General features: G+C 39.5%; 2 protein-coding genes and 1 long non-coding RNA gene across 8 annotated transcripts; 1 reads left to right on the top strand and 2 right to left on the bottom strand.

Annotated features, from left to right (window-relative positions):
* Positions 1-6097: 6097 nt before the first annotated feature.
* Positions 6098-23554, bottom strand: SAMD13 (sterile alpha motif domain containing 13). Of its 4 annotated transcripts, none has more exons than XM_087733542.1 (6): positions 23416-23554; positions 21143-21232; positions 17497-17581; positions 13195-13306; positions 12195-12250; positions 7201-7330 (listed from the first exon to the last, which is right to left on the bottom strand). In XM_087733542.1, exons 2-6 carry the CDS (start codon positions 21162-21164, stop codon positions 7303-7305), a joined length of 303 nt encoding a protein of 100 aa, XP_087589668.1. In that variant the 5' UTR covers positions 21165-21232; positions 23416-23554; the 3' UTR covers positions 7201-7302. The 4 variants fall into 4 exon arrangements, with proteins under 4 accessions (XP_087589667.1, XP_087589668.1, XP_087589666.1 ...); XM_087733540.1 differs by lacking the exon at positions 7201-7330 and adding an exon at positions 7356-9070; XM_087733543.1 differs by lacking the exons at positions 7201-7330; positions 12195-12250 and adding exons at positions 7356-11165; positions 11283-11301.
* On the top strand, positions 19432-23606 carry LOC148052128 (uncharacterized). Its single transcript, XR_015699056.1, has 4 exons — positions 19432-19965; positions 20137-21302; positions 23058-23216; positions 23475-23606. It is a non-coding gene; the product is annotated as an uncharacterized LOC148052128 (long non-coding RNA).
* An 8039-nt stretch (positions 23607-31645) lies between these two features.
* PRKACB (protein kinase cAMP-activated catalytic subunit beta) lies at positions 31646-107823 on the bottom strand. 3 transcript variants are annotated; one of them, XM_087733537.1, is made up of 10 exons: positions 107345-107823; positions 52829-52890; positions 51738-51866; positions 47875-47973; positions 46774-46856; positions 46105-46231; positions 43731-43826; positions 42075-42197; positions 39192-39356; positions 31646-33942 (listed from the first exon to the last, which is right to left on the bottom strand). In XM_087733537.1, the coding sequence occupies exons 1-10, from the start codon at positions 107388-107390 to the stop codon at positions 33817-33819; spliced, it is 1056 nt and encodes a 351-aa protein (XP_087589663.1). In that variant the 5' UTR covers positions 107391-107823; the 3' UTR covers positions 31646-33816. The 3 variants fall into 3 exon arrangements, with proteins under 3 accessions (XP_087589663.1, XP_009466493.1, XP_087589664.1); XM_009468218.2 differs by lacking the exon at positions 107345-107823 and adding an exon at positions 69830-70061; XM_087733538.1 differs by lacking the exon at positions 107345-107823 and adding an exon at positions 66291-66618.
* Between the last annotated feature and the right edge of the window lie 13871 nt (positions 107824-121694).

The following is a 121694-nucleotide window of genomic DNA, read 5'->3' as shown; positions in this document are numbered from 1 at the left end:
GTAAAAGAAATATGTTTTAGTTCAGCCAATTTTACCTCAAAAAGCTACAGTCTTGTTCCAAATGACAGTTCACTACCAGTTGTTAAAGAGATGAAAAAGGATCTTACTGAACATTTCAATATTTAGTTCTTTCTAAACAAGGCAGATCTCCACAACCTACTTCCTTTCTACCTTATGAGAAATTTATTGCATTAGGCGGAAGGTTTCCTATTGTTACTACTTGCGCTTCATTTGTGGCCTTGTAAGGTAGTAGTAGACTAAACTTCATGGCAGAACGAGGACACAAAGCAGCAATCAGTTGCTTATTTAGACTTTCCTGTGGCAACGAGCACACATGTACACTCATGCAGTGTGGTTTCTATAAACCTCCACAGACATGCAGACATTCAGCAAGTCTTTAAAGGCATCTCGGCACAGCTCCATCCAGCACTGCAAACCTGAGTCACTTACGTGGGCAGGCTGCTTCTAAAGAAAGTACTTAGGCAATCGGAAGAAACCCAAATTTTCCATATGGCAATTAGATTCAGATAACAATGGCATAAATCATTCTTGAAAATGGGACTTACCCAGACTTACTTGGGCCTGAAACCTGACCAAATTCCCATTGGCTTCATTAGATTCAGTCTCCACAATGGACTCACATTATTTTAATTGAGACAGATTTTTTTTTTTTTTTTCAGTTCTTGTCCTGAGGAACTATTCAAGTTGCTTACTGTGTTTTACTCAGAGGCAGCTGTGATGCTTTGCTGATGAAATCACAACTTGACGAAAATGAGCAGCAGCTAGCAGATCGCAAAATTGCCATTTAAAAAACATCTTCTTGCTGATAACATGGACCTTGCTGGTCCTGGGCTATATCCCAGTAATTTACAGGGCCTGGAGCCTCCTACCAAGAAACAGGGTATTTCAAGTGCACAAACATCTTGCTATCATTTTAGCGTCTGGTTCTTTCACATCCAGTTTCTGTTCGATTCTGACAGCTGCCCAGGACAGCCCAACCACAATCCTCCTCAGCTGCTGATCACGTTCCACGTGCAACCAACGTCACATAGACGTAAAATGCATAAAATGCACTAGCTAAACTCATTAACCAATATCTAAAACAGAGACGAAATGTCACCTTTAGGGTCAGTACAAGTGATCCGTCTTCACTGGCTGTATTATTCTATATATATTCAGGCTACCTGCTTTCCAACACACATTTAAATGTGTCAGTTTTTACGAACTATTACAGCTACATTCTTTCTTCTTTAAAGTTGTCTCTTCCTTTTTTTTTAGTCTTGCTTTTATCAGAAGTACAGAACCCTGATTCTAAGTTGAACAGAGCTGACTTAATGTTACCAAAAAAGCCCTTTCTGGCTAGAAATCTCAATATAAATACTTTTGAAGTTAGAATCCTACTATTTGTGTACATACAACAGCCAACCATCTCCTTCCTGAAAAGCACACAACTGTATCTAGAAAGGAAACCTATTAAATGTCTCCAGTTATAGGATCAAAAATGTCAGCTCACATCTTAGCTATAATTAGGATATAAACTGTGTTGTGATTCTGAGAATGAACCTTACCATTCATAGCAGGCTAAGAAAAGACACACACGTGTACCTGAGTGCATGCACACACACCTGGTCCCATATGTATATGTATACATATACATAAATATATATATATAAAAAATATGTGTGTGTATATACACATATATATATAAAAGAAATATATGTATAAATGGCACTTACTAAGTCAGCTGGCGTATGACTGATCTGTGGCAATCAAATAAGAAACAACATGATCTGGGGTTAGCTGTTACATAGTTTTATTACAGACTTGCAAACTCTCAGCTGCATTGAGCTGAAGCCTGCCATGCTGCCTTCAAGATCCAGCCCAAACTACACACCAGGACAGCAGTTCACCTCTGCCAGGCTTACAAAAAACAAGTGGTGGAGAGAACTAGGAAAGGGGCACACACCCCATTGCTGCCTGCCAGAGAGAGCTGGAGGAGTACTTTGTGGACCTGGGGGGCAGAAGCAAAGGTAATCATTCAGTCCTGTTAGCTGACCATAGCCAGTCAGATATTGCTGCAAGTAAATGCTTGCCAGTGGGGACAGGCTTTTGTAGCCCAGGTCCTGATGAATGGAGGTGCACAAGGGGGCCAGCCTGGAATGGGAACACAAGGTAACAGAGGCAAGAGATACTAGAAGATAAGCAGCAAAGATAGGGGGGAGGGAAGAGGAGGGAGAAATACAGTGATAGTAAAAAATACTCGACAAATCAAAGGAGGGAGAGAACAGAAAATAAAAAAAATCCGTGAGGACAAGTATCTCTCCTATCTGGCTACTTCAGAGCTGAAAACACAAACCCAAACCAAACAATATTGGAGGGACTCAAAACTAGAAAAAGAAGGGGGCAGAGAAACCTTTGGTGCAGAGGGAAACATAAGAGCAGAAACCAGAGTGCCTGAGTACCAAGGGGGGCTTCTGCCACCTCTCAAGAGTGGCATGAGTTCCCACATTAACATCTGACTGGAAAAGACAAGAGCTCAAATTTCAATGGCTTTGTACTCCTGCAATGTTTCCAAATCTTCTAGGTTACACATACTTCCAGGTAGAGAAGCTCAGGCAAATTGGCATGTGGTATTTATACAGAAGGGAGGATGGAATAGAAGAGTAGTATTCTTGTGAAACAGGGCTGCTACACCCAGGCACACACCCGCTTGCACACATCCCTATGGTTTGGACACCAGCTGGGAAACAAACTCAGCTTCAAGTTCCTTACTCTTTACTTCCTTCCTCCTGCTGTAATCCACCCGTACAAGACAAAGCAATGTTACTCCTGAATCACAGATTGGTGCAAATGATGAGCCTTTTTTTGGTACAATTTAGCTGCTACAAAGTCAGGGGCATCCTCAACACAGCAAGTACTGCGGAGTGCTTATCGAGGGGCAGCTGGATTATAGCAATCATCGGAAAAGGGGAAGAGAACATCCTGAGATGAGTGCAAGCCTGCCAACGCCAAGACATTTGTTGTTGCCTTATCAGCAGATCAGCAGATGATATAGCAGTTATAACTGCTGACTATTCCTTTAACAAAGATGCTCACGAGTGCAGCACATAAATACAATGGTGGTCTCCAGTACTCACCAGCAGCCTTCAGTAGCAATGAAACTCTCACATGCAGACCAAGGGCCACTTACAGTCTTCACGGTGCTCCCCTTGGGCTCTCCAGGTGTTTGAGGTTACAGTTGCATTCCCCAAATTTACAGTGTCTACCAGCTAGTGTTATTCTGGGAGTAAGTTGAATACACATCTGGGATCCAAAGGAACATCACTAAATCAAACAATTCCCTAATTATAGGGGCTAAGCAAAAAAGAATTTAATGACCGTGTTACATTATCATATTAAAAAGAACACAGCCGTTCCCAACAGGAATGAAAGCTACTAAATCAGTCTGCCCGTTATTCCACTGCCCCTGCCGGCTGCCAGCGGGCTAATGACAGCCACTGCCCTCTGCACCTCCCCCGGGGGAGGTTGCTGTCAAAACCTGAGCAGTACAGAGGTGAAGGTGCGTGAAGGCCTTCGGTGTGATGGAACAGGGCATGGATGGGCTCTCCTGGCTGACATCCCCGGGCATCAAGTCCTCTCGCTCTCTGGTAGATGAAGCAGAAGCCAATCCATTGCCTGTGTAAATTGTCCCTGAGGTGAAGGTGACAGAGTAGAGCAGACCCTTCTCTGTACCGCTTCATTCATCCTGTTGCCTACTGAGCCAGCGACAGTTACACTGTTCACATGCACATTTACAGTCAATTAATTTCCCACATGACTTTTGGGCCAAAACCCATTCCTGGAAGGGAAGGAACTGCTGTTCTGACTTGGAAGTAAAGAACCGGAATGGAGACAAAGCAAGATGATGGTTTTCTGGTCCTGCTCAGACTCAGTCTTCAAATTTTAGACAATACTGCCATTAAAAAAAAATGAGAAATAAATTTGGAGCTTCCCCCAGACTCAGAGAAAGTAAGACCCTCTGCTTTTCTAAATTGCTGGTTCAGTATGAGGGCAAGGAGACCTGCAGCACTGAGACCATCGCCACTCTCACACCCAGTATCAGCTCAGCAGCTGGACACCTGGCAGCGTAACCACCACCCAAAGCACAGGGAGGGCTTTTAAGGGAGAGGTACTCTCCTAGCTGCAGGTGCATTAAGGACACGTTATAAACTGGATGCCTGCATAGCTCTGCGACTCTCAGAACTGCAGTACTGACATGGTATCCAGTAATGCCCATCAGTCGCTTCCTCATCTCAACAGCAGCTGTGTTTTCTGCAAGAGGAATGGTAGCTAAAAATAATCTGGCTTTGACTTCCTCTTTCAAACCCTCCAGTCTCTTTTAAAAAAGATTTTTTGTTCTCCCAGAAACAGCAAGGAGAATGTAACAGACAAAAACCAGAACGGTCACCTGCACAAAGAGAACAGCAGCATTAGAAAGCTCAGAGAACAGTAGGAAACTACAATAAAGATCAGGGACGGTAAAAAGAAATTGTTACAGTTCTGAGTAACATCCTCCAAATTCCCTTTCACACTTGCAGTGAGCTTTCTGTTATGCCTCTACTTGTATGAGCCGGTTAGCAGTGCTGATCAAAAGGGGAATACAATCTGGATGTTTCTGAATGCAATTCATTTGCTCATTAAACATGTTAAAAGAAAGCACAGTGCTCAGTAATCACCAAATGATGTCTCATGGCTGTACAGTGGAGATTTTTACTCCTTGATGGAATAAATATGCTTTACTTTTAATTCTGTGTCATCCATAGATCTACAAAATGTGTCAAACCCACACCAAACATGCAAATAGAGAAAGACAGAATATTTAATTCATTCTTCAGTAACATAGCACTATGTATTCTACTCCAACAATAATTCTACAAATACAGGGCTGGTAGGCATCTCTGGACTGCTACAGGCAGCTGCTTCACCTAATCCTTTTCATAAACATATCTACTTCTATATTAAAATATTTAGGTGTTTCATGTATAATTTTTCAATTGCAGCCTGTAATTATCCTGATACAGACTGTACCTGAAAACTCCCCAAGGCAGGGATGATGCTCTCTATTTGAATCTAGCCTTCCAGAAGATCCCTACTCCTAGGAGGTATCTCTGGACGCTACCAAACTATAAATAAAATCATAAGCAGAATTCAGACTGTGACTTACAAACCTGCTGCTAACAGACCGATAACTGAAGTAAGCACAGTACAAGAGACAAAGAGAAATGGTGAATACATCCCTGTTTCCTATAATGCGTCTCAAATTCCAAATAAATGTTGTAGAATGTAAAGGTTAGAAAGTATACAAGAAAGTATGCTGCTGTATAGTTTATGTATTATACCATACACTGTGAGCTTTACCTACAGCACAGCTATTAATGTGGCTTTATGCCTTCTCAAATCTCAACACCAGAAACCATAAGCAACTCTCCTAGCACTGCAGCATCAACAGCCACCTTGCACTCGGGCAAGTCAGAAGTGAAGGCAGGGCCACCACCCAGGCAGGAGACTACAGGAGCTTCTCCTTCCTCTCCCTGAATCCCATCCCCAGTTGGCAGAAAGCACCACCCTCTCTTACCTTCTCCCTTCTCGGCTGCACCCCTTTACCATTTCCTCCCACACCATTTCCACTGTCACCACACTCTCCTGCTTATTTCCTTCTTCCCAGTTCCTTCGCTCAGCCTCACTGATGCAACCCTGCACCCAGGGGGGTTTACCCAGTTCCGGAGGTAATCACAAAACTCTCTGGGCCAGAGAAGATGGTGAGCCCAGAGAGCGCTTAGCACCACTCAGGCATTCTGGGGTAAACCACCCTGCTGTACCAGGGCCAGCACAGCGCCTCTGCACCACTGACAGCTCAAGGGGTAAGAAAAGCACAGGTGTTACTGGTGAACTGTGACCAGGGCTTCAAATTCTCTCCCTCAGCGGTATATAACACTAGATAAGAAAAAGCAAAAATAATGAAATCTTTAAATATCTTGGTAGGTGGTGTTAAAAGTAATCACAAGAACATAGAATATTAAGTAGGTTTTGGTACCTTTTTAATGGGGAAATGGAGAAAAACAGGAGCTCCAATATATCACAACAAAGAAACAGAGAAAGTAAAATATCTGTAAAGTAAACTGAATCCAAACATAGGCAATGCTTTATTGGGATATAGCAAGCAACCTATCAAATAGGGAACTGGTACAAACAGATTGAACAAGACTCTCTTTTAACAGAGATGTATGGTGACGAGACAGCTTCTTTCAGTTTTTAAAACAAGTATTCAAACTGTTAAGTAAAGCATTAAAAAAAAAATCAACCATTACAACACCAACGACAGACAATATTAAAAATGTGCAGAATTTTACTCTTTTTACAAATTTCTGCATAATGTTAGAAAACAAGTTATTATAAATTAAAAAAAAGGAATAAAATGAAGGTTTTTTTGTTTTGCAAAGCAACACAAACTTTTTAAAACCAACTATACTTTACATAGAACTACTATTAAAAACAGGTGAAAACAAGCTGAAAAGTTAAAGGACCGCAAAAAATACACAACCCAGTTTCACCTGTCAGCAACACCTTCTGCTAGCGAAGGGGTTATGTTAGTTGTATGTACAGCTTTAAACATTGCAGCATACCACGAGTAAACCTTAATAAGGTCAAAATAGGACCCTCTGCAAAAAAGGGTGAGTTGGCAAGTGTCAGTCCCATCCTAAAATTATAAGTAGTAATTTTAGTAGGTCTTTAATGTAAACCAAAACCTACTTTAATTGGTTTCTCTCTCCCAAAGATGCACGTAACTTTATTTGGATTCTTTTTTTTTTTTTGGTATTTTAATTCATAAAATCAAGAACACGTCTGGCTGAAAAATGAGAATGACATACCTCCCTTTTGTTCTGGATACAGTGATGTAGCTATCTCAACATGCTCATTGACAATTCCTAAAAGAGAAAATCATTATGTACTATGTAAAAAATACACGACACCTCTCTCAGTTCAGACTCAGTATATAGTATATTGCCAACTCTATCCAATAGGATATATATTGTAATTTGGTTTAAATTCTTAATAGATATATTCTCTCTTTACACAGTTCCATCACATGAAACCAAATTGCTTATTTATTGTTTGAGGCACAACATGACCCCAATTAGACAATTCGCTATAAAGAGTTGTTCTTTAGATGTTGTGTCTGTAGAGGTTTTACGTGATATTCATAGATTTTCAGCGCAGGCCCCAGTTTTAATGAAAGTCCAGTCAGTACATCATTTCTTGTCATCAACAGTAATGATTTGCCATCAATTTCCTATAAGAAGAATTAAAGAGTTGATAAAGACAAATGTACAAATCTAACAGATGAGAACAGTCATGCAACAAATGGAAGACTACTACAGAAGATCAATGAGAAAAGAAATAGTAGCCTTTATTTTCCTGAAACTATATTTATAGCTGCTAAATTCTGCTGTCTGCTTTTCAAACGCTCACCTGTGCTGACTAAGGCATAAATACCATTCAGTCAAGCACAAAACCCAAAGGAGCCTAATTTCAAAATTCCCTCCTTGTAAATCTCTTTCAAATTAATGGATACGTGTGGAGATTGCCTTATTATCAGCCATTAAGAGAAGGATACTCTTAAGAAGGCGGCTTATGAAGTGCATTCCAGAAGAATTACCATTGACAGTGATATGCAAGTTTGGACTAGTCAGTATCTGCTAATAACTTCAGGTGACTTTTTTAAAAGGCCAACCTTCCCATGCTTCCTGGGGTGGGGCGAGGGGAAAGACTCCTGCAATCAGAAATTTTAGAAGGGCCTAACTGGAGCTTAACGCTGAGGGAACTTCTCTTCCTCCACTTACAACGGAAGAGGCTAAAAGCAGCAGCTTTCCAGCTTAGGTCTCAACAACCTCTACTTCTTCCTGCTTAAAATTCCCACTTTTAAATCACAGATATGTTTGTTTTTTTTTTTCTTTCAAATGTTGGCTTTCTCACCTATTTAGATTAGAAATCTTGTAGGCTTTGGGGCTTTTTCCACCTCAAAATGTTGTTGTATGTTTGAAAACTACCTGTAAATGATTTTTCCAAAGGTCAAAATGGAAGAGAAAGAATCCACATCTCTCAACTCCCATCTCCGTTTTAGACACGGGACCATCCTTTTCTTTACACGTTCCTACAGTTCAATCACACTGCACTACTCAGGAAACAGGAGCTACAACTACAGAACAATGCATTGACTGGTGTTTCACAACACAGCCAGACCTCCCAAGGTTGTCATAGCCCAAAGAAGTATATAGCCTTATGGCATTCTCCTGCACTGGACTTCCCTCTGCCGTTGCATTCTTTTTAACTTTTAATAAAACCCCCACTATTAAATGTTGAATTTGTTATCAACAGCCAACAAACAGTTCAAATGCTTGCATATATTGTTGTTGTCTGTGATAATGTATTGCCAAAATTTTGTATTTTTATAAATGTTATAAACATCACACATCAATTTGTCCCACTGCAGCATCTTCCTTAGAAATACTAAATATTGTCTTGGAAATGTCAGAGATCTCATCCTTGATTACAACTCAACGTGAAAAGAGGAAAGTGTATATTCCAGTTCAGCATGAATTTGTCCAGATTGATCTCTCTTATGATTTGATAAAGTTTATAAATACAAAATACGTGGACAAACCACAACATAGTCAAAGATCAGCTGAAAGTGGAATTTCTTTAAAATCTCCCCAATAGATATGACTGCTAATCCTTCAGAGGAGCGCAATGTAACAGTATTTCTAAAAGAAAAAAAGTTTCCAATAACTTTTTACCCAATTATAGCAGAGGCCTCTTTCCAATTACTGTGGAGAATGTTAATGGTTAAAACCAGTTTCTATTCTCTCTTTTCCATTCGTCACAATTCTTTCTGTGGGAGTTTTGACACCAGTGAGTATTTTGCTCATTGCTATGACCAATCTGAAGTTGCCTTTTCTGCTGCTGTTCAGCAATGCTATGGAGGAAGAACAGCCTCCAGCTTGGTAGGATCCAAATGAAGTAAATCCAGTACCTGGAACAGGAGAAACTCCAAGACTAGGAAAAAAGCATCTATTCCTTTCCCTTTTTCCTCCACAGGGTTCCCCGTGGATTCTAGAAATGTTGATAACTACTCAGGCTTTCATTGAACAGAAAACCGATTCTCTAAACACATCTGGGTAGAAACGAGTGATTGTGTATTCAGAATTCAAGTGTGTATATCTTTGTGTGTATTGTAAGCTTTACCTCTTCCTCTTCTTTTTAGTTTTCCACTTAAAGCTGCTTCTGTAGATTTGTCATAGTCATTTCGTTTTTTGGCACCAGGTAAGATTTTGTATGCTTTGGTGACTTCGAATTTCTTCTCTGCTACTTGTCTGTTTTCTGGATTTTTTTCAGGACGCAACTTCAATGCCAGCTTTCAATATGCCTTTTTAATGTCATCTGCAGAGGCACCCCTCTGCACAGCTGGAGCTAATAGTAATTCCCCACTGTGCCAGCATGACCTCAGCAGCAATAGCATATTGTCTTCAGCAAATAACCAGAGGACCAGTTAAGCTCCAAGTCCCCCCAGCACTCCTTCTGCTCTTTCTCTAAGTGACTGAGAACTGCAAGGTTTTACAGTACAGCTAACACGAAAGCATGGCAGCCAGCATGCCGACATGCTCCTGGATGCCATGGCTCTGCTAGAAAGCAGCAGTGAACATAAGCTAGCATCAAACCCATTTCCCTTCTGGTAAGGCATTGCAGCAAGGCCACCAAACTACCATTGGGTTACTTGGGCTTATCTGGCTATTGCAATACTAATGGTTAAGAAGCCACATGGGCAATAATGAAGGTCAGGCATAGCACTATTGTGTCTTGAGACATGGCAAACAGCTTCAGTCTTTGAGTGAGCCTCAGCGCCCTGTGCTCCCGGGGCTCACAGAGAAAGCTCAGCCACGTACTGGCAGGCAGCAGTTCTTTGAAGATGGTCACACCCTCATCCTGCATCTGGTCTGCCTTTCTCTTTAGTTATCCTGTGCCCCCAACTTCTTGGCTTGTCTGATTTGCTTGCTGATGTTCTGGTTTTTTTGTTATTGGGCAACATCCTTCAGTTGAATCTCGTTTCATCAGTGAGCTCTTCTGACTTGCTGACATCAGTGGAACTCCAAGAAGGAATAATGTATAATCATAATACAATCATCACTTCTTACCAGCACTTACAATATAGTTTTAATAAAACATTCTGCAGTCCTTAAAATGTCTTCTCATTTTCCTTAAACTGTTGTAAGAAAAATTCAGGTCTTAAAAATTCTTTAAGTCACTTGCTTTGGGTGAGTCCAGATGTATTCAGATTCATCAAAACAAAGTGTGGACTCAGTTACTGTTGTGTAAAAGCTGAATGTAATAATAAATCTCATGATTACATTCTGGGCTGTGGATGTTTTGTAAGGAAAGCATTGTGCTACTGAAGCAGTTCCAGTGAAAAACAATTTCCCAGTTGTCCTGGTTTTGGCTGGGGTAGAGTTAATTTTCTTCCTAGTAGCTGGTATAGTGCTGTGTTTTGGATTTAGTATGAGAATAATGCTGATAACACACTGATGTTTTAGTTGTTGCCAAGTAGCATTTATACTCATCAAGGACTTTTCAGCTTCCCATGCTCTGCCAGGTGCACAAGAAGCTGGGAGTGGGCACAGCCGGAACAGCTGACCCAGACTGGCCACAGGGCTATTCTATACCATATGATGTCATGCTCAGTATATAAACTGGCGGAGTTGGCCGAGGGGACACGCTGGGCATCAGTCAGCAGGTGGTGAGCAACTGCACTGTACATCACTTGTTTCGTATATTCTTTTATCATTATTATTTTCTCTTCCTTTGCTGTCCTATTAAGCTGTCTTTATCTCAACCCATGGGTTTTACTTTTTTTTTTTCCTTCCTGATTCTCTCCCTCATCCCACCGGGGCAGGGGGGAACGATGAGCGAGCAGCTGTGGGGTGCTTAGTTGCCAACTGGGGTTAAACCATGACACCATTGTTGTAGGCGAAATTGAATACTTTCCTTCACCATTTACAACCTCATTCCTCTTCCAGTACATATTCAGGGCAGTAGAAGATCAAATGAATTTAGGTTTCTGGGGCCCAGGCAAGCTGCAGTACAAATGGCAGAGAAAACCAGAGATGGCCAGAGCTTCAGCTGCACGCCTGGTCACTCTATAGACAGAGGATGGCTAAGGGTTCAAAGTGAAGCTGGCTGCACTGCCATACCTGGAAGGCCTGGGAGATCCTGGTAACAAACACCATAAGTACACAGAGTTAAAGTTAGTGGCTAGTAAACAGTGCAGAGGAAACAGACCACCACCACTGGTAAGAGGTTAGAGACAGGGGTGTTCCTGGGGCTCTTCCTAGTGCAGACAGGGAATGGGCTGGCAGAGCTGGCACGGGGAACGAGGCACTTGCCGCTCCTTGTGCTGCTAAGGGGATGGAGGGGGAAGGAAGTGGCAATGACTTCTGCTGTGAGTGTCCATCCCACATCTCCTGGCCATATCTTGGTGGCAGCTGTCTGCCTCTCTTTCCAAGGCTTTGACATAAAGTGAAGTTGGCAGCGGAATCACAGCCACATTTCTGCTCATGGCTATCCTAGCAGAGCCCTGGCAACACATTGCTAAAAAGCAGCTTACTTCAGCTATCCTCCTGAAGCCACTTGCCCTCACTGCAGAATACTAATAAAACCTTTACACTCTACTTCTATGCTTCTTTCCATCAGGCTGTTGCAAATTGCTTTGCCAAAACTCATGAGTTAGCCCTACCTTGCTGCAGCAAGATCAGTAGTAATTACTGCAGTATTATTGACAAGCCAGCTGAAGTGCAGAGAGGTTAAGATATTTGATGAAAGTCAGAGGTATCTGTCAGTATAAGGAAAAAACCCCAGAGGCTGCAATTACTTCGCCAGTGTTTTTTTAAGCCACATTTCCAGGGCTGTTGAGGAGACAGGGTTGCTGGTATTAAGGAATAGATACACTTAAACAATTGTTTTGCCTGTTTACCCATCTTCAAATTCTGAAAAATTAGCAGCTGCAGAAAGAGCCTCTCTCTGCACCCTGCCAGAGAATTACCCAACCACCAGGCTTTTCACCCCCAAGAACAAAGAGCTAAATTTAGATACTCTGTTATACTCACCAATTACAATCAGATGGGATTTCACTGTCCGGGTGCTGAAGGTCAGCAAGATTAACCTGACCAACAGTAACATTATTTCATGTTAGATGTAGTTTCCCTGAAAAGCTGCCAATACCTTGCACTAGCTCAGTGCCTTGGAAAGTCAAGCCACCTATTTTGATACTAAATACAAGTGTTGGTAACTGAATTCCTGGTAGTTGCATGCAAACCTATGGACTTATCAGGGAAGGTGCTGAACTGACAATCTGGAGATCCAAGTTCCTTCACTACGGAACAGGTGGGCTGTGGGCCAAGTAAGCCAACGTCCCTATCCTGCCCCACTAATAGACCTTACCAGTGTGCTGACAGGTGAGTTACAAGGGGCCATATGACTATTAAGCTCTTTGCTGATCAAAACTACCAAAAGAAGCCACCCATTAGCATCAGCAGTTACAAGGCCCAGAAATGAAGACCCAACTTCTTTCGCAGACTGAGCCCTACAAACATGCTGCTCCTGTGTCTAAAAAGATTCTTCCCCTTTATAGCCAACTTGTCCTTTCCATGTTCACTTGCACTGCCAAGTTCAATGCAACACAGCAGCCCCTTTTTCACCCTAGGTCTTCAAAAGCAACTTGTTTCTTAGGAGCCCCAGATTTTATAAATACTCATGAGTGTATTTGCACAATACACTAAGACGGGAATTACCATTCACATTTTAAATAACAAGATAGTGAAACTGAGTGGATTGTATAGGGAGACTGAGTCAAAGACAGGAAATTTGTTTAGATTCCTCACCTTTCAGACAACTGTTTTAAACAAACTCCAACCCATTATCCACACCTTGTAGAACAATATTATTACTCAAAGATCATAGTTCCATGGATTTTCACCCAATAACAGACTCAAATCCCCCCACTGTGGGATCTTCACTCCCATTTAACAGTATATAACCAGGTCCATGGCAAAAATGTGCAATGTGAGAAACTGGTGGCAGTAAAAAGGTGTTTCCTAACAGATTTACCTGTTCTTGAAAAGCATTGGCTTGTTCTTCAAATCCAGCTGTTCTGAAATAATTCACAACATCGATAACAGCCCAGTCAGCAGGATCCGGAGGTCTCCCGTTCTCTACTGAACTGCAAAGTGCAAATCCAGACAAGTAATCACTAAATGTGTGCAGAGCGTCTGCTGCTTCTTTGTGCACACCCCATGTACATCCCCTCCTTCCTTGTTCCTCCAGAAAAAGTACCCTGCGACACACCTCCCTCCCCCTGCCCCGATACAGAACAGTCACTCCTCTTCCGTTTCAAAGACCCGATGCTGGGGACAACTAAGGTACCTCTCCCTTCTGAAAAGAAGAAAGTATATGAATCGTCACATCAGCCAAAGGGAATCAGTCAGGATCTTCTCCTGCAGGTGTGCTGCCTTTGCAGTTGGAGAACAAAGACTACCATGACTGAGGTACCAAATCCCTGTCTTTCAAGACTGCAGCTTGTTTTCAGCTACCAAGTACTGATAAAGAATTGCAATATGTGGACTATCCTTTTCCCAGATGAGACTGCGCTTCCCTGTAACATGGGTAGAAACTACTGGAAACCATCTTTACCTTGCAAAACAAAAAAACCCAAAACAAACAAAAAACAAACAAAAAAAGAGAGGCACAAATAATTGCACTAGTTGCTCAATATAGAAAATTTCCCAAAGTTGTTTTTGGACTCATCTTGGGCCAAATCTATGGGCTTTTTAAATAGCTATGAATCTAAGAAAACATCTGTTAAACACAATCAGAATTAATTCCTTCTGTGACTGACCTCAGGTAATTGCTTTCCACAGTAGCAAAACCAACCGATCATTCATATTATCCTTCTCCTGCATTTCTTATCCTCAACCTGCCATCACCCTATCTCAGATACCAAGAATTTGCAGATACACAAAGGTTAAAAAAGACACACAGTGAGCTTGATTGCCTTTTCTATAGCAATTTAGGAGGATGAAGAGCAAGACATCAAAGGAAAGAACTTCTTTAACATGTTTCTCCAACCAGAAGTCCCAAAGTTCATGCCAGTCATTTCCACTGTTCTGCATGCTTAACCATAATGCTAACAAAGAAATATCGAAAATGTACAGATCAGGGCAGATGTCAGAATCCTGTCCATTTCAGATCCTGAAGCTTAGAGGCAGGACTTTGATTTTCAACAGCGCCAGCTGGAAAAGAAACACAGATTACACTCTCCTGACATCATTTTTGTTCTGTCCTTCAAATTTTTCTTTTCCAGCTGTCACCACATCTGTCTTGCCTAGACTTGTACGTCTTTCAGCAAAATAACCGAGTGAATCAGGGGCCAACCATTTTTCCAACCAGCCATGAAGACAAGTGAACAGAATCACATATAGTGCCTCCCATCACTGTTTCTGCAACACCCCTATTTCTACAACTAGCTGAGCCCTGGGAAGAAGGACTCGTGAACACAATGTTTTTTGCTTCTCCCCTAACTCTTGGAATGTACCTGTCAATATGACAACAAAATTCTGGCCCTAGAGACTCATGCTGCATGCTGCACTTGGCCTTCTAAAAGGCAGTTTCTTTCACTTATCACATGGAATATACACGTATCTCAGAGCAATGAGCAAAGGGCCAGAGTTTCTTACTTTTGCTCATCAAGTAATGACTTACTTCATGAACCGCTTCACTGATTACACAGAAAGGCAACACTCAGCAAAACTGAAAATGAGACTATCTGGCCTTATCAGAGCTGCACTTTTTTTTTTTTTTTTTAAATCAAAGAATGCCTTTCAATTAAGATTTTGGTGTTGTGCACATTCTGAGGCTTAAGAAGTAAAATGTGAAAAGCACCACACAAAACCTACATATATTTGTAAAAGCAGCATTTGAAGAATTATATTTAAATCTTTGCATTTTCCCTAAGACATAGACTGTCACTTTCAATGACTCATCTTCTACTTAAAATCAAAAATAAACAAACAAAAGCCCAACAGCTCAGTATTTTTAAAAAAAACAGAATAAATCCTAAAAGATATTGAATTTAATTTTTCCTAAACAGCAAAGAAAAGATTCAATCTGTAAAAATACCTCCTAACTGTATTTCGCTTACTTCCCCAAACACTTTAATTTCAAACTAAATATGGTTCCAAGCCTGCCTTCCCACAATTTTGTATTTTAGCCCAGGTGCATTAGTTCTTCACATAGCTCTTCTTTCACCGCTAAGGAACTACAACTTGGTCCAGCCCCATCCCAGGCCCAACTGCAATGACTTCAGGGGCTCTACCTTAGTCATTAACTAATCGCAGGAAATAATTGCAAGTTCCTGCCTCAAGGAATAGCATCATGCTGGACCTCAAGTGGAGCCAATTTCCACAGCTACAGCTGCAGAAGACTTAAAGACATGTGGCACACTGTTGGAGGCTGGCTGGATTTTAACCCATCTACTCACACAGATGCTCATTTGGCTTCTAGACTTTAACAGTATCCTCCTTGCCCTGCTGTTGCACACGGCTCTATTCTTTAGACAAGAAAAGGGAATATGTAACAGCCATGGCTTAGCCACACACCAGTTTATGCCAGACATCCTGGATGCTATAAAATCTTAAGAGGACTGGCATTTTAGGCTTTGTAACAAGATACTAGATGCACTGATAACGAATAAAGATTAGGCTTGTCTGCTTTCCTCCGCTGTCCCTGTGCCTTTATTGCCATCATGTGGCAGAAGCAGCAAGGCCTGAAAGGATATAGCTGTGAACAAACAGATTTTATCCAAGCTATTTATAACCACTTCAGGAAAAGTGCCAAATACTTCCTTTATAGATATGCACACATACATACTGTATACATTCATGTAGAAACCACAGCTCCTGATCAGTTTAATTACAATCCCCACCAGTTTTAAAAAGCCACCTTCACAATTAGTAGTTGAGCCTTTATCACCTAAGCCTCAGAGGAAAATGATTAAATGCAAACTATCCTTGCTTTGACTGCCTCCCTTCTCCCCCCCACCACGGAGTCCTCATTGTAGAAGCGAGACTGCCAACTGAAGGTGGCTTCTGAGGGACATACACGGTATAATCTATTCATAGTCACTGAATAGGGAAATGCATTTTATGTTGGTGTGGTGTAACCAATGTCTCAAGTGAAGGGGCAGCATGCTGATGTTAATGGCTGCCATTAGATCTTTTGATGCTGTGTCATAATCAGATGTTTTACCAGCATCCTGAAGTGACCATTATTATTATTATTATTATTATTATTATTATTATTATTATTATTATTATTATTATTATTATTAATGTTACTCTAGTGCCTGGGAGCCTAAGGGTTGTTAAGTTTTCTTGGAAGGCTTATGGAAAATAGATCTGAAGAAGAATGAGGTGCAGCTTTGCAGAAGTGTTCCAGTTTGAGAGGACCGACCAAGAACTCTCTCTAGTACCCTTTTTTGTGGTTTGGTTTTTTGTTGTTTTTTATTTATTTTTTTTTAAATATATATCTCTATATATGTACGTATGTATCTCAGCACAGCTTCTATAACCCTAATGCAGCAAGGCCAAATTTTTCTACACAGAACTCCACTTCTCAGATCATAACTTCACTCAGAATTGCTAGTCCTAATCTAAGAATTGCTGACCTTCAAGGATACGGAAATGCCTCCAAAACAGCTCCTATCCGTTAGCCTGCAGTCTACCACACTAAAGAAAATTGTAGAGCAGTGCACACCGTGTCTCTGTCTTATTCCCACCCTAGGTCTGAAGTAATAACCCAGCAGTTTAGGGCTTCTCCAGCAAACAGCTTAAAATATCTGTTCCAGAAGAGAACTGACACCAAAGACATATGCTGCTGCTGCTACTTCTCAGCTCTAGATGGCTGGGCAGTCAGCAGAGAAGGGCATACGTCTCGCTGAAAGAGACAGAGAGGGGACTTCCACATAGGACACTTCTTTCCATCAGGCACCAGTTCTGCAAAAGCCACTAGCAGACAGGTGAGCAGAGGCAGAGTATTGGTTACAGTGCCACCACTTGCTTTAGCCTCTGGTTGAGAGGAGAAATCAATGGAGAAAGGTATACCCCTAACTTAAGTTACAGCTTCTGCATCTCTCCAATGCTACACAGTCCTCCCACATACCACTTTTAATCAATTCAGTGCCCAAGACTCCTCTATTTCGAAGCTGAAACACAATAAAAGTAATTGAGAACAGGGAAGGTTTGAAATGAGCAAAGATGGAGGCTCCCACCCTTGCCAACCGCATTAAGTCAAAGGAAAACTACAGTCAAAATCCATGTGCTTTTTACATAAACTGAACACTATGGATTCACTTACTTTTTGACATCCAGAGAGCCATTTTCCTTGTTTTCCATGTCAACAGTTAGCATGGGGAGGATAGAGGTTTCTTTTACTTCAGCAACTGATCAATAGGGGGGAAAAAAGCTGTGTTTAATTATTGGTAGTATGAAAAAAGCAACATAATGTAACAGAAGCAAGCATTCTACAGGGACACAACCATGTTTCCACCTGAGAGCAAAGGTGCTGTCAAAGACTGCTTTCCTCAGAAGCCTGGCAAAGCTGATAATAGCTAATGAAGTAGAAAAAGTTGACCTGTGCTTCAAGCACAAGAAATATTTCATGCCTGAAAATAAAGGAATGTAACATTATATTTGATCCTTTTTGAAATCAATAAAATTTTGATCAAGCTGTATATTCATACAGACAGAGATCGACCTGCAATATATAGCTAAATATCAAGAGGGCTTGTTATGCCTTCAGCCACCCTGATATACGGAGGATCCAGACGTGTGATCTTATCCCTAGTGAGGTTTTGAAATCCATAGCCTTGTTTTACAAATGGGGAATCTGGGATCCAGCTGAGCACAAAGTGACTTATGCCCAACTCACACATAAAGCTGGTAAGCAGAGTTACTAATTGAGCCCCAAACTCCTGAGGCCTAAATCAGTATCTTATCCATAAGACCATCCCTCCTGCACTAGCACAGCTTCTTCTATAGGTATGGTATACTGAAGTCTGAAAAGGAAAGGAGCATACGAAGGACACAGGAGAAAATCCCGTTTGTTTCCCTCCTCGCAGCATGCTGGAGTACTCTCACCACACAGCCTTTTCCACCACTCCACAGAACATGCAGAAACGACCCAAGCCTTTTCTTTCTATTCTCAAGTAAGCCATTTCTGTTTCAGAGAGCACCAAAGAACCGACCAAGGACTCAGGATGTTCTTGCTGTAGCACTAATGGATGCCAGTGAAATGTCACAGCGCCCTGGGAAGTACCGAATAGGGAAATCACGCTCTTCAGCTAGAACTTTGCAAAAATAGAGGATAGCAATTAATACTGCTGTTAAAAAAAAAATAAAGACAGACCCTTTATTATACAGCTAGCAGCATGTAAAGCACCAAGAAAACAGTAACAAACTAATCGAAAAGATGCTTCTTCCTGTACCGCTGACCAAATAACTCAATGCATTCCCTCAAACCACTTCTTGGTTCACCTGAGGTGACTGCAAAACGACAACCGCACCAGCCTATCTGCGGGAGGTCCCCTCGCCCCGGCCGCGCAGGACCCGGCAGCCACCCCGGGCTCGGGGCAGGGCACCTTCCCCGGAGCCCACGGCCCCGCGCAGCCGGCCGGGCGTCGGGGACTTGCCGTGGCTCCCCTTCCCCCGCGGCGGGCGAGGAGACGGCTCCGCCGGGACTGTGTGACACGCGTTCACCATTTTACAAGCATCTCCGAAAACGTTCGCCAGGCAGCACTGCACCACATTGTCATTTTTTGGCTGGGGGGGAGGGAGGGGGGAAGTAAGACAGAAAAACCTACCTACGAGCAACTAAACCAAAGCATGGCTACAGGCTGCTCCGGAGCGGCGGAGCCCCCGGCTCCCGCCCCCCCCGCCGGCAGCGGGGCGCTCGGAGGCGGCTCAGTTTGACACCGGGCAGCAGCCCCGCCTGGCTCCCGGCCCGCCTGACGCGGCCGCCACACACGGCCCGCACCAACCGCCGCCCGCGTCATGGCGGCCGTTTTAAAGGCGCAGCGCTGCGCCGCTCCCGCCCCGCACGGCCGGGGGCCCGGGGCGCCGCGGGGTCCCCCCGCCTGCCGCCCCGCAGCAGCCGCCTGCCCCGCGAGGGCCCGCACGGCGGAGGCTCGGGAGGGCCCCCCGGGAAGCTTGTCGGGCCGGGAGTGGGAGGGGGGAGCAGGGACCGGCGCCTCCGGGGAGCGGCTTACCTGCGGGGGAGCTGCGGTGCCGGAGGGCTGCGGGCAGGGGCGGCTGCAAGCCCGCCCGCGGCACACGGCCGGAGAGGAGCACTCGATGCAAGATTCATGACCCGAGTTTCTTGGGACCTCCTTGTCAACATTTCTACTCCTCCTACCAAATGGGGTGGACGTAGTAACGGTAAGAGTGCGGGGAAAAGGGAAAAAACCCTCAGGTGTTTTTTGAAGGATGCAGTCGCTTATCCGAGGAAATTTTACACAAGGTGGGAAATAGGAACAGCCAGATCTCGGAAAATTGATACAGTTACATAAAATTCATTTCTAGAATGAGTTCGTCAACTTGCAGGTGAATAGTAGACACTTGGCTTTCTCTGGAACTGGAGCATCGGCAGGCTCAGGGACAGAGGAGTGACGAGGGACAGCACAACCGTGCCACCACCACAGGGGCCGGGGGAAGAGGGGAGATGGAGGCAGCGATTCCTGGGGACAGCTACACCTCTTATTCACCTAAGCACCATACTTTATCTCACAAGGAGACCCACAGACACCCACGGGATTTGCTCTACAGTAAGGTACGACTCAAGGTCCCTACAAATGACTAAGCCTGGCCCGCTGGCAATAAAATCTAATCTCTCCCGCAGAGATTAATACAAATGTTGGCAAGTTGCGCCAGCAATTGCACTTTCTTTTTTTCTTCATTACACTAATTTTTAACAACTTCTTCCAAATTTCCCTTGATTCAGGATGTTTTCTAATGGCACAGAAGTGTTACATGGATGACACGCTCTCAGCGCTAGGGAAATTCAGCAACCAGTACCAACCAACCAACGTACCCTGCCTTCCCCGCAGGCGGGCTTTGCAGACTTCCCCTCAGCACCAGGGCTGCGTCCCAACCACAACTCGGATGAGGGGACCTTTTGACCACCCTTAGCAGTCTGGGTTAGTAGAAATTTGTGGGATGTTTCACTTGCAGAATTTCCTTCCTGAGTCAAACCACTCAAATTACACCCTTACTGTTCACCGCGAGGCAAGGGGGACGTTACAAGCTACCTGAGGATTCGTACAGAACCAACTTCAGCCTGACTTCAGCCTTCAGCCTGATTTCTGCAGAGCGAGTCACGGCTGCGTGACACGCGTGCCCCAGCCGGCACTGCCAGGCAGCCTGGCGCGGGGCTGTCCCAGGCACCGTGCATCTGTCTCACTCCCAGAAGCAGCTCACTGCATCCTGGCTGCGCTCGCGAACAGAGATCCGAGTCACCTAACTGCTAACCGGACACAGTTACAAGCGCTAAAATCACCGGAGAAGTGAACTTTTGTGCAAAGGACTGTAGGTGTGACTTTCCCGACCGTTTCATTTTGCCTGGCTTACATGCTGCCAAATAAATAACCAAAGCTCGCAAAAACTATGCAAATAACGGGACTGAAGGATCGATAGGAGCATTGAGAACGGAGAGCAGCGGGAGTCCTCACTGCTTCGTTTTTTAAATAAATGCAGATGAACAAGTTAAATAGAGTATTAAACATACTGCACCCTAAAGAAAACCCTCTTTACTTTGCATTCCAACGCGTACTGTGAAATGTGGCATATTTGTGTTGGACAAGTAAGCCGCGCAAGGCAATTCTTTTTTGTCTCTCAAGAAATAAGCATTCTAAATGAGGCCATAATGAGTTCTCTGCATCAGCTGGTTTCTAACTTTGGTAATGAACTGACATTTGAGGATACAAATATAAACCAGCTATTTTACTCACACTCTCCCCTTCCTTCCATCATGTTCTTCAATTAATCCTTGGAGTATTTGAAGTGAGGCTCACACAGCGCGTGCGTTCCGTCTAAAAGACCTTGAACAGCAGAGAGAGGAATTTTAAGAAAACGGGCCGTGGAAAAATTCAATGTGGAATATGATCTGTGGTTTGTATTTTCATTCATTGGGGTAAGGTAATTTAATTAAAACGAGATTGTGTCTGGAGGGAGACAAAGCAGAAGAATGAATTAGACTTTTGTTGGACCATTTGCATCCCGCTTCTGGCAAAAAACATTTCCAGGCCACACAGGGAACAAGGCGAGACCAGGGTGGGTAGGTCCAGGTTAAGGGGTCAACCCTGCGCGTTTCTGAACTTGTGCTGTTACACAAGGAGAAACACGCAGAAGTCAGTGTAGATATCGGACACCAGTTGGTTTTCTACTGAAAAGCTATTATTTTTTGTCCCTGGAAGCAACAGCAGTACATGAAGAGAAAATGCATCGCGTATGTCGGAGAGCGTAGCGCCCTGTTAACCATGCAGTGGGTACCGAATTTCAGCTCCCCCGAAGCAAAATGAAGCCCTTTAAACCTTTCTTATTCCAGTGTCCTGGGTGAAAACATGGTTGAACATGTTCATGGGGGAAGTTAAGTGAGAAAACAATGAGGGACTTTTGTGGTTTCACGTTGAGGGAAGCTAGGAAACCTCCTCCGCGTAAACTAGTCTTATGCAGAGTAGAACGGACTATATCCGTGCATGAAATACATATTTCTTTGTCAACAACGACTGAACATTTTAGAGCTACCCCCGGGCACAGAGGCAGGCGCCAGGCGCTGGCTCGGCGGGCTGTGGAGCTGAGGGGCCGCCCCTCAGCCGCCCCGGGCGCCAGGCGGCAGTAACGGCCGGCAGTAACGGCCGGCGGGACCGTTGCCGCCCGCGCCCCGCCCCGCCAATAGCCGCCAGCCTGGCAGCCGCGGGGCCTGCTGGGAAATGGAGTCCCGCCAGGGGCCGCCTGGCAGGGGCTCCCTCAGGCCTGCGCTACGGCCCCTTCGGCTGACGGGCACCGGTGGAGAATAGCCCGGGATGTGGCCTTTCAAAGCAGCTAGCTGCCTTGCTAACTGAACTATAGCGTGGAGTAAACGCTGGAAGGTGCTATGCTTTTCCTCTGGGTGTTCAGGGAGACGTTTCGGGGCTGGCACTGGTCATTTGTGGTTCCTGGTGGGCAGATTGGAAATGCTGCTCGCTGTGAGAAAGAAAGTAAACCAGAGAGAGCCCAAATGCTGAGAGGTTTCATCCAAACGTGATTAGTGGTCACAAATCATCAGCTCCTCTTAACGTGTGGCACTGGGGGCAGGGGAAACGGACAGGGGACACAGGCTGTTTTTAAGTAATTCTTGTCACAGATGTGGAAGTGACACAGGTTTAAGATGACTGCGTGCCACCCAGACTGAATTAATTTATGGCTATTTCCAGTCTATTAATAACAATAGTCTAAAAATCCCGTTAGCATCGTTTCCTTCCTAGCAATACAGGACTAAAAAAGGGACCTTCCAGGCCACGGAGTTTGATCTCCTGCCATCACAGGCAAACCCTCACCTAACCACATTGCATCCAGCGCTGGTTTTGAGCCCATGAGGAATCTCACCCCACTCCGCCAGTCAGAAAGCCTGTGTCAACCTCCCCTTTACTGGTGGTTAAGAACTTTTAATTTACGCCTTGAAAAATACATGAAGAGTTTATATCTATTTTTTCCTGTAGTAATATTGTTTAGTTTAATAGTTGACTTCTCTGTTTCTCTGGTATTTGCTTGCTTATATAGACTCAGCTGTCTGAATGACCATAGCCTTTTTAGACTTTCTCTGTAATAAGCTCTACATTTTCTGACCTCGTTCCCTTTTCCTCTTTGTGTACATTTGCCTTGCAGGAGCAGACATTTGGAGCTGCACCCTGGGGTGCAGTGTGGTCTCAGCAGTACCTTCTACCTTCCCTGTCTGCTCTCACTAGCCCCTAGCTCCACGCTATGCTGACGGAGGTCTTTTATCACACCTGTATGGCGCTGATGATTTTAGACACCCTAGGATTGGTAAGTACCTCAGGGTGTTTTCCACAGTCCCTGGCAGTTACTGTACACCCTGAAAGAGGCAAAATCCCTGTTACTGGTCCAGGTCGCACCTTTCCAACACTATCCTCTACTCTCAGAAAACTGTCTTTCCTCAGTTAAGGTATTTTCCACTCCAGTCCACATTCTTTCTAGTTTGCTTGAATGGAATTTTGCCACTTACCTTGCTCCACAACGTCAACAGCTTAATACCTGTCGTCCTGCTCTCCCTTCCCTACTTAGGCATTGCACAGAGAGATGAGGGACAGTTCCCAGCAAGGTACTCCAGTCCGCCCATGGAGTCCGGCGGTGAAGCTCCTCTCTTCGATTCCTGCCTTGGCCAGGAAGGTCATCCAAAAGCCATCCTGTGCCTTCTTCACAGCCCCCTTCTGGCCTGCCAGGGTTTTCTGCCTGGCAGAGCATTGCCATGTTGCTCTGAAGTTCTGTGTAAAGCCTAGATGAAAGGCCAAAGATAGCATTGGTGTAAAGCAGGTGTGAAGGGAAGGAAGACAGAAAACCTGTGGCAAGAATGCAGCAGAGTGACTTGTACCAACCTGGCATTCATTCCTAAGGCAATGGACTTGAAGTGCATGTTTAAGTACTAGGTCAGAGCACAAGAGCCAGTCAGCCTTGATTTATATTCCATGCAGTTAGCTGGGTACACTCTTATAAGTTAAAAAACAGGGTCTGTAGATATGCAAAAAGTTTTGTAAGAAAGAGCTCTGGGTTTCAGGATCAACGCACGGGTTAAGAGCTCTGCAGGTGCGCAGTGCTGAATCAGCAACGCAGCTCCCTTGCTGCAAGCCTGGAGGGGAGGAGCACTGCTCGGGTTTACTGACAAGGCAGTAGTTAACAGGATGGCAAAGACCCTCTGTTTCCTCGTGATGGGGAGTTCCTTAAATCTTTGCTTTAGTATGCTAAGGTCCTTTTTACACAATAAGCATTATCCAGCCTTTTTTTATAATCATATGTATCTCCAATAAGATGACTAGAGTTGCACCCTCTTCACACCAGGCTAAAAATGAATGTGTACAGCAGCTGACTACAATGCAAGGCCAGTGGTACCTTTCTGCTTTTGCCTCCTCTGGTTTCCAAGACCGAATTGCTTAAATAAATCTTCCTGCATGTGAATTATATCCACTTCACTGAGAATTTCCTGCCCTACTTACTTTGTTGTGCTCCTTGTTATTCTGGTAATTGCTCTATATTTAAGAAAGCTCCTGTCCAGACTTAAACCCTTGTTATTTTAAAGCTTTATATTAAAAAAAAAAAAATCATTGTATAAAACACAACTCATTCTGCCCATACTAGCAGTAGTACCTGCCACATATTTACCTAGCTTGTGATAATGTAGCAGGAAGCTTATAAAAAGTATTCATATGGAATACCAACATTGTAAAACAGCATCCAGCCTAATAAAAATATTTTATATAAACATGGCTCAGACATCTCAGTGAAATAGCTGTTAAATCTATGGGAAATCTGAAAGGTAGCACTTTGGTTGTATGAAGCGAGGCAAATGAAAAGGCGCAACATGCTGATGCACACAAGAATGGAAAAACACAGTTATAGACAGAAAAATGTCAATAAAACACAAGCAGAAATCTCAACTATATTTCATTAAGAAATTAGTGCTAGGTTTTTTCCTGCTTTGCTGGGAAGCTTTTTTCCCCAGGAGTGAAGAACTGTCTATTGCTGAAAAACCATCACAAGCCTGATTTTGACACCTTGGTGACCCAGGGACCCACTTGGTGACTGGTGGTGACAGTGCAATTCACAGGTCCTTTTGTGGCAGGGGCGGCAGGAACCCGACTCCTGCCAGGCAGCTTTCCCCTGCGGCCATCTCGGGGTCGCTGCTCTACACTTCTGCTCCTCCTCCTCATTCTCCAGACAATATTTAGAGGGGTGAGGCTGCTGTCTTCTCCATAACAAGACAGTCCTGGCTGTGAAGTTGACTGCTGATACCCCGCCAGCCTCCCGTATGAGCTTTTACTTCCCTGGACACTGCACCTGGGGAGCTGGGCCCAGCACAGACCCCTGTGGAAACCGGCGTACCTACAAGCCCACACAGCCCTCCCACAACACCTTTACAAGAGGCAGAGGAGACCCGCGCCCAGACCGAGGGAACATCCATCATAGACACCTAGTCCACAAGCTGGAAAATACTTTCTGCAGGGACAAGCCCAAATACCTCCTCCATTTCTAAAAATCCCAACTGATGCATAATTTTTACCATAGATAAGACTACCATCTGGTTTCCTCAGGAGCCACCTGACAGCAGCAGTCAAAATGTTCCAATGCAGTTGTGCTGAGCTCTCCCCCGTTTTCAACATGGGGACATTAAGAGCCTTCTCCACACCTGCCCATGGAGGTTTCTGCTCGATCCTACACAGACTTTCTGGCATGTCGCACATTTCCCCTTAAAGCACTGTTGTAATGCTCTTACATCACCTTCCCACCAAGAGGTTTTCTTAGAAGCCAAGGTCAGTAAGATTCAGGACCGTGCATACACTCAATAAAGAAAAGAGGAGCAGAGGCTTAGTCACAAACCCACCTTGGTATCTGGAGTCCAGCCAAACGAGCCCATTCCTTTATGGTTTTCTTCTAAAAAAATATTATGAGCACGCATGGGGATCTACGCAACACTTGGATAGTGGCACGCTCTGAAGGGTGTCCACCTCTGAAGGTGTCTTTGAAGGGTGTCCACCTTTACTAACCATAGCCATTTTGGGGAATGATCATATTTCAGAGGTGTTTGGGTGGATCATTGAGTGAGTTTCTAGGGCGGTGAAGTTTTTCCACCAGATATGCAGTAGGCAGGCAGAGTTAGCCAGCAGCAGGCAGTTTTAGCCTGCTTTAGAAACATCCAGATTTCTAAGATTCGTAAAGCACCCATGCCCTGGTAAATGCTGGCATCTTCTTTACACATTACAGTTCTGGTATAACTGCCAGAACTGACACCAGGTGTGGAAGACCAGCATATGGCATTTCTTCCATTGACCAGCCATGGAGGATGCTGCTCCTCAGCCCGCTGAAAGCACCACGGACCCAGCGAAGGGGGTGTTCTGCAGTTCTCAGTCACTGGTGCCAGTGGAGGGCTTATGGCTTCTCGATCTGCTCATAGGCACTGAGCTATGAGGAAACCAAAGGAAATCACGACAACCCTACGCTTTGTGTGTCAATATGAAAGATCAAAGGATGCGCGTGTTGTTTGACAGACCGTGGTTGCAAACAATACCACTGACTGCGAGAAAGGAACCACCGTTACAGCAGGGCGAGTGTTCCCGTCGCACATTAGATGACCCTGTTTCCCCTCTCTACTCTCTCCTTTGATATAAACGAAAACCAAACAGATATTCACATGTGAACATGAGCAGACGTGACATTCAAAAGTTATGCATTAAGGTTATAACAAACTGACCTTTTAAAAATTTGCTCAGCTCTAAATTGGTTGATGAGGCTCTGATCACAGATGCTCTCAAGAGCGCATTTGCTGTAACTTTATTATCTCTTCAGCTGCTCTGGTGGTCACGTAAGTCAGAAAAATATTGAACAATGTTTTTTGCCTGTAAACATTGTAACTGTAATTAGTAGAGATATATCTAAATTTGATCAGCATCCAACTCTCTAAAAATGTATATCCTCTCTACTATAAATAGTATGTACTTTAATGAACCATCTTAGAAGCACTTTTCAATTTTTTTTTTTTTGGTGACAATCTTTGTTTAAAAGCAGTGTATATTTCTGAACTTTCAAGTGCACATAATACAGAAATGCGATTGTGTGCTATTAAAGCAGACCCCCTGATTCTAGCCTCTAATGAAAACAGGATTTATCAGTCAGGGATTTTTAGTGGAATTTTCATACAGCTTGTGCAATAATACATCTTATGAAAGAGATGCTTTTGTTCAAATTAGTGTCAAAAACGCCTTTTTTGCTGATGCTGATATGAAAACCAGAAAAAAAAATATTGCAAATATTAATAATTAAAAGGATTTAAAGGCAAAATTTACTAATACATAAACAACAAATACTCATGGTTGGCATTGCATATTTCATGAGACATATTATGGGACTGGTACAGTCCAAATTTCTCATTCCCTACTGCTCTTAAATATTTTCCAAGTCTCTTGTTCTTCCTATGCTCTGCAGCTGACATTTCTTACACACGCTCTTCCACACCATATGAATGTGCCATCTACTGGCAAATGAGTGCAACTAGAACATTTTGTTATAGAGAAGCTAGGTGAAGGTGGAATCATGATTCATTTTAGTTTACAGGTTTTTGTAGTAATCGGAACATAAAAAACAGCTCAAGAAAAGTCAGAGTTGAGTTCTGTTAGTCAATAAGTAGCTGCAGAATTAAGACCAGTTTAATAACTTCAGACATAATACTAGGAATGCCCTAAAGCAGAGCTTTGGGTTGTACAAATCCTGAGTAAAGAAATATCAACACAAATGCTTTAAGTTTCCTTGTGCGGCTTTAAAAAAGACTAACTAATTTATGAGGCTTTAGGGAGTTATTTTTCCCCCAGCATGCACTGCAATACTTCTCTTGGTAGGAAACGTACCTTGCAGCCGACCCAGTCCCGTTAGGAAATTCTCTTCCAGAATGAGCAAGCTATGGGTGCTTTGGCCGTGGGAGGTGGCTCTCTGATGTGGATGTCCTCCTGGAGCCAAGTCCCTGGGTTATGTCCTAAACCACAGAACAGATACTTCTATAGAAGGAGAACCACACCCCTGACATGAGCTAACGTGCTAACGTTAACAAACTAGATCACTACGTTATACACCTGCTGTATCATGTAGCCCTGAGAATGATTCTGCCACCATGATCTTGTTTCTGGTACCACATAATGTTTTTACTAAGACTACCTGCTCAGCTCCTCTCGTAGTTTTTCCCACCAGTAAGCAAGCTTGCCAGATGCATACTTCCCAATATGAATGGTAAGAGAATAAAGGGAAATGAAGGTAATGTATTTACTGGGGACACACATTATTTTTTTTTTTAAGGTGGCAGTTGAAAGAGAGATTGTTTTATAAACTCTGGGCATTTACGAAATAACCAAATATTGATTGCTTACCCTCAATTAACACCCTTGTGAGATAGGGGAACTATGTCCTTTTACTCATTCAAGGTGATACCTATCATTAACGGAGTCCTGACACCTAGATCCCCACTTTATGCAAACATCGAGTAGAAAGATGACGGTAAAGATGGAAGAAATTGAAAGGACATCCCAATCAACCAATCAAGCATTCATTTTGTTGAAATGACTATTGCTTAGATAACTATATATACATATATATATATAGCAATATAGATACACAGTCAAGAGCAATACTTCCAGTAGAAGACAGTTCTTGTGATATTGCTGTGTAGACCAAAGCATTGATATGCCACTAAATCTAAATGAGGTGGTGTTGTATTTTTTTTTTATTTAATCAAATTATCTTGACGGTAGAAGAATTTCAGAACGTTAATCAAGCCTTTCCAGCACTCCAGTTTTCTCTTTATTGCACTAATCACCAGTATTTCTTCCTGTAACTGACTGGACACTCAGAACGTACTGTGCTACATGCCAGGCTGCTGCGACCTTGCTCCATTTGAGTCCATGTACCTACAGCTGCGTCCTTTCCAATCTTCCACAGCATCTTGGAAGCAAAGGCAAAAGAGTAAGGCTCTGACCTTTACCTCCCAGCAAAGGAAAACATCTGTTACTGTGGTTGCGTATGTATGGGAACAGATCACTGACCTCCGTCCTCAAACTCCTTCCAACTAGAACGACCTTTTCATCCTAAAGAGCTTTTGTGCTGCAACCACGTCCACATGTTGGGCAAAGTGTTTTCTCTCTCTTGGCCTTAGCAAAGATGCCTCATCCTCAGACAGGCTGCTTCTCAACACCAAGAGCAGAATTTGCAATTAGGTACCAGATTGCTACCGTGTAATCTATCAAAATCTAAATCTTGTAAGCTGAGCACTAATAAGGAATGTGCAAGTTTGTCACTGGGTTTTTCTTACATGCTTCACTGACCATAAGCTAATGCAAATGAACACCACAAATATGTTGCTTTTAAAATGTAAAGCAAAGAGCCACGTAAACACAATTTTTAGAAATACATTTTTGCAAAAACATTTGTATTTGACCCTCTGAGGGAGGGAATGGACAACCAGACTGTAAGGATTCTAAAGAAAATTTTACTGGCCTTCAAATAGACTATTGGGAACTCATCCCAATGATTTCATGGAAACTGCAAGCTGCTGTTATCCCACTGAGGTAGGAACTTTTTGTAGTAGTGAATCGTAAGAATATACCACATTTTCAATATACGCAAGTTTCCTTCAGGCAGGCATCCCTTTTTGTAGTATACCAAAACCAACAAGCAACAACAAAAGGTCAAAATGTGCCTAGACCTCAGATTTAATTCAAACTTTTATTCACCATCAAATTCAAAAGTTCGGAAGGGAAGCTATCTTGAGATCCTATCTTCCCCCGAGATACCCGTCTTACCCTTCTAAAAAACCCAACACTTTACATAATGCCTGTGTAAGATGGCAAATATTTACTGTCTATAAGGCATTTAAACATCCTTGTGGAGCTCTAACCCTTTTAGTGGAAGCGATCACTGCCCAGCCCGACATTAGACACTCGTATTTTACCCTTTCTTTTAGAGGCCTCAAATCAGTTGATTCCTCAAGCTGTCAATTAAAAACATTTTTAAAATGTGTGCAAGACCCACACTTGTAAAACTATGGTGGTCATACAACTTTTTTTTTCTTTTGTCAAACACATCCAGATCAGCTATACACACCCCAGCTCGAGAACAGAATTGTGCTTTTACCAGTTTCTTACAGAATGGTTCTCAGATTCTCATCTGGAATAAGTCCTCCTTAGACGTGGCAAATTAGAAGAATAGCAGATTTGAATGACACCTTCAAATCTGCTGCTCGACATGCTGTGTTTGCATGGGAGCTCTAGTAAAAGCAAAAGACAATCTTTTTGCAGTTCCTTAGCCCAGCTTTAGAAAAAACTACAAAGGTCTTTACAATGTGATGTAGCACTTGTACTACAAAACCAAGAACACTACAAACCCACAGTCAGTAGGTGTACAGCAGCAGAAGCAGAGAGGCCGAAGCTCTGCTCAGAAAGCGGGAAGAGGAGGAGCTGCGTTACAGAGAGCAGGCACCGGAGCCTCTCCGAACACCACTTGCAGAAAAAGCCTCAAGACAGACAATGCCAAGACCATGAACAGTCTTTACTTCTATCAGTTGTTTCACAGCACAAGGAGACACAGCACAAAGTTTGTACAGCGGGATCTGCAGACAGTTTAAAAACAGGCAATTCTCTTTAATAAAAAGCATCGAGTCTGAATGTGAAAATATGAAGACAAACAATATTGCAGCTAATGATCACCTTGCTTGCCTTTGATTGTCTAAGAAGTCCAACTCACTGACTTCTCATAGTGCCTTTGATGTTCTCCACATCATCTTCTCCAAACACCCTACTTAGTGTAAAGCTTAACTTGTCCCAGCTAATATGTTTGATAACCTTTTCCTCTTGCTTCAAACCCTGTTTGCAGTGTGTGGGGAGATGCAGCGACTCTCATCATACAACATTCTGATTCACAAAGAAGCAGCACAAGTGTTGTACATAATTTAATTCGCACTTCTGTATATAAATGTTTACTATATTGCACACTATTGCAGCACTTAAAAACATCTAATTATTTGCAAAAATTAGTAAAATACTTTAAAGGATTTAAAAATAAGGGTTTTAATGCAACTGACAAGATAATAAAAAAAGCAATTTACTTAATGAGATACAATCCTTTATGTTGGAAATGAAAGTTACATACAACTAGAGTACAATTAAAATATACCATATAGTTCAACACTTAATTCCTCAAATGTGTAAAATTAACAAGCTTCTACTGTCATAGATATACAATTTTTCCATATTGTGAAAAGGATTTTTCAAATTAAATACAGGTAACATAATATTCTGTAGTTATATTTTATGACTGTGTTTAAATGAGAGGGTTGTATAATACTCACATTGTCAAATGTACTCACTAATGCCTTGGAAATTGCACACTTCCCCTCCTTTTCCAAAATAGAATCTCATTTCCATACTGAAGTCTATTATGCCATATTGGAAAAGTATTTTACTTTCTAACAGGATTTTCATAAAATTAAAAAATAGCATAATATCATGGCATTAAGATGACTTTTCCACTTATGCCCACGTAGAATTTAATCTGGATATCAGACAGACACGTCAGAACCAATTTCCTAGACTTATGTCTTATTGTACACGCAAGATGAATGATTACAGTATTTTACAAAACAGAAAAATCTCTGAACCTTACTAGAATTATAAATGTAATGATTAAAAATTGACATCATAACAGAATCAATTGTGATCTCCAACATTTATTAAAATCTTTTAAAGTTCATAAACGACAACAAAGTTACTGTAGAATTTATCGCATACAGCTAGCATACAGCAGCATGTCCTTGGTCTAAATGAAATACAAAAGATTTTAACATTTTCATACAAAGGATTTCTTTAAATTTATTAATGTGACGATATATCTTTGTTACATAAAATTTGCTACAGCAAAGTATCTTATACTTTTCTTGCACATATGTAAATATGGGTGGACAAAGACTGCATTCAGTGTCAGCCTCCTAATGACGTTGTGCAAAAATGCTCAACAACCTAAACATACAGAATGTTGGATGGTACGTTTCATACTCTTTTGTAAAATGTCTACAAAGGCTTTTCTTAAAGGAGTGTCATACAGATTAAAAGGAAGGAATGCCAGTGGTTTATTTGCACTGACATTCAAACAAATACAATGGCTACGCATCAATATAGCTCATTTTTTTAAAAACAATTCATCCTTGTATGCATGTAAATTTATCATAAAATATGAGTCTAGTTTAAACTGTTTAGATGTGCTGTTTTAAGACAGGTCACTGAGACAGCCAGAATCAAGTGTACAAATAAAACTACTATGAATAAGTTTAAAAGCAACCCCCAAAAAAGTGCTGAGCCACTGATTATTAACATTGAAATAAATGTGTAAAAGTGCCCAAAGCTAGCACATGATAGCAGTATCTTTTAAGTCAGTTGGTGAGAGTATACAAAACGTAATTAAGCCCAAATACTTATATCTGTGTGACCATACATTCTGTCTGATTGAAAGAAAGTAGGTTAGAAATGAAGACACAACGCAACTAAAATAAACCCAGCTGTTGCAGTTTTTAAACTTTGTCTCTTTTCTTCGTGAATGAAGTGCTGTAATTAAAAAGAAAATGATTGTAGCAGTACTCCATCCTCAGTTTACTAATATAGTATACCAGAATAAAAACTTGGCAATAACCTCTTATTCTTAACAGCTAACAAAAAAATAACCGTGTTCATCCAGCGATGCACCTAGAACATTATTTTGCATTTGCTAAACCATTTGTTTTTCATAGCTAATGGCAGAGCGCATTTTGCTTTTTGTGGTGTGGTGGTTTTTATTTTAATGGATGCCTTTTTTAATCAAAAAAGGCTCAAAACAAGGAATACTTTGGGAGTCCAAACATTGGCTTTTTTTTTTTAAAAAAAAAAAAAAAAAGAAGAAAATGTGAATAAACATGAATCATATTCTCTACAATACTGACCAAAACTTCCTTTAAGAGTTTAGGGTTCATGTTCTTAAAAAAGCCATTTCATACCTGCCAACTGAAATGCTGGTAAGTTGACTTGGTTAAATATGGTCCAAAATCCAGACCAGGTGGAATCACTCCCTCTCACGCGACTGTAAGCTTTCCATGGTACAGTCTGGTTACGGCAATTTACCTACTGCCTAGGTGGGAAATACAAAGGAAGGAGGCAGTGACGAAAACTGCAGGGATGTAGAAAACCAAGGCACGGGGTCTAGCTACTGTCCCCTACTTAAGCCATCCAATTGATTCTACTGAATTTTGGTCAGTCTCCAGGAAGAAATGTTTTTAAGTTAATTTAGCAGACATTTATATGGCGATAAATACTACCTTCAAAAATGCTAAAAATGTTGGCTAGGTTTAGTCTGAGCTACTAAAAAATTATTATAAATTGTAGCATCAGACACAAGACAGACAAGAATTATTGGCTGGCACAGACTAGAAGCAACATTTATCTTTCACTTCAGTCTAAATCACACTAGCCGCAACACCTTCCATTTCACTCACACAAATAATACATTATTCAAAATAAAATGGAGCATTCTTGGGTAAAAAACTACCTTCATTTTAAAGGGGGAAAATGAACAATACACAGAAACAAAGAACGACAGAAACCAAAGTTAAGTAGGAAAGTGGTCTATTATTCTGTGTTACTGCACAAACAGTGCTTGCTTAATTGTGCCTAGTTAGAAGGGTTGGTGCAAACTGCACACATGGAAGATGGCAATAAAGACCTCAGTCAGCTTTGTGGAATGAAGTAACTAGGTAACTGTTTTGACATATGATGGTCTCAGCTCCACCTCATCTGTTAACAGAGTGCAAAGATCCCAATGTGAGCCCTGATGTCATCTTGTCCTCTTCCTCCTACTAAAAATCAGCAAATTCTTTTGCACATTTTTCTGTTAGAGACGCACGAATATCTTCTTCTTCATAGTCATCAAAGTTGCTGGTATCTCCAGGGCCTCTGCACTTTGGTATGAACGGAGCTTCTACCTGTATTTGGGGGGGGGGGGGGGGGGGAGGAAGCACATGAAATGTTACTGGCCTAATATCTTCAGATTTAACACTGTGATAATGAGCACAACAATATTGCTATTGCTCCTCAAATCCTGCCAAGAAACCAGACATTACAGTGACCCAGCTTAAAGTTGTGGCACATAAATAAAACCAGCCTAAGAAGGTGCAGGCCTAGGTGTAAGAATGTATACTGAAAAAGACTGACATATCACAGACAAACATCAATAGAAAATTACTTCCACTTCAAAACAAAGTTTAGTTCTCTTCTTGCAGAGGAGACCCTGCTCTCAGCTCATCAGCTGCGTGGTGTGGCTCCCAGCGTGGCGAGGGCTGCATGTAACAGTTGCACGGTCATGGCGGAAGCAGAGAAGGAGACTGATTGCCATCAACACTACTCAAAAATCTCAGGGCTGTTTGGAACCCCTCTTCTCTGTGGATGTTGTCTACTTGGACTTTAGTAAGGCCTTTGACACTGTTTCCCACAGCATTCTCCTGGAGAAGCTGGCTGCACACGGCTTGGATGGGTGCACTCTGCGCTGGGTTAAAAACTGGCTGGACGGCCGAGCCCAGAGAGTGGCGGTGAATGGAGTCAAATCCAGTTGGCGGCCAGTCACAAGTGGTGTTCCCCAGGGCTCAGTACTGGGGCCAGTCCTGTTCAATATCTTCATTGATGATCTGGATGAGGGGATTGAGTGCACCCTCAGTAAGTTTGCAGATGACACCAAGTTGGGTGGAAGTGTTGATCTGCTGGAGGGTAGGAAGGCCCTGCAGAGGGACCTGGACAGGCTGGATCGTTTGGCCGGGGCCAACTGCGTGAGATTCAACAAGGCTCAGTGCCAGGTCCTGCACTTGGGTCACAACAACCCCATGCAACGCTACAGGCTGGGGGAGGAGGGGCTGGAGAGCTGTCTGGCGGAAAAGGACCTGGGGGTGTTTGTTGACAGCCGCCTGAACATGAGCCAGCAGTGTGCTCAGGTGGCCAAGAGGGCCAATGGCACCCTGGCCTGTATCAGGAATAGTGTGGCCAGCAGGACCAGGGAGGTGATAGCACCCCTATAGTCGGCACTGGTGAGGCCGCACCTCGAGTACTGTGTTCAGTTTTGGGCCCCTCACTATAAGGAGGACATCGAGGTGCTGGAGCGTGTCCAGAGGAGGGCAACGAAGTTGGTGAAGGGTCTAGAGAACAAGTCTTATCAGGAGCAGCTGAGAGAAGTGGGGTTGTTTAGTCTGGAGCAGAGGAGGCTGAGGGGAGACCTTATTGCTCTCTACAACTACCTGAAAGGAGGCTGTAGCCAGGTGGGGGTCGGTCTCTTCTCCCTAGTAACGAGTGATAGGACAAGAGGAAACGGCCCCAAGCTGCGCCAGGGGAGGTTTAGGTTAGACATTAGGAAAAACTTCTTCACCGAGAGGGTGGTCAAGCATTGGAACAGGCTGCCCAGGGAAGTGGTTGAGTCTCCATCCCTGGAGGTATTTAAAGAACGGGTAGATGTGGTGCTTGAAGATATGGTATAGATGGATTTGGCAGTGATAGGTTGACGGTTGGACTCGGTGATCTTAAGGGTCTTTTCCAACCTTGACGATTCTATGATTCTCCTACTTACCAACAATCTTCTATTTCCAAATAAAAACTAACCTAATACAAGTTTAAAACAATTTGTTCTGCATTTCCTATGAAGTTCCTCCTAGGATCTAACTGAGAACTGAAAGCTTTCTCAAAACTAGGCCACAACTGAGAGACAATCAGTGACTTGAAGGGGTCACTAAAAGATTGTACAGAAAGCCAGTGCAGCTCTAATTAACTATGGAAAACCCCTTCTGGTAAGGACTGCCTGCATATCCTCTCAAGTCCACATACATACTCGATTAGCCTTGAGATTCAGTGCATCTCATGTCAACTGTATGGTAGTAAGCCATTCACACTCGGGTATTGGAACCAGTTGTTTTCCAGGACCCTCTTAACCACTGCTTCTTAAAAGTTCAGGGTCCCCTCAACTGCAGCTTTTTGAGGTTGACCTTAAAAATGAAATCCTTGGTTCTGGCTACATCTTAACAGTCTCAATTCTTCTGTCCCAATTAGTGCACTTCAGCCTCTACTCATCTTGGAAGTTAAACTAAAGATGGCCTTAAATGAAGATACAAGTCTGCACAGGGACATACCTGCATTTTTAATGGCTACAGCTTATGCTGTCCCTACACCGTCAGGGGGAAAAAAAAAGCTAAAGAAGAAAAAATTAAGAAGGAGCTGTTTCCAACTTGCAGACAATGAAATGCTATTTTAGGGAAAAGACTACTAAATTCCACCTTCACTTAGCTAATATTAATTCAAATCTTAATCCTTTTAGTCTATCACACCTCATAAAGTTCAAAATTAAGCTTAATTACTTTTTAAAATAACCTAAATTTTAGAATCAACTGCATGCTGAAAGAAGGAATAAGCAGGGTTTGGGGTTGATGGGAGGCAACAATGAAGAATGGACGGTAAGGAAGGGACCAGTGATGTAAATTTAAACCTGGAAATACAAAGTAATCAGAGAAGTATCTCTCTCTGGGACGTCCCAAGGAGTTACGCATGCCAGAGGCAGCATGGTGGGGAGAAGAGATAAGCAGGGCAGGCATAGCTCCAGCTGAGGCAGGGGATCAGATCACACTGGGCAACCACGGAACTGCTCAGTGTCCCAGGTAGATTACTGAGGGGGGTGTGTGTGTGTGCGCGCGTGTGGTGCGCGCGCGTGTAAATCAGTAAATTGAAGAGGTACAGCACAGACTAATACAAATTAAAACTCTGCTGACTTTGGGTGACAACACTATACACCCCCAAGAAATAACACTAACTTTCTGCATTTATAGATTGTGCTACAATTGTCACGTGTGTATCCTTTTGTTCCTAAAACAATATACATGTTTAGGTGACTTATCCTGACAGAATACAGAGTCTGTGTACATACCTAGCCCACAAAGCCACATATTTACCATTACCTGAATTCTGTCTCTGTGTCTTCTCAAACTGATTTTCAATTACTTCCTTACAACAAAGCTCAGAGCACAAGAAATACCTTATTTACTGCTGGAATTTTAGAACATGTTCAAATGAGATGGCTCAGACTTTTTCCTATTATCTTCACTAAGAAAATCACTAAAAAGAGATTGCAGGAGATAACACTGGTTTATAGTAGATATACCTGTTTGGCCCCAAGTACAACCATATTATCAGGCAGCATTTGAATAAGCAGCTACGTGAACACACAAAGAAAACAAGACTTGATCTTATCTGAAATATTAAGTAATTGACTGGTTCACTTATGACTATAGCATAACAAATTATTCACATTACATTAGCTGCCAAGGAACACTACATTTATTCAGGAAAATACACAGCGTGGTAGCAGCCACTGTGAAAAGCTGGTATAAACCCAAAGTTTATTGCTGTATTTCTGTGACTGCTTAAATGATGTTACAATCCATGCTGCTGTTTCAGACCCTTAGTATTAGAGTATTTATAACTTAGAAGCTTCAAGCTTATTCAGCATCAGTCTTCACAATCCTTTAAAAGTAGTAATAGCTATTCTGACTGTACTACTATTTCACATTTTGAAATATTTCTTGTTTCTGTGAAAGTAATTCTCTACAGCAGTGCACTAACAATGCTAAGAATATTTAGCACACTATTAAAACATCTGATTTAATATTATGGGGCCTGGGTGTCCCCAGACGGCATGCTGGGCAATGAAACTCAGTGCATATAAAACTGCCTTGTAAACAGGCATTAAGAAAGCAAAGAACAGATAATTACATTTCTGCAATGGGGAATCTTTTCTTAAAACATCTATACTTAATAGAAAGAATACAAGATGTGTTAATTGTACCCTGTCTTCTAGTAATTAACACATTAGTGAATACCACAACAACTGTACTGTCAATTTGTGTAGCTAAACAACCAGTTTCTTTTTAGAAACTATTGTTAGTATTTAGGTTTGGCCTTTAAAATACTGCTGTTACAGCAGCAAGTTCATGCCTGTATAATCAAGGCTGTTAGCACTTCAACAATGTAAACGAATTCCTTGAAATGTTATCGCTTGACTCTAACCTTTTTACCAATATCGAGACAAAATTATTTCTCTACCTGAGTCTTCTGGGACAACACCAATGAAGTTATTTTAGTCTTTTATTGCTGTCTATTGAAAAACCAAGAATTCAGAAGTTGCACTTAAGAGAACAAATAATTTCCTAGGAATCTGTTTTTAGTAACTCGTTAATCTACAGATATTTAACTTTGACTCTACCTTGAAGGGGAGAGGGAGCTTGGGAGCTACTGGAAGACAGACCTACACTGAATTGTCATCATCCTCATCCCTTTCCCCAGTTTCCTCTCCCAGCTCTGCTTCATTCATTCTGGCAGCCACTAATGTGCTCCTCTCAAACCGATATGTTAATGGCTGCTCACGGTCTGAAAATAGTCTCAGTTCTCTCTGTTGCTTTCATTCTTAGGCAAGTCTGAAGTTCATAGTGCAAACTGGGCACGGACTTTCTAAAAACCACATTGCAAGTTATGTTGGTCAGGCAGAGCTACAAAACCATTCTAAAAAATGCCAGAAAACAGCATTCAGCAGGGCTCTCTCCATTACTGCAGCTTATGGAACTGCAGTCAATTGACTGCAGTGTAGTGTAGTGTAAAGAAGGCAAAAACTCCTCAGCAGACGCTGAGGACTAAGTAGACACTCTCTACATCTGATCCTGTCCCAGTCACAGATAAAACAAGAACAAGAAGGAGGGAGCATATTTCTTTAGCAGAAAAAGAAAAGCTCTAGCTTTGGCTAGAGCCCCTCCACACTGAAGCACAGTCTGACTGCTAAGAACTAGCTGGAAAGGAAAACAGATTCCTCTCTGCTGTGGAGGAGTATTTATAGATGCCACTATAGCAGGGGTTAAATAAAAAGCGAGAGAGGCAGGAGATGGCTCATTCTGTGATATTCCAGAAATAGACCAAAGCACAACACATGTTAAGCGAACATGAACGTATACAGAGGTCCAGGATAAAATACCAACAAGAAACAAACATAATTCAATCAATATAAACTCTTCAGAGCGTTACACATTAAACTGCTTTCACCTTTTCTTAGTTTAATTAAAACTGACAGATTTAGGAAAGCAAAAATAAGCAAAATAATGAGAAATTTTACTTCAACCCCTTACAGACCTGTAATAGTTTTGATCAGGAAGGGTCTTACCTTTCTCTGATAAATGGCAATCCAATCTGTAGTTGCAAACCACTTGTGATTCTTTATGTCATTTACACCATTCTTCAGATTTCCATATCGTTTGGTCAAATCTACCTGGAGTAAATTTCTTAGAAGATCCTTTAGGTCTGAACTGAAGTGTGATGGGAACCTTACCTAAAAATATACATCCACAACATTAAAAAACGATATACTAATTTGATTCTTCCCCCTGTGATGTAAAACAATGTTCACGCAAAAGGAAACATTGCGACCATTTTCTATTCTTCCTCTAAAAACAAATCAAGTAGGAATGCATGAAAAGAGAGAGTTGATTATTGTTGCGCATGTACTTCTGTTTCACAGAGCCTTTATCAACACCTTATGCGTCTACCATTTTTTGAACTGAAGTTTCTAGATCTGATTGAGTTGAGGAAAAATATTAATTTAATGTAATAATGATAAAAAAAGCTAAATTTAACTTGGTGTCTCACCAACACATTATCATCTCAAGGCATTCTCAACTATTTTCTAGGAACAAATTTTTAGATTTTATATATATATATATATATACACACACACACACACACACAGAGGAGATAAAGTATAGTATAGCATATATACAGCATATAAATATATAGATATGCTCTGAAATAACTGAACATTTAGCTATCATGTATGAAAATTCAATCTTGAACTGTATGCTGTACTGTAATCCTTTTCTGATAACTAAATACACAAACATCAAAAGTCTTACATAAATAACACAGCACTACTTGAAGATAGCACACGAGTGACTTGCCAATACAATTAATTCAAAGCTGGCTAAGAAATATTTGAAGATGATTTATGGCATGTAATGACATAGGGTTTTACTAGCAAAAGATCTACTGACACCATTTGAGATGGAAGAGAGAAGAAAGGGGAGAAGAACAGGCAGAAAGTGGTATTTGTCATGCCCATAGTCTCAGCGTTTGACACCCCCTATATTGAGCTGATCAACGATGATGTAAATGCAGAACACGGAATTATTTAACGTAAAAACATGTTGCAAAATCAAGAGGTCTGAAAATCAAGGAAGCTGCTTCAGTTTACCTGTCAATACGGCTCTCTTGTAGTACCTAAGAAATTCATGGGTTTTAATGAATGGGATACCTAGACAGCTCAGAAGTAAGGAAATATTAACTCCACTTTTTAAGTGGAGAGCTAAGTGCATGAGGTAAATTAAATGAAAGACTTAAGGTTATAAAGGAAACATACTGCTAGCTGAGCACTGAATGTTAGAGTTCCCAGAGTTCAAGTCCAGTGCTGTTTCTGACACCACCCATCCACGGACTCCGTAAACAAGGTAGATGATCAACAGTACCAATGTCAAGCAAATTAGATATGGCTGCAAAAAATGCCCAAGTTTTTTTAGTTTAGAAGGTATTTCTTTAAAAATATATCTTTGTAAATTAATTCCCATATATTAATGGAGACAGTTGAAGGGTCACAGTATTACAGCCTTTCAAAGAGCAACCACCTTCTTCTAAATAAGGTCCTAGACAGGAATCAGTCTCACTGCCATGTACCACATGGCCTACTGAGGCACTTTCCTTGATCAGAATTACAGAAGTACGTAAGGTGCGGCACAGCATGTGTTTATGTAGGGACAAGGAAGAGAAAAACCATAAATCAAGTGAGCACAAAGAACCATGAAGAGACAACACTGGCTGGCAGGAGAAACGACCGAATGATCACGTTTTCGTGCTATCTGGCACACTAAGAGATATTCATGAAAAATGAAAGGGAAAAGTTGGAAACGCTTTTTAAAAATTTTATGTAACAATGAAAGCTGAACAGAACATTAGACATGTCTTGAACTACAAGACTGCAGGTGTAAAGAAACCTACTATGAATTATGGAAACTCTTCAGAGCTTCTCGAAAGCTGCAAAAATATTTATAGAAAAGAAAATAGCTAGGGAAATTAAGCATACAGCTAAATAGTACGTAATATTTGTTGGATTATTTTTATCCAAGCATAAAAGTATATAATACCACAATGTCTGTAAATTTAATAACTTGCATTTTAAATCTGAAGGGAGGAAGCAGATTTTTAGAACTTTGATTTTTAATATTACTGTAACAATGTCAGTACTTCAGAAGTTGTGCTGGTTTTGGCTGGGGTAGAGTTAATTTTCTTCATGGTAGTTAGTATGGGGCTACGTTGTGGATTTGTGCTGGAAACAGTGTTGATAATACAGCGATGTTTTTGCTGTTGCTGAGCAGTGCTTACACAGAGTCAAGGACTTTTCTGCTTCTCACCCCACCCCACCCCACCGGTGAGCAGCTGGGGATGCACAAGAAGCTGGGAGGGGACACAGCTGGGACAGCGCTCCCCAACTGACCGAAGGGCTATTCCACACCATATAACGTCATGCTCAGCATACAAAGCTGGGGGAAGAAGGAGGAAGGCGGGGGGCATTCAGAGTGATGGCGTTTTGCCTTCCCACGTAACTGTTACACATGATGGAGCCCTGCTTTCCTGGAGATGGCTGAACACCTGCCTGCCAAGGGGAAGCAGTGAATGAATTCCTTGTTTTGCTTTGCTTGCATGCACAGCTTTTGCTTTATTTATTAAACTGTCTTTATCTCAACTCATGAATTTTCTCACGTTCACTCTTCTGATTCTCTCCCCCATCCCACCAGGGGGGAGTGAGCAAGCAGCTGTGTGGTGCTTAGCTGCTGGCTGGGGTCAAACCGTGACAGAAGTATACATTACAAACTTTTCCCATATTCTTTTCAAATTGCTCACTGTCTAGTAGCCAGTAAATTCTGCATCTACTCCACACAAAAAACAGGTTCTGCGAAGACAAACAACTGCATTTGCAAAAATACACAGAGCCTTCACTCACCTTGCCAGACACAATCTTCTCATAAATTTGAATTGGCTGATCTGCAAAGAATGGGGGATATCCAGCTGCCATTTCATAGATTAACACTCCTAATGCCCACCAATCCACTGCCTTGTTGTAACCCTGGATAAAATGAGAAATACCACTGTTAGTACATTTCTAACACAGTTTAAGATTTTCAATATATATCTATGGAATACAAAGAAAGCAAACGCATTATTGCTTGTTTAATACAAAACTTACAACCTAGTTCAAACCAAACTGAAGCTCACAGATTCCAACAGCAATATACTTAAAACGTAATACAGTGATAACAGGGAATTGGTGATGGAAGTGAAACGTTTTACAGACATTCCTGTGCTCAGTTTCAGTGATGTCTTTACACTGATGTGCCAAGACTCGCTAAGTGACAGAAATGGGCACAATTTAGTTAGTTAGTTATTTAAAATAAAAACAATCTTGTTACAGAATGATTGAAACTTCTTTCAAAACTTAGGAAAATTTCATTAAATGTAACAACACTTCCTACATTGTATACCATCATCTTTTTGCTTGATTATCCGCATTTCAGAACATTCATCTTCATATTTAGTAAACTAGCTACAAGAGCTTAAAAGGTTAGTTAATTAGCTGTTAAAGAGTCATTTATGATCTGATCTTTAAAGCCCGAACATAAAATCATTAGTAAATCCTATTTAATATTAAAAAAAAAGACAGAAAACCCCACCAATCCCATCAATTTTAGATGTGTTCTCTGAGATCTTTTACAAAGCTCAGGGCTAAGACTCAGTCTTTCCTGAAAAACCTACTATGGAGAATTTGTAGCAGACACATTGCAATTTATTCTGCTGCTTTAGCTGCATAGGGGCAAAAAAGCTGCAAATAACGAACATTTTCTCCCCAAATAAAAGTATTTTCGGTTTACTTTTAAAGACCTGCAAAGGGTATTTAATTAAACCACATATTAAATGCATAATTTAACATTATGCATTATGATTGTTTATATCATAAGCAGTTCCATAAACTATAAGGATATTTTTCCTTTGCAAAACATGAAGGGCTACAGTTGAACAGCTGTATGATAAACAGTATTTCTTCTGTGTTCAAACACTTCGTGCAAGTACTAGACACAAACTGATCAACAGTAAGCTTAGACTGCATGTACTTTATGTGTAAAACCAGTGGTTTGTCATGTTTGATTTCATGTAAAGTGCCTTAAACCTGAAACACTCTGCAACTAGTTATTTAATGACTACGGATTCATCCAACATGCGGTTCTTGTTACCTCTGGAGCTCCTGTTCTAGTCTGTTAACACTTCAGAATGTAATCACTCAGATCTGCTGTTCTGATAAGGATGCTAGTTAAATAACCTAATTACAGATTCTTGAAATCCCTTTTTTCCCCTCAGAAGTTACATGGCAAGCATATGTACAAAGTTCTGTACAGTTCTGTGAAAATCCCTGCTCTGGAGTAAGTTGTAGTATACTAAAAAAATATTACAATGCAACAACTGCATTTTGTGTAATTCATGAAGAGTTGACTGGTCAAGATTTGATTTTTGGAAGTATCAGCAATTGTTTATCCCTCAGAGTTTAATAATTGGGTGATCAGTTTTAACTGCGTTAAATGCATGGCTGAATAACAAGACAAAGTACCTTGCTGAGAATTATTTCAGGTGCCAGGTATTCTGGAGTCCCACATAACGTCCAAGTTCTTCCTTTTACTCTTTTTGCAAAGCCAAAGTCCGTGACCTGTCATCAGAAGAAATAAATTGACTGTAAGTGCATTTCTACAAAGAAATTTAAGTACTTTTGAAATATTTTGGAAAGCTATTTTATACAGATGAAAAATTTGTTTAAATCACATAGCATCATAAAGTCAGATGTTCCTTTAGTAGCCAGTCCTTCTGATACTTCTAATTCAGACAGATAGAAGGTTTCTCGTGATAAAATTAATAAATAACACAAAATACGTATTTTCCCCCTGACACAAGCTTCTATTTATAATTTTAAAAAAATCAGTGGGAACTATGGCTTACTAATCTTCCACATGTACTGTAATTACATTAATCGTTTTTCCTATACTTTTCACATCAGACTGTTTATACTGCTGAAAGTTTAAAGAACATGAATATGAACAAGATATTTATCTTTCCCTTTAGTTAACAAATAAATGAATCACAAAAAGGGTCAAGATATCCACCAGTACTGCAAATTTAGAATTTTATTGCATAAGTGTATAAAGGTTATATGTAAAATTAGTGTGGGAATAAGACAACATAAAAGAGGTCTTCCAGTAACTTCTGATTCTGAGTATCTTTGAAAGCATTACCAGAGTCAAGCTTGTTTATTTGAGGACTGGGGGGAAATGTAGCAGTAACTATTCCCAAATGGCAAGTTCTTGGCCATTATAAATTGTTCATTCCATTGTCATGTTTTCTGCAGTAAGTTTTCAGAACTCTATATGCAATATCATCCTCTCCAGGAATTTTCCTGGACCGTATTGTGGAATACATATGGAAGCCAGGGAGTTACATGTGAAATTCTGGGATCAGTTTCAAGCTATCAACTCTACACTTGTTCGGGGATCCGTTTGTTTTGTTTCCTCCTTCTTGGTATCATTTTCAACCCATTCCCTGAGAAAACATACTGTACCACAATGATAATCGTTGCTAATTACACAATAACCTGTGCTGATGTTTCTGATACACTAGTGCCACAATTAAACAAGCCAAACTCCAAACTATCAAGGCAGCTTTTGCTTCATTTTTCGTAGAAACAACAGCAATCACAGCTGGAACTGAACGGAGAGGGTGACGTGCTGACTAGGCAGACCTGCTTCAGTCAGCAAAGAATCATTTCTGTGTTTGTGAATGCATATCAGTCTATGTAAGAAGAATACACTGCAGACACGGGACAAATGGTAATGGCTTTAAAATTCAAAAAGAGAATGAACAGAGTTTCTAAACAAAATTTAGTTGGAGCTGCAGTATCAACATATGAACACAAACTCCCCTCTGTTCAGAAGCAGAAGTGAACCAGCCTCACATGGGAAGAGTGACTGCTGGACCAACGGGTCATCATTTGCAGTTTGCCCACCACTGCAAAAACATACTGTTGTATATAGAGAGTAGTCAGTTCTGGAGTAAGCTGTTCATAGCTTTGTATTAATGGTGCTCCCCAATCACATTAATAGAACTTGTATTTCTCTTTTCCCTACAATGTTATTTTATTCTCCATGCAAAATTACTGTACAGTTATAAACAACATAAGATATGAATCCTTTTCACTTCTCTCAAACATTTTAATCACATATTTTCTTGTTAGATTCTGCTATGGCAAAAGGTGACATAATGAGGAAAGAGGAGCTTCTATAGCTTAAGGACTGCAAAGCATTGCAGAGTGCTTGTTGCTATATACCACCTTCCCATTTGCCATTTAGATCAAAAACACAAGAGCTAAAAGGAAGATGAGGAGGTGCCGTAAGAGGCTGTTGTAAACCCAAAGTTGTCATTTGCAGCACTGCAGTTCTGATCTGAGCTCAACTCAGCTCTTACTCCAGATGGGCTGAGAAGGTTAGGACTCTCCAAGGGTGGGATTCATCTGACTGAAATTAAGTACTATGTGTTGGTGTTGACATCTAAGCTGGTTATCCTAAACTACTTATATAGACAATGCAGAGAACCAGACATTTTAGAGCACCTTTCATCTTGTTCTAGGGCAGACATATAAAATAGGTCAGATGAACAGAGCCATGTATCACCTACTTCTCACCACAGACCCCAAGGGAAACCTTGGCAACTCACTCAACTGCAGGCAGCTCCATTGCACGTACTTAATTTTAGTCAGAGGAAGTACAATGCAATGGTTTTAACCATTACTAAGCAGTAGGGCAATTTAATGCTCCCTGAATACATGCTAACATGCCAACCAACTTCAGACCATTTATTCTAAACACATATGCTAGAATTACCTAACCCTACACTGTAAGACAAGACTCCACTCCCTAAATATATGAAGAATATCATACCTGGATGTATCCTTGCTGATCAATTAAAAGATTTTCAGGCTTTAGATCTCTGTAGATGAGGTCTAATGAATGGAGGTACTCAAATGTTAGCACTATCTGAGCTGCATAAAACCGTGCATGTGGTTCACTGTGAAGAATTAAAAGAATATTAAGTACCCCAATGCTATGCTAAGATACTTAAAACAACCATGTAACTGCCAGGGATAGACAAATTAAGTCTCTCTTAACTGGTTCTTTTACTGTGTAACAAGGAAAAAAAAAAAAAAAGGCAAACGGCAAACATTTTAGAACTGATATGCTCACTCCCTAAATTTAATTTAAGTCTTGCAGCTAAAATACACATGCAAATCAAGATTAACATACCCCATAATACAGAGCTTAGATTTCAAATTTTAGTTTTAGAACCTATCATCAATTTAACTAATATGCATAGGAATTCCAAGATTCTACCATGCACAGATCACGAATGCCTGCATTAACTAACTGAAAATAAGAAATAATTACAAGTTTTTAATTGCCTGACTAGCTTAAGTCCACTGAAAGAAGGGTAAATTAAATGCATTTACTCCTTCAGAATTTTTTCATCAATACTAGCAAATTTTATAAAACCCTCTTCCCAAATTAGCAACATAAGCCTTTTAAAATGAATAATGTCATTAATACTCTTACCTGAACCTTCCGATTCTTCTTAGATGTGAAAACATTTCACCACCAGGAACATACTCCATTACCATGTATAAATTAGAATTGTCCTAAGGAAGCAAGTAAACACACACAAATACATACTAGGCATGCTATAGTCTCTATAATTTGTAGATATGGTATATTTTATTAAAGAATGAAAATGAAAAATTGTAGCTGTTCAACGACCTTAACAAATATGAAGCAATACAGGTAGAAATTCTCGGAAAAGTGCAGACACACGTGATAAAAGCATCATATCTCTCAAGAAATCTCTTTTAAAGTAAATTTGAATAATGATAATTAGCGAGTTCCTGACACAGAATCGTGTGTAAGCGACCTGAAGGAAGAGAGGAAAAGATGCCTACTGCAAGACAAGACCTTGCACTCCTAAAAGTTCCGAACTGACAGCCTGAGGTATTCTCGTCTCCCACAGCTCCAGACCCAAACCTCAAAACTGTGAAGACTAAGGTAGAACATGTTTGTTCATTTTAAATGGTATTAAAAAAAGAAAAGGAAAAAAAAACAATATAGAGGACACACATCACCTTCAATTAGGAAAACACTCAATTCCTTTACAGACTGACCAGCACATACTGTCACGAAACTAGAAGCTAACCTCAGAGTTCTCTTCTTCGTGGCTAAGACTGTCATTAAGACCTGCCTCAGGTAAAAATCTCAAGCAAAAAATCTGCAGAACAATTACAAATTTACCACTCCATATATTGGTATAGAAATACATCCTTCGGTTTCTCTCAAAGAGAGAATGATGCCTAAAAAGCTCCCTGCTGTACAAAAGCCAGTTTCCCTCCAAAACAAGGGAAATCTTTAGGAGTTTAATTTAATTTAAATTTTATTTATTTATTTGGAGATATCCTTTCCATCAGAACCGGGTGAATTGGGGTGTGTGCAAGTGTGCACACAAGTAAAGGAACTCCTGCTCAAGACCTGGCAACAGCGTCAAGTGAAGCATCTTTGAAAACAGAAATACTTAAACTATTGTACTGTAGAAGTTAAATGTTTTAATATCTAAAGTTTGAGCATGCACTTCCCTGAAATCCAAACAGTTACTTTCAAAATAACGATTACCTTAAAAGAATACTCCAGTTTTACAAGGAAAGGAAAGTTCACCGCTTGTAATATTCTCTTCTCATTCAGTGTGTGTTCTATTTGCTTCAGTTTGACGACCTAGGAGAGCAAAAACAATCTTCACTTTAAGTATGACATTTTATAGTTGTTGATAAATTTTTCAGTGCAAAACAATTAGTTGAAAGCAAGCTTATAACTTTACAGATAATGAAAAGCTTTACGGATTATTAGTACACTAACACTGCTGAGAAAGGATTAGAAGTCTAACGGCATTTTAAAGAGTAATACTTATGCAATATGGCTTGCAGATAATGCTAGAAATAGTGTTTCTCACTACATGCTGAGTATAGAAATCAGTAAAGAAAACATCTCTTTACATTTTCTTAAGAATTGCTTGCATTTGCAATGGAGATACTTCTGCAGGAAGATGACAGTTCATTAAAATCCATTTGACCTTTGGATGCTTTGCTAAGAAAGGCAGGAAATTGTGTCAGACGCATTTAGTTATGAATTTTGTTATGTGTGAACTGGAGTAAACTGACTTATTTTATATAGCTCACACAGTAGTGAGGAGAATACAAATTCAAAATTATCATTCTTATAAATAAGTTACTTCTGCCAGATCTTTCAATTGGTTTTGCTTTTCTGCTTAGCAAACCGCTTAGCAGAAATATTAAAAAAATTATATGCTATCTTCTTGGAATCCATGATAATGTTAAGCTGCTAACAAGGCAGCAAGTGGCAGATTTCTGATCATTGCTCTTTCTCAGTAATTAACAATTGGTTTCTTTGTGTTAAACCCCAACATTGCATAATTGATTCTTCCCATTTTTCTTAATCCCTATTGCACAATTTATCTATATCTCATTTTGAGAATGGCATGATTTCCAAGTAAAGTTACTTTTTTTTTTTCCCCTAGGAAACAAGGAGAGAATGTACAAGAGTGATCAAAACAAGTCTGTTTTTACATGTTCTGAAGTCAAATCTAACTGCTATAAATAACAGATAAGCAAGATATTCCAACCCTGACTGAAACTGTGTTTAAATTTAACTTTTAGATGCAAAAGGTAGTATCTATAAAAATCCACTACTGTTTTGAAATGAATGTCATACAAAAGAAATAGTGAACTAAAAATATTAAATCTCTTTTGAATCACAGATCTTTAGGGATCAAATAAAAAATTTTGCTCAAATTGACTCATTTATGGGAAGTGTCCCCTTCATCCCTAAAAATCTATGGTACTGGTATTACCTTGGCTATCAAAGCAAGCAAGCTAAGGTTTTAGTTTGATATTGTGAAGCGTTCAGCTGCAATGCTAGACAAGACCTTTCTACCCTTCCTGCATCTTCTGCTGGTTAGATACTGGAGGGTGATGGCAGCAATACCACAGGCTGAAGCTGCTGTTTAACACTTCATACTATCAAACTGGAGCCTCAGATAACACGGCTTTGCTCGCATTTAAGCTCAAGCTCAGGGCACGTCCAATGCCAGCTTCCTGCAGATGAAATGATATCTGGTAACGGCAGATTCTCCAACAGCTTGTTTGTGTCTGAGCTTTTATTAACAGTATTTTCTTTCCAAACACAATTACGCAACAAAACCAGCCAAGCAATGTTATGTTGCAGCCTTCCTAAATCAAGGTAGACAAATACAGGACTAACAACCCTACACACAAAACTACTAGCTACATCACCATCTATTATTTTTTTTTTTCTTCCATATCCTGATAAACCAAGCATAAGATTGGATAACAAAGGGACATGCAATATGCTTCCTCTTGTTTCAAGTAAAATGTAAATGAAAAATTATAGGCAGCCCGCACATTGTCTAATTTCAGACACGTTTTCTATAATATACAAAGTGATAGAAATGTGTTCTCCCTAAACCACTCCTATTTTTTGATCAATTAGTAGAAGTTACTAATATAACACTAATATAGTTATATATTGTTATATGTTATATATAACATATATATATTATATATAACAAAATGCATAAATATATAATTACATATGCTAAGTTGAGTTGAAAAGGCATGTATTTCATGAAGGAACACTTCAGACTTCTGACTATAGTCAAAATGTAATTTTCTATTAGAAGACTGACACCTGGATGCAAACATCTTAATCCTGCAAATCTTTTACTCCAAGTCCACTGCAACCATTAAAAATGTGAATCTTTGCTTTTACCAGGTAATTTTATAGCTATAGCTTTCCAATTTATTTTAGACTGAGGGGTAGCAATGAGTTTAAATAAATTTTTTTTTTTTTAAATCCTCAGACTATTTTTATGGCAGCTTTCTGAAGTAAGATGTCATTTCCTAAATTGCTCCAGTGACAAGGACTCAGCCATTCATGAAAAAGGGTTTGAAGGAAAAACAGTTGAAAATCTGAAATTTGATGATGGGCTCTCCATGCAGCAGTGGGATGCTCATCACACCTCACGGTACAGCATCGCTCCCCGCAGGATGCCATCAGCCATACTGAAGTAATGATGAGGTAAATTTCCACACGGGTCGAAATGGTCTGGGCTGTCTTTCAGTTGTGCTATATTGGAATGCCTTTTTAATTTAATTGGATTTTTTTTAAAAAATAATTTTAGAAACCATTATTATAGGAGAATGCTAAAGTTGCAAAAAAATTGAGCTCTTCCAAGTAAAAAAAATAATGCCAGAATTAACACTAAAAGGTCAGTTTACTTCAGTTTCTTCTTGTCTGACCATTATAAAGCAGTCTTTAATTAAATGACACATTATTCAAGGTCCATGACCCCAAATCACATGTAAAGAATACTGGAATTGCAACTCAGGAAAAACGGTCTGATTATGTCACTGCCATAGTTCCATTATATAAAATTACTCAGGAATGTAATAATGCTTAAGTGCAAGAATCCACATTGAGGCAACGCTGACTTTCATTTTGTCAGTTGCTGATTAAGTTCTCTTTGCCAGATTAATATTTTCTTAATATGATTTTTGTTACACAGCAAAGTTATGTATAGTGCCTTACAAATAAGAAGAGCTCTTATATTGAGGACCTTCGAATCTACTAATCTAAATAATGTACTTCTGAAAAACTTGTCAAACCCACTAAAAACTAATTGTATTGATAAATTTCTTTAAAATACTTTTTAGTGTTCTGAAGTTCTGTTTTATTTAAAAAAATTTAAACTTTATCAAATGACACCACCTACTTAACCTACGAGTACTAAGCTTTTAAAAAATCAAGGCCAGAGTAACAATACACATTCAGACTACAGCACTTAAGTTTTCAACACAGAAAATGTCTATTGTGAGAAGGCTGTTCTCAGAGACTACTGTTCTATCTATGCAGTTACTATAGATGCAACAGGATTATTACATAATTATGCATACAAAAAGTAATACCTCATGGGATCAAGAATGGAAAAGAAATTATTCGTGCAAACAATTTGTTAAATTATGGTTCACAAATGAAAGTTTTGAGAATTGCTGATCCAAAGAGTCTTCCAGAATTTTAAGCTACCCTGCAAAAGCGAATTTATTTTTTTTAACTACAGCACTACATTTTGCTTTTGCCAAAGAATATATAGGCCACCTTACAAAAGCTAAGCATTTAACTGATAACATTTTATTAATGCCTTGGACATTACTTAGAGCCTCTTTAGCTTGCCGTTAATGTTATTAGCTGTTGTAAGAATTCTACACAATCCCAACAACTGAATCTGCTGGCTAAAAGAGGAAGTCAGCTGTTTGAAGTATCACCAGTATCCAAGTGCAATAAGCAAAAGCACACTAAGTGCAACAAAGTTTAGCCACAGTTACCAGATCTTTGGCTACATCAAACTCTCTTGTACCACAGAAAACACTGTAAATTACACCAACCTTCTGTTTGTCCAGTATCTTCATAGCATAATACTGTTCTGTGGATTTATGTTTCACCATCATAACTCTCCCGAATGATCCTGTTCCAAGGGTTTTTTGCCTCTCAAAATCATCTAGGCCAGCAGTATTCTACATGTACAAGGATATAATGACATTATTTACAATTTAGTAGACGAAGACAATTTTAACTGCATGAATTTAATTCATTTATGAAGAAAAATGAAGTAAAATTACATTTATCAAAGACAACTACAGCCAACTATACTGTTGTTATAATTTCATGCCTGTCAAATTTTAATATGCGATTTTACATTGCACTCATTAAAACAGAAAAAGACTTAACTGAATTGTATCAACATTTCTATAATTTGTCCATACAGATGACACATGCTTAGTAAGAAACATTTAGCAGTAAACGGATCATGAATTTAACATGCAGATAAATAACCCCCTCATGCTTCATAAACAAGAATATTAGAACATGCAAAAAAACCCAAGCTCTAGACACAGTTCTATCTGACAGCTGTCTGGAGAGCATATCACTGAGTAAATTTTCTCAGATATTCATTACCATAGCATTTCAAATGCTGCTTAAAAAAAAACCAACAATGACCCTTCCCCAAAAATCCAAACCCCCCAAGTTCAACTTTTAAAAGATTTCTCTCTAATAAGCTCCTTAATCTGCCCCCAAGCCCCATGCACCAGACTTAACCTTAATTCCCCTTAATACCATGGAGGAAATTATTAACAGGGTAAATTACAGATGTGCCAACACTTAGTGTTATAAAAAGCCAGCTAAAACATGCCAATGCATTTTGAGTCTTGTCATGTTGATGGTAAACTTCATTCCAGTAAGGGAAAGCTGAATGTTGTTCAGTATGAGCATTTCATCAGCTCATATCGGAAGACCCAAGAGTCTTTGCTGATGAACTTCCAATGACAAAACTGACATTAAAAATGGAAACTCCTTTAAAAATTGCATTAAACTTATTTCTGTTTTCTGCGCTGCTCATTACAAACTGATAACACATTGATAACTATATCCAAAAAATGCAATAGAGAAAATTATTGAATGCTTAAATGACTGATACCTGAGGGGGGCTTTCCCATTTTCTTAAAAAGTCTTCTTTGGCTTTGGCTAGGAACTCTTTCACTGAAAACACACACAAAAAAGTACATTTTAATTAATGTAATTCATCACGGACGCAATGCAGATGCTTTGTTAACAAAATATGTAAACTAGATTATCAACTTCTTTCTTCAACTTGTAATATGCTATTTGGACCATGTATGAAAGCAAGCACCAATGCCTCTAGAACTTCTACAATATCTCCAGGTGATCTCTAAGCTTTCTGGAGTAACTACATCATTCTACACAAATTACTTAAACTACATCAGCTCTAATAACTCACAATACTGTACACGCAAGCAGGCTTTAAGGTGATGTAAGATGTTCCTAATTCGACTGGGAAATAACCACAAACACCTGACATTTATAAATAGCCATTCCACAAGGACAGACTTCTTATCTGTTTTTGTTAAATAAAAGTTACATTTTCTTTCAACTGATTGAGCGTAATGTCAATCCCATTGCTTTTTCCCCCGCCATCACCTTTATTTAAAGGCTGTTTGCAAGCTCAAGTACCAAATGGACAGCATTACTGCAAGCAAAGACAAAGCACAGGGCTACAATGACACTGCACATTAGGCGTGCCCATAGTCAGAGAATATGCATTTTTAATATTTATTTTCCATTGGAATTGAAGGAATGTAAAATAGCAAAATTCTGGATGACTGTTTAAAATGTGCACCAACATATTTTGTTCAGATCATCTTTCAGCTGTTCTATTTTTTGAATATCAATTATCAGCCAGATCAATGCAGATTACTTAATGCACAGTCATAACTGGGAGGTGTTTCAGACATTGCTGTGGTTCTGAAAGAGTCACAGAATCAAGAAGAAAATACCATACTGTTTTTGTGTTCTCTCGATCATATATATAATATAACATTAATATATAATTTATAGTTATACATAACATTAACAACAGTGGATTTTCTGTACTGCCATGTTCCACTACAAGCAATTTCTAAAAATACTCAACAATGCGCCAAGATTATTCTGGTCAATATCTAGAAATACATGTTTTACCAACTGTATTTTACCTTCTGATGGACATAAAAAATTAGGTTTACAAGAAGTTGTAAACACTCATCTGATGAATCAGAACTTTTTTGTACTTTTCTTTTGAAAATACTAGTGTCTGCACAGAGAACTTTTAAAAAATACTCTTATCATGGTTCTATTACCCGTAGAGTTACAGCAGCAGTAAAACCAATGGCAGCCCTGCAGAAGACTGGTCATGTTTTTTTGTTTTTTTTTTTTTTCCTTCCCCCCCCCCCCTCAAGTGAGCTATGGGACTCAACTATCACCAAATACTCAAGGCAAGTTTATGGCTCCCACCCTCACTGGCTCTGATGGAGCAGCATCAATATAATGGAAATTGCAGAAAAATTGTCAAAAGTTCTGGCAGACCTCAAGGTTAGAAAAGTGTTTAAAGCATGATACCCACTCAGCAATTTTATTTTAAGAGAAAGAATCAATATCAGCGAGGAGGAATGTGTTTATTACCCTAAACTTATGGTTAAATAGAATAAGAAAAACGACAGTTTATATCAAAAGAACTCTTTTAAATTGGCATTAAAACTCACTGAGACTTAAAAATATTTTAGTGGCTAATCCGTAAAATGTTTGACATATTTATCCTGTGTGGGGAAAATAGTTCCATTGTTTTTAAATTATGGGGGTTACTTGTGTAATGACTTTTAATGATCCTAATTTGAGAAAAGGACAGGATTTCCTGTGGCATGAAAAAATTTCTCAACACAAAAAAGGGAAGCTAACAATGTCCAAATTCATGCCTGATGATCCTTCTTCCATTAGGAGAAGAGAGATGGCTTGATAAAATGATCGACTACTGATAAAAGTTTTTTACACACCAATTTATGTCAAAGTAGCATAAACACTATTTTCTCTGAATGACAAGAAAAAAAAACCTAAGATGATCATTAAGATTACCAAAAAGCTGAGCCTTCAAACTTAAGTGGCTGTAGCTTAGAAATGAACATGAACACCATATAGCACAACATGAAATAATTGGTCTCATTTTTTCATGTTATTACAGTACATATGTCTTAAATATCCCTCATGCTATCTCCATTGTTCATATAATAAATATTTTAAGTTTAAATATAATTATTCAGTATTTATAAAAATATACAATGACATTTACATGTAGTCATCTTTGTCTCCATTCTATTTAGGGAATAAAGAGTGCTGTTTATGAAAAAAAAAGTGATCCAGCTCGAAATATTCAAATTGTGGAAGCATGAGAAAAATTTCTCATTTCTAGAATATCAATAAGCCACAAGCTCTCTTGTTTCTTGGAAAGCAGCATCGAACAGGTATTTTCAAAATAAAACTACCTAATGGCACTCATTTATCTTAAAATCGCTCTTTTAAAACTTATTTCATATTCTGTGGTGTGTTTTATTAGAATTACATTTTCTTCCTAATGAGAAAGTGGGTCAAATTATGCCTGGTTCTCATTTTCAGAGGTCACCTGGGCTCCTACACCACAACACAATTTAGCAGGTGATTTCAAATAGAATTTAGGCATCTCCAGTGCATACACTTCAGTCACTTCTGAAAATAGGAGTTAGAATTTGGAAAAGGATAGGTACTTCTGAAAATTATATCTTGATCACAAAACATTAGCTCTTGCTACAGGAGAACACATTTCATTTCTACTTTTCAAGTCAGAATCAAAATTTACACCGACTGGATAGCAGTGGCTATCAGTATTATTGTGATGATGCAAACAAATAGGTTTATTAGGTGATGATGACAGAAGTTTTCCACAAGTGCACATTTTTAGCCACTCTGCATTGTTACGATGTGACTCTTGTTTGCTTGTCTAGTCTTTAAAGTGTTCCTAGCATCTGTGACTTTGGGCACTAATGAAGGAATGAGCATACCAAAAGTCTCTATAGGTTCCCCAAGGGTTTGCAGGAACATTCACCCACACAGATGAGATGATGAAGAGAGGAAAGAAAGAGAAGAAAAAAAAAGTTTTATGCATTTCCACAACAAACACATAGAAAACACAAATACATTCCACCCTTCCCCCTCCCCACTCAAGAACGGACCCTGTAATAAACCAGACCTTTCCCACACAGATGAATGACTCATGCTAAATCACAGAATGTCTGAGCAAAGAAAAGGAAAAAAAACCCAAAAGCAGCTAAATTCAGTATGAAAAAAAGATGATGCAACACAGAAATAAGCACAGCTTACAAAACTTGAGGAGATCAAGTTGGCATGTTTAATAATTAATCTATTCCAAGACACACACATCCAAGGAACTGTTGCTAACAAAAGTGTATCCATCTTCATCGCAGCATGCTGGATCACAATAAAACCTGTAATCGGGTGATCTTCCCACTACTTAGCACTTTGTTCCAAAAGACAGCATGTGTGAATTGCATGGCATGTGGTGGATAGCACAGAAATGGCAAGCAGTCTCCAAAAAAAAAAAAAATTCACAATCAAATTTCAGTCCTGTTACCCAACAACAGCAACAAAACCCCTCGAAAAGTCTGAACCGCACAGCTGAAGTTGCTGTATGCAAACTGGAATGCATACGGGAATCGTGTATGGTTGCCATACCTGTATGATTTAATTTTCTAAGACTGTCAAAAAAAAAGAGCCCAGGAAAGAGATGTTGATATACAGGTTCCCATAAGCACTTAAGAGCAAGGATCATTCATACATGGCTGAGCAAAGTGAAGATGAGGATGCAAGGAGCACAGGCAAAGACCAGCAAACAGACCCTATTCAGACTGGTTTCACTGATACAGCAGAAGCTGGAGCAAAGGAACTGAAGCTGAAGGAGCAAAAGCTGTTGCTCAAGAAAGCAAGGTGCTGGAAGAAGAGGGCAAAGCTCGAGTAACAGCGCTGGCACAATAAGGGTCATAGAAGTGGTCAAAACAACTGGACGCGTCAGGAAGGACACCAGCTGGAACTGGAGAGGATGCACCAGCCGTCCAGAGATCAGGTAAGCGCAAAACACTCAGCGCAAACCTAGCTCTCCATGACCAGCAAGAGCAATCGTTGGCAGGAGAAGCAAGTTTTACGCAATGCAGACACCCAAAGCATATAGCAGGAAATCTGGGGAGACTCAGAAAAAGGTAGTAAGAAAATGGGGTAATGGCCAAGGAGCTATAACTGAAAGACTTGAAACAGTTTTATAATTTCTGCCTGCTTCAGTTCAAACCCTGGTCAGTAGAAATGCTATAGGTGCACCCACAGCTGGACAAGACATAAGCACATATATATATATAGCGTTGCCCTTGCGTATCATGGGTGGCATGAGACTTGGCCTGGGGAGAACTAAGGCACCATGGTGATAAGTAGGAAAGCCTGCTGGAAGAGATTTCTAAGGGAAGTGGAACTCAAGATCAAGAGGTTCCTAGGTAATACCGGCATACAAGGAGGTATTAAAACATAACAACAAAAAAAACCCCCACAAACACATGGAAAAACCCTACCACACACCGAAAACCAAAACCCCCCTGAACCCACCCCCAAAAGCAGGAGATTTTTTTTATATAACAGTATATTCACACAATGTACAGTATTCTTGTTTTATCAATTAACTTTTGTATGAAAAGTTAGCAACCTTATAAAAAAAATTGTTAACAAATGGTATACAAGTACTATAAAGAGTACTCTGGCCTAAAACACAGTTAAAGAACGAGTAAATCAGAGGAAAGCTCCTGAAAAAAATTAAATGGTTTAGGACCTCTCAATTGCAGGGGTGCAATGACAGCAGAGGGAAAGGGGTCACAGATGGAGCAGTCCTGAAGAGTTACCATGAATTACTTTGCCTTTCTCCCACCTCCCACGTGCACTGTATTTGTTATTCTCAAGCACATCTCCCACAAGAGCAAGCAAGCCAGAATTTTTTTTTTTGGGGGGGAGAAGTAAGTATTTGGATAGGATTCATGGCAAGAAAGCAAGAACTAAACTGATTAAGACTAAACATTGGGCACCACTACAAACCCCCATCTGCTGTGCTAAATGCCAATCTCTGCTTGGTATTTAAAATGCCCTTTATCAAAATACAATTCAATTTCTGTTCCAAAACTGTAATATAATCATTTGAAGTCTGGAATTAAATGGGCTATTGAATTAAATCTCCAAATTTCATTTAATGGAAAAATAAATATGTATGAAGAGATTCTGGTAAATATATGTGTATATTTCACTTTTATAAAAACAATATTTATAGCCTTAAACATCATTGAGATGTATATAGATGCCTCAGATGCCAATCCTGTGGTTATGGTACCGCATTTCAGAAGCAAGTGAGAAGCATACAATTCAAGTTCTAAAACCCTTTCTTATGCCATTAACCTGTTGTCTTAAATATCTTTAAATTTCTCTTTCAATTAGCAGGAAAAATATCACAAGGCTTACAGCAAGATTGTTCTACCCTAGCAAGTCTTTGAAAATAAACACAACTAAGTGTTAATACATTCAAGGCAAGTAGCATGAGCACCAGTTAACATTTTAATAGCTGACAAACTGTTCAAAACACAAACTAAAATGGTATCATTGAAACAGATCGTCAACAAGAACAAAACATTGTTTCTCACAATATGAAAACAGTGGGGGAAGAAAGTCCAATGTGATATAAGCCTGGTACAGAGCAAGTCAATTTTGTCTTAACATTGCAGTGAGACACACTTACTGGCTCTCTTGTGAAAAACCAACCAGTGAGAATTTTGTCTTGTTTCTGCTCTAAGAGATGCTAAGTCACAAAGGCTAGATTAATAAACTCTGCATCAATTTAATATCTCATTTATCCCATTTTTTTACTTTGAGAGGAAGGTTTTACATTTCTGTTTAAACATTAATTATGTTGAAGACTGGTGATACAGAGCAAACTAGCTTACCCAGCTGCAATGGGTAAGAACCTTCAGTTAAAACAAAACAAAACAACCAAAACCAAACAAAACCACATGGAACAGTTCTGAACGAGCTCATTTGGTAGAATACAAAACCTAAAAGTTCTTAGTAAAGGAAGGATCATGTAAGAATTAACTGCATACAAGTTTACTATTAAAATGGAAGTGCCATTAATTAATCTAACTGCACACTGTAAACACTTCTGTGGAATACTGGGAAGGACTGGTAAGAAGTTGAGAAGAGAAGGGCATGGAAAAACCACGGAGAGAAAGGGAGAGGAACAGGATAAACAGTAAATTAAGAGCAATTACAGCTGCCGTGACTGAAGACTAGAAAAGAGCACTAGAATCTCACTTTTGGGGGAGCACATTCAGTAATTAATTTACAATGTGCAGCAATTGTAAAATACAAATTGTTCTCATCCATTACAACTCAAAATTTGGAATGCAGGCAAAATCTTATTTTAATCCTGTCTGCAACTTTGAAGTCTTGGCGTAGACAGTATTTTGTCAGTCTTATAAAAGCAAATTTGCAACAGTTAAGAGCTCTATAAAGAGCCCAACTTTTCTTCGTTTTTTTCTTAATTTTCAGTGCTACAGGTTATAACTTTAAGCTGTAAATTAAACGAAGCTGAAGTCTTACTTAATTTTCACCTCTTTACTTGGCTGGCCTGACAGCAACAGCCTGCATAAGAGATGTGACAGATTTAGACAAACCAAAACAGGAGCCAGGTTTTCAGCTATCAGAGATAATACCTATCTTTGTTGAATTTTGAACAGTAGATACTCTACTGCGCACAACTGCCACAGTCAGACTGACTTTCTTCTTCCTTCCTCTATTTTTATTAGAGATAATAAAATCAGTTTTATTTCCAAATCAAATTTTCAGTCTTCCCCCCTCATTCTTCTGAAATCATAAAGTACTGGTCCAAACAGAGACAGAGAACCCTGCTAATGCCAGAAGTACAACATAACAGAAAGCGCTCGGGGAAGACAGTACCAAACCCAACTAACACCAAGTCACTTAAAATGTAAATCCCTGAAATTTTCTTTTAAAAAAACCCAAACATATAATGTAAATCAGTAAATTTATTCCGTCACAAACAGAATCAAGTCTTGTACTAGGTCTGCTCAGCAGTTGTATATGCATATATGTCCCAATTCAATCATTTTCTACCAAAAAAAATACAGATGAGATAAAAACTCTGCTTTCTTAATCTAAAAGAGAATTCAGACCCAATGCTCATGAAAAATTATAAATTAATATAATTCCATTAAAAAAGTGACTCCTCCCTCAAGACTCACACAGATAAATGCTGAATTTCCCAGTTACACCAAAAGCCTCTCTTTCTCTCTGCCAAAAAACCCAAAACAAACAACCACAAACTATAAACCAAGCTGGGATTTATTATTCAAATCCTAAATCATTGATTATATGCAAGACTTCCTCAATGCAGACAAGCAGAATAGCTTCATCTGAACATCCAAGCATGGGACATGACCTAAAGTCTCTTGCAGATTCCTGGTGGGCGAGAGCTGTTCCATCCCTTCGGGTCTTCTAGTCCTTCAGGGTGGCACCTCTCTTTCTTCCCCAAGCTTTCCTTTCAAATTAAAGCATTATTAGCAACCTGCTGCTGATTGATCAGAGTTGATTTTTTGTTCCAGTTCTCTAAAATGACTAGTTAGAACTGGCATCCAGTTAGTTCTGGAATATGTTAAAACTAAGCCTTGGCCTAAGGAAAGGAGTTTCTCTCATACCTTCTTCCTGCCCTTGAAGTGTTCATTGAAGAGAATTATTCCAGACTGCCAGAGATGACACGTTCGTAAATCTCCTTCCTCTCTTGCAACAATCCACATGCTTTGAGGCTTAGAAGTCCAAGAAATAGCAGTTTGCTTTGCTAGGCTGCAATTCAGTGCTCAGTATGGGCTGGTATAAATACAAAAAATCCCAGTCCTGTCCTTCCACAGTCACTGCTTCTCTATCATGACCTTCCTTGAAAGAGCAAAAGCATCCTTGTGGCTGACTGCCAAGCCAGGTCAGGGAATTAGGCCAGATTGAAACGTAATGGAGAGAAGGCAGGGGAGGACGAGGGAAGCTAATTTTAATCCACAGCAGCTCCCAGTTCTTTTCATCACATGACTGCTTCTCCTGGGGTGAGGGAAGGGAGAAGTGGGGTGGAAACGGGCAAATATGTGGGGCAGGAGAACGGCTCCTTTTCTGAAGGAGTACCAGTTTGTGCTAGCGTAACATGACCATAAAAGTACGGCATTGGACTACTGAAAAGGCTTCAGAGAAATAATTCTAATTCTAACTTATTAATTTTCAATTACTGTATCAGATAAGTTAATTCTATTAACTTAAAATTTCAAATTAATAAATTGTAAGTTTAATACAATTACTTTCAAATGTAGTACTTAACACTCCCTACATATAAAATTAGTTCATACAGAAAAAGTTATGTGAAGAAATCTTAACATGCAAAATCCTCAATTATCATACGTTGATGTGCTTTGTGAGCAATTAGGAATTAAGCTTCATCTGTGCAGTACCATCTTCTATAGTTGTAGCTGAACTTTATCCAGCAAGTAATCTAAAATGTTGCAACTACCATAGGATCTATAGCGTAAAAGACTGCCTTCCTGTGTGAAATATAGCAGGTATTACTTTACAAAGAAAATGGAAAACTGTGTGCAAAAATTGTGACAATTCAAACACATCTTGTTTCTCCAGTGCATATATTTCCATGGTTACCATGTGGAAAAAAAAAAGAATACATTTTAAGAATGAGTTCCAAGACCAAAATGTTCTAGGGCACTACTATAAAATATCTTGTATCACATTCTTGAGTACAGGTTTTTAGCAAATTCTATTAGTTAAATACAAATATACAAAATAATCAGATTTTCCTCTTACAGTCAAAACCACATACCAAGCAAAACGTTTATGGCACCTGCTGCAGTTTTCCTCTAGTTAAGCTATCCACCCCTCTGCACTGTTAATATACAGCTAGCTGGCTAGCACCAACTTTCCTCTCCATGTTACCGCCCTACCTTCCCTCTTCTTAAAAGTTCGGTGACTAAAGAGGATAACATATTACTGGGCAGCTATAATTCAGAGTATGTTTTATGGTTAGATTATTAGAAACGATAAGCATAAATCTGCAGGTAGTTGACCTGATCTACATATTGACTAACAAATTCCCTGCAAGCAGCCAATGCCTCTCATAAATCTAGACAGACTCAGGCACAAATACCCTTTTCTTTAGAAGTAACCCAAGTTTTACTAAACTAATTTCTTCCTTATACTCCAAACTAAACAACCGCAGGGGCTGTTCACTGTATGGATACATTTTACAAGTTTGGGTCCCCCCCCCCCAATATTTTTCAAATATTTCATACAAGGCATCAAAATAATAGTAGACACGCCAACCTTGCTTTAACTGCACTCACATCTAAGTCTGCTTACCACAAAGCTACTTTGTCTCAGCGCTTGCATTAACAAAACTACACAAATTCTCATATAGATGTGTTGGGATCAGTAAGACACATCTTCACAGCTGTCAGGGTAAATCAGCAAAATAGCTCTTCATCTCTTTGCAAGATTTGAGATTCTGACACATGGCTATACTGACATACCTCCCTCAGAACACTTTCAATATTTACAGGAAAGGGTTGCCTGCAGTAAGTAGCCAAGCAGGAGAAGTTCATTTATAACCTTAAATAGCAGAGAGACTGACTTCCTGAATAAGGAAGTCTTATGTAAATAAACACATTTCACAATTCAACACATTGAGTGAACAACAAGTTTTTGTTTGCCTCATGATTAGGGCAGGCAAAAAGTAGGTAAGAGTGTTTACTATCCATTCTGATAAAGAATTGGCCTTTAGAGAGAAATTGGTTAAAATCAGTGCTTATTTGGATAAAAGGCAGGCATAAAACTTGCACAGAATTGAGTTGCAAACCCTGCAAAAAAATTTAAATGAAAAAAACTAAACCACATGAATTCTTAATGGGCTGGAGTATCTGTCAGCAACTAGAATGAATACAGGAAAACAACAAAAACATTATTCTAGTTACAAAAGTGCCTCTAAGAATCTCAATAATTAAAGCTGGGAAACTCGTGTTGCGAACTTTGGCCTGCAACAGCAGTACCAGCAGCACCTCTTAGAGGAACCAGCAACAAATAATTATATAAACAATTTGAGATGTAAACTAAAAACCAAGGAAAGAAGAAAATCTTTTTGGTAACAAAATACACGCAAGAAATGTAACAACAGGGACTAGAGCCAGTCACAGTTTAAGAGCTTTAAGATTACAACATACCAAATACCCTTTCCTTTGGAAGAAACCCCAGTTTTATTAAATTCATTTTTTGCTTATGCTCCAAACCAAGCACCCTGAGGGCCTGTTCACTGTATGGATGCGTTTTAAGAACTACGTCAATGCAGCAACCCTTGTGTTGCCTTTTCTTTTTTCAAATATTTCATGCAAGAATCAGAACAAAATGTGAACCCAGGTCAACACCTAAGAAATTAGCCTAGTCCGCTGTCAGAAGGTAATGGGTAACATTGGGGAATTTTTGAAAGGAAGAAACCATTAGTCCCATGAGATGCATATAGGAAGAGGTATAGTTCTGGCACCAGGACATTCCATGGCATCCTTCCATTTTCTACAGTCTTTTCAGCAGTGGGAATAATTAGTTGCTACTTGTTGTCCCTTGCCCTTAAAAGATGTTCCCAATGCACATAACCAAGATATTTACACGACCACCCTTCACCCTCACTCCTGAAGCATGGCTATTCTCCAGTGCACGCAAAGCCGGACAATAATTCAGCAGAGTCTATCGGCATTGCTCATACTCTTTCCTCATACTGCTCCATCTGTCTCCACACACATTTGGTAACTACTATCTTATGAGTGTAAATTTCTGTGTCAGCAATTACCTCTATTTGCAGCATTCGAAAGTACTAGCCCAATCATGCACTTGGTGATACTTGGGAGTATTAAGCCTATTCCGAGCGAAATAGAAGATCTAGTGGAGTAGCACCTTTCAGAACTGGGAGCTGGGGCTACTAAAGTTACTTGGCGTTCCAGTTTTATCTGTTCAAGAATGTTCTGCTGTTCAAAATAAAAACCCTAAACCAAAGAGACAGAAAAACAGTTTTTCCTTCTTTCAAGTCTTTCCAGAAGGAAAAGAAAAACAAAAAACCAAAAAAACCAACATATAACTGGAGCTCTCCTGAGGAAAAAAAAAAAAAAAAAAAAAGAAAAAAAGTAAGCCAATTGTACTTGCAATTGAAAAAAATATATTACTTCTTCATCGAGGCTTCACTTGCATCTTAGCAATCTTTCAGAAGGAGAGCATCTGATTTTATCCACTGACAGGGTGTAATGTAACACTGCTGCAGTGAAGACAGCCACAAAGGTGCACTGAAAAGCAAAAGTGGTTTAAATGAGGAAATGTTTACAGTGAAGACTTCATCTAATCCTCACTTGATGGAGGAGGAAACAGTCACCTTTCCCTTGTCAAAATCAGACTTCTGATTTATAGATCCTTTTGACTGGGAACTGACACTTGGTAAAAGTTGCAGCTATTTATTTCTATTTTTAATGGAACCGGGAGTCTGGATGTCAAGATGAATGAAATCTACAGATGCAAATTGCAGAAAAAAGCCCCAGGGAAAAGAAAAGAAAACAAAACAACCACCGCCATCGCCCCCCAAAAAAACCAAAACATCCAGCAAAACAAAACACCTGTAACCTCTTTTTCACCTAGTTTGTAAGAAATGTATGCCCTTAAAATGACTCAATCGTAACAGAACATCAAAAAAAAAAAAAAAGCCAAACCACCCAAGCAGCAAAATTCAAAATTCATAGAGCTGTTTTCAACAACCTTAATTCCTGTGGAAGCTACAACCTAACTGTAAGAGAAACAGAGAAAAAGGTGATGGAAAACCCAGCCTGGTAACTGGTGAAAAGCAGAGACTTTCTGACCCAGCGAGAGACCTCTCCATCAGCAGACGAAGGTGGCCGCGTGATGCCAAGGAAGCGCAGCGAGGCTGTAGTTTCACCCTCACTTTCCAGAGAGGCTGAGCAGGGGCAGGTGTTGGCGGGGAGGTCGGGCTGCCACCGTGTCCCTGCGGCACAAGCGCAGGCTGGCTGTGAGCCTGCGAGGCCACACCAGCTCCCCACCGGCTCCCCGCAGGGCTCCCGCCTGCCAGCATCCATCCCCACAGGGCTGCGGGGAGCACACAAGGAAGGCTGGGACACCTCTTTCGGGAACAGCCCGCGTTTAGGTTTACTTCAACAGCCGTGACGCTGTAACATAAATCTCCATAATGTACGCACAAAGTTCCGAAACCTTGTTCTAATATCTGTACTGTTTTTGACATTTGTATATTGTATTTCATACACCGAGGAAACGACAGCCACACTTTTCATGTCAGGGAGGATGACCTCAACACATTTGTATAAGATAAGTATATATAAGCTGATATTAGATAAGGCAGTAGGGTGACTCCTCCCACTCTTTATCTCATGCCATGCACAAAAGTGAAACCTTTGTAAAAACGGTCCTTTGAATTTGCAGGATAAAGGAAAACCACACGCACAAGCCCCATATACACGATTAACTGTTCTTTCTTTTCAAGCAATCTCTAACCCTCTTAAGTCATTTTCCAAAGCTCCAGACTATCTGCTTGAAACAAAAAGGCATCATTTCAGAAACTGATCTATTTGGGCTTTTGCAAACAATTCTCAAAGGATATCTGTTTCTAAGGAGATTAATGTACAGAGTTTATATAATTAGATACAACTTTCAATAATATTCCAAGTAAGAATAAAGTACTTCATAATTCCATTAAATTCAAAGTACGTTATAATAAGTAGTCACAGCAGGTTTGGAAAGCAAATACCTGCCTGATAAGTTTACTAGATCTATTATAATATCTTATTTCAAAGGAGACTCCTCTCCCCTACTTCCATGAATGACCTCAACTATTCTGCTATCCCATCATTTAGAAAGAATAAAAAACACAGAGGAATAGGCTGGTTCAGCTGAAAAACAACAAAAGCCAGTTCAGAATTTTTAGGTGATGATGATGATGATGATGATGATGATAATTTCAAAAGGCCTCTCTATTTTTATCAATTCAAATAAAACAATTTATTATGCGTGGCACAGAAAATTCAGTGAACTGACATATACATAATTCAATTACAAAATTTTTCAAATCAGATTCTGTGCCTTACTTAATGATGTAGAACAGTTATTTATAAAAGAAAGCTTTACAGTAGAATTTCAAATACTAAATATCAGTTATGCAAAGCAAAATGTTTAATAAAACCTGCAAATCCTTAAGACTAGTTATTTTTCATAGAAACCCACACTGAGTCGATTACAAAAACAAAGAGATCAGTAGTCGATGCAGCTAGGCAGACAAGAAAGAGAAACCTGGTAGATTTTTCCTGATTGTGAAGACGGAACAAAAAATAGTGTTAAAGATAACAGAAAAGACTTACCATTCATGCTGAAAAGCTAGTTTTCAGAAACATATTGCTCCTAATATTAATCCAACAGTTGAAGAAGTATGTTAATCTCTACAAAACCAGTGCTTCAATCTCTAAACACACTTATACAATAACTGGAAAGAGAGAGCACACAGAATCCAGAGAGCTGCTCTTCCTTACAAGCTCCTTGTGATGCAAAAAACTATGAAGCACAAGATACCAGTAGTAAACCAAAATCAATATTCAGGACACGGATATTTGGTTTTGTTCATTAACTACTTCTGTTCTGACCAATGCTACCTATTCATGTCTAAAGCAACTCAAAATGGCAGGGGAAAAAAAAGCATGCAAACACCAGGAGGTTTTAAGATGTTCTCAATTATATCAAGCACTGGTTGTTTCCATGGCAACCTTAGACCAGAATTATCTGTTGACTTGTACCCAACTAGTAGTTATTCTAAAGCTTTCATCAATTCACACAATGTGCTCTGTACATTATTTCATATTTCACGTGTATTTTTCTCTACGCATATATGTATCTAGTGATTATTCAGCTAAATCTCCATAAGACATTCCACGGTATTTGAAAGTATATTGATGCTATTTTCAATCAGTTAGAGACCAAATAATATTCCTCTGACTATTCAACACCCATCCATTTGCAATTTAGAGACTATGAAGATGACAGAAAGATGCAATAGCGGTGACTCTCCCGACCACTTCAGTTATCCGAGTTGTTAATGTGTTCTCTTATTATGCACAGATTTGGAAAATATTTGTATCCGTTCAACAATAAAAGATTCACACTGATCTTACTGTCTCTACATTCAAACCAAGCAGCCTCATTCTCCTTTCCTTTCCCCTTGCAATCTTTCAAAAAGCCACAAGCAACTATGAAAACAAAACAAACATCAAAATGTAGGTTCCATATAGTTGCAAGTGGTCACAATCAAGATGTCTAAACTAAGAATGAAATATATCGTTCTGATGACTACCATCACATCCCTTTCATCCTTTGGCCATGCAGCACAACTGACCTGGTTACCAGTTCAGGCTGTTCAATCACACGTGCACTCAGGTCAGCTTTTTAAAACAGAGTCCAAGGCCCGCGGCATCCTGAGCCACCTCTGCCCTACTGGATTTGGAAGATTTTACAAAACACATTCGTTTCATGCATCAACCAAGGCACTTTAGAAAAACTGTATGCTTTACATACCAAAATAACAAAGCAAAGATGTCAAATTTCACAATTAACCACTGAAAAACGCCTAAGGCCATAGACCACATGGCAAATTACTCAAACCCACAACTCCACCCAACAGGGGGCAGCTCCTTCCCCTTCAGCAAACCCATAGCTTCAGCAGTAACTGCTTGTAAAAGGACATACGTAGAAACAGAGTATTTCATTACAGCAGAAGGTATAAATACGTAAACTTTCTTTTCAAATGAATTCTACCTCAAACCTAAACCAACAAAAATTCTGAGAAGTCACTTTCCAAACTTTTTTCAGGAATTAAAAAGACTGCTTTTGCCTTGAATTTTGAGAGTAATTCACACTAACTGTCTGCTATGCAGCTTCACCTAAAACCTTACACCAACATTTCCGAAGTTGCAGTGATACGGGCAGAAAAGTGGAGAATATTCAAATATCCTTACAAGACAAACACCAGTATGTTTCTACAACACTATTGAACTTTCTGTGAAATTAATCTACGACCTGAATTTAGTGACCCTATGCAATTCTATGACATTGAATTCTCGGGTAAAACAAACAAAACAAAACAAAACTGTTTCTCTCTTTCATTTTTCACAAAGCATTTTCACAGATGATGTATTTTTCTAAAGATATAATTAGGAGCCAGTAGTAGACAGAAATAGTCCCTCCACTGTACTCCTTATCTTCTCTATCACTCCTTTGGCTACAGTGGTAGTGAAATGAGAATCCTGAAACCTAGACATAACCCATGTATACCTACAGTATTTCTATTTATTACTTTTTAAAAATAATCTACAAATTGAGAGTAAAGGTTCAGGATGAAGATTCAGAATTTCACCCCGAAACCAAAGCTGCATAACCAACCACCATTCAGCTACCAGCTTGGTAACTTCGGCTCAGAAAAACTGCATGCAACCACTGTGCTTAATTATGACTTAAAATAGCATTCGCGGAACAGCCATTTTCACCATGTTTATCATCAAGAGACACGACAGTCCATTTCCTCATCAAGCATGTCATACGAGGAAGCCTGCCTTAAAAATAGTAGAGACTTGTACACAAACAGGTCACAATTTGTAAGTGTCAGTAGGTCAATATAATTTCTCTCCTCATGTTATATAAACAAAAATGCTTCAGTGTTATTTTTTTCAGATAGCTATTTACATAAAAAAGAGCTTTTACATAAACACAAGTATGCGTCTATTTTTACCAAGCCGAAAGTATTTTGGAGAAGTGGAAGCTCAGAATTTATGCACTTTCATCATTTATCTTCCCAACAAAACTAGTTGATCCTTTCCCATCTCATTTGGGAGACCTAGATTTAATCTATTTTAGGTCAATGCATTAACACCTTTTTGTTTCCCTGTTTCCTGCTTATCCTCTGAGAACAGATTCACTCCCTACTCATATAATATTTTAAATTGCAAGCAGGGAGATGTATAAACATTGATTTTCTTCATGGTAACACTGTGAAGCTAAGCATTTCCAATAAGGCCTATTTTCAGCTGAAATAATTGTGCTATCTCAAATCCATCAATGAATCTGAAATCTGGAACAAAATTATCATCAATTACCATATTCTAACATTTTAAAACGAGTATTTAACCACAGAGACAATAATTGCTTTGCAAAATAATGCATGGCTTTAAATGAAAAAAAATGAAAATCAAATGTCAATTTACTTAGATTGTGATATTTTTTGAAATCTCTCACTTCTATTACCCAAAATGCAATCATGAGTAGTTTTAATCCATGCAAATAATACTGTAAACTGTTCACAAATTAAGAAATGTCCACACTAAATTAGTACGTAATAGTTAAAATTGAACACAATTTTATATTGTTTACCACTTTCTAGAGTGTTCTGATGTATATATCCCTTAAAATAAAACGATGAATGACAAAAAGCCCTATAATTAGAAGTTTAATCTGTGCAGCAATGTCTGCCTACTCCAAAGTTTAAACATTACAATCTTTAATGAGTTTTCTATTCTGCTGAACTAGCTGATTTAATTTGAAAATAAAGGAAGTAATTTAGAAGTAAAAATTGGGGTGGGGGCTTGCCAAAACAAGTCAACTGTGCTTTAAGAGGAAAGAAGGGATGAGGGATAAATTACCCTGCCAGCCACCAGTCCATGAACCAGCTCCCCACCTCCCCCTGTCTGATGCAATATGCTATTCTTCGAATTAATACCTTTAGGTAATGAATTGTAAAATTGCCCCCAGAATGTATCACAGATCGGTGTTCGTATTCAATTACAAATATGCAAGCCCTTCACTTGCTAGGCATACTGAAGAGCAAATATCTATAAAGCAAACAAAAACCCCTACTTACTTGATTTGTCCCATAGGACAGCAAGTTCAGAGCAATGTTGGCTCTCATTTTCCAGAGCCGCTCTCTGTTCATGCGCACCACTCTTTGAATGCCTATGGAAAAGGCGATTCGCAAAACCTTCCAGTCTCTGCAGCGCTGTGGCTGTCCCTGTGCACTGGTTACAAGGTACCTCCTTCTGAGCTGCCATCTATACACACCGGCGACTTTTACAAAAGCAAAAGAGAAAATATCTGAAGGGAGCTGGACAACCCAGAGCTCCTCAGAGCTGTGCATGTGTCAAGCTTCCTGTATGCAGTGTTTTCTAACCACTACTCTCTTCTACTTCCTGTTAAGAAAAGCTCTATAAGGTGCTGAAAGTCGCTTTTCATGTCAATCGCAAAGTGGTTTTTATTAGAAAATACGCAATAATTGCTCTAGCATGCGTTTTCACAGCTTTTTAATCATCACGTATTTTATATTTAAACATACATTTTACGTTAAAATACTGTAAACAACTTGTTCAGAAGTAAAGATCAGAGGGCAGATATATTTTTTTTTCATTTACCACAATCACATGTGAAAAAAGAAAAGTGACTATTCTGCAGTTCTTCCCCTGTCATTAAGATGGAGTAGTACCATCATCATAGCAAACATAACCAGCTGTAATCTAATCATTAGTAACCTCATGTTTTCAGCTAAACGAGTTTCTAAGGAGGTTACTTGCAGAAACTACTGAAGAAACTATTCATTTATTATTCGGGGGGAAGTATTCTTTTTCTCCTTTGAGAAAAATCAGACTGAAGAGGTTGAATTCTAACGTACGTATAAACATGACTGCATCACACTTATGAAAACCGCGTTCTTCTTTCTCTCAAGAATGAACCAAATGCTTTTAACTTTTTCAGTAATAAAGTACCAGAATGACCAGCGTTGGCAGATCCGTATCTAGCAGAGTGCTCACTCTCCCAGCCCCAGAGGCAGCTGGAAGGAGTCACAAAGTCACGGTCACCAGCTCCTGACATTGCTTCTGTAAAAGCTTTGCATGCAAGTCTCCTGGAATTGCGTAAGAAAGTTTTTTCATTCACAAGAAATTCAAGTATTTTCAACTGTAGAGTAAGTCTTGACAGCATCATTCTTAACGCACAGACATAGGGGAAATAAATTGAAAGCTGTATTTAACACTAAATTACATTAACTTGCAAATTAATTTTGCACACTTACAATGGGTAATACTAAATATTCGTTTTTGTGAAAATGGAAACACGTACGTTAGGCAGTTTCACAGTACATCCTCTGCACATATAAGATGTGGCTTCTTAAAAATTTAGGCTATTCTTAAGAAAGATTGAAATAACTTTTCCACAATCTGTCTCCTGTCTTACAGTCAACACGTGTTAAAGACATACCTCTCATTTTTCACCACCATACTTCTCACTGAATAGTTTTCAAATGTCAGCAGATACCCATCCTTGGACATTACATAACTATTTCATAACAGCTCCATGCTTCAGAAAAAAAGCACGATGACAAACCGCCTATGATAATGATAAAATAATAAAAATGCCGAGGGACAGACTTCACAGATTTGGCTACATTCCTCCTAACTGGCACTTCCACAGTTGTTGTAATCGGCCTCAGTCAATGCAACAGTTTAAATTTCTGGACTCTATGCGAAGCACAGAAACGCCCTTTGCTTTCAGGCTCCAGATATACTCAGGAAACGTAATTTCTTTCTCCAGCACCTGTTCAAAATTTGAAACCAAATGTATAAACACTTATATTTTACCCACTGGTTTGCAGATCTGGATGAGCACCTGCTATCTTGTTGGTGACCAGGCTGCTCTCCCTGGTCAGGGTCAGGCGCTGCAGCCTTCCCTGGATCCCATTACAGGTCCTTTTCCACCTTACGCCTTCCTGCCTTTTACCTGCTTTGTCGCAGGATCAACACTGACTTCCACGACACCCTGTTGGTTCAAGGCTCTCCTTCCAGAAACAAGAGCTAGCGAAGACCATGGGGATGTTTGCCTTATCAGGGGTCACAAATAGGCAGAGGGGATATATTATGTGCTATATATAGCCAAACACTTTATGACAGAGTAATGCTATGCCACCTTCCATTCAGCAGTAGAAGAAATACTTAAACAACAAGATGCTTATTTCCCTGCCTGGTGAACTTTCCAGGGCTGGAATAACCCCTCTGGAATTGTACAGCTGTGCTCCCCTGTAGCTCACTGCAAGTCTCTGGGCATCCAGGGAATCCTTCCAAGAGACTACTATTTTCTCTGACCTTGGCCGATTTCTCCAGTAAGCAAAGCCACCTGGTATGATGGCGTGCTCATCTTGTCTCTCTCCTCTGCCATGGTTCTGAGCCTTTACACTACTGTAGTCTTATCTTTCACACAAGTCTTCAACTAAACCATTTCGTTTCCCTGATCTCAGAGAGAGTAATTTACAAAATTCCCATCACTTCACATTAGGTAAGTTAGAGTTGGGCAACCCACTAGAGCCAATGGAGAGATGCGGGAACTGCCAGAGACCAACTCTGCCCACCAAAATTCAGAGCTCTGAATGCACCCAAGTGACTAACCTGGACACTTGAATTAGGTGCCAAAAACAGGAAGCAGAATTATTCACCCTCTGAGACCACAGAAGTGAACTGGTTTAAGTGAAAACAGGTTACCAAAAAGGGATTATTAAAAGATATCATAAGAGAAAACTTGCATTTGCCAGAATTTTACAAACTACTGCCAGTGAACTCTTATAGAAATTCTTCTCCACATGCAAAACATGAAAAGAAAGCACTGGTCATATTTAGGAAAGTGGATGGCTATCTGTGTATAATCTTGGAAATTTTTGGCATTGATTGGCATTGCCCAATGATACTACCACACTGACTTTCTGTGAAGCCCACATCCCACGTGGACTTCAATGTCTTCAAATGAAGTCCACGACCTTTAAAGGTGCAATCTCCTATTTCCTTTTACCTAATCTTTCATCTTATTGACATACTCGTCTTCCAAATCAATGCAATGTTAATTTATCCACACCAAGTATTTTATATGTTATATATAAAGCGCAGAGTCCACAAGCTCCAACATAATGTTTTACTGCCCAAAAGCTCAGTAATCAGCAATGGATGGTGCTTTATCAAAGGCAAAATTCTGTGGCTCTGCTTGTCTTAGGACCCCACTTGCTAGCCGGCACTGCGTTTCCTTAGAACAGTTTGTAAATTTTTAAATACAATTAAATGCTTATACAGACATGTGCAAACAGACTTGAGGTCATCTTACTCATGCTTCAAGCTGGAAGAAGAACCTGAGCCAGCTTTGACCTAAAGCTGTGCAGTGCTTGTGGTTAAGCTTGTACGCCCTCCCAAAAGACCAAAAGCTGGCTATGCTCCAGCCAGACCAGGAACATCCAGATGTTCTACCCACTCAATGCAAGTGCTATCAGGTGTGTGTCAAACTGTACAGAGGTATGACCCATATAGTATCAAGTCTGATTAGGTTTATTTAACTTTCACTGAATAACTTTTACTCTACAGACAGTCTCTGTGGCCCAGGAAACCCTCCTGTTACAAAAAAATGGCCTACTTCAGGTCAGTTATCTAAAACAATAAATGTCTGAAGACATTAAGACTAGCCAGTTGCCACTCAGGTCTCCTATTAGTTTCTACAGCCGGGGATGTGTTGAAAATCCACTCTGTTCATATTTATTGCAAAATAAACCCAAGCTGCTCAGGCCACACAGCGTATGTGCTGCCTGGTGTATGCCAGGGAGCTCACAACCCCGGTGCCTGACCAAGCAACACTGGCCCAGAGGCTCAGTGCTGGCGCGGTGGTTCCCTTTGCCTGCAGAGCGCCATCTCTGCCAAAGCGCTCCCAAACACACTCAGTTCAAACCGGCTAGGCATACAGTTTAAGGAAAGTGTTACATAGAAAAATTAAGAGAGTGTTGCTTCACTGTTTCTAACCGATTTGTAAAATTTCTGTTCTACAAGAGATAACGAAGCTCCAACTTCTTGTAGCCAAAGTCAACACTGAAATGTTAAGTATTTCCTTTAGGCAGAAATTTTATTTTCACGAAATTCTAGCCACTAAATCTTGGCAGTACTTTCAAGCACATTAGAACACCCAGAGAGGTGGGTAAGAGTTTCAGCTATGAATGTGAACATTACATGTGTAAGTTATAGTATTTTGATAAATAATATTTCAGTAAAAGTTTTTAAGGTACTCTCCCACAATTTTATAAAAAGACAGCACAATGATAGCCACAGAAAAGGGCTAATGCTGTGGTCCTCTAATCTGATAAAGGCAACAAAACCATTCATACTTGTCCTCATGGTCAACCCATAACCTTGTGTGCATTTCCCAGCAACTGATGCCCAGTGTATCTCTCTCAACCACAGGTAACAACGCACAACACTATAACCCAGACACAGACTTTCAACTTCTTGCTGAAAGAGAGCCAGGAATAATGTAGCTACATGGACAATTTTTTTTTTAATAATCTCTGCTAAAACATCATTTCTCAATTTCTAAGAAGCAATTCTACCCTACCAGTCAAGCCTTAAAAATTAAGGATTAAGACAGAGAGCACTCTCCTTTCCTCAAAAAACCTAGATGGTTGAGTAACAGCATGATTTGTACAGTCCTGCTTTAACTGAATACAGAAAAATGCACATATTATCATTTTAAGATATTTAAAATGTTTCCCAAGTAAAGTTACCATGACATTCCTGAATTTTAAAGAAGTACAAAATAGAAAAACGTTAAAAACTACAGCATATCTATACATCTTTGAAATGTATTTTACTTCTGGGATCTAATGCCATACTACTTAGTTTCATGCACAGATCTGAAATTCTCTCGCACTATGTCAAAACTGGGCGTGTCTTCTCTAGTGTTTAATGAAGGTTAACCATGAATTTCCTGCAATCAAAGACACAGAAGAGTTTTTAAGACAATTATTTGTATTCCTTGGCAGGACCTTGAAAAATGGATCCATGACGCAAAACAAATTTCAGATCACCTACAGTTAACTAAAATGTAGGTCTTAATTCCACATCTTGAAACCTAATATTTTCCTGGTTACCTACAAAGCTGAGTCTCAATCTGCCTGTTTATGCATGTTCTACTTCTCTTTAAGGGCTAAAAAAAATATTCTTTTCTATTTTCTTATTTTAAATATTTAAGATTAGTATTTCTCCTTTTCAGCACTGGCCTTCATCCACAAGTAAAAAAGACACACTGTGACATTTTCTGCACATTTATTTTGTTTGTAATCTATGGAAAAATAACTTAAAAGAAACCTTAAAAATGAATAATAAAGAACTTTTTTTCTAGAGGTTAAAGACAGTTTATTCATTTGCTTTAAAAACTGATGGCTTGATAAAGCACATCTTTTCCTTTATGCATCAGTTATTTCAACAATGAAAGTCTAACTTTAGTATTTATTATTTATTACAAGAGGAGTGAGCAATTATTTGATACAAAGCGTTAGTGAGGGTTCCTCCATTTTTAAGAGCTTGAGGATCTCGCTAAATTTAGCGGGTCTCTTATTGGCCAATAAAATACTTACAAGTTGAAAGATGCAGCCAACACATTTAAGAAAAAGAAAATAATTTGTCTAATTTTGAATTATAAAATACAGAAGGTTATAAGCATTTAATAACTCTAAAATTTCTTAAAAAAATGTACTAAAGAACCTAGAGCATTCTGTGCTGTAAGCCTGAAGAAATACGTATGATATTTTTCTAGTTGTTATGTAAAGCTTGAGAGAAAAGGATGTAAACCAAAGTATGCAGATAGCCATTTCATAACTAAAAAATAAAAGAACATTTTCATCAGAAATTATGTAATTAAACACAGTCCATTTCAAGTCTTTCCAGGCTTGCATATTTCAGAAAGAATTATGGGTAGAAATAGAGGCAGAAAACGGCTTCTTGAAAAAGCAGATGTATTCTGATTTTTACTATACATCCAGCACTATACCACTAGCTTGCACTTCTTTTTAAACTCACGGAAGGAAGAGCAGTATTTACTAATATCTTACAGATTTAATGGTTTTCCATTTTGAAACAAAGATTTTTCAAAATGTATACAAACAAAATAAACACAACCAATAACTTCACTGTTTAATAAAACACAAGAAAGTAAACCCATGCAGTCTTAGTGTACATTTACATGTACGTTTTTTTCTCAAAAGGTTAACCCTTACTAGAGAGCCCCTCTGAGAGCAGTATTAGGGCTGGGACTGCAGCACTTCTATAAATAGGACTGCCAAGAGGAAGTTGTTGCTATGGAAATGCTGGTCATATTTCTATTTTGACTCAGTAGACCTCTACTGGCATCTACTGTACACAAGCTTAATTGCAGCAGACCTCTAATACCTTCATCTCTCATCAGGAAGCATAAATTAAGGCTTGCATGGTCCAACAGCATCATTTAGTCTTTATCCATGATGATACAAAAGGAATAAAAAATAACTAAGAATGTAGAGAAGAAAAAAGGAAAAGAAAAAAGTCAAACCCTCCTTGTAGTCAGCATCTGATTTTTCATATGCAAGCTAAACGCTCTCACTCTTCCCATCAGTTTTCTTGTCAAAATTTGACAAATTCATCTCGAAGATGATGTGATTTTCCATGTACACACACCATGGCAGCAGATCAAGTTTCCTCATTTCTATCAACACATATCTGGTTATTCTGAAGTCAAATAGCTTGCAGTCATAGTCCCAAATCTAGTGCTGAGAAGGGGACAGAGAACTCTCTCATTACAAGCCACATCTTCCACAAAACTGTCCAACTCGCCAAAGAGAACTGGATTCCTCTCCTTTCTAACACGGCCCCTTCCTCCTTGCTTTTCTTACAGCTTCTTTCAAGGTGATGCGGTCGTTGGTGCTTACTGTCTGGATTGTCACATTGCAAGATACAGGTTTTCAGAATGTGAATAAAGATTACACAATAGCTCCATAATAAAACAAAGTTTAGCGAAGATCCATCTTTGAAATAGCTGCTTTCACCTAAGTACAAGAAATCTTCTGAAAGTACTTGTAGAAATCTGCTTGGTCCATGCCATTCCAGATCACAAGCTACTCAAACAACCCTCCGTAGTTACTTCATAGCACTATTTAAGATAGTTTGACATACAATCAGAAGTTTTGTACAAACCCTGTTACTTTTCAGCAAAGGAGGAACTACCCTAAGACTCGTGTAAGTGTATTTTGTTATACTTGCATAAAATAGTTGTCTGCCAAGACTAAGGAAGAAGCTTTTGCTTTTGGACAAATGAGGTCTAGAAAAAACAGGTAAGTGTATGGACTTACTTAAATTAAAATCCAAGGTTAAATTTTGAAGATATTTAGCATATGACCTCAGTAAACTCTGTCTCTTTGAAAAAACTAACAGCAGACAAAGGTTTTGGTCCACTTAATTTCCAAGAAAATATACTGTTCATTAAGAATGAGCATTAATGGGTTATCCATCAAAAGGAATAAGATGAAGTTCCTGAAGTAGAAGAAACACACTAAGAATTCGGACATTTTGCTCAATCTCTGACTGGGCTGAAGGAGAAGCTACCTGCTTGAATTCTGGCCGATCTCCCATCAGAACAACAATGCTGAAGATCTGTCTCTCTCACAGAAACAGTAAAGGCTCCTGCAGGTAAGCAGCTGCTGTGGAGGAGATCTTGGCTACAGAAAGCTTCAGGCTGATGAGCTCTACTTTTTCTAGAATCCGCAGGTTCGGTCTATCCTTCCTCAATTCAGCCACTTAATTATATTAAGGAATTGCCCCGTAAGAGACACATTTATGTTTGAAAACCACTGCTCAGGACAAATTAGGCATTACGTGTCCCGAGTCAAGACTGCCTCACTTAACAAATGATAATTAAACCTGAGAGATCTGGGGTCACGCTTAGAGCTAATTCTTGATACAGGATAATGGGAGGAAGTGAGAGAAGGGACAGTAGTAAAATGCTCACCAAAGCTAAAGTCTTGTAAGATAAAAATTCTTTACTACAGTAGTACCTACACTCTACTATCAGATTCTGTATTGTACAGTAAAAGACCAGAATGATTAATACCAGAGTAACTAAAATAATTTTAGTACTTCTTTCAGGAAGCCTGCCTGCATTTTAAATCACCAGCATATTCCCTAGAGGGAAAAAACAAAGCAAAACAAAAACAACTGGCTCCACTTTGAGCTACATATTTTAAATTAATACTTTAGTTTTCCTCCAAAACTGGAGTGTTCCCCAATTATATGACATTTCCGTTCAACTAGGAAAACATCCAAATAAGAAAGAGAGCAAAACCAAAGTTACTTCATCGGAAGGGATAGTGCTTCTTCATAGAATGAAAGAGTACAGAGTACAAATCAGAATACAGTAGTGGCTTTCATAAAGTATGGTCTAAAGTACAAAACACTTGGTCACGTGATGCAGAGATGCGCACGCCTCTCCTTGCATTAGGAACTGATCCTGTGTTCCTGGGCCTTACCGCTAGACTACAGACTGCCCTGGAGTGTCCTGGTCCCTCCACTCCTACCAGCCTGCTCAGCTTCAGATATTCTACAAAACAGGGGAAAGACTGAATTAGTAGAGATCTAGCACTATCCCTCACAGCAGTTAAGAGTGGAAAATTGGCATTAAATCCCTGAAAAGTAGGAGGGATGCTGCTGGCTCCAAGACAAGAGGCTGTAGAACGTGTACAAGGATATTTCAAAGTTTGTTAAATGCTCCTAATACACATGGTGCTAAGTAAGCAGTACCCCAGTTACAGGAACTTGCCTTAATACAGAGGCATCCAAAGTACAGCTCAGACAACAGGATTTCTCTATACGCTGATGTTAATTACACTGGGTTTACAGAATTTATGTTAGTCTGCACTTAAATGGAGTAACAAATGCGATCTGCTGGTTTAAGGCCCAGCAAAGTGCGAGGTATGAAAACTGTAATACCAAACAGTAAGTTTTAAAAGTACTCAGTCATTTATCTGCAATGCCTTGTATAAATACAACTACATCTCTCAGATTTTTTAGAGAGGAAATAATTCACACACCAACTTTCTAATTACTGGCTATTTTTCTTAGTGAGGTAGCAGCAAAGGGCACAGATCTTATTTTTTCCCTATCTGTGATGGGTTCTCATTTATAAATTATAATTTATATCCAGTTTGTTTCATGTAAGGTGAATTTATTTATTAGCAGTCTGGACATATTCATAAATAGTACTGGCATTTGGATATAAATCATTTACCAAGTTAAAAAAAATACTTAAAATGAAACATTTCCCTTTTGCTATTTATGAAATGTGTTTCCCAGCTACTGGTAAGCAAACAGGCACTCTACTTTTCAGTCCATAGTATCCTTTGGTATTTCTGAGTGTTACTTCACAATAAAGGCCAAAACAACTAAAGTTCAGATGAGTATCTTGAAATTGAGAAAACTTTTTATTGCAAGATGTAATTGCCAGTAGGCAGAATGGTCAGAAGATCTATCTTTCACTCTTACACTTACTGAGAGAAATACATAACTACAAATATATTTACTTTATTCTAATATTTGTTTAAAGCACAGAAAAGCAGAAAGCACTTTCCAGGATAGAAACATTACAAGATTAAATGCATAGTTGTTTCTTTTCTTTCTTTTTCTTAATGTAAACTTGCCAAGATGCTGTTGCACTTGATATTTATTAATACCATTTTAAGGATAATAATTAAGAATTCCTAAAACAAAATTCTAAAAGTTGCTACATAAATGTCTTTACTCACAACACAGAACTCTGAGAAAAGCTTTAGATGCAAGTATGGATAAAATGCACCGTTACTTGTAATTCTCTGAACAAAATCAAACAATTCACATGGCACATCAGCTCAGCATGCGGTATGAATGACAGCAGAAGAAAGATACAATTCCTTAATACTGTATCCTCAAGCAGCCACAACCTTGCAATTGCATTTTCACTCTCAAAGCAAAATGATCAAAGATTTTTTTTTTTAATAAGATCAAAAGAAACTAGTGATGTCCTTCACCAGCTTACAGGCAGTAAGTTACAAAGTGTGCTGAACATACAGATTTTCCTTATTTTTAGTGCAAAATCAGTGCTTGATAATACATAACATCTTTATCCCAAGAAGTTTGACAATTCTGTATTTTGTTTAAAAATCTGATTTTCTTTCAAATAAGCAGGTTCTCATTATGCTGGCTAGCTCTATTATAGCTCACTTTATTAGACTGCACAAAGAACAAGCTTTTCCACAGTTCAACATTTAAATTGATTTTAACATATTTCTTTTCTTAAATGCAACATAAACTTTTAACTGACAGGTAAACCAACAGTAAATATTCTTGAAGTTATTTCTTAATTAGATATAAAAACATTCATTAGTTGTATTTATCTTTAATTTGCTTTAAAGAGAAATAGGAGCAAACAATAATCAAAAATGCATCCTGAAAATCACTGTATTTCATGCTGTGAAATGCCACAAAGAGCAGCTTCTCACAGTAGGTCACCTCAAAGCACTGACACTCAACCCCATATTTTCCTCAACAAGGATACTGCAAGACTCTTCTATACCACTGTTATCCAAAAAATTCCCCAAACTTGTATTCAAGCAAAATTTGACCAAACAGTTGTCTTTCCCTTTGCCTACTGAGCTAATGAACACTCTTAACAGGTAAAGAAATTGTTGTGGCATAGATCCAATGCATTCAATACTGAACAATATTAACTATCAAAGTTCACTCTCCAATTTTCTTTCCATTGGTTTCTATTTCTGATATTTACAGAAATGAAATATGTTCATAACAACGTAAGTCATCTCAACATATACACAACTTTAAGTCCATTCTCACCTTAGCCTCAAAAGCCAAGAGACCTACCCGATAAGAAATGGCTGTCACAGGCCCAGGAGCTAGCAATTCCCAGGCAAAGAGCTTTCAGAGTCTTGCTCTGACCTTCCACAGATTAATTATAAATTGCTTAGGCTTATTACGTGATGACAGTATGCACGAAAGCAAGCCAAGAAAAACAAGTAACTGTTCAAAGACAGGTTTTTTGTTTGTTTTTGAGATGCCACTGGTATTTCTTATGATTTGTCCTGATCAGCAGAACTCTTGCAAAGAAAACCCAGCCCAAATTGCACACAGGAAACCTACGCAGGTCAGAATTCGAGAATTGTGACAAATGACAAACGTCCAAATATTTTCATCCTTAAAGGAGATACCGCTGCCAAAAAGTCTGGAGTCACAGAAATGTGCACGTCTGAAATAACTGACAGCTTCACCGCACACCTCCACTGCAGATTGCTCACAGGGAAAACAGAGAATTTGCCTACACAGGCTTTTACCATTTGGGGGGATTCCCGCTAATAACTGGCAATGTTATCCTTAATCTTGCAGTGATATGGGCATCCTATTCACGATTACTACTAAAAAAATAAGATTTTGAGTATTGCTATTTTGAATAGGTAAAGGTTACCTTATGATAGCATCATGTGGGTCCTTCTAATTTCTTGGAAGCAAAAAACCCTCTAATTTGGCAGAGCTGGAAGACACGTTACCTCTTGAATTTATTGTCTTAATTTACTTGAACCACTTTGAGAAAAATGCCTAAAATTTTGTAACTAGCCAGAGGCTTCTTTTCTTCCTCCTGGAAGAACAAACATGTTTCACTTAGAGCTGCTCTCAGATGCTCATAACTTTTCCTAACAACCTCAACACAGAGTTGTTATTTCTGGGAGTCACATGGCATGTGGGAAGATTCTGGTTTTCTTCCAATTCCTCTCAAGTCAAACTCTACCCAAGAAAACTGCCAAAATAAGGTACCAGTTGCAATACATTGGGCCAATTTTTAAACTTATTTCCACTATAAGATCCACCTTCCTCCACTCCGGGGGGGGGGGGGGGGGGGGGGAAGGAAGGAAACACATGGCATCCCATTTAAGTGACATATCAAATTAATGATCTTAGTAATTGCAATTACTGAGCCCTCTCCTCATCTTTCTTATATGACAGAAAAAACCCAATACTTAAAATACGCAGAAATGAAAGCCTAAATGAGTACTTATCTGAAGTGAAAAGGACTGCTTATGTGTTATTAGGTAACCTACTTTGACATTTCCATTCCTTAGCCTCTGTAAAGATGACACTTTCAGAAGAAAATAGCCACTGATTTATCCGCCAAATAAGGCAAACAATCTATTATTGTAATTTCTGAAAACACTGCTGGTACCTAATTTTTCTGAAAAGTTGTGAAATGTTAACAACACTAATATGTTGTCTAATGCAACTCTGCGTGGTTCCCCAGAGGGTTTGTTGGGCATTCAGGATGTCAAACATGGTCAAATTCTGAATATGAATGGCTTTTGGGACTCCAAGTTGAATGCGACTCTAAGTTCTACTCAGTTTGAAATCTACATTTGAATTACCTTTTCAGGTACACCCTAAATCTGTGCAACCCCTACTATATCCACTGAAGTAAAATATTACTTTGGCAGACCAAATACAGTTTCTTACAGAACTTTTCAGTGGGTAGAATGAACAGATAGATCCTGGAAAACACATCAAAATGGGAAGATATTACTTTAGTCCTTAATGATCCAATTCTGAACCTAACAAAGTGCTAAGGATGTTGCGGGGCTAGAATGCACATATGGAAAGATGGGTAGAAAGGAAGAAATGGGCAGGAGGCATCATGAAGGAAATTATTTGAACTACCTCAAATTGTGCTGCTCTTTCCTAAGTTAGAACAAAAGCAGCACTGGAAGATACATTACTCATCTGGATTTTGCTACCAGTTTATAACCTACTCGCTTTTTTTTCTTTCTGGAGCTTCACTTGTCACAATTACTGGATTACCTACATCTCTGTACCCTCCTTATTATCTTCAGGTATATGTTCATTAAGACCTCTGTTCACGAGCTAATTAAAATCAGATTAAATACAATAGTAGTCCATACTCCATTAATGATGGCTGCTTCAGTAACTCTGAATTACTTCCACCAGCAATTGGACTAGCCTGTGTGCAGCACTAGCCCCTATGGAGAACAGTATTCCAAACCCAGTAAAAATATACCATATGGATGTCAAGTTCTGAAGGTATCTTATCTCCTCGTTCTGTGTAGGATAACGCAACTCATTAACTCTATGAACAGAGCAGCATACTCTACTCTCATAATCGAAAAGCTACACCACTAGTTCAGATTCAAGAACAGTCTTTATTAAAAGCACCTCATTAATGTTTATCACCACCCTCCACCAAGACTGTAGCATTTCAAATTGTATATAGTTCATCAATCTGTTATTTCACAGAATTAACAAAGCAGACTTGGCAAATTGCCCAAAAGCAAATACAGGATACCAAATTTGTTTCCACCTTCTCTTACGCTTGCTTCACATGCATTCATTTAGATGTAGCTTACTGAGTTCCTTCCTAACACTCTACCCAGCCTACACAGAAGAGATTTATAAATCTAACCTAAAATCAGTTTCTTTTACTGCTTAATTACAACTTCAGCTAGAAGATCAAAGCTTTATATTTTGCTGGAAAACTTGCAGCCTCATAGCCATTCATGCTGAAACACAAAGTTTCTCTTCCTTTCTTCCTTCCTTCCTTCCTCCCTCTAAGGAAAAATGGGTATGTATACTCAATCTAAGAAAAAGAAAAGAAAAACTGATATCCTGGGTACAAATTTTGTTCTACTTAAAGCAACCAGCTCAAGGAATATAGATAAGAAAAGCATACTTTCAGTAGAACTCCAAACAAAACCATAACTAACAACCCTGACACCAAAATGCTGGCAGTCACCTGGATAGATATGAAAATAGCAGGGCAACAAACTCAGCATGAACCTTTAAATCTCCTCCTTGCCTACGAAGAAAAATTCTTCTCAATACTATAAAAAAAAATGCAACCCATGTTTCTTGGTAAATATTTTAATTTTGAACATTATAGATGAGCATCATCATATTAATACATATGTTATGCAGTGTTTTTGAAAACCAGAATCTCTCTCTTGCTCCTCCTCATTCGGACAGTTTTTATTGAAATTATTTGTTTCACTGCCATAAATGAGTGAATTCACATCAATGTATACAGGACAAGTATACAGGACACCTGACTGGGACACAGTCATTTGGAAGACAAGAGGCCACATACTCACATCCTGTACAGCGTGCAGTGAGGCCAAGCTCAGGTGCTCCCTCTGCCTTTCTTCAAAGCATCCTTTTGCACCCTTGGTTTTGCAATCAAATAGCTCTTTGACATAATTTTGTTCCAGATACTATACATTCAAATATTTTTCAGTTCAGCCTGACTGCTCAATATGCCAAAATTTCTAATCATACATTCCATCTGCTTTCATTAATTTATAAGTGTAGTCTAAAAATAATGGGTAGCCTAAAATTTACTATAAAACTAAGGCTTAAATATGGAAACAATTTCAAGTAAAATTGACTGGTTTTTGTTTAAATTAAAAATAACACTTATTTTAGTGTTTCATATGCTTAATTTGGCATCGTCAAGTTCAGACATTGTTGTTAAATTTTTTTCTGCATCAGCCAAGAAAATGGATTAACATCAGACTTCTGACAGTAAGCAATGCAAATTGGCTGACATATTATGGATTAAGAGAATAAAAAGTATACAGAAACAAAGGCCACATTTAATAAGGTCTGATTTTTGTCCTAAGTCAAATAAACCCCAAATGTGGGCCTCCTAAAAAAACATGTTGATTCAAAAGAGTGAAACAGATCTTTTAAAGATATGATAGTAATATTTACACCAGCAACCTTAAGATTAATTATTGATGCAATAGGCTGAAATACGAAAGATAAAGGAAACTATGCCTTCTAGTGATCTGTTAATACACAGCTTAAAATTAAAATATTTTCCTATTCTCTGCCATTAAGTGTGCACTTCAGGAACAACTACAATACAAACGCAGGGAACATATGGTATTACAATTCACCAGAATGTCTTTCACACTCAATGAAAAATAAAAATTTTGCGGGGGGGGGGAACAGAGGAAGGGCTAACAAGCAAGGAGTTGAGTCCTGACGCAAGATTGCATTAGGGAGCTGACACAGGACAGAGGTAAAACTGAAACAAGGAGGTAAGGAAGGACAGGATGAGGGCTCTGCATCTGAAACAACTACTGTGAGTGGAGGCAAAACCTGAGTTTGAGTGTAAGGTATAGAGCAAGAAAAGGCATCTTCACCAGTATTTTCCCAAACAATTAGAATAGTTTTATTCTCTCATGTTAAAAAGAAAAAAAAAGTCAGGTGCCAACTACAGCCTCATAAAAAAAAAAAAACCAACAAAACCAGAATCAGACAAAAAAATGAAAGCTGTTGTACAAGGCAAGTCCCCAAGAGCATAGGCAAATTTTTTCTAGATGAAGAGGTCTGCCCTATCACTGTTCATGGAGAAGAAAAGCGCCTAACCCCTCACTACCCTAGTTTTTCAGCCATTTAAACTTAAAGAACAACACTCCATGTCTATATACAATCCACCCTTAATTCTGTTTGGTATTAATTTTAGAAGGTCAAAGGCTAAAAACTGATTCAACGCAACCTCACTATTCGCCTCAGTACTCAAACTGAAATGAAAACTGAATTTAGTTACTGACTGTCAACTGTGCATAAATGAGAGACAAAACACCCACTTCTTTAATATTCTTCAATATTTTAGCAACTTCTGACTTAGCAATAGCTGACTCAGGATATGAATACCAAACTACAGATACACTTTGGGCATGCTGAGAAAGAAGAGTGCCTCAGACACTAGTGTCTGTTAAATCTGCTTTGCTACCCTCTTTAATTTGTATCTGATATTGCTACAGATACTGATTGAGATGTTTAAGTTGTAAAACTTAGCAGCTGCAGCATCACTAACATGTTGATGTCTTTATATGGGGGAAAAAAAAAAAAAAAAATCTGACCTTGGGGTGCATCTCTTCAGCCAGACACAAGACTGCAGCATGAAGAGTGACTTCAGAAAACCCACATAGCACTACTGCTATTTGGCTCGTAGGCTAAGCAATGAAAACATCCACAGCCTATTGTGGATTGTGTTTGTCAATGTTTGTCACCTAAGGGCACTCCCTTGGATACCAAATTATGATGCTGTTCAGACTGCAAAGATAATTAATGTTCCTTTATCATGTTTTGTTAAATACCAATATCATCTCTGTGGTGCTGCTTGTCATTGCTATTTTTGTCTTTGTAACTCTCAGACTGAATTACTACAAACTGTAATTACACAGATTTACGCTCAAAAGTCAAACAACAAGTAGCATACAAGACAACTCTACACTTAGATAAAACCATGGAACCAACCAGTTTAGTAACATTTCATCTGCTCTCCTCAGATTCTTCTGTCTTATTTTACAGCTGCCTTCAACCTAGAAAATACCAGAATTCTTCACTGCCTTGGAGATTCTCTCTTACTTTATTCATTTGCATGAATACAATAATTTAGTGAGGCGAGATCCTGCTAGAAAAGTCCTAACATTTAACTTGGACCACATGCAGTAGAGATAAAAGAGATCCCAATTGACCATTACAAAAGAAATATTAACTCATACAGAACTTTTGAGCCATGACTCCATGATTACAGAATAAGAAAGCTAAAGACTGTTTGCTTTCCATTAGTCAATATATTTTTAATAAGAGACATTTAATATGTTTGAAAAGCTTATAACATACAGAGAAACAATAATTATTTCTTTGGTGTTGAATATAAGTTCACAGAGAAAGCATTTACGAAACAAAATACCACAATACAATTCTGAGCTCATGACTTAGAGCATACATCTCATTTTCCTTTCCAATATCAGAACATTTTCAGGACTGAAATGAAGAAGATGGAGTCTCCCCAGCTTGTTCATTTTGAAAAAGGATTTAGACAATTCACCTGAGTTTTATTGCATGTTTTTGATTAATAAACATAAAAGCCTTGAAACACAGCCAGAAAGACCAATCAATAATACAGGACTCTATTAGGAGACACTTTACCCAGAAATACATAGGAAACCTGCTCTGTGAGAGAAGCCAAAAGTTTGCAGAGTACTTTCCCAGAGTCCATTTAGGTTTAAAAATAGATAAGTAGTATTATGATACAGCAGTCACATGTGGTACATTTGATCTATTTTGAGCTAAAATTAATAAGCACTTTGAGAACGTGAAGTAAATTGATATACTAATTGCCATAAAATAAGGTATAGTTTTCTCTCTGTAACAGACTTGCCAATTTAAATGCATGACTGGCGAAAAATGAAGATACGCGTTATTTCAAGTTACTAGAAGTGTTACTATAAGCCTATGGTAATCACAAGAAGTCATTTCACTGTATTGCTCTATGTCTTAAGTCTTCAAAAAAGTTAATTGTTTAATAAATATTTGCAGTTAGTTGCGAAAGGTGCTTAATAATGCCAACTAATTTTAAAAAGCTAATAATTTTCCTAAAAGCTATACCTTCTCTAACAGAAATGCAGAAATGGTTAAAAGCAATAGGACTGTTAAGCCTGATTGCATTGCCTCTGCCTTGTTTTTCTGGAACATCGTGACTGAGAAGTAAGGATTTAGACAATCATGTGACCCCTAAGTTTAACAGTGCAGATTTTCAGTGCTTCAAGCCTAAGTAGAAAGGTCAATGAATACTGTGGTTTGACCTCAGATAAGAGCCAAATCGTATCCACAAACAATTTTCATACTGCGATACCATAGCCTGACACATTTCTGTTATTCTTACAAAACACAGACAGGTGGGCTTTCAGTGGGGTTTTGAAGAGTACTTCTGAGTTTAGCAACAGAACTTCCTAATAGTTCTTGCAAGCAAAGACTTATCACCAGTACCTATCCCCTTCTCATAATCCCCAAGTTTTCTTTTTTAAACCTGAGATAATATCTATACAAATTGATGTCTTCTCAAAATTTTTAATAACTTCTTCCACCTTGAGCATAAAAATATACAAGCTACAAAATCTGCCACTGAAAAAGCTACTGTATTACCCCTTAGCTTTATTGCACATTCGATAAATAAGCAGAAATTCAACCGACATTGGATAAAGTGAACTAATCCACTATCAATCTATTGCCATACTAATTATGAATATTTATGAATAAAGACAATAACTGACTAGTAAAGGTTACTGATTTGTAAATGTCTTCCTATAAAAAGGCAAACTGTATAAACAAGTACTTGTCTATGTAACTTATTTCAAGCAGAAAACTATGTTTTAAAAATATTATTTATATTTCATATTTTGGTATTCAAAAGAATTTTAAAATGTCAGAATTAGCATCATTTTAGTAACCTCAGCATCGCCCTCTTTTACACATGCTTTGTAACAACAGATACCGTCATGTATTCATTTTTCCACGGACTGATACCTCCTGCAGCAGAGTGTACTCTGAACTGCCCTGGCAGTCATTCAGGATTAGGTGGTGATGGAAATGTATCTGTAGGGCTCCTTTGTGTAGGGTGGAAACATCTACACAGCTCTGGGAAGGAGCAGGAGACACTGACGATGAAGGCTACTGAATGCCATCCTTGGAAGAGTGGATACTACCCCTGCTCTGTGACAAGTTCCTTAAACCATACTATTTTCAGCTGCATGTGCTGCTGCTTTTCTATGACCAAATGGTATTTGGGTGCCTGTTTCACAAAGAAGAAACAATTGTAACTGTCACAGAAATCTATATAAACAGCACCTGAATACTTCAGAGGATTTCATGTATTATGTGCCCCAAGAAATAAAGCCTTTATCACATCAAACAGGGCTCCCTAAATAAAGGGAAACATTTTGCCTTCACCTCTCTGTGCCTCAGTTCCCTATTTGTAAAACACGAATAAGAAAACCTCCTCATTTAGCAGGATATTGTAAATGTAAATTCAATGTTTGCAAAACAGTTGCATGCTAAGATAATGATTTCTGTAAAAAGCTCCCAAGGAAAAGAATAATGTGCAGTAAATAAGGCAGGCAGACGTGCACTGAAAATAATGAAGAAAAGATAAATAAAACTTGCTTAATGAGTACTTCTCAGTGTCCTGTGCAGTGAAAGTAGCAAGATCCTTTGGGGGTGGGCAGAAGAAGGAACATATAATCATGCAATTTTCTCTCTTACAACACATAGGTGCAAAGGAGCTAAAATACAGTCATCCAGGTAATTTTAATTCTGCTTTCCTGCCTTTTAAAATTTGATTTTGAAACATTACTATTTTTTCTTTCTTTCTCATTTTGATTGCAGAAACGTAGAGGTTTTTTAAAAAGAAATCTAAAAGCCAAGCATCACCTGGTGGCATCATCTAAATTAAGAGGTGGTTCATCAGCAGACCCTCCCATAAACCTCTGTCACATCAGCTATGAAAGTGTCTCTCTCAGAAAAGTTTTCAAACAGAAGAATGGCAAATTTTGAAAATACTGGGTTCCTTTCATGTTTCTGATGACAAGTAGTTCTACTGATCTCCTTGCCTTCTTTTCAGATTTCTTCCTACTCCTTACATTTACTTCATATGCACTACGGTTCTGAATGGTACCCAGTACATCTACAGTCACATATACATAATCTTACGATTCTCTAACTCATAACAAACATAGGAATAAAATGAAGTTCTAGCATATGAGCTTAAGAACTCTGTAATGTCAAAATTGCTCAGATTTCAAGGCTACTTGAACATTTCACTTTATAATACATTGGAGAAAGTTGGTCCGATACTGCATTGAAGAATTAGTTTTTGTTCCACAAAGTGATTAGAACACTAAGAACAGAAGTGGGAAGGAAACTATAGTTTCATTTTATTCTCTATCCATTGTATTGGTAAACTTTTGGTAACACATTAAATCAAATTAATTCCAATCTGAACAAAAACTTAATGGAGATACAAAATTAATCTGGCCAAAACAGACCTAGATAGAAAGACAGCTTGAAAAAAAGGTGCAACAAAAAAAGGGGGTTGTGTGCGTGCTAATTACATCTGAAAAGTTCAAGAAGAATCGTAAGAAGAATACATAGGAATAAGAGAAACAAGTTCAATTCCTTAATAAAAAACCTTCCTCCTCCCCTCATGATACTGATTTTAATTAGCCCAAGCAAGGAACCCTCCAATTGTTATCAGAGCTCTATGACCATAAAAGTTCATTTTTGAGCTGACGCTTTATTCATGGACAATGAAGGTCTGACAGAACTGGAAGAGTTGCACCAGAATTTTTTTGAAGCTTATAAATTTATAAGAATTGAAAGCTTTCTTAGCAGCAAGAAAGCATCAGTTTTGCAAAATAAACTGACACACTGTGTATCTGGTGGCACGTGATCACAACTGAGAAGCAGTTTCTATAGAGAAAGCATATACTGGCATTTAACTGCCCAGGAAAGGAAACTGATTCATCGGTTGAAAATTCATGCTTTAGCTTGTTGATATAAATAATAAACCGTAAATAAAAAGCAAAGAAATATGACTAGATACCACAGCAAAATAATCTTCAGGACAGTACATATCATTACAGCTCTAAGTCCATCAAGAAAGAAAAAACCATGCTGCTTACACAAATGCACATTCCTACCTACTTGACCTGAGCTGGTTACCTGTTTCCATCATCCACTCAGGACTCGAACAGAACTATGTGAGATGCTGCTCTCTGCAGATTATCTTGATTCAATCTTAGGTATTTACAAAGAATGTATAAAAGCCTACCTCTGCAAAGAAGAAATGAACCTGAGAAGTCCATAATAAGGCTTCTTTAGCCATGCTCAGCAAAAAAATACTTTGCTACGTTTTTCACAGGCCATGTTCCATTCCACTGTTTGCTCAAACTGTTTCTGGGGCTTTGTTGCTGTGTCTTTGATTTCGCTCTCAAAAAAACGACACATACACACAACTTTACCAAATGATATCCAGGTACACTCCCAAGTGCTATAGTTCTCCCTCCTGAAATATTTCACCAGTGTGCTGCCTGTTTTTTTTATCTGAAAAGATTCATTTGATTAGTTTGAGTTTTGCTGGATTTTTTTGTTTTATTTACCAACAACAGGAAAGCTGCATTTCCACCCTTCACTTTCATTAAAAACGTATCCAACCCATAATACCACAAATGCGACAACAAGAAGGGGCAGCAAAAGAAATGTATCTTCAAAGGGTTTGAATAATCCTATTCTTATCAAAGTAAGATACTGAAAACCACACTGAAATAATGTAATCTTTACTCTAAGCAAAGCAAATTTTAACTAATATCTTGTAGTTAAAAATACTAAAATGCAAAGTTTTTAATCCGAAATAGACACCAGTGTTTACTATTTAAAACATCCCTATTATCCTGAAATACGAGATAAAAATATCTTCTGGAAATACAAAGAGTTAAAAAGTAGCCTGTAACACCTTGTTTCAACAAGACGTACATGTCCTCTTTTTTTAGAAGTGGAAATGTCTTCCTGATTACCTGAGTAGGTGCAGGGTTTGAGGGGTAAAGTTCAGTAAGAGTGACAATCTTGGCAGCCTGTGGTAATTTCTATACTAGATTTTAGAAGACAAAAGATAAAACAGAAAGAGACAGACACGTGGTGTATAAATACCTGTTGGCAGGAGAGATACATCCCAAATTCACCATATTTTCTTTTGTGAGAATACTAATAGTGCTTGTGATTAAAATCACTTCATGGAAAGAACTTAACAGAAAATACCCTTTTCAGCAAAGAAGATTTTCACATTTTGGATGCTGTGACATGTACTAAAATAAAAACATTGAATTAAGACAAACAGTCTCGATACTCATAAAATAATTTGTTCCCAAGCTAGACTCTCTTTGCTAATAATTCGCTAAGTAATACTGCATCATGCAACTTTAATTAATGAAAACGTTGTACTTACATTGTCTAACAGAACACCAGAATACCTGATTTCATTGTAAAAAGCTTTTCAGTTTCTTAAAGCGAAAATTATTTCTTAAAAATGCTTTTGTTAAGAGGCTAAAATATTCACTGAGGTAAGAAAAAAAAAAGTTAATTGTACCATACTAGTATGAACAAGTGCCAATAGAAGAAAAGCAGATCCCTTACCCATTAATGAAATAATTAAAAAAATTCAACTTTGAACATAACGTCCAATTTTTTTCTACCCTTAACCAGGCATCCAAATTACAAAATCTAACTACCTCACCACCACCACTAGACTGCCAATGATTCATGGCCTATTTCCAGGGAGGCTACATATATACCATTATCTTCTGATCAAAATTACTGCTGTTTGGAAGAGTAGTATCATCCATACATTCTGAGATTCAAATGAAAAAATAAAAAATTTCTATAAGAGTATAATATTACAAATACACTTTATTTCCTTTTATATAAATGAATAAAACAAATATACCTGATTAAAAAAAGCCATAACATATTAAAAGACCTTCCCTTGAAACAGGCTTATTCGGTTGCTTTGGCAAAAATGATGCCTAAGATGTGAATGGAACAATAACTGGCCATCATCTCCACTCTTTCGTGCATTTACTTGAAAAAAGGTAAAGTGATCTCTGAATTCCTGTAGTATCTCACACAACTCTACAGAATATTAATGTATATTACAGAATTTTAAATTACTAATATGAGAATGCTTTAAGCTGTAACTGTTGATATATTAACTACCACTTCTTTCCATTTTTCTAACTTCGACTCAAAGGTATCACTCACCAACATCGCATTTGCCAAAATACAATAAAATGTTTACAAACAATGATCCTACCTAGAGCATAATTATATTGTAATAAAACTGTTATCCTCCTCACTTTCTCTAACCTGAAAAATCATGAAGAGGGGTGTGGGGCGGCAGAATTTCCTCTTCCCCTTGTTCAGAGATTTTCCTTCAGTTAAGTGAATTCCATCTATGCATACTTCAGTACGAAGAAGCTATAAATATTAGGATACTGCTAGGAGTACATTTTTGCCTTCTTAAATTGTAACAACTTGAACGACCAGATTTATATCTGCTTGTAGGTCATCTTTCAAAACTGTTCTAATTTTGCTGTCTCTTCTTAAATACTATCACCACTGGAGAAGTACTTGAGAAGAACGATTAGCTGGAAGTACTTTTTAAACAGCAACAATGTCTAATTCTAAGCACAGTATTTTAGTACTTCACATAGCAGTCCTCTAAGTTCAGTTCTAAATTATCCAACACTGTGACAATTAAGCTGTGTTTAGACCACAAAACCACACCAGTAAGAACAGACATATATAAAAATGAAGTATTGTTTTCGTTTGTGGTTCCAGATTGCCTCCTATCAAAGGATATTGCAAAGTTGCTGCTGCTGCAGCAGACAAGTAATTATGATTCGGCTAACCCTCCTCCAAATACACAAAGAAACAAGAACCTCCCAAACAGTAACAGATGTCAGCAACATCTGCAATTTAATCTCTCACGAGAGAATATGCTCTGCCATATGACGAAACACCAGAAAAAATTTAATGCTACCTTTTATTCAATAGCTCTTGATGTAACCACAAACAGGGAGATTTACTGTTTCATCATATTCTTGGAGCACCAGTGAAGGTCCAATGGCCTCTTGTCAGTGAGAAAGCAAGGGTCCCAAAGAATAATATTAAGAGATTTACATAACAGAGGATGATCAGATCTTTTTTTCTACCACATCAAGAAGTTAATGCTCCTTATTACCAATAAAGAAGAACTGGGCTTTTATGTGTGTCAACAGTTTTACGTTTTGGTTTGGTTTGTTTTTTTCCCCCCCACGTAACACTAGTGTACTTCTGTATTTTGGAAGAGGAAAAATATTCCTCATGCCATAATGTTATTGCTGCTACCTATATCATTAGCAAATACTTGATAGGGACTAATAATACCATTTCTTTATTCTCTTGCATCTTCCTTCTGCAGTATTTACTACTACTTTGACTTTCAGAAAACTGCCAATAGTGTCTTACACCCATAATACTGTATATATTCCATCTCTTGCAACTGCAGGATACATTTTCCCCAAACTCACTAAATGTCTCTCTTTTTAATGATTAAATGTACATTCAATAAGAGATCAATACAGCTTTTCATATAACTCTTGCCCTCTTCAGGTTATCCAACCACCACCATGTCATTTGAGAGAAATCCAAATTCTCACCACTGCTCTATTTCTCATAAATGTACCTGATCTCTACTCTCTCCTCCCCAACTTGCAGTCACTTTCTATAAACCCCTCTCAAGTGCTGCACAAGTAACAATCAATCGCAAGCTCCACAGACTTGCTTTGCTACTCAGCTTCTCCACCACACGTCACAGAACTATAGAATACCAGGTTGGAAGGGACCTCAAGGATCAACTGGTCCAACCTTTCTTGGCAAAAGCACGGTCTAGACAAGATGGCCCAGCACTCTGACCAGCCGAACCTTAAAAGTGTCCGACGTTAGGGAATCCACCACTCCCTGGGGAGATTATTCCAACGGCTGATTGTTCTCATTGTGAAAAATTTTCCTCTTCTGTCCAAGTCCAAAGGGACTGCGTGTGAAAGGCTGGCATTTATATTCTTTCCATACTGAACATCTACTACTCTGTTTTCCCAGCCACTACATTTTGGGCTAGTCGTCTTAACAAGACGACTGGCAGCAGAACAAGTAAGTTTGTATGTATTAGTGGAAATGAATGAGTCAATTTAGTTGGTGGAGAAAATTACAACGTTCTGAATAGAACTGTGGAAAACCAGCCAACTACTATTTTCTGTTTGGGATTATTTTCACACAAAAAGGCAGAACCACCAAAAGTTATCTTTTGAAAGAAAGAGCAGTAAGGCTACAAACTTTATTTTCACTTTAAATGAAAAATACATCCTGCAGAAAATCAGTATCTTCACCATTAAGTGGAAAATTCAGTTCAAGTGCAGAAAAGGTAAATGCAAGAGATGCCTTCATTTTTCTTGTCAAAGATCATACTAAATTTGCAGTGCTTATACCTCAAGCCTTACTGTATCATTTAGGCTAGCTTCGATATCTGGTTCTTTCACATCTCTCATTGTGCTACTGCACAGATCTGCATGTCTGTCTTCTTCCTCCTGTTACTCCCTACTCACATGCTGTATCTAAAATGAGTGTGTACGTATTAGTCATCTTCCAGTTTTATTTCCCCTAACAAATACTTGAGTACATTCTGGAGTAATTAAAAATATGAAGAGGAAGGCTGGGGATCCTTTAGATAACTTTGTCAAAATAAATTTTGCTCTGATGACCATGAGGGCAATCACATTTAGAAGAACTAAAATGTTACGAATACTATTTTAGTCTCAGTAGTAAGCAAAAATAGGACAACTTTTGCTGATAGTATTTGAGAATGGCATGGCGATGCAAATCCTTACAAAAGTCAGTCAGCCAGCAGCCTCTCTGGTTGAAGGGAAGGCTCCAAAGAGCCCCTCAAATTAAAAACAATCTCAGGTTAACATATCTAAAAGCTTAGATCAACACTGTGCAATGCTAGCATTTTCTCCTTCCCTTCAGTGAAATGCTTAGTACCTTTTCTTCAGCGGTAAAATCCACTTACAGCGTTTCACCCTTTCTTTCACATCCCTCCTTTTTATCAGTCCAACACAAGGTGGGGCTATATTTTGAGAGATCCATGAAATTAGTGGGTTAAAACAGCAGAGCCTGATGGGAGTAAGGGTTTTAACCATTTCGGTGACACTTCAGAGCAGTCCTCAAACAGCTGTATCAGCACAGGAGGAGCAGCAAATTGTAGTTGCGAGCAGAGCAGCCGGGGTGATCAGGGCAGGAATTTTTCAAGTCAGCTTTACTGCCAAAGAAAATTGGTCATGTAACTATTCTGTAAGCAGCAAGTTGAAGAAAGTTTCATAATTATAGCCTCAAACCTCAAGATGGAGACAATACAACCATGTTTCGGGTTTTTTTCCAAAACACCATCATACCAGCAAAAATCAGGTTCTACTCTGAAAACACAGCTCCTGCCCTGCAGAAACTATAAAATTGCTTCTAGAAGAGGTCCTGAAAAAACATTCTAAGTAATACCAACAAGTAATTGTGGCTATAACTGATTTAGAAATTCAACCAAATAATCATATAACACTGTCCTACGGTTGAAAAGCACAACAGTTATTTGGCCAAATTATGTTCTATATTCCTGCTATCAATTACTTAGCAAATGCTTTTCTTTAATAAATGGCATAGTTTCAAGCATCTGCTTAAAAAAAGAACAAACAGAACAAAAACCAAAAACCACCATCACCAAAACCCCCAACTCTTCTGAAGGGAACAACTTTATAATATCAGTTTAGCTCCTGAAAATAGCAAGCTTCTAAAGAGACACCATCCTTAAAAAAAAAAAAAAATCATCCTGTTTGAAGGTATACAAGTAGCACCTACAATTATCATGACAGAAAGATCAGACAAAAAGTACCGCTTCGGTACAGAAAACAATGGAGTTCTTCAGTGCAATGTAAAACTGTTTTACGTCAGACTACAGGAAAACATAGGCGAGGACTGCTAGGAATACAGTTAAGTGCACAAAGAAGATTAGGACTGTAGGTAAATAAGGGACTCACCATAACAGGTATCAACAGAAAATGCTAAAGGTGGCTGAAACTATATGCTAAGTACACCTGGCATATGTGGCAGAACCAAAATACGAATGTTGCTTTGGGTATCTGGCATGAAGCTAGTCACTGGTGCCCTGACCTGCAATGCCACCTCTACAGCAACAGCATAACTCCTGGTTACAAGACTGAGGGAACTGCAACACCAGCAGAAGATTGTCATCCCTGTTATATACACAAACTTCCCCACGCAGTATTTCAGTAGGCTTCCCGACATCCAGTTCATCTTCACTCCTCGTCTTGGAAAATTCCACTATGCACTCATACTTCACTTTCTCACCTTTTGCTCTGCCCAGACAGCAGGAGACAGGATCTCCTACCATCAGAAGAGGCAAGACACCAGGGTGGACTAGCTTGTACTCTGGGCTAAATCCAGAGCCCAGCCAGGAAAAATACTTTAAAGAGATGGGCACATCCATACTGCTGTTCCTGTGGTCCCAAAAGTTTAGCTCCCTCTGGGATAATGTGGAACACACGCATGCCACGGCCGAAGTAGGACAAATGGCAATCCCTCCTCCAGCTTCTCCAAAACCTCTTATTAAGATGCTCTTTGCTCACCTCTGTATTTATACACTTCCCCTCTAAGGCTCTGCGTCATGCAGGATCTCTTCATCGACTCCACTGGCTCTGACCAAGCTGCAACTAGGAGGAAGAAGCTTCACAGGATGAGCCTGATACCCACAGCATCTACTTCCACCTCCTCAGGCAAGGCATCTCTGGCCAGGGTTCATCAGCTCCCTCTTCCAGGACAGGAGAACGTGGACAAGACACAGACTGTACTCTGCTTCGTGCTCCCTTCGGCTCCCTATTTTTACATTTCCTAACCCACACTCCTCCTCTTGTACCAGCTGTTCCTTGGTTTCCCTCCATTCTCTTTTTCTGTAGTTCCTCATTCTCAAGGAGGGCTCTAATGTTTTATTAGGAATAAACTGTTATCTGCCCCTAAGGAAAAAGCCAACAGAAACAGTGACTCGAAGTGGCTGCTAAAGAAAAGCAAGAACAGGGCAAGCGTAAGACACTTCTCACTTCCCATGCCATACACAATTTTACAGATCACATCCTCTATCTATTCTAGATAGAAGAGATGTCACTTGCATAGTAATTCTTTATATGGAAATCATTCAGAACCTTTTGCCATCCTTGCCAACCTTTTCCCGAGCGTTCGCCTTAGATGCAACATGTTTGATATGTTTGTTACCTACAAATGGTAACAGATATTACTCAGCAATGAAAACAGAAGGAGAAAAAAGTCACAACTGTGGACACATTCATTTAAAGTTCAAGAACGTTCTACCTTGGAGTTCAATACAAAAAAACCTAACTTAATAGGCAAATGAAATAAATTCTGCATTTGAATACCAAATGAGCAGTTTGATAATGATGTAGGCAGAATTGAAAGTGCAATCTTCTGGCAGAAAGTGTGCCATAATAATAGACAAAATTTAGATATTGAACTGTTCTTGGGTGTTAGAGCAATCTGTGTGGAAAACTGAAGCTAATTTTGTTTTCATGGCAGTTTTGCATCTGATCGTTAGTCTTCAAGAAATTCAAAGAAAAAAAAAATCTGCTAATTTGCAAAATAACCAGCAGACACCATAAGAACCATTACAAAGCGCTACACATCCTGAACCTTCCAAGCGATTCCACATCCCATGAAGCTGCTGTAGACTGACTTACTTGATATTCACATAGGTCATTAAATTAAGCTAAACGATTTAGCACCTTATTTCATTCTGAAGTTCAGTTTACATAAACAAGTACCACTAAAACGGAGATTTTTAAGCCAACAGAGAGAAACCAGCTTGGCCACAGGATGCACTGTTGCAGTCTGCTGCTTTAAGACGTTTAACCCGTAATTCCCAAAGCAAAGTACCAGTGCTGCAATTTGCAGGGCATGCATGGTTCTGGATTTCAACGAGACACCCCCCCACTTCTCATTGCACAAGTTTTCACAAGGACCAAATGTATGACTGAAGCATTGAATTTTTAAAAACTGCCCAATATAAAATAGTCCTCGACAAATCAATGAAAACATATCTCCTTTCATCATAATGACACCTGTTAGAAGCAAATACCATGATCTTTCAAATTGATTTAGCTATGCAATGCTTTCTCTCTCTCTCACACCACCTACCCTGTTTTTCAATGAGAAACCCTGATTAAAACCTCCAGGCACCACATTAATCTATGGATCAGTTAATAAAATGCTTGAATACAGGTAATTTGCATTAAAAACTTTATCTTAATGATAGACTTTGGTGCAGCATTTTTTCCCTGTGCAAAGTAAGGCTAGATTATCATATGCTTAACAATTAGAATTTAAATATACAATAAACCTATTACTGTTACCTGCTACAAGACAAACAAAGAATTTCAAACTGCCTAATATCATAGTAATCCAAACTAACCTTAATTACTATTACAATGCACCTGCTGATGTATCTGAGTACATACACCCTTAATTATGTCATTTCATGGGAGGGAAGAGCGAACAGATTCTGGGCACAGGCAAAATAACAATCTTTTCTATCTTTAAAGTTTCCTTCTTCATGCCAGAAATGCAGTTTCCTTTGTTATAATTTCTTGAACCACACTGCAGCTGTGGAAGTCTGTGGGTTTATAGATGAGCATTAACAGCAAGTGCAGTAGGTTAGCAAGTATGTACTTGCTGGAAGCAGCTTAACTTGAATGAAATAAAATAAACAAAAAGTTCCTGATGTTCTCTGTTTAAACATTACAGTATTTTAACAAAAGGGTAAAAGTTAACAAGAGGCAGATGGATAACAAAACTAACACTTACCTTTACAAATCACCCAGCAGATTAGATATTCATTCATCTAACAATGTGTTGAAGGAGAATTTTCTACACCTCTTGTTTTAACAGCACAGGTAAGATATCTTACTATCTCAGTGTTAGTCTATCACACAGATACCAGACCTCTCAGAAGAAACAGTCAGTGCAAGGTAGAACAGTAATTCTCTGCCCTTCCTACGGAGAGAATTTGGCTCAAAATGCTTATCGGGCTTTCTCTGGTAGAGAACAGCTAGGTTGTGGAAAAGATTTTTGCTTTCTTACAGTCTGGAGGCCCATTTATCTCTAACATGCAGAGTGTGAGTATATAGCCCTATGATTTTCTGAAAGATTTTCTAAAACCCTCAAAACTACGGCTTAAAACTATAGATAGATGATATCCCAATGTAAAGAAGCACTGAAAACAAACTGGTTGTGGCTAAAAAAAAAAAAAACAAACACAACCCAAAACAAAAAACCCAAAACAAAACAAGATGTTTCCACACTTTTACTACATGGTACAATGTTCAGCAACCCACATTAGTTAGCCTAACCCTTACTACATGTGTATCTAGGAATATATAGCAGAACTCATTATATCATAAGCTAGCAAGCCCTCTATGATTATAGATGAACCCCTCTGGGCAGGGAAGAGTAGAAAATAGTTTAATGAATGAGAAAATGAATGAATGAAATAAAAACCTTTGGTACATTTCTTAGTTTGAATATCAAATTGGCAAAAAGAGAACTGAAACTAAACACAAAATGAAAAAATAAGCAAAAAAACTCTTCTAAAATGTTATTCTCTTGAAGATCTATATGATAAGTGTGGAGATGGAAAGAAGCAATGTTTTGCTATATTTTTCTCTATTTTCATGGAACTCTAAAAGCTTGAAAAAGCTAAGTACAACTGCTAGGTGCTAGCATCTCTCACTAGAGACTTCAAGCATTGAAATAATTCATTATATGAACAAAGGCAGATGGGAAAGGGGTAGTTTGGAGTAATCATTTTTCCAAGAAGTTAGCGCAAGGTGAGGTCTTAGGAAACTGTTGAGTTAATCTAAGAGCTCAATGCTAAGAAAAGAGACTCCTTTTTCTTGCCACCTCACCATTTCATTGCCAATAGTGCTTTCATCGCTTCCTTTGAATCTGTCTGTTGCCATCTGACACCTCAGTGAATTGATTTGGCGTGCAAAATAATTGCAGATAACCCAAGGGGATAAAAACCACGTAGTTTTCTGCCCTTGTAAAACAGCTTATCAATGGATGGGAAAGACACTAGAATTGTGACTCATGAAGGGTCTAGGAATAAAAATGTATTTTTCAACACTACGAGCCACCAGATGGGCTCAGCTGTTTTGTGAAACCTTACTCTTAGTGGATGTTATTCTGCTGTAATGCTGAAGAAACAGCAAGCGGGATGCCAAAGAGACAGGCTCAACCAAGCACCAAAGAGACTGTCGTCTACTGGTGCGGATCCCGAACACTACAGGCAGGGCTACCCCTGTATGTTCCTTCCAGCTCCCTGCATAGCAACATCTATGAACGTACCTTCAAATTGCTTTATCCCGATTCTCCTGCTACAGAGACTACTAGTCTCACTTTCATCTTGTATTTCCCGTCCGTCTGTATTCACCTTATTATCCAAAACAGAACATGTGGGTTTTGGAGAATAAATTATCTGTTTTGTGTTTGTACAAACCAAATGGGGTCCTGATTCACAACCAGACCTCCTGAACACTAGGATAACACAAATAAAATTACACAGAGGAATGTGTGTAATCCTTTCCCAACCATACCAGGGAAAAAAAAAAAAGAGAAAAAGAAAAAAAAGGAAAGAGAGGAAGGTGACTTTATCTTCTAGTTTTGCAGCTCCTGAGACAACACATTTCTCACTCACCTCCTCACAGCTCCGCTGCTTTGTCCTCTCTCCCATTCCCCAGGAAGCATTTCTACCTTACGGCGCAGAAATTGTGTATGGTAGGAAGAGACTTGCAGTACAGCCTGAGACCACAGCGCCACAGCTCTCCCTTCAGCAACAGCAGGAGGTCAGGCAGCCCCTCTTTTGTGCCTGCTCTCCAGTCTCACCTCTGTGCCACATCCCACCTGCACTAGTACAACTGTTAGCATAGCTGCAGTGAACTGGATCAGGAAGCCAATCCAGGTTAACTAAAGTCCCTTCTGCTTTCCCTTTTCCACAGGGTTATTTTTAACCTAGATCAATCTCAAATTCAGTTCACCTTGTTGTCTCATAAATAGTTGCACCAGCACACTTGAGGGCACAGAGGCAGGAAAAAAGTGGCAGGGGACAGAAAAGCAGAACTGCAACTGAAAGAAATGCTTATGAAATCACACCTTGCACCTGTAACAAAGACAAAGCTTGAGAGCAGCACTGCAGGGCAGACTCTTTGCCAAGTTCTAACCCTAAGTTTCACAAGTTTATAAGAAAAATCCCCACTGACTCCAAGCTGCTAACACTGAAAACTCTGCAAAGCTTAAATAACCAGAAGTGCTGATTAAAAAAATACACTCTACTTGGATCTGATCTGGAACTCATCTGCTGTGTAGAGAGACAATAATATCCTTTATTAAACTAACTCCTGTAGTTTAAAAAAGAAAAAGGTTCTGGGCAAACAATCCCTTCATGATGCCTATAGTAAGGATGCAGGCAAAACACACAAAATCTGACAGCCATCCAAAGGCTTTCCACAGCTGTGTCCAAAGGAGAGATGTGTCAGTTATGGAAGAACTTAACTAACTGGAGAAGACTCCCCAACAGCCTCACACGCGGCGTCGAGCACAGCCCTCCACTCGGGCAGGGCAGCCTGCAACACCGTAACCTGTAGCGTTGCGTCCTGACAGTTTTTCCACTTACTTCTCTGTCCACATTCTGCTCCCTGTACCAATGAGATCGTTAATTTTTGCAGCAGACATAGCCTTAATTACACTAAGGAACAACATGACTGTTGCCTGTTGCCAAAAATATGAGAAATCTGAGTATTTTTCAAGATATTATTTTTGATTGTGTCATTTCTACGAATGTGGATATATGGGTAAATGAATGAACACTAAAGAAACCCAGCAACAAGGGAATGTCAAGTAATTTAAAATATTCTGTCTTCAAAGCAGTCTGAGTCTGTAATAAAGGCCTAACTACAACAGCTAAATACATAAACTAATTTATGACTTGGGGGTCCTTCTGACCTTTTGTTATGCTACCAGGTGGCTACAATTCATTAAATGATAGCCTCTCTCTTTGCTAGTCCAAGCTGTGAATAAGCATTTTGCTTTTAATTCAAGCAGAATTTTCAGATGGTGCCTCTTTTCAGATGGTGCATACTGGTAGTCTTACACTGGTGATTAGAGCAAAGGAATTTTTAGATATTTCTTCAGCAAGTAATTGTAACTACTTCTGATTTTCAGATGATGGAGTTCCATATTGCTGAAACCTAACTGATTAATAATGAGACAATACAAGCTCAAAAATATAAAGAAAGAAGCTTCAAATACATTGTTTAGAGATGTTATCCATACAGTCCATTCCAGCATCACTGGAATATACATTGTTACTTACTCTTTATACAATACATACTATAGCTGATGTTCTAAAATGTGTCAACAAGGCTCCAAAAGCTATCAATTTCAAAAAATCAGAGAGCAGAAACACAATGAGCAAAAGAAAAAAGACAACAGCTGTTGAACAAAACTACACTCAGATCAAAAACACTGAAACAAGGGTGTCTGGAAAAGTGACAGGGAATCAGCAAGCTTGGAATAGTAATGGATATGGAGCTTTTCACCTCTACTTCACCAATTTTAATCTAATCAAGGCCAGCAGTGGCAAAGCTTTGCCTCATTTGGTCTACAAGAAACAAACTTGTGGTTTCTTTTGGTCCCTAATGAGTAAATACAGCAGAATGACCCAGCACTGAATGCACAGGAAAAATAAGAAAAAAGATCTCGGTTCTAAGAAATGCCCCCTGAGGAAGTTAAAATCTACTGGCAAAGGAAAATTACGAAGGCTGCATCTTCCTGTCAAGCACATTTAAGGAGCACTACTTACAGAATAATTATAAGAGTTAAAAAGAGAAGAATTGACTATAATAGGAACTCTGTCATACTGAAGATACTGTAGTGGGAACACTTTGAGGAGGAGGAGGAGTGAATGAACATAAAACTCACATGCAGAATACACACCACACACGCTGTACTTGGGTATTTAAAGACCATAGAAGTCGAAGTTAGTAAAGTCATGTTAGATTAATAAATTCCTTGTGCACTGGAAGGTGGAGATCTAGCTACCAGGTAAGAAAATATGTGTACAGAATTATGTTTTGAAAATCATGTACAGTTTAATTGTAAACATACATTTTGAGAGCAATTTACTACTACATATGGCTACAGAAAAAGCAGCAAGGACAATCCGAATCCTGGCTAACGCAACTCAGAAGCCAAACCCACGTGGTTTCAAGATCTATTGGAAGAAGAGAAAGTATACAAATCTTCCAGTCACCGAAGAGTGATCACCTGGTCTCTACTCCAGCTTGGTGATTATAAAGAAAGAAATAGACAATATCACAGCTAAGTATTCTTGAATCTAAGGGGGGGGGGGGGAAACAACCAAACAAAACACCGAGTGAGATTACTATTAATTTCTAAACAAATTTCTTGCTGTCATGTATGATATTACCTTGCATACCTAAAGGGGCAAATAATTCAGAGCCATACATAGTAATTACTTAAAAAATCTGAATTATCAAGTTATCTGAAGAAAAAAAAAACCAAACTTTCTACAAACTTTACAATTTGCAGGACTGACATCCATTCCTGTTTAGAAAATAGTCCTAGTAAAGTTAAAACATTCTTGTTTCATATAAAATCAATAAGATCTTGAACATAACAGATCCACTTACTGGATTAAAAAAATGCTATGTGACTTTTTTTAAACTCAGATGTGTTGTAGTTATGTTTCTTTTATGTTGTATGCTACTTTAACAAGTTATTCCAAGATAATGAATATTAATAAAGCTAACATTTTGCTACATTAATTACGACAAGTTAAGGCAGACTCCCTGTGGCCTTTTTTTTTTTTTTTAAATGCAATTTACCACATGTTGACATTTGTAACTCATAGGTTGGAAAAGAAGTTTTCTCAACTACTGCAAATTGAGCAGCTGAAAAAAAACCCCAAACAATGAAGTGAATAATTAAATGAATATTAGGATGAGGGATCAAACTTAGAGAAACTTTTAAGATAACTAACAATTGTGTCTCTTCAGATTTCAAATGAAAAATACTTATATTATTATTCCAGAAGACTCTCAGAATTCGTAGGCTGCTGTTCCCTTGGGAAAACCATGAACCCATTTAAAACAGGTACAGAGTTTAAAACGGGCACAGAACCCTTAAGCTTCTCCTTAGTAAAGGACCACTTTTAATTTTGGTCCTCCAAATCAAAATCCACTGTGTATTAGGAGAACCTGGAACAGAAGGTATAGAAATAAAACCCTAACGGACTATGCTGAAGCTTTCCATCTCCTGTACATACACATATGTACCTTGCCCTCTCTGCTATGCAAGCCTGATTCACCTTTTTGGTGGCTAAGCTTAAGAAACTCAACTGGCACTCAGATTTCATTCACCTGCAACTTCTGCCTAGAAATACTCCGAAACGTTTGCTCCATTCTACTACTGGTGTTCACATACAACTGGCTGTATTCCTCTCGACAGCCTGAGTGAAGTAACAAGTACTGAAGATATTTGAATATACATGGAAAGCTAAAATAAACAAGAAGAATATAAGGGCCACGGTTAGGTGAACAGCATTTACTGTGCTGGCCACAGATAGTGAAAGAGGTCTCAAATTACACTTCATGAACTAGTAAGTACAGTTATCAGTGCAAGCTGCGTTACCCTTCATTGTTCTTTCAGGGACCTTAGCATGCCCTTGATCCACACAATACCATGCGCTCCATGTGTGGACCAAGGGCATGACATCACTTTTACAAGCCAAATCTGGATATTTTTCTGTTACCACTTCAAACAACTTCATTTTCAGTGCCCTGAAGTTTGGAATATGTGCTACTAAGGACACTTAACATACAAAACAGGAAAACTGGCTCAACAATGTGAATATGTATCAGAAATACTAAAGCTCCATCACATTTTATGTTTCTTTAGTTTTTATTTGCCATGTATCATATGAATATATTACACACCAACTTTCACTGCCAGTAAACTAACTATTGCTTCCAATAATTTATTATGTGTATAGTATTCATATACTATTGATCCTCCATAGTAAGTGAATCCTGGTCTTTCCCAGCAGTACGTCAACAATGATCAATTTCTTCTCCTAGTTACAGCAGTTGTATCCTTACAGAGCTTTTTGCTGCTAAATATACTGAGTAACTGAACATCTGAGCTTGATGTCTCTAGCAGCATTTCATTTTTAAACTCTAACAAAGGGAGAGAGAGGAGTTCTGAAGCAAACTCCTTCTGCAACTTAAAAATCACTGTATTTGGTAATATCAGAAGAGAATTAATTACAACGGAAGTAAACACTGCGTGGTGTAGTGTTATTTAACTGCACAGACTAATAGCAATACAGCTACTATGAAGTACAAAATGCGGTGTTTTGTCATCTGAAGTATTTCAAACAATTCACCCTCTCTCTCTCTTCACACGTCTTTATAGGTAGGCTAAAACAATTCCTATCAAAAATTAATGCACTCAACTAAATAAAAAAATAAAAACACTAAACAATAATGGTCAAATACTCGTAAAACATTTGGATTGTGAAATCTATAATAATAATGGCATAAGACGCAAGAACTGAAAGGCAAAACCACACAGCAGAACCGAGTAGGACAAGCTGAGCCCTGGGTCCCACAGCTGGAGACACCCATGCAGATCCCGGGGAAGCCACAGGAATGCTGTGTGGGCAGGCACCGGCCTATGCAAATCGGGTTACCCGGTTCTGCCCCAGACCTCAGTAGTAAACACACAAAAAGTAAATAAACTGGAAAGAAAAAAAAAAACAAAAACAACCCAAACAAACCAAAAAAACCAACCCAAAAAAGTAACTTCGATGTTTAAACTTCTTTCCATTGTAATAACGCCCGGGGAATTTCCAGTAACAAAGGGTATTGCTGTAGGAACACGGAGCTTGCACAACGGGCTGCTCTCTGCGTCTTGTCTTTTCTCTTATCCACCACAAACATACCCAAAGTTTTCCACTAGAAGCGAAGTAAGGAAGTTAACTTACTAAAAATAAAGTCTGGTGTTTCCCTCCCCCCCCCTCCCCCCCCAACAATTGAATCAGCTTTCTATTATTTAAAGATTATGCTTAAATACTTAGGGGAAAAAAAACCCAAACAAACAGCAAAAAGCACCCTGCGATGGCAAGTTCAGATCAATGCTTTTGTCTTCCATTTTACCCAGGGATCAGGAGAGCAACGCCTGCACCCAGCGCCCTCCCGAAGGATGCGAACACGCCGCGGGGCCGGGGCTGCGCCCCGAGGAGCGGAGCAGGACCGGCGGGGTCACCGGGGCTGCACGATCCGGGCCGCCTTGGGAGTTTCTGACCTACATTCCCCGCAGCGGGACGAAAACCCTCCCGCCGCAGACGGAGCGCGGCGCGGCGGGCGGCCTCCCCCGCCGGCAAGGGTGTGTTCAGGGGTGGGGAAAGCGAGCTGGCCGGGGCGAGGATGGAGGCTGGAGGCTGGCGGAGGCGCTGACACCTGCCCGCCGCCACCCCGGCCCCGCCACCGGCTCCTCCTTCGCCGGGGACGGACACCTGCTGCGGGACAGCCGGACGCGCGGCCCGGCGGCGGCCGCCTCGGCCCGGCGGCCGCAGGCGGATTTATCCCGCTTATTTCCTGAGACGCTAAACCCCGAGGCGGGCGAGAGGGAGGGCGGGCCGGGGCCGGGGCCGGGGCGGGCTCCCCGCGGCGCCGAGCAGGCCGCGCCGAGCCGGGGGCCGGCGGTCGCGGGCGGCCGGGCCTGCGCGGGGCGGGGGGCTCGGCGCCTCAGCCGCTAGGCCGCGGGGCCTGCGGCGGCGGCGCGGGGCGGGCGCACCGGGCCCGGCCCGCCGGCCCCTCCTCGGGGAGCGGAGCCAGGCGGCGGGGCGGAGGCGGCGGATCCCCCTCACTCACCGCTCTCGATCTCGTTGCCCTTCTTGGCGGTGGCTGCGTTCCCCATGGCCGGGCCGGGGCGGCGCGGGGCGGGGGGAGGGGGGCGGGAAGGATGCCGGGCGGCTGCGGCGGGCGGGGGCAGGGCAGGGCAGGGCAGGGCTCGGCTGGCCGGGCGGCGGCGGCGGCTGAGCTCCCCTCGCCCCGCGCTGGGTCTCTGTGTCTCCGGCCGCCGCGGAGGAGGAGGCGAGCGCTCTGCCCCCCTCCCCCACCCCGACACACGGCGGAAATGACGGCCGGGGCGGCGCCTCCTCCCTGCTACGCCGCCCGCCGGGGGCGCGCGGGGCGCGGGACGCCGCCGTCCGGGGCCCCGGCCGCCTCCGCCTGGGGCGGGGGGAGCCGCCCGGCCCGGGGGAGGGGGCTGCGGGAGCCCCGGGCGGCGCCCGCCCGCGCCAGCGGCGGCCGAGGGAGGGCAGGGGCGGGCGGGCCGCCTGCCCTCGGCCTCCGCGCCTGCCGCTGTGGCCGCCTCCGCGCACCACCTCCCCCCCCGCCCGTCAGGGCCCGGCCTGGCGGGGCGGCGGCTGCCCGCGGCGTGCCCGCTGTCCGCAGGGCCGTCCCGGCCGCTGAGGCGGGGGCGAGGCGCGCCGCGCCCAAGGTGACCCCGGGAGGCCGAGAGCGCCGCGGCCCTGCGGCTGCGCCCGCCCGGCGCCGGGGGCTCGGCCGCCTCCCCCGAGCATCCCCGGCGGCCCGCGGGCACCCACCCCGCGGCTGACCCCGCCGAGCCGCCGCCGGCCGCCGGGCCGGCCCGCCCGGGCCTGCGCCCCGGCAGCGTACACGGGGAAACTCGCACTTGCCGCCTGCTCACAGACCGTATTTACATGGCTCAACAGACTATAGGAAAAAATATAGAAACTAAGCGAGCTGCCAGGAAAGATTTTTTTTTTTCCTCCCCCTTTTTGCTGCCACTCATGTCATAAATAGCTACAGCTACGCGTTTTCAAACGGTATTGTGACTTTCAAGTTGATGATAGCTCTCTTTATATATTTACCACGTGAAATGCTTTGGGTGTTTTAGCTCTGGAAGGAAATGCTTATCAAAAAGAAGGCTCTGTTTTATGCGCCTTGAAGTGGCAAGAGTAGGGAGCAGAAGTGCTAATCTTACGGATCACAGACCATATATATCCTGCCAGGACAATTTATCCGCTACCCAGCCTCTTCTGGCAGCATTCTTTCCCCAAGGCTGCAGGCTGCATAAGTTGTTCCAGCAGCAGCCGTCCTGGCTACCATCTTTCACAGGGGCTATCAAAATCCTCTCCTGACACCCTGGGCTGCCTGCCGGTGCAGAACGCGCTGTCACAGCCTAATACTGAATTACCTTACTCTCTGTAGGGCAGGACTTTATGCATACACGCTAATGCATGCTAAAGCAGATACCTCTGGGAAATTTCCGCTCTCCTGAGACTGTGCAGTGGAGTACACTGCATATGAACACTGGGCAGATGTAGCCAGTGTGTGGCTCTACCTTGACAGCGGTATAAGCTGCGTGGATTATCCAGCTGCAAAGTTTTGGGAACGCTTACCTGAATTACCTTGATGTTCTGTAGGTTGAAGTTCTACCAATGAACACTTTAGTTAAGGTACTTTCGCTTGATTTTCACCTTCTCACTTGCATTATCCTGATCTGTGTGATACTGCTTGCTTCAGAGGAGTACCTGTGTTTTTATGATTAAAGAAGCAGTCTCTGGGGAAGCCAGGTCTTTATTGCTTTGAAGATCAGAAACAAGACTTAGACAGTGAGGAAGTAACCTGCAAACCATTGTGGGCGGTGAAGCTGCTACTATTGAAGAAGGCTGTCTCATTTTGCCAAAGCTGGAGTCTGCATTTTTTATGCACTTACCCAGAGGTTCAGTGAGTTACCGGTAATTCACTCTGCCAGGGAAGGGCATGTAGATTGCAGTGGCCAGATCCACACCAGGAGGAGAAGTTAAGCTTGGGAAAAGAAGAGGGTACTTTCGCCATCGACCATCTTGATCACTCAGAAAATGACAAAACAATAGAAACCTGAGGTGCTGTAGTATTTAAATAAATGTCTGAAGATGCTATCACAGAGAGGTAAAGATGTTACCCCAGTTTAAAACGTTTTCCCTGCTCCAGCCATCATCATTTTCATTTTGGCCAGATCGAATCTGAGTCAGCTGATTTTCATCCAGGTGCTGACAGACATTTTGATATCCTTGAGAAGACAGCAGCAGCATCGCTAACAAATGAGATACGCTGCAGCATCTTTAGCATATTCTTGGCATTACAGCTCATCCCTTCACTAGCAAATTGTGCTGCATATGCTCCATATGTGAGGATCCACCAAGGTCCAGTAGCCATTACTGCCCTTTGGGATTTGCTGGACAAGGATCGGCTGGGCGTTGCACGTACTCCAGCAAAATCCTATATATACACACACAGCACTGCATATGTATGTGCAGCAGTGCATGACACTGGTTCTCAAATAAGCACATGCTCTGAATAGACATGCAGCACTGATGAATTTCCATAAATGCTTATACCCAGAAACTCTCATAATCAAAAACATAACAAATATAAGTCAACAGTGCTGTGAAACATTAAATGAGCCACTTCCCCGATCCTAGTGTTACATGAAGATGAGAGAAACAAGGACTTAGGGCTGGACGTTTGCATTCTTGTTCACACCACTTAGACAATTTATGATATATTAACAAGCTAATAGTCACTAATTAATTGCAGAACATACCAACGTAGTACAGATTATATATATGTTATGTATACATATTTATTTAGCATTCAGAGCATCAACTGTTATTCTAGCCCTAATCTTCAGTTTGCCTTAATTTGCTTACATAAACTCCTTTCGTTTTCTTATGTAAAATCCTTTGATGCTGAAATGCCTCATATCACTGCTCATATAAAAGTAGTTTGTCTTCTTTCTTGCAACACAATTGGTTAAAAAATCAAATCATGCAAATATGAAAAACGTTCTGTTTAGATATGTTAGAATATTTCAGTAATGGTGCAACCTAAAAAAAATCAAATTTCATTTGTTTTGCTGATCTGTATAAGATTTTAAAAAATAGCTATAATCTAAGAAAGTCAGCTCAGCAGTTTTAGAACTATACACATTTAATGATGTAGTTTCAGTGACTCACAACGGGTTTTAATCCATTTTTCTACATATTTGTTGGGAACTATCGATTAGGAATATCCTAGCAAGACCAATCTTTTTCTCTGGTAAAGCCTAAAGCTTTGTAGCGGATGTATAGTTCCCTGATGAAACTTGCGTATTCCACTCTACATAGACTCAGAACTAAAAATGAGAGGGTCATTTCAGGACAGAAAAGATAAATTTCTGTTAGATCAAAGGCTGTCACGTGCTTTTAATGGAAATCACTTTTTCATACGGTAATTACTTCTGGAGCCATATATCATTTTACTCCATAATCATTCCAATTCCTAGATGAGATAGCGGCATTTCCGTAGCAACTTACAGCAGTTGTTTTCAATACACATTTGAAACAAGTCACTAAATTTAAATCATTAGGCATCTTCATTTTCTTCCCTCACATTTGAGGTGTGCCTGCATTGCAAGGGATTGGCAAGGGTACCGATAATTCTTACCCTGAGGATGTAGGCTCTGCTCAGGTTATGCATATGTACCTGCCTTAGTTGTAGTTCTCTTTATATGACCAGCCTGCCTTACCATTGCAGCAGTGTCTGTAAATTGCAGGGTTTGAATACCGGATTTGACTGCTGTTCCCCAAATCCCACATTCCTGCATATCTGAATACCCCTGGCAGCCTCCTTCTCTACTCCTAAACAGACTGATATATTTGGCATTTAACTCTTTGTTTTCCTTTCAGGTTGTTCCAGACTACTGGCACATTTCCTGCTCTCAGCTAACCCCTGCTCTGCCAGCGTGGGATGTTTTTCTAGCAGGTTGCTAATGTGCCAAGAAGCATATGTATCTCTTGGTGAATATGGAGGTTATTTTCCAAATTTTACAGCTTCTGACCTAGAAACAGGAATATTCATCACTGCAGCATAATTTCAGACCTGCCAAGAATATATCAATTATGTCATGTAGATGTGCTAAGGGAAAGGATGAAAGCTGGAGTACGGCAATTCCCCCTGCTCCCTGCACTAGCTATGCAGAGAGTGATGAAGTACATCCTTGTGCAGGTAAGACCAAATCCACTGATGTCCAATTCATTCCTGTTGAGGACCCATCCTCACAGAGAGGAGTGAAAGGTCTTACATCGTCTTTCCACAATATCTGAGATTGCCAGCCCCTGAATCCACAATGAAACTAGAGCAACTTGGCCAACAACTTGCTCTGCCAGATCTTCTGAAAAATGTTCTTTGATGCCCTCACTGTGAATCCAGAAGGAATCTGGAGCCCCAGGAAACTGGCACAGGCACACTGTGACTGTTAAAATTTTGAGGGACATTTTGGTTCAAAGAAGGAGGGATTCTTAATTAAGGGTAACTCAAGCTTCCTTCAGTGTGACCAGGTACACTTAAAGCAAGAAGCTCCGAAAGAAGTTTACACCAGCAGCCAACACTTCACCACTGTCACCCTTCCCTTCTTGGCATTAGATGTTTCCCCAAGGTAGCCACTGGTCAAAAAACCCATGTAAACATAGAAGCAAAAGGTTTATATATTCCCTTATTGATTTTTAACTACACTTATTTCACCACAAACCCTCAAGAGCCATAAAGTTGCAAGGTGGGTTTTTTCCTGATGTTTAAACATAATTTAAAGAAACAGGTACGTTTGGGCTATGCTTTTGCTGTCGCTATTGCCCCTTGACAAGATAGCATTTGGCAAATTTTCTATGGATGGTGGCTATATATTCATTCATAGGAGGTGGCAGGTGCTGTCTTGTGATCAATGTCCTGCTGAGTAGACACGTTTTTTGTGGAGATAAACTACAGACTTCCTTAATGGCCAAGTCCAGCTGCTCAGTTCTTAGCCTTTATCTCCTATGATCATTTGGGAGAGGGGGTGTAGTCTCTTGCTATCAGCCAAGCAGCACTTTTTTCAGTTGCTTATAATGGTGTTGCAGATTATTCCATATTTGTAGAAGATACTGCCTGCAAATTTGTGATTCAGAAGAATTTGCTAATTACTGTTAAGGAAAATTCTTACTGACCTGCCCCTGTAACTGACTTTGTGATCCTTTTGTGGGTATCTGGCTGCCATCAGGCTCATTTTAAAAGTTTCCTTCCGCACATCAAGAGAAGTCCTTTGCTTTTCTACACAGGTGTTCCAAATATTTTGAATCCATGATAGATTGCTCAGCCTAAGAAAAGCAAGATATTTTATATTATCTTGATTTGCTGCACTTCTGAATAGTTGATTGTGTACAAAAATAGAGAAAAAAACAAAAAAAAATTAATTGCACATTTTGTTCTTGTATTTTTAGTAGTTCAGCACCGTATTTGGATTGCTGCACATGGACTACAGAAGAAATGAAACTTAAATCAAAATTGATGGTGTAGTTGTCTGACATTAGATTCTAGTCTAATCACACAGATTTGAATATAAATACTACTTGTGTAGTCAAAATTATTCAAATGCATAGCTGTTTAAAAAACTATATAGTAAAACACTTTCAGGGTAGTTGACTTCATTATCTGCACGCTTACCATAATTGAGAGGTGAGCAATATTATACTGATGTTTGTTCTTACTGTATATTGAGACTCTGAATCACTTAACCTTTTACAGAATAAAGAAGATGAAAAACAAAAATAGTGGTGTTTTTTAATATCTCTTTTTAGGTCTTTTCTACAGAGATCTCCAAGTTAATTACAGCTGTTAATTTAAAGTAGACTAAGCTATATTAAATGCCTCAGTATGTATTTTTCTTCAGAATTAAAAATGACCTTAATTCAATTTAGCCTAACTCACTTTGGAAGTGAAATAGGCTATGTTGAATGAAGGTCACTTTAATTCTAACTAAGAGAGTTCACACAAAGAGTTCACCAGGCTTTTGCACATACTCTGCACCCAATAAATTAGGAATGATGAGGACTAGTTGTCACACACCTAAATCTAAGCTTCACTGTATTCTGCTTAAATGCATGTCCTGTAAATTGTGTCCCACTGTCACATATCACTGTATTGGGTAAAGAAGTCTAGCTAAAAATCTTTTTAATGCATAATCAGCTCTTCAGCTGTAGTATCTTTAGTAGTGCCATCTAAAAATAGAAAAACAGTCTAAGATGTTTTTTTCCTGGCTTATTATTTAGATCTAAAAGCATATTTTTTAAACAGAAACAAAATCACTTTCCTAAACTTGGAATTTTACCCATTTACCTTTCTACAACCTGTTGATTTTCTCTTAGGGTTACAGCACAGTTCCTAGAAATACTAGCAGTTGTGCACATACGACTAACTGAAGGCAATACATGTCCCATTTGCTCTCATGGTTGTTATTTCTTCTGCACACAGCATCTTTTTCTGCAAGTATACTTTGTTCTTAAGAAAACAGTCATCCAAGGCAGAGGGGTCAGCAACATGCAGTGTGTTGATGGTTCAGACCCCTGGCACTTGCAGTCAAATTAATACAGGCTTATGCTTAACGTTCAGCTTCTCCTGTCTGCTTTATTTGTGTTGTTATTCCTTGCTTATGTTTTCAAGCTCTGCATGCTTTTCTGCCTCTAATATCTTTGTCTTATGCTATTTTGAGCGCTTGGTCATATCTAAGGTGTCAGAGCACTGTCCAGCCCAACATTTATTCAAGTACCAGTTTCTTGACAGATTCTGAATTGCCTCATCTGGAGTCTGATTCTCCCGGGAGTCTATTTCTGTATTATTTGCTCCCCTTTCTGTTGAAAACCAGTGGCTTTTTAAAATTGGGAGGTGTTGTTTTTTTTTTTTTAATCTACAAATCTTCATTAGATCTTACCCTAAGGCAGGCTAATTCCATGCTTCATCATAACACCTGTAACATATAAAATTGTCTCACCAATCTTATAAACTACAAAATACTTTAAAACATTCATGTTCAAAGCATATGACTTTCATATGCTTCATTTTTATTTAGAATGCAATATTCCTCAATTTTTTGTAACAGCTTCATGAATATCCTCCTTTGCTTGGATTGCTGAAAACTGTTAAGTGTGCCAAATGCATCAGCACTTGCTATTTTCAGAAGGAAAATCTCCTTCTGGTTCACTTGCTCTTAAATAACACTTACTGCTTCCAGATGTACATTGAAGTGTTCTTGCCTTCTTTTCCAGTAGTTTCTGGTATTTCCAGAGTTTAAGCCTTTAAATGCTCCAATTTCTTCTCGGTGTCTTTCATTTCTTTTTATTGCTAGTGCCGTGAACGAGGAGTCGTTCCAGGCTCAGAGGATTACCGTAGATGTTCTTTAATCATGTGTGTCTGCAGTGCCTTTTCCTCACACTTATAAGCCAGAAGCTAAACCTCTGAAGGAACATTTACACCAGTAACCTTTCATTATGAGAAATAATGAGCAAAGAAAATTATAGTATCATATTCATAGATGTGAATCTGTTGGGAAAAAAATCCATGAAAGAAACAAACAGTAAAAGGCACTTTGCATCTGAAAAGAAGAAGCCAAGAAACCAACTTAGAAAGTTTATTTAATATTTGTAGATCTATTTTTGATTTGCGTTTGACTGACAAAGCAAGAAGGAGAAATATCTATGGTGCTAGCCAAGAAGAACATATTAATCCTCAGCAACACAAAGAAGAAGTGGCTATTTCAAGTGGTTGTAATGCAAATGTCAATGTAAAAGCTTTTGCCTCTCAACTCCAGAATCTGAGAAGCCTTTGGCAGAATGTGCTTTGATATTAGTAGATGTTCTGTATATTTGATAGATGCATGACTGATCCACCAAGGGAGAGAAATTGAATGTTTTCAAGCGTTTGTTTTACCTCATGAAACAGAGATCTTTGACTTCTACTTGCATTTAGTCCAAGCCGGATTTTCTTTAAACTCAGTTTCACATCTGAAATGTTGAGCTCATTTTCTAATAATAGCTTAAATAAATATAGTGCTTCCAGTGAATTTTCCTTTTTTAATCTATGTTAAAAGATGGTAACCATGTGAAATACATTTTTTTCCACAGGAATGTTGAAAACAGGGCTGTTTAATTGGTATTAGGTATTACTATTTTAATCATCACATTTATGTGAAAGAAATCCATTAAATTTTATGCAAAGGGCAGATCCATTCCCAAGTAATATATTAACCAATAAGTGTCCACATATAAAAATTACCCTCAAGCATTTCTAATTTCCAATGCTGTAATTCCTTTCAAATAATTTCTGGTAAAGACAATCAATCAAGGTCTCTAATAGAGGATGCATAGAAGTTTGACTGTGTTAGGGATAATGTCTGCACTTACTTATGTTATGTCCAGGTGCAACATTTTAAATCAGAGGTGATGGGATTTTATGAGTAGATCGCTTGAGACAGCTGCTTTTTTGTCCTTTGATATCTGTCCTCAGAAATATTCCCTTCTGTCTACTTTATTTTTATCACAATAAGGATTATCCTTTGATTTAAACATAATTTTCTTCTGTTCCCCCTAGTTTTACTTCTTTATAGTGCTAAAATTTAAAAAAAAAAAAAAAGAGTTCACAAAGCTAATGAAATTCAGCAGCACACTTTGGTGGTGTTTAGCATCCCTTACTTCATCCAAATAATTGGACGTTAGATCTGATTTTCATTAATAGGGTTGAACATAAAGACGCAGGCATGTCTAAATCAGCTGGGGCCCTACCTGGTCATTACTTGAAAAGACAAACCGCAGTTGAGGTTTCTAATTCCCTGAGCACACACACACACAGAGGCAAAGGCCATAAAAGCCATTGCTGAGGAGAAAAGTATTTTTGTGAAGTTTTGAATGAAATCCTGCTTTCTTCGTACTCAATCGAAGTTTTGCCATCAGTGACATCAGGATGTTATCTGCAACCCTGGGCCTGGGTTGGTTTTCTGTTTTTGCAGCTGTTACTTCTCATAAACTATCTTAAAGAAAATACTTTGCTTACATGCTTTCTTTCATTTCTGCCATAACATTCCATCAATTTATTGCAGAGACAAGAGTATAATTAGCCGTATCCATTCCCTCAAGGTTAGCGTAGGATGGTATACTGAATGGGCACAAAAGACATGTTAGAAATGGTTCTCCTGGGTAAATAATTTATTCCTATAATTTCTTAGGAATGATAAATGCAGGTTACGTTGTTCTCCTTCAGTTAAAAGGACTTTCCCTATGGAAGACAGGGGAAGGATATTTCCTTTCTATCCTCTACCTCCTTGAAGGGGCAGCTAAGTGTTTTGTATAACGATCCTTTAACGTGCAAATATTAATAATACAATCAATGCCAATACTTATCATTTATGCAGTGCTTTTTCATCCGTATGCCTCAGGGTGAGACAGACAGATGAAGTCAGAGGCTTCTGAAGGTTTCAGTGGTGTTGGAGAGTGGCAGTCCCATGGCGGCTGGGATTGCAAGGGAGGAGAGAAGAGAAAGACTGGACGAGGTATGGGGCGAGCAGCAGAACTCCTCAGGGAGGGCAGCTTCACCCGGCTGTGGAGAGGAGAGCATGGTAACTGGTAAAGGAATGAAATAGTGCAGGACAGAAGAGAAGAGGGTTTGAAAATGGTAGAGGGAGAGGAAAACAAAGCCAGAAGGATTGGAGCACGTGTATGTGCAGAGAAAGGAAAACAGATAAAGTCATTATGGAAGAGAACTTGTAGAACTTGCCTCATTCAACAGGGAAATATGCAATATGGTCTTTTAAGACAGAAAATAGTAGGGGAGGTAACCTATTTCATCTGGAGAGAAAAAGTGCTGCTTATGACTAGGAGAATCTGTGATTTTGTTTCCATCTCGGCAATGCACGCGCGGTCCAGGTTCATCCGTGCCTGTGCGTCTGCTCCGTGTGTGGAGCTCTCTGCTCACTCCCTGATGGCTCTGAGTCGAATAATTTGCAGACCTCTGGTCTGAACACAGTCTTTTAAGAGATGTTTGGGCAGCTGCATCACAAGGGGGTCCTAATTTTGAATGGGGTCTCTGTTTTCTACCGTAATTGAAATAATAAATCATAATCACTCAGTAACGTCGTCACTATTGCTTCTTGGACATAAAAATTCCATGAGATCATAAGGAAATGCAAATTATGTTAATATTATCTATTATATTAACAAAAATTACAATCCATAGTCTGAACCAAAACCAAAAATCATCATGTCTATATAAAGTATAATTGTAGCAGTCTTTTGTTTCTTTGCTACAAGAAGTAGTTGTGAAGAATTGGAAGGATCCTCCTACCCCGGGCTGGGCGTTTCTCCATAGGCAGGGCGCTCTGCAAAGTTCCTTTCCTTTTTGTGGTTTTGGAGACTATAGCACAGACAGGACAGGCCCCTTTAAATCTCTCCGATTTATCTGGTTGCTTAGGTCAACCCCTGTAAACATCAGTGGAACAACACGTGGTCTTCAAAAAGCTGGGGACCTTGAGGGAAAACTAGGTCATTTTGGAAGGGACAGATCCTGTGTATCCATACCTGTATGAGGAGACATGTGATTTGCAGAAACTTGTTTTGCACATTTCTTTTGGAATGCTTCATGCTTTTATGGTCTGTTTTAATTTGTGATATATGGCAAAAATAAACATGTTTTCTGGCAGCAGCTTTTTTCTTGTTTTCTATATTGCTTTCTGTTGTGACATAAATATTTACTGATTAAATATTTATATATAATGAAAGAAGAATATGAGAAAGAAGACTTTGACTATAAGGAAGTGACAACTCTGCTTATCATTTTATTTTGACAGTGTGTTTTTATTGTGCCTTTTGAGGAGATAGCTGTAGAAAGGTGAAAAGCCTATTAGAAAGCTAATTAAAAAATACTGGGGAAATTCAAATAAGGGTGGAAATGTTACCCTTTGCAATATGAGTTGCCAATTAGACATGATAAATAGAGGGGTTAAATATTAGATAACTGATAAATATTTCAAAGCTCGTTCTTACTGATATGAAACAGTAGGTTCTTTCTTATACACAATTCTGAAGAATTAAAAAAAACAACACTCTAGCAGATCTGTGTCCCTGATATTTCAGAACTCAAATTTTTTTCAGATAATGTGTTAGGAATAAGATTAAAAGTTTATCTAGTTTGTCTCCTTTCCTGGCAGTATTTCATTACAATGAGTTGCTTCAGAAAATTATTACTATTACTGCTATATATGTTATTACACTACTACTTTTCCAGATTTAAAATGTGATATTCTTCCTATATATCCCTCCCTTTCATTGCTGTCTATAAAATAATTGCTGTCTGTGGGAGATATATAGACAGGTGAACTTGGTCATACATGAACAACAAGTTAACTTTGACCTGCATTTTATGTCTGTAATATTTAAAATTAAAATCTCCATTTACTTCTTATTATCATTGTAGCTCTACAACTTGCACTCGATAAAAAAATACACCTCTTAAACTTTAGCTATGAAAAACTCATGGCACAATGTCATATTATTTCATGTATGAAACCTGTAGTTTTGTGACTAAATGATGAAAAATATCTGAAGGAATAACTTTACCAGACCAACTGAATCTCACAAATTAATATTATTTGGAACTTTTGTTTGAATCCTATCAATGTCACTCTTCCATTCATTTTTCTGAGAGAGAAAAAGGAATTTAAAGCAACTCTTGTTTATGTAATCCAAATTCATATCATCTTAAGTCTTACATAGTCTTTCAAATGAGAGCAAAGTAACCAGAATATATAACTGAGTCAAAACAGGGAAAAATGCAGAACAATTAAATTGAATGTGAATTTAAATCTTATGTAACTGTGGATGGAACTTTGAATGGTAAAATCTCATCAAGTCTTCATGGGCCTGCTGATTCCCGTGCACTTTTTATAAAATGCGGAGTTGTACTGAGTCATCTCTCTTCTAGCAACTTAATTGCAATAGTTGGACTTTTGGTCCAACATAGGGGTGGGATGGGACTAGGGAGAGTAGCAAACCCATAATCTGCCACTGTCTGCTCTGGATCATCAGCTGAAAACCTCTTATTTTTAAACAGAAGCACAGTTCTTTAAAGAAATGAGGGTTATTATCAGGCTATCCTTTCTACATTTGCATCCTACTCATTACCTTGAAGAGGTATAAAACAGCTTTCAAGACGAGCTATTTTTTGCATTGGAAATCCACATAAACTCAGTGAGATCATTTCATAGTGTGCTATTCCACAAGTCCTCACTCCACACATTTCAGTTTATTTTATTATCTCTGTTAATAGTTCCTGCTGGTGAATGCTACACAATAAAGACAAATTTTCAATCTCTAAAAATAATAGGACAAAAGTGAATAGACATTATTCAGCCTGTAGAAAATATTACCTATGTTGAGGTATTCTTAGTTCTCCTGTGAGTTAACCCCTATATTGTTTATCTTTTCTAGAACCAGAAATTCCTGTTGTAAATAGCAAGCAAGATTTGATTGAAAGGGTTAGGTAAACAAGACTATTGCTGAACAGGGAAATTCCTTCTACAGTCTGAATTAAATCTCGTATACCTATCCAGACAAATATTAAGTTCATCTGAGATGTGCAGTAAAAAATTCCTTGTGAAAGATAACACAAAATGAAAAATCCTACAATCTGTACTACAGGATTTCAAAGGAAAGATGCTCAAATTCCAAGCTCCTCTGCATCCTGACCAGCCTCACCTGCAGCCTCCCCCCACCCATGGGCTCAGGAGCTCTATTTAAGTTCAGCCTGGAGCCTTCAGTTCTTGATGGAGCTATGCTGGAGGAGTGCTGAGCTCCTACACAGTCACAGCCTGGCCCTGGCCCTGGCCCTGGCCCCTGTTGGTCCTCACCCCTGGCCCGTGGGATGGCTTCCTATCTTGGTGTCAGCCCTGCCTCATCACTATGGATCTGCCTGGCCATTGCTGGACCTTATCCTTGCCTATGGACTGACTGCCTGGCCTGACCTTGGACTGCCTCATTACCACAATGCTGCCTTATGATAAGGGCTCTTGGTTGGGTCTGTCTGCCATCTCCAGGTCTGTCTGGCTTACCTTCCTTGGGTACTGTGGGGCTGGTCCCTGTGGCTGAGGAATCTCTCTTGGCTCATGTTCTCTTAGTAAGCAGCCCTGCTCTGGTGGCCTCCTGACATGTTGCACCTCTGTAATATAAATCTGAACTCTTAAAGGTTTATTTAACTTGCAGAAGACTCAGACTGCTGCCATAGCCCAGATCCAGTGAGTACTTCTATTCAGTGCCTTCCTATGCTCTGTGTTTCTTGCATGCCGAGCTGTCGCATTAAAATAGATACTGATCCTGCAATGCTTTTTGCTGTATGGCACAAACTCAGATTTGGTTGGATTTACTACATGTTGCAAAAGAGGCTACTATAATTCTAGACTTAAGTACTCCTATAAATGCAAATGGCTAGTCCTTGTCCCTGCTACAATAACTTCCACTTTCTCTCTGCAGAAATATCTTGCCACTTTGATTACACTTAGTCCTCTGCTGTGACCTCCCAGTTTGAGTGGGTGAGAAGTGATGTGTGCTGACTTCGCGCTGCCCACCTTGCCAGGCTAACAGGCACTCCAGGAAACTGAATGGCAGTGTAGAGGCACCTGAGCATCTGACTCATGTATGAGCAAGTCGGCCCTGATGGATCAGAATTCAGTACATGTAGTTAGATGTTTTTGCATTTTGCAGCCTAGTGCATCTTGCAGTACTGGTATTAGGAAGACTTTTTCACTGTTAATGAAATTTCTCTATCTCACTGCCCTGGAGAAGGCAGTATTGATTCTATTGTCATTTCACTATGTCGGTTTCTCTCAAGCACCTACGCAGTAATGAAATGACTATGAATATGGAAATATTTTATCAGTGTACCACATGGTACAGATACATCTAACATGCCTTTGTAAAGAGGCTATAAGTATTATTTCGATTTTATAGGTGAAAAAAAATGAAGCATGTATACTAGAAAAAAAAATCTAAAAGGATTCTATAGTCCTGACACAGTCATTAAAATGTGTTTGTCACTGTTGCAAAATTAATTTACAGTTGTAGGAAAAAAAATGCTTTCCCCAACAACCCAAAACCTGTTATCCACGCAACTGGAAACTGCTTTGAGGTACAATGGTAGGCCCAAATAAAAAAAGAGTTTCTCATATCACTTGGGATTTTTTGAGAAACTTGTGTGTAGGAACAGTGAGGAACTAATATATTTCAATGTTTTAATGGTGCATATTAATGAAATCCAAACGTCAGATTAATATTCTGCATGCAGTTTTAATCTATTTAAGTAAAGATCAACTTTCAGTAGCCCT

The sequence above is a fragment of the Nipponia nippon genome, unplaced genomic scaffold (assembly GCF_047370975.1).
Source record: "Nipponia nippon isolate SJK-2023a ecotype South Korea unplaced genomic scaffold, ASM4737097v1 scaffold_5, whole genome shotgun sequence".
In the NCBI taxonomy this organism is placed as follows: Eukaryota; Metazoa; Chordata; class Aves; order Pelecaniformes; family Threskiornithidae; genus Nipponia; species Nipponia nippon.
Note: the sequence above shows the minus strand (reverse complement) of the source record. Positions and strands in the feature narration are given on the sequence as shown.

Bases quoted from the DNA above. Each gene is read 5' to 3' on its own strand.
- SAMD13 (XM_087733540.1), bottom strand. From the start codon at position 21,164: ATGATGGAAGGAAGGGGAGAGT. The intron at 17,582-21,142 runs GTGAGTAAAATA...CCTATTGATCAG, and splicing joins GATGGAAGGAAGGGGAGAGT to TTGCTGAAGTAAAAGAAACC. The intron at 13,307-17,496 runs GTAAGTGAATCC...TGCACTTTGCAG, and splicing joins GGCTCTCTGGATGTCAAAAA to TTCAGTAGAGAACGGGAGAC.
- PRKACB (XM_009468218.2), bottom strand. From the start codon at position 70,016: ATGGCAGCTCAGAAGGAGGTACCTTGTAACCAGTGCACAGGGACAGCC. The intron at 46,232-46,773 runs GTAAGAGTATTA...AATTCTTCACAG, and splicing joins AGAAGAATCGGAAGGTTCAG to TGAACCACATGCACGGTTTT. The intron at 42,198-43,730 runs GTACTTTGTCTT...CATTTTATCCAG, and splicing joins CTGAAATAATTCTCAGCAAG to GGTTACAACAAGGCAGTGGA.